The sequence below is a fragment of the Ischnura elegans genome (genome assembly GCF_921293095.1).
Source record: "Ischnura elegans chromosome 13 unlocalized genomic scaffold, ioIscEleg1.1 SUPER_13_unloc_1, whole genome shotgun sequence".
Classification (NCBI taxonomy): Eukaryota; Metazoa; Arthropoda; class Insecta; order Odonata; family Coenagrionidae; genus Ischnura; species Ischnura elegans.
This window is the reverse complement of record NW_025791657.1, coordinates 11,394,161-11,528,485: the sequence shown is the minus strand read 5'-3', so window position 1 is coordinate 11,528,485 and position 134,325 is coordinate 11,394,161. Positions and strand designations below refer to the sequence as shown.

The window sequence follows — 134,325 nt, the reverse complement described above, 5'->3', positions numbered from 1 at the left end:
CCTACAATTTTTTCTAAAATATTCTCTAATCTCATTTAAAATACATGTTTTATTTTGTATTTTAATTTTTTCCTCTGCTGCTGAACTTAACACATGCATGTTTGAATATCAAAATTTTTTGTGCTCGTATATTTTTAATGTTCACAAATCAGCACCAGCTGCTGCTTTAATTAACTAAGTTACGGTGGTACCTCCAATTCAGTATCACAGGGTACCTATATTCTACTCTATTGTTTTATTTACATGCTCTTTGTAACCTACGAATAAGTGGAATAAATATTATTATTATTATTTTTGAAATGTATGTAAGGATGAATGTATTGAAGGATTGTGGCAGCAGAAGGACATGCAAGGATAGAAGTTGAGAATCAAACAGCCGGCCTGCCTTATTTTTTTATTGAAGGCATGCCTGTTTTTCCATCAAAGGCGCCTTGTTCAAGGTCTCTTTTCAATTTTCGTGTCTTTATTGGTTCTGAATTTGCCTGGCATTAACCATGATTGCTTGGTGGAAATAAAATTTTGTCCCTATGGTGAGAATAAAGTACTATTAGTGCACAGTAAAAGGCATAGAACTGATTTTGCTAATTAAATAAATTTGTGTAACTTTTCCAATTTGAAGTAGCATGATTGCATTTTTGTTCTTATTTATCAGTTTTCAAAAGTTCCCATTCAAAGATGATGGTCAAAATTCAATTGATTTTCAATTCAAGTTACTTTGTAAACTTTCTTAAAAAAATTTCAGCTCTGTGTCACCAGTTCATTTTCTCTTAAATATCAATTGATTAATTGACAGAGATAGTGCTACACTTCAACCACTTGATTGCCGATCTGTTTTAATCTTGCTTCTTCCATGTGCCTGATCTGTTTTAATCCAACATTGAAAGAAATTTTGGTATCTGTAATCTGTATCGGTTAAGAAAGTATGACCGGATATTGCTAGAGTTAAAAATTGTTTGCACTGAGAAATTTTGGGAATTTAATTTTCACATGAATTTCCAAGAATGCGATGGTGAATATGTCTCGTTGATTGGTATTTAATCAGTTGATATAAGTACCTACTCTGCATGAAGGATATTTAAATGGGAAATTTGTAGCCTTACTTGAGTGCTTATGCATGGCTAGGACTGTTTCCAGTTAATTCTATCTGGAATATAATATTTTGCATCAAGCTTTAAACAAATAATATTGCATAACTTGAGAAGTCCCAAGCCAAAGATCGCATGAATGATTTTCATGTTGAGTTTTTGGATAGGTTTCAGAAGTGGTGTTAAATAATGTGTTCATGAGAAACGCAACAGGCATTTAAATGTCACACTTGCGTGAATGGCCAACTACCATTTAACAACAGCAGACAAAATATCTAGTGTATTCTAAGTATGTCTTTTAAAAGAGTTAACAATTTGTATAAAAAGCAATAAATTTCTAACATGAATGATCACCAACATATAAGATTTGAAGTAATTTAAGCCTATTCAATGATCACAGGCATACTTCTGAAACAAATGACAATTATGATTCTCAAATAATGAAATTTAAGACATAATTTTCACTTTCTGATAGTTTTTATTTCTTATGTAATTTAAAATCATCTAATATTGGAGGTATCATCTACTTCATAACATTTTCCTTGACATCTCCCGCAGTTGTATAAGTCATTTTATCAGAGATGTAAGACTTCTAACTATAATTCTGTTCTGTTCATAATAATTATTAGAAAGGGAATTCTCCTGGAATATTTTTGTTCAACAGGCACTCCTAATATGTATCAAAAGCAAAAAATACCTCTTTCATGAACAAATGCTGACAATTATTACTGATATTTTATTGTATTCCATCATAAAACATCAAAACTTTTGGAAAACTGAAGTCAAACAAATAAACAGCCGCAATGCTTAACATAATGGGCTGTTGAGACCGATAGTGTGTGAGTTAACTTACATAGTTAACAAGAAGTACTTGACGATCCTCAATAAACATAAAAGTGATAGGTAAAGCATGCCATTATGAACGAGTATATTTTCATAGACCACTCTTATCAATGAAGTATGAATGAGGCACTCTCGGTGATCATTTGAAGTATAAGTTGCAAAATTGCCTGGCAAAGGAGCACTTAGCCAAAATGTTACTGTTTTTGAAATGCACACTTACTCTTCACCACGGCTAACTTTTCTGGGTCCAAGGCAGGCTTGCTAGCATCTCTCTCCCCGGAAAGGAGGGAGCACAGCTACTCTCGGAGTCCGAGATAATGCAAAGTCCCAGTGGGGAGGGGTCGAAAAAGGTTCCGCGAGACCCTTCTTAACAAATGTCCTCCAAAAATGCTCCGTACCACGAGAAAGAAGAGTCTCTTGGGGCTCAGTGCGGCAGTCATGCTAAGGCGAAATCCCCGCCGTCTAGAAAGGGTTAAGGTTTTATGACGAAATCCACGGCTTTTTCCCGGTAGAAAAAATTCACGGCTTATTCACGGTTTTAAGGTTTTCACGGTTGAGTGGGAACCCTAGTTAGTTGAAATACTTAGAGGACATGCTGGATATGACCTCACTGCACGATGCTTATATCCTATCGATACGGCTTCCCGGCACGACACGGATGTATGCGTGAGTTGCGGGAATTACATTAGGCTTTGTTTACAAGTACAAATATACAAATGTACGTATGTTTGTATACAAATGTTTCTTCTGTGATATCCTTATATGTAAAATGACTTCTGGTGAAATTTCAGCCATGGCTACTCCATTCAGAATACTCAGCTGGATCAAAATAGTCCCAAAGATGCTTATCGGCAATGTGAAATTGATGAGGAATTTCTATCACGAGAGAAGAGACACATCGCACAAACCTTGATTGGCCGACACAACAACATTATCAGCCATATCTTGAAGTATGATGGCATAATAAAGACAATTAATTGTCGAGGGTCAAGTGAATGGGAAGAACAGAAATGGAAAACCTAGAATAAAATATACGGATTACGTTATGAAGGATGTGAAAGAAAAGAAATGTGTAGATACGAAAAGATAACTTAAAGATCCGTCTGGAAAGGGTTAAGGGAATACATTCCCCTGTTTTGTGACCTGGGAAAGACACAAATACTTCTCCCCTTCCACCCTCCCCACTTTAAACCTTCTCTCCCCTCCTCTACAGTTTATTCCCCATCTCCCTCTAGCTTATGCGTCGTGTATTTTAGATGAAGGATCAATGTACTTCTCACCAGAAGATGAAGCGTCGAAACCATGGTAATGTGTTAATAAAAATTCTGTGGAAAAACAAAATACATTTTTTTCGTGCACAATGTAACATTAGTCAGCAATATATACATTACACACCCGATTATCCAGGATAATGATGGGGTGAGACGGCACGAATAACCGGAACACACGGATAATCCAAACTCAATTTTAATTTCTTGTAATTTTCATAGTTGACGTAAGTCAAACCACTATTACTTACTCTCATTGTCTATTATTCTAGATTTCTTTCCGGAATAGTGAATATCTTTCTCTTACCGACCGCGATCTTAATAGTGGTGATAACGTGATAGTACTCGTAGACACTCAAAGATGAATCAATTATGAAAGAAAACTATTTATTCCTTTGCAAAGACAAAGATAAAAATCCTTTCCACACACAGATGGGATAAGAAGCTTCAGACGCTACTGCTATCTCCTTGGCGAATTCACCGCTCTACAAACGAGCGATCCGGAAGCATCGCGCCGGCCGCATAAACGGTCTACGCGATCGCTATAAGTGGGTGCTCGGGCGGGACGAGGTAAGCGGGGGAGGGAGGTATTTAGAGGGTTAAAAGGAAAGTCCGATTTCAGTCCCTGAGCAAATGCTATTTGGCCAGAGGTGTTTAGAATTGCTAAGGTTGACTTTGTGGAATGATGCAACTTACACGACAACACTTGGTCAAATACCCCTCCTTTGTTAAAACCATTGATGCTAAATTTTAACCCTTAATTCCTCCCACGTCCAAATTAATCGCCATATCTTATCCCTCTAGGCATCCCTAGGACTAAAATTGATGCCCTATGCAATGGTTTCAATAGCAAGGGTGTGGGATTTACTAAGTGTATTCATTTAGGTTATTTTCGATTAAGACACCATGGAAGCTTAAATGATTCACCGGATCCTCTGCCGTCGTCTCAGTCTTAAAATTTCTTAAAACGTTTCTAAGTTTTCAATAACGGGTTTCACCGTTAGAAACAGGCATAGCAATCAGTTTTCACGGTAATAAAACCAACAATAAGAAGAGAAACTCCGAAAAATAAATTCGTCTATTTAATAACCCCAACGCTAGAAAGTTAACTAACGAAATAGAACGCTCAATAACCAACCAAATCATGGAATACAGCACAACTGAGAACGTAATCAACCGGATGAGTCAAAGGTGGGATGGGTATTATCATGTGCCATTTACAACACTCGAAGAGCGTCAACCGTGCCGAAGCCGTTGCCTGCGCAATTTAAGTATGGGTTCATGGTGACTTAAGTGAAGGTGTACTTAAAGGAAGCTGGTGACACCAAAACTACCACCTTAAATAGAGAGCCAAGTGGTCACTTATGGTACTAATGTAGACCCGGCATAAGCGGGGGGGGGGGTATGCCATGTTCAAATGGGTGCTGGGAGCAGACTCAAAACGACGCGAGTGCGCACGCACATTTTTGGCGAGTAACTCGCAGGTAGCGTAGCGGTGTAGCTGCCACGTACGCTATCTGCGCTCAGGATCTCAGTCCGTCAATGCATTCAGTGCCATTTAGCAGCATTCATTTGAATTACATGACCTTTTTCATCATCGCATGTCTTCATTAATGCAGTAACCCTGGATATATTACCACCAGCCGCAACTGAGATATTGAATTAAAATTATTACTGGAAATAAAGAAATAAAACTTTCCTAAGAGCAGTCACCTGAAGACGTAACCACGTTACGAAACCCGGGACGTGGCCACATTAAAATAATAGTGAACCTTACTAAGTTCTATTTCTTTATTTCAAGTATGGAGAGCTTTCACAAAGTAAAGCCTGAAATTATCAGTTAAAAAATTGTTACGTTATGATTGAGAGAATAATAAACTTGGAACTCCCATATTTTGTACAAATATTAGGCCAATACTGCAACCATCTGCGGAAGCATGGAACAAATTGATGATAGAATTTTGAACGTGTAGGAGCGACTATATAGAGTGGACAATAAGTATGTTAAGAAATTTTAATCCTGGATAGCTGATTTCAGTATGAAACAATTACAATAATAATGTTAAGGTGGATAAAGCACCATTTTTAAACTATGGAAACTTTGAGCCAAGAGCTTCAATTACTTCAACATGTAAACAAGAGCTGCCGCATTTGACCCTTTTAAATTTAATTAAATTACCATGAGGTAGCGATGATTTGTATAATTTCACGTTACATGTGGTATATCAGAAAGCATTAGAGATATCGCTTTCGTATAAATGGTTTTGGAATCTAGGTGTTAACATTATATAGTAATCTTTAGCATGAATCACACGATGATGTTTTTGGAATGAAAATGTTGGTGTAGCTGCCACCTGCGCTCAGGATCCCAGTCCATCAATGCATTCAGTGCCATTTATAAGCATTCATTTGAATTTCATGACCTTCTTCATCATCGTATGTCTTCATTAATGCACAAACCCTGGATATATAACCAAGGGGGCGACAGAACTGCGATATATCGTATAGAAAACCTCTTTCGATCCGATTTTTCCGGAGCCCCAGTGGTCCAACGGCCTACCCAACATAGAGGCGCTGGTGTAGCCTGTTTTTAATGAACTGGGGGCTGCCATATTGAATCTCGATGTAAACAAACGTGATATTGAGGCTTATTGATAGTCATTAGTGTTAACTGCAGACTTTTTTTTATTGCTTACAGTGTCCCTTACGATTTTGGAATGTGCTCGATGAAGGATACGAGTCTCAATGATCTTGGTTATTGCTAAATTGCATGGGTATGAAATGTATTTGGTGATGAAAATGTGAGTAATTCTGTTTCCTTCATTATTCCATTTTGATTTCAACCTGTGATTAGCTAACCTTTTCTCATGTTTTCAAAATTTTATGGTGTCTTGTATTCCTTATATTTCAATATGTTTTTCATTGTACTTGCAGTTTTTCTAGTGTTCAAACTACTCATTTATCGCTAGTGCTATGCTTTCGTTTGTTTAATGCTAATCATTTTGTTGGTTATGTATGTAATTTGCTATTTCAACTCCGTCCTTTCAATTGTTTAATTGTCATTAATTGAGCATTATTCATTAAGTGTTCTACGATGTTTACATTTCTTAAAACTTTAATCTCTTTCATTTTGAAGTAAGAACTTAATTTCTACTACATTGGTATAAAATATTCTTCACTTTTCTCGTTTTCTACTTTTGGAATACCTTTCGTATAAGTGATGGATATTAACTTATAAGAACCTTTCATTTTAAGACTCCTCTGCCAATATATGTTGTATATCTTAATGGGTATTCATCATGAACAACTTCCTACGAAATAATGTCCTCCTTTCATAATTAAATAATTATCTTCCATGAAATGATATCCAAACTTGCATGCTTATTTCTAGTGAAATATTGTTATGGTCTATGGTTTCAGGATTAGCATTATTTTCCCTGCACCAGAGCTATTGCAAGATACATCTACCTCAAGGAAAATTGGGTCACCCTCTTTGTCTATAACTGTGGAGTGTTTACTTAAGTAATGGAATCTTTCTCCTATTACGCAAAGGCTGCTCATCTCATGTTGTCATTGATATTTGTTGCTTGTGCATCTCATGTGCTTGTAGAATGGTTAACTTTCTCAGATTTCATCTATAGTATGTCATATTGAAATTGTTATTGTTGTATTTCTTTTGCCAGTTATTGTATCAATAAATACTAATGTCCACTGAAGTAAGTTTCCGAGATCATTATTCTTACCAACCACCAGATCGCCAGTTGACTTTGTACATTAATCTTGTATTATGGTTACTGCTTTAGTAACCTGGGGAAGTTCTTCAGGAAGATTTTCCTACATTCACTGCTTTTAAGTTTCTCGCAATTGCAGTATCATTATTAGGCCTGAATAGCACGCTCTATCGTGACGCGTAAAAAAATTGAAACACGCGCCGAGATGTGCATTCAAACTTCGCGGCAGCATTGGACCACTGGCATAGATGGCACTGATGTATCAAAACCTATACGCATTATCCTTATGGGTATGTCGCCCCCTTGATATAACCACCAGCCGCCATTGATTCCCACTGCTATGTGTAATTCCTGGTTTCCAAAAATCACGCACCCGTGGCTGCGAGGCCACGGATTCTGAAAAGTGGCTTGTACGAATGAATGTATGAATGAACCACTGCGCGATGTCGGAAACTACACTGACAACGAGACTGCACGGTGCCGAGTAGTCGCGTCTTGCGCAAGTTTCCCGGGATGCAACTGCTGCGTGGACGTGGATCCGTAAAGGCCGCATCACACTCGCGACTGCGGCTTCGACTGCACCCCATGACGCATTGCGGCCGACGCCACGATCGCGCATGCGCACGTATGAATGCGAACGACGGTTATATATATTGGCCGTCGCTCTACTTCTTACGTTAAACGGATATCTTGCGCCGAGGAGAATTTTGCTCGTGCTTTTACTTGATGCTGGGCTTCCATTTTCAGTTTAAATATCCGAAATTATCACAATTCGTTATTCACCGGCTTCCCCCACTACATCTAACCGAAACAAATACGCCTGCCGCAGCGCGCGAGATTCAAATGGAGCTCTCTGATTGGTAGCGGCTCATAAGAACAGCCGGTCGTCTATTCTTCGCAGTCGTAGCGTCGACTGCCTCGCTCTGATTGGTCAACAGGCCAGTCGCAGCCGCAGCCGCTAGTGTGATACGGCCTGACTGAGCCCGATCCCGCACCATGTTGTTTGGAAAAGAAGAGCATGGTTTTCCCGTAACGGCAACGGGCACGCAAATACGCCATCGCGCAGTATCGGATATAGGAAACCAATACGTAAGGCAAATTGTCTACGCAGGCGAATGTCGCGCTATTGCTCAATCCACATAATGCAGTTAAAATGCTTCCTTACAAATTAATAGGTATTGTTATTCTAGAAAAATCACTATAAGTTGTTTTTAACAACTTTTTGAATTATTTCCCCCAGAATTACGTATCCGATTTCCGATTTAGTGACCACACAGACCGTTACTAAGATTCGGTTGCAATTCGGAAATAAATAAAAAGAATGCTGAATTTTAAGATTGCTATGTCCTTACTATACAAAATTATGACGCTTACGAGGGTTACAGATATTTTGAAATAGCACTTTTGAAAATATGCATAATTTAAGAAACGAAGCGGTCTCTCAGGCCACACGTCACCGGTTAAGGGTTGAGGCAAATTGTCTACGCAGGCGAATCCGGCGCCATGGCTCATACTATTTTTACTTCCACTTCCCCCGCTGCTTTCACTTTTACTATTTCCTCCCTTTCCAGTTTGGCCTTGACTGGTAACGGCGTAAACATGCCCAAGTGTGACGAAAGATCCGGTTCCCGCTGGCCGTAGTTAACCGAATGCGATGCGATGGTAGTTATTGCATATTTTTGTCATAAAAAGTACCATTGAAGATTGTAGGAAACTACTGAAGCATCTTCTAAAATTAACGCAGAGTTTTATCCCGCCGCTGATCGTCGTCTATAATGCTAGAGCAGACGAAAGTAACGTTAAAACATACGTTATCAGCAAATGGACAAAAATAATTCCCCTATGAGAAGGGAATTGTAATGGAAATAATTATCCCGGAGTAGCATTGTATTTTTTTAATGCTAATATCTTAGTGCTTTTGCGTCCGATTTTTTTTTCTTTAATAATCATTGCAGAAAACTTTGAAGGACCGTGAACTCATGCACGGATAATCCACTACCAGGATAAGCCGCGGCCGGATAATCTGGAGTCTGCTGTTTATGTCATCATTCTGTAGCAAAACAACGGAACTCTTCGCGAAGAGGTCTCGTGATCGCTACCGGATCAGAAACTGCATTATTGCCTGTTCGATACTATGTAAGACGCGCTTTTCTTGTATTGGAAATGTGCGGTCAGTTGAGGTACTATCGCCATCCCCTCCATTCCCTTTCGACACTGAGTGACCAGTCGAGCCAAGGCTCTTCTCTTCTTTCCTTTTTTGCCGTCAGCGCAGCACTACTCCGCTGACGATCAACTCGGACAATCGACGCCAACGCTTCTCGTCGCGGTGACAGGTCTGACAACGGTTGCTGCCGTCTCATCTACCCGATAATCGCCGGTCCTTAGACTCCCAATTAATTACTGTATATTTTTATTTTTTTATATCATAGCTAATAGCCCTAGTAGCACCGAAACGATTATGTCCAGATTTAATACGTATCATAGTATACACTGCATACATATTATATCTGAGTAAAATACATGCAAACGTCCTCTACCACGCATATTAATATCTAGATATTATACGTATTATACCTGCTTCCACAATATGAATTTCATACAGATTAAATACTTATAACTTGTCGTAAATATATATATAATACATATATATAAATTCAAAGGTAAGGAAAGAAAGGGATAGGAACATGGAATAGAAAAAGGACGAGGACAACGGTGCTGTGGTAGGTGGAAAAAAGCCAGAAATCAGAGGGTAAAAATGCGGCCTGACTGGGACTCGAACCCAGAACCTCCTGGTTGCCGGCCAGGTGCTCTACCAGTTGCGCTACCAGGACGCTTAGATTCATCATGATTTCGGCGGGTGTTTATACACAGAAAACTCCCTTAATACAGCACCGTTGTCCTCGTCCTTTTTCTATTCCATGTTCCTATCCCTTTCTTTCCTTACCTTTGAATTTATATGTATGTTTGCGCTTAAGGCGCCGTGTGAATGAATGAAGTAGTATATAATACATATCTCATACATGTCTTATGATCCCTGGTTACGCCGTAAGGATATTATATGTATATTTTAAAGATTCTGGTATACATCAAGGACCATGGATCATCAGGTATGTATAAAATATGAGTTATATAATATGCAGATTTGCAAATCTGTTTACCGACATATTTCGAAATTTAAACATTTGCAGATATAATCATTTTCGTGCTACTAGGGAGGGTAATTTCCTTTATTCTCCCCTCACATCAATATGGTAGTTTACTTCATCAAAGAAAACGGAAGGCATTCATTTCGATTCGTGACCCACCGTAAGTGCATTTATAATATACAAATTATTTGGTTTTAGAAATCCCAGTATAAACGAATGGCAATGATCAATTTTAACCTCATTAGAAAACGGCCAGATTGGCGCCCATGCGATTTCACTCCACGTGACGTCACAGGGACCAAGATTCTGTACGAGTTGATAGGAGTTTTACATCGTCTGAGATTACCAATGCATGCAATAGGCACAGAGCTCAGGGAAACATGTCTTAATAATCACCTATTAAAACTGCTTAAGGTTGGAAAGTTTTCCTCGTTTGCTAAGGTATTAATAATCCTAATTAAATCAAGCGCTGCCTGCTAGAAGTCTGCTTCATAGCGGCGCTCATAGCCTCGTACCAAGGTGGCCTCACACGGCGGCAGCTGGAACCAGGAAGACGTCACACGAGCTTTTCCCAGCGTTCATACTAGACAGTCGCGTTTTCTCGCGCTTGAAAATTTTCAATTTTCGATTAATCGCGAAAAATAGATATCGTCACTTAAAAATCTAAAAGCGTGAAATACATAAGTAATAAATAATACTTAATAAATAATACATCCCGGAGTAATAAATAATCCTTCGATTTAGACAATAAGAAATAGGAAACCATCCTATTGTGTTGAAAATGTAGTTTGCTTCCTCCAAACTGCCGACGTTTCGATGTCAGACTCGGCAATCGACCTCAGGGCTGTGAGTGTTGAGTCCGTCCACATCAAATTTGGCTCGGGTTATACACCAAGCATAATCAGTCCCGAGCAGTGGCGCCGACTCCATGGAGCCTTAGCCCCCTCAAAAATTCCTTATGGGTGAGAGGAAAAACTGTCAGGCCTGTCAATTTTCCCCGGAGTTTCCAGATATCGAGATTCGAGTTATCAGGGTCCTAATGTTGATCATAAGACTCATCTTAAAAGTTTTAAAAACTTGAAACTCACTAATTATAAAATTTCCCGCGGCAAGATCCCCGGTTTGGCCCCCCCAATGTTTTTTGTAAGTCTGGTGCTGAATTGAAACGAAGGCATTCAACAAATTTTTTTTAAACCCACGAATATTGATATGTATTAGCAAAAGATATGTAGCTAAAATAAAACTATTTTTTCGAGGAAATAATCTCATAAACTAATGTCACAACTTGGTTTGAACCTCCCGCCAGAACATGGCTTGGCGCCCCCTAACCATGGCTTGCCCCCCCTACTTACGATCCTAGGTACGCGGGGTTATATACCAAGGGCCAGCTGCTTGTGATTATATATACCACGTTGATGAAGTCTTGAAGGTAAATCAGCCGGGTCAGGGGCCGTATTCTGTATTTCGTCGGTACCGCACCGGTCGGTTTCCCTTCCCAGCCCACCGACAGCACATCATTCCGTACCGACGACGGTTTCCATACCGACGACGGCTAATTCAGCGATTCAGTATGGTCGTCGGTATCAAACCAGTCGGTACGGTTCCCTCTCCTTCCCAAACAGGGAAAATCCGAATATATCCGAAGTTTCACGTGTCTCCACCAATGAAAGAAGGGTAAAAACAAGTGAAGACTCATTGGCACAGTTTGTTGTCGTCATTCTCAATCTTTTTATTTGCGGAAATTACGACTTATTGCTAAATTAAGATAAACAATATTGGATAAGTTGTTAACAATGCTTATATAATGTGTGGTAGTAATGCTGTACCTACAGAATCGAAGGAAACAATATTACAACATCACAATAAAGTTTGTATGTGATAGAGATTGTTGTTGCTGGAATGAATTATTGAAACTATCCTTGAGATCGTAGTTTTTTTTAATATTGGTTCCGTATAATGCTATTTATTCATGATTTGGTTATATAGTTGTCATTATGTAAGTTCCGTCTAAATGTTATCTACGGAAGGTTATGCCATTGGCACCGTAGCAGACGAAAATAACATACCATGGAACGTGAGCGTAGGATTCAAATGCAATTGTAAATGTCATATTAGAGGAACAAGTTAGGAAATTGTTATAAAAATATGGAGCTGGGTGTAATTAAAAGAAGTGTAATGACGAGGAAGTAAAAAAATTGTGATTGGGTGAAATACATATGTATAAGTTGCGCATTCCAAGTGAGAGAAAATGATAATATTGCGGTAAACCTCATACTTATTAACAAATATCTTCTTTTATCGTCAAGGGAATCAATGGCTGACGATGAAATGAAATATAGTTGCCTGTTACAAGTGAAAGAAACTGATACCGTTGTGGCAAACTTCATACTTAAATAAAAAGATCTTATTTCTATGCCGAGAGAAACGCCTATTGATGATCGAGTGAAATAACAGTCGCCTATTCAGAGTGATATAAAGTGATAACAATGCGGCAAAACTCATATTTAATCAAAAATATATTTTTTATGTCAAAGGAGCAAATAAATTATGATAGAGAGAAATAAAGCCTATTACAAGCGAGTGAAAGTGGTAACATAAATGAGAGAAAGTCATTATATGTTATCAAACCTCATGTTTATTAACCATTATCTTATATTTCTGTCAAGGTAATTAATATAGATGATGACACAGTGAATTATAGAGGCGTATTCGAAGGGGCAGAAAAAGATAACATTGCAGAAAACCTCATTATTTACTCGGTGATGAGGTAAAAACAAAATAAAACGTACAATGCGCACCGGGGAATTCATGACACCCACTAGTCGGTGGCCGTATCGACACCTTTTTGCTGTCGGTACGGCAACCGAGGATCTCCCGTGCTCTCGTCGGTGCCGCACCGACCGGGTTCGTACAGAATCGCACGACTTCTTACCGGGAGTCGGTGTGACGTCGCACCCGACGAATCGGTGCCGCACCGATCGGTTTGGAGTTACAGAATACGGCCCCAGGATGGACATCGGTACCAACGTTTCAATGGCCTTTTCTGTCGTCTTCTTCAAGGCGAAAGATGATGGATGTGGTTAGTGCCGGGCTTATATACACCCAGTTGGGGCGGTCAAGTCGTCTGTGATTGGTCAGTTTTAGGTGTCCTTCATTCTCTTAGCTTACTCGTTATTTTGATCATGGGATTCCACGATTTTGTGTGGTTGAAACCCACGCCTCTATTCATTTCATTATTTGCGATTCTTTGCCATTGAGTCGCGCCACGTAGTCGCCTCTCTCGCACAAGTTCCCGGGTTGCGACTGCTGCGGGACGTGTATCCGTGATCACGGAGCGCGGTCGCGCACTGCGAGGCTCGGAAAACGGGAACTCGGAGCTCTCGTGAATGCAGCTTGCGCGAGACTGCTTCCCTTTCACGAAGGAGATTTTAATGGAAGTGACACTGTTGATGTATCCTTGCATTGATGCAGCAATTCCAATGATTTTGCGGTAGGTTTTATTTTTTTATAAAGATCGCGAAAATATTGAGCGAGAATGTAATTGTGCACGGATAATCAGCTATACGGATAAACCGCAGCCGGATAATCGGGATTCCGCTGTACTCTGTTCTGATTTCGTAATTAGAATTGTGTATACCCATTTCATGCCAGTGAATAGGTTAGCAACTGGAATCACCAGGATCACGAGTGAGTATGCATTTTCAGAAATCACCTTAGGTTAGTTTCACTAATTTTGCCAACGTATGACTATAAGTATAATAACAATATGTCATTGCATGTTATCTGGGCCTATTTAACCCGTAGTCAATGGGAGTTGACGATGTTAGCTGCCAGCCAGTGTAAAAGAGACCCCTATGCAAGAGGCACCCCCTGCCACGAGGTCTGATGTGGTAGAGTGAAGCCCTTTGTGGTGACGGAAAGTGCCCATGTGCAAGATATCCTAGTAGTGATAAAAATTTTGGGTAAATGCTGCAGCAAGCGTGCAAAGCTTTCAAGAATGTTCCCGCATTCTAAGGGTTAATAGGAAAATGTTTACCACTTTTGATACTTTCAATACTGCTGTGGACTTTTTATAATAATTCATGTAATATCTGCAATTTTCACAGTAATTATTAGCCCCTGTCAATTCTGTTCTTTGCTAAGGTGTATGAGTGTTTTTTTGGTGTTTGTATTATGGTTTTAACCTTTTTGCGCCGAGCTCCTTCGCGGGAAGTTGCTTCTGGCTCTACGAAGGGTTTAAGATTTCTTTTTCGCCCCGTACGGAATTTTTTTCGGCTCGGGACTGACCAGGTAGTCGCTTCCTCCCCTTAATGACCTTTCCTAGTGGGGATAATCCTCGACCCTTTTCCCCGAGAGCAGCCCATCCCAGCGTACTTTTTCGGTCAGTTAATTGTTACCAGTGCAATTTTAATTTTTTTATTGTTACTGTTGCATTAAATGTCAGTTCATCAATGTATTCCTTTCATTTTGCAATGTCTGTATAACTTTTAAACGAAGTTCTACGGTTATTTTTAGGGTTTTCAGCAAAACGGCATTATATCATAGACCAACAAATACTTTAAAGGGAATGAAATCTTTCATTGTTCCTAGCATACTTCTAGGTATTTACGATTTATGATATTAACATAATTTAGTTCCATGATGCCAAATCCACACTCTCCTCATTTGCGTCTGCTCTGCATTTCTCTGAAAACATGAGAATGATACATTTAGAATTTTTTAGAAGATATTTTCCCGAAAAATTCTCATAAAACTACTTGAATCATACAAATTTGTTGTTTGAAATGGCTAAATAATAATTATGGACTTCAAGAAAAAATCCTGGCTGTATAATTCCAAGAAAAAATGTAATTCCACCGAAACATCATTTGAAAAAAAATCCTTGCAGGAGGAGGAAGGGGAATGCATACAGAACATTTACGGTTAAATTTGAATACACGCCAAGAAAATTTTGAAAAGAAAATGAGCTATTCCGAGAAGAGTGAGGTTATCACCTACATGGGTGCTGTAGACAAAACAGACATGATGCTGAGTTCTATAGAGTCGGTTCGCAAATCTGTTAAATGGCACCAAAAGTTTTTCTTCCACGTGGTCGATCTTTGTCTGTTAAACGCCTATTTGCTTTACAGACTGGTAAAAAATGAGAAAATGCCATTGGAAAAGTACCACCTCGCCTTAGTTCGTGAGCTTCTGGAAACGTACCGCAAAAAAATGCAAAAAAAGTAGTGGAAGGAGATCAAATGAGAACATTATTAGATTAGATTAATTGAAAAAAATTTCCCTACTTCGGTCACTGTCCATCATGTGACTATTGCTCTGTAGAAGACGTGTGGTGTGCAGTAAGAATGCAAAAAGACAAGATACATTTGCTTAGAGTGCGATGTGGGACTTTGTGTGGATCCATGCTTCAGGATTTTTCACACACAAAAAATTACTAGCTTAATTTGTTGGAGATTGGAGTATATAAAAAATAAAAAATAATAAAATATATATATAAATAATGGCAAAAAAAACATACTTTTAACTTCGCCATTGTCGGTCCACAGCTCTAATGAAAAAGAAGGATGGGAAGTATTATATTTAGGTTTTATTCAAGGAATAATTTTGACATCTAACCTTCTGAAAAATAAAAGTCCTTACTAGGTTATTATCAACGCTAGAAACCCGTTTAAAATTTCACAATGCTTAAAAATATGCATGTTATTATAATGTAAGTGTAAATTCTCAGAAATCGTAATCAATAATTATTTATAAAAAACACCGGTAAAATAATAAGTTGACCACGGACTCCCGCTAAGAAAGGGTCGGGTGAGAGGCAGGGATAATGGCCGGGCGCCCCGTTGATTTGGGTCACAAATCCGAGGACGAGAGTAAACCAGGCAACTCACTCTTATAAAAGATCTTCCTACAGAGAGTTTTAAAATGTTCTTATGCTACTCGTAGCGTGGTAAAGTTTTACTTTCGTAGTATCCGACAGGAAAGAGTTAAAATTCGTTCGCCGAGATTCAAGTCCAAATAACTAGAAAATCAAGTGATGGATGGAAAAATTCTCCTCCACTTAGTAACTTTTTCCTTACCATTTAGCTGTCTCTCAAAATGTGTAAACATGGAATCAGGACGTCAGTTGCAGAATGATCTGGGGTAGAATTCTAATGAAAAATAAAAATAATTTTAAAGCGTTATGTTTCATTAGAAAAACTTTCTAGTCACTCGCCTCTAATATTATTTGATTCCAAAAGAGTAAATATTTATTGATAAATTAGTATAAAGAGTACATATAACCAGGGGGAAAGGAATGCCCCAGGGAAGGACCCGCGAACAAAATGGCACAGGTTTGTAATGCCCTTTTTTTATTCATGCTTTGTTATTTTTCTCTCCACAATTTTTAATTTCCTTTTAAAAGACTTCACCCACGTAGGACTTGCTGTGAAGGAAAAAGTTGGGGATATGTGCTGTTTGGCCGCCGAGAGTGCCCACTCCTGCAAAGTCCTCGTCGTCACCGATTCGCCCCTCTGCCTTGCTTCCACGAATCGATCGGTCACCCATTCATCAATCATTCGCAGTTTTTCGAGGCGTGTGCCTCCACTCTCTATGTCTTTCTCCCACTTTTGAAGCATCCCTTTGTGCTTCAAGAGTACCGAACCTTGATTTCGTAGGGTGGCGAGGCTCCAGTTGGGATGCTCCCTAGCCAAGTTGACGACTTTGATTTTCACCCCCAGAGGCACCTCCTCGTACTTCCCTCTCTTTAACCTCGGCACATATTCGCTCCCCTCCCTTTGTGATGCATCAGAGCTGAGGGCCATGGTCCCACCGGAATCCTCTGACGTTTGTTCATTGGCAGAACTAATACCTTCCGCTTCACCTTCTCCATTCACGAAAAGGTCATCAGTTCGCATTTGATCAAGCGAGGGAAATGTTTGCGTGTACGTGCCGAGTTGTCCAGGGAATGTTCCACCGAGGAAAGAATTTTTATCACTAAGTGCAGTCACTAAAGCATCAGTTGCCAATGGGTCTGACGCTTCTCTTGAAATTATGGCTGGATCTGGTGTGCACGGTACGGAATAAGTACCTTCACCAAGGTGTTCATCGCTCTCCTCTTTCACATTACACTGGAAGAGAATGCTGGGTGTCAATCAATGATGGCAAGATAATTATGATAATAACTCCTATAAATAATAATCATAATATTGGAACCTACTCCTTCATCTGAGAGCAATGAGACTAGCCGGAAGCATGCACTCATGAGATTCATGACTTTTTGCTCAAACTCCAGAAAATTTAAGTTCAACTTCAGCAGTATTTTATGATTTTCTCCGTCATTTATTAATAATCTAAATACACCCATGCCTCGCTTAACGCAAGGGATGCGTTCCTTGGGGTCTTTGCGCCAATAGAATTTATGCGTTACATAAGAGCATTTTAAAATTGGGAAGATAGGGAGGGATGCATTCTCGGTAGAATAGCTGTTGGGCATCAAATTCCCTATAAACCATTTGTATTCGTATAAATAGCCGTAGAAAACCTATTTAAATAAGCAATTATAGGTTAAAGTATCTTTCAAAATAGTTGGCACGCACTGAAAGACGTTTTTGTCCTTAAAAATTCGTAAATCTTTTGAAATTCTCTCCTTTCGTAAGAATGGGCTAAAATCTAGGAACGAATTCATGCTAGGGATTCGTAATGCATTGCTGGCAGTCGAAGAATATTCAAAGAAGCCTACAAACCATCCTTGTGTCGCCCTGGCCCATTTTCTGCTCATCTAAATGACAGGAAAATACTACTACTCACAACATTTCATTTCTCGCGGAGTTTGTGAATGATAAATCATAACTGACTTTAATTTGAAGTCCCACGAGGCATTAGCACAAACCAGCAATGTAAATGGTCTTTAAATGCCTAGAAACCTGACCCAGGGAATTCTTCCCTGATAATGAATGCAAAAGATTGTATTTTCTTCTAACGCAATCTCGTCTCTTCAGCATAAAAAAGACTAGTTGAAGGGGAATGGAGCCACTCCCAATCACAGCTTATAGTTCATTAGAAAATGTTGCGGCGACTGTGGCATCAGCAATTGCAGATTCACCAGATATTGCTGCACTTAAACACCAGGTCGCGGTTTAAATTCTGTAACCTCCCGGAGCTTCCACTTAATTTCTCGGAGCTAACACCACCCTTATCTTCTTTTATAGATTCGTTTAAAGCCACAGCTTTTGTACAAATAACTGCCAGAGATAGAGGAACATCATTTGACAGTTTATGATAAATCCAGGAGATCAGAAGTCTTGCCGTTTCTTCAAAGCAATGAATTGTGTCATTTTCTACTGAACCCCGCTCCCCAAAAAAATTTCTGGAACCCCCTTCCCCAGAAATTCCTCCGAAATCCTCCTAACTTATGTCTACTAAAGAACTTAACGCTAAAAGTCCTAATCGGTTCCCTATGTCTGGGCTTACGTTGTGCTTTGCCAAGATTCGACGACGTGATGCCACAGAACTTTGCGTACTCGTTCAGTGCTTGGCCGATATCACTGACGTTTTAATTCCGTCCTTATTCAGAATGATAGCACGGACTCGATGTGGTGAGTAGTGATGGGCAAAGTTGATCATTTTAGTGATTCAATCATTTTGACTCGAGTCACAAAAGTGATTCAATCAATTGATTCAATCACTATGATCAAAAAGACTCAAATGAATCAAGATCGAAAAGACTCAAAGGAATCAAGATCGAAAAGACTCAAAGGAGTCATGATTGAAAAGACTGAAAAGGAATCATGATCGAAAAGACTCAAAAGGAATCAAGATTGAAAAGACTCAATCAATGGATGTACTAAATCACTTTGAATAATCGAATAAATTTTGCCTCATCTGTGAAGAGCATTGGTAACGCTGATTGCTATCCATATTATCATTTCATATACTATTTTGATTGTGAATTCCTACATGAGTAAATTAAATTGCAAAAATGAAGGAAGTAGTGTCATGAAAATATTTGGGAAGGCAAAACTGCCACAGTTTCTTATAAAATAATTTCTAACTAGAGTTGATCAAAATATAACACAAAATACACCAAACACCATGCATGAATCTGATCTGCAGGATAATTTTATGAACGGCACAATAAGATGTAACCAGTTTTAACTTCTACTTCTTAACGTTCTCCTACAGGAGTCATCTTAATATTTTCCTTTTACGTGTATTGGTGTTATTAATACTGATAACTGCTGGAAAACATTTAAGAAAAAGATTACACAAGTATTCAGTTCTTCATAACATAGTATTTAATTTTCTCACAACTATTTCTGCCCTGACGAAAAGAGATCAAGCATCGATCGTTCCAAAATTTGAAGCAAACCGGAAACCGAGATGATTGATATGAAACCGGAAGTCGGAGTGATTGATGATCGACTTGTTTAACGAAATGAATCATGAGTCATTTGACTCACCTAGTGATTCAATCTTTTTGATCGAATAGTTTATGATCGACCCATCACTAGTGGTGAGCTTGAACTTGTGTGTAATATCGCTATGACGTTCTTCATTTCCAAGCGCACTTTCAATTTTTCCCCGAGGTTTATGCATTTTATTGATAACTTCTTTATTATTCTATACCCAATCCTATTTTTGCCATGGCTCACTTGGTTTTTACTGTGTATCTCAATCTCTATGACATTCACCTTCTACTGCTGAACAATTGTCACACTGTATTCCTGCGATGCGGAGGGCATATGAATACTGGGAAGGAATGTAGCCAATGTGTATGAGACTCATGGTCAGTCTCGGACCTTTTTACGATCTGATTGTGTTGATGCTCTTCATATGCAACACAGCCTCTGCTCCGTTTCTCCCCTGCGAATACCAATGACCTTGAGGGCTTTAGGGTGGACCCTTCAGCTGGAAGTCAGTTCGTCTGATAGCCTATGACAGACACAGTGACATCTTCAACCATACTCCTTTAAAAAAAACTTTTTCCACTGTCTCTAAACTTAATTAATGATCAGAATTAACAAGAGTCAATCTTTTGAGGAGTCGAGATAAATTGCTTCAGTAGGTCGGCTATCTCAACCGCATGACATGGAGGTAATTTTTTTGCCCATTGCACAGTAATGGGTTTCGACGAATATATTAACAAAGAATATGAGTTGAGGCAAACATTACCAATAATATGCATAAAATGAGAGTAATATTTTGTGTACTTAGTGAAAGTTCACATATTATCAAGACAGGGTTTAGGCTATTTGATTAGGCTAAGCAGTGTTTCCCCGCCGAACGAACTTGTGCTACATCAAAATTGTGCTAAGGGAGGCATGGGTGTAAATATTTATGTCCAACGCCTACCTACATTCCACTCTACCTAACAAACCCATTAAAAAATCAACAGATTTTAGCATGAAATTATAATTTTGTAATTTGGACATACATATGTACTTAGTAATTTGCAAAGAATTTGACTCTGAGGAGCCACTTTTGTATTTTTATTTCTTCTTATTTCTTGGATTTCAACAAGGGACTACCACGCACAGATTTTGAGCTGTTAATGGACATTACTTCAATACATATTCCATGATACTGCCGTCTGCAGTGATGACTAAAAACAACACGTGAGTTCAAGTACAATTGTTTTACTTTTCTTTCCTTCTTCTCAGGGAAAAATTTCTGCTAAGTAAACCATTTGGAACTGTCATCTAACTGCTTTTTAACCAATTATTTGTATGTGCTTTTGAACTGATATGGAAACACGGTACACAGCAGTTCATGACATCATACCATCCAACCATGTCAGCAACTCATTTGCACACCTTTTTCACTCATATGCAGAGGTGCCGACTCACAAAAAATTTTAAGGGGGCCCAAACCGGGGATCTTGCCCCGGGAAATTTTATAAGTAGTGAGTTTTAAATTTTTTAAGCATTTTAGAAGTCATATGATCAACGTTAGAACCCTAATAACTCGAATCTCGATATCTGAGCTCTCCAGGGAAAATCGACAATTTTTTTTCTCACGCCCATAACGAATTTTTGAGGGGGCTCGGGCCCTCTCAGGCCCCATGGAGTCGGTGCCACTGCTCATATGTAACATATTTTGAACTGCTTTAGATTTCCAATGGAAACTGTCATGGAACAAATTTTCAACCTTCGGAACTCATTCAGAATTAACACTGGAACTGATTTGTACGGCTCGTTCATCCATTTTGGAACTCATAAGTACACCATGCAAATTGCTTTGTAGCCGTTCAAGATGGCTTCTAGAGATCCCTTGAAATTTGTGGTGGTGGCACACCGACAAACTAGGCCAGGCAATGATGGTGAATTGAAGTGCGGCAGTAAATTCATCTCATTCTATAGTATAATCACTGCTGCATTAACTGACCCATTGTATTTTCAAAATGAGACATAAGCAAAGGTCCTTCAAACTTTACCCACTAGGCCCAGGTTGTACTCAGTTAACAAAATATGAAGTGACCACTTAGTACTTCTCCATATAAAAAATATTACCCTAGCATTGAAATATTTTGCTGCACAGCAGCATTATCAAGAAAAACCAAAGATATTAAGCATGCTAGAACAAATACAAGTTTGCACACTCACAAACAAATGACAATGTGGGGGTGGAAGGAGGCACAGTTGGGAATTCTAAACTTACTGATAGTAGGAAAGAAAATATTTCTAATCACAATGTTTTTCCATTCCCTTCTTTTCTCCTTGACCTCCCTCAGCTAATCCTAAAAAAAACCCTCCAGGCACCTGAAAACAGTCGTCATGCCCACCTCTCCTACCTCACCTCAGACCAACGGTCAGTTTAAAATTCCCAACCCTTCCTCCTTCCACCCCTTTCTTTGGTTACTCTTGATAATGCTGCAGTGCAGCAACACACATTAACTCTAGAGTAATTTATGTTCATGTGGAAAAGTGCAGAGTGGTTTCACATTATAGCTTATAAAGTAAAACCTCAAAGTATCTGCCTCATCCATTCAATTTCTTCCTTAACAAGATGGACAGAGTGGGAGGTAAGTGGCTTTGGTGGTCAAGAAAGTCCACATCCTGAGCTTAATTCAGGCCTTACGAAGCTCACCTAAATCTTTCAGTGCCCATTTCTGAGTGAAATATCTTCATTCCTGGATATATTTTCTTCAAAACCGCCATGTTAACTATCCGAAAATTCCATGCAAAATGCAAAAAGTGGCCTTTTTCATGTATCTTAACTTTCCTCAATACAGTTACATTGAAACAGATTTTCTAAATAGGGATTCATTTTGGGGAATGTAAATGTAAATACAGAACAAAAGATGGACATAAGTCATTACCTGGGGATTGGGAAGACAATACATCAACTGGCATGTTTTTTGAATACATAAATCAATGTAAAATACTACATTAACAAAAATATTGAACAACAAAAGCATTGAAAATAATTTTTGCAAAAAATACTGTAAAATTCACCATTTACCTGCAAAATATACTTTGAAAGCATACAAATTGATGTTTTTACAATATTAATCTACTTGGAAACACCAAAAAATGCCATTCCGAATCAGGTTCGCCATGAAGTTGCTATTGAATGCCTTACTTTATGCAACCAAGATTCTCGGTTTGCCGTGAAGATAACCATGTCATATTTCAAATTGGCCCCAAAAATAAGATTTAAGTAACAAAGAAAATACCTTGAATAATTATTATTTAAACTCATTTGAGTGAACATGTAGAAGTTCCATTTCCATCGACTGACTTTTGATTATTTCTTCAACAGCTTACGCATTTCTATAGCATATGTTAGAGTTTTTGTTTTCTCAAGCAAACTAATTAGACTGAACTTGACCATGGTACATCTGCATGTAGAAAACAATTAAAAAACAAATTATAATGTCTATAAATAGTATGGAATCGTTCAAGAGGAAAATTTTGCAAATGTACGGAGAGCAGTTACTCATGAATCTTCACAGTACACAGTTAAAATACAAATGACTTCTGGAAATATTGCTGAATCGTTTAAAAGGAGTTAAACATTTGTAGAAATCAGTTCCAAACAAACACATGCTGTACAAAGGAGTTCGAAAGGGGATTACAAATGAGTTACAAATTTCTTTGTATTTCCAATTTCTGGTGCAAATGAGTTCCACAGATTTCCATGACAGATTTTGATGTTTCAAAACGGTTCAAATGCAGTTTGAAAGAAAAAAAATTCCTTTTGATAAAATGAGGATATGACCATGAGAAAAATTATTTTCATACTTTTTTGTACCTACTACAGGTATCTCTCCCATTATCCTCCAGATATGTTCCCACAAAATCACCTAATAATCTTATTTTATTTAAAGTGGGATATGTTTTTCACGCCTTGGAATTCACACTTTGTGCATTACAGGGTGAATTTTCTGGGGTTTATTTTACCACCATAGGCATCACCACTAGATATGTCACAGGCATAGAAATACCAAGCCATTATTATCTTTTGTAGAGCCAATTCCTTCATGAATAAATTGACTTATGCTCTTCCCATGACTATTATTTTTTACAAGTTCCTTGGTTGATATAAAGTACGAAGACTGCTCGAACAAAAAGAGGCCAATCTAGAGACCAAGCCATGATATGGCAAGGACCATTGATTTGACAGAAGACTGGATATGGTTCACTATATGCCTACAAAATGGGAAGAATACCATTTCCAATGGAAGATTGGTAATGTTGCAATACTAAGATCGACTTAAATGTAAATATTTTGGAGTGGGTAGACTTTTTGCCATGTATCATACAACTAGCAAAGTTGTAAAACTGAAACCCGCAAAATAAGGTGGTTTCCCATTATTTTCCATTGCCTAAATCAAAAGATTATTACTCCTGGAGCATGCATTTCACACTTTTACATTTTTAAATTACAATATCCATTTTTTGCAATTAAATGAAAAGTGAAAATTTTCAAGCATGCAAAAATGTGGAGGCTATGAAAGCTGGGAAAAGCTGGTGTGACGTCATTCTGGTTCCCACTGTAGCCATGCGAGTGACCTTAGGGTGAGGATATGAGCACCGCTGCAACGCAGGCTGCTAGCAGATAGCAGAGTACCAAGCTAGCAGGTAGCACTTGGCTTAAATAAAGATTGCAAATAACATATCAAACAAAGGAAACTTTCCGACCATAGGCAGTTTTAATATGTGGTTATTAAGAGATGTTTCCCTGAGCTCCGTGCCTCGTGCACTCACTTGGAATCTCAGACGATATAAAAATCCTATCTACTCATATAGAAACTAGGTCCCTGTGACGTCACGTGTAGTGGCATCGCATGGGGGCCAATCTGGCCTTTTTCAACTGTGGTTAAAATTGACCATTGCCATTCGCCTAAACTGGTATTTCTAAAACCAAATAATTTGTATATTATGAATACACTAATGGTGGGTAACAAATCGCAATCAATGGCTTTTGTTTTCTTTGATGAAGGAAATTACCCTATTGAGTGACTACCCACAGAAGTTCATACACTTACACCAAACAAAAGCACTTTCACCATGCAATAGACAAGATTATACAAGTGAAGATCTTTCAATTAGGCTTCAATGTGAATGAGAATAAAACTTACCATTATATTCTCTTGGGAACATTGCCAGTCTGGCACAGGAATGTATATTTCAGTCGACTGCACTGAGGATCCAAGTTGTGAAGTGCCTTCATTTGCCCACTGAATGCTTTCTTTTGTCTCAGCAGGAGACCCCAACTCGTCACCATCAGCACCCTCTCCCTGAATTGTCTGTAGAGAAGGAAACAATGACTAAAAACTCTCTCTCTTCACAATCCTCAATATTATTTATTCTGTATAGATACCTTTTCCTCAACTTATACGAAACCAAACTCTACAAACGAGGTACCAAAATGCAAAGAATTTATCAGAAAACATGCGACGGCATATCTTACTTCCTTAATAATGCTTTTGTTTCCTAAAATTGGTTTTTAAATAATTAAAAAAACAACGAAAAAAACGGTAAATATTCCTGACGTTAACGGTGCACAAAATGATACAATTGTTCATTTGCAACTATAACTTGCATTCTTTAAATAACTTTTATCAACATGCGGTTGATTCCACATTCAAGTCTCCTGTCGATACACAAGTACGAGTCATCATGTGCATTTAACAGAGGATAGTGTAATTACTTCCAATGTGGTGTTTAAAGAGGTCCTCTGACCTCAATTTGTATATGAACATTCCAATTAAATTTGTACATAAGACCCTGCCTTTTTTTCTACATTTATCATGCCCTGTGATATATTGCAACATTATTTTCACCGTAATGTAGAGGTTGATATCTACAATGTACTTAATTCTTTTGTTCTTTGGGGAGATGGAATAACACTGAAAAGTAAGGCTGAATAGGTGGGATTTTCTTACCTTCTCAAGTTTGTCATGTGATACAATGCATATGTGAGGCAAGGGAAAAAACAATTTAAAAACTTATTTCAGGATTAACTCTCCCAGTGAATTAGAAATGTAATACTCCAGTTGCCATCAATATGGAAATTGGTGACCACCTGCCGCATACCTATGTATAAGTAATACCATTTTTCCTGTAAGCCCTCCCATTACCAATCGTACTGGAAGAATGTACTTCTTTAGTGAAAGTGAGGCTTACTTTGTACAGCACAGTTCAGCCAGAACCATTTCACCACCCTTTGAAAGTAAGTTTCATGATTGAAGTGTATTATTTAAATAATTTCATTAAAATGAGTATTTTCATTTATCCTCTAATGCACAGTAAGAGTCTAATGTATGCTGATGCCATTCTTTCCATAAACTTAACACTTGAAATATAGGTAAATTCCAGGAAAAGAGCATCATTTCACAGTTTATGAGCCATTTGGGCTCTTTTATCCCTCAGTCGCCACAAGCCAAGTATTGTTCTAAAAAAATTGTATGAACAAGAGCCACATTCACTAAAGCTACATGTTTGGTCTTAGATTTACCGAGCATTTTTTCAAATACATATATCCTCATTAAGGTATGAATAAACTTACACTTATTATCTTACAGCATGTCTCCAAAATCCCCCTCGTGGAGAGGGAAAAAAAAGTAAAACCTGATATTCTCATAGTGGCAGACAAAACACCACCATTTTTATTTCACAGCATATTAGAGCACATATTTACCTTTAATTAAAGAAATTGGATGAGTTAACTACTCTGCCTTTTGGTGATAATTCTGCAAATATGAGGAAATGTTTTTGCGCTAAAAAAAATCGGTTAATTTACAATTGTTGACATCATTTTGGCTAAAATAGCAATGCAGGGGGGATAAAAGATATTACTATTGAAACTATGTACTTAATATATAATAATGAAATAATATATATTTATTCCATATTACGGTACATGAAATTTTAATAGGTTACTCAAGCATGAGTTTTTACAGAGGTGGAATATAGGCACCCCTGTGGTAAGAACCAGTGTTGGGGTGGTCATCTCATTAAACGTACAGCTGGCTGATACGGCCAAAAACAAAAGAATATACAGTAAGTAATGAGTCAAAGAACGCTTTTCTTTGACGTCTGTTCCTTTGAGAAAATTATGAAAAATAAAAACATAAAAATAAATGAAACCAAATACATTAATTACCATGATACATAGAAATATTTCATACACTGTACAGAAATCAGACTAATAACATACAATGTAAAAAAAATGTGCAAAGATAGTATTTACAAGTACACTTCTATATTGTCTATAGAGAACAACCATATTTTTAATTCACGTAGAAACAACGTGAAGAACTTTATTGGTGTGATACGAAATGGTAGGAGATTAAACATCTTACCTGCACAATATAAATAAAATCTTCTGAAAGCTTCATTATTCGGTTGTGGAATAGGTACTCTATTCCGTGACCTCAAGCCATGATAGGGAATATTTACGTAGCCATTGATATTTCCTCCTCTGATATTATACATGCGTAGGACTCTATAAACATAAATATCTAAGGGGTAAAATACCTATTAATTTAAATAACGGGTAAGAAGCGTCATCTCTTTTTGCCCCCATTATGATTCTTATTATTTTCTTTTGTGACACTAAAACTGGATTTAGATTCGAGATATATGTTCCTCCCCAAAAACAAAGACCATACTGCAGTTTGGAATTAATTAGTGAGTAGTATACATTTTTTAGTACAGGTAAATTACAAATCTGTCTTAAGTAATAGAATTTCCTAAGTGCTGTATTCATGTAAATTTTTAAATTTTGTAAATGATTTTTCCAATTTAAATTCTCATCAATAACAAGGCCCAAATACTTTATATTACTAACCTGATCAATTTGCACGCAGTTTCTGCACATGTTGTCTTTAAATGGAAGGCAACTGGCACACTTATAATACAAACAACCAATAGAATCTTTTCTATCTCTTAAGCTGAATCGAATAAATTTAGTTTTTTCACTCAGCCTAAGTTTATTAACAGAAAACCAATACTTTAGCTTGTCTAAGTCGCTTTGCATATGTTCTTTAACAGTTGGCAGATCTTTTGCAGAGTAAGACAAGGCTGTGTCATCAGCAAAACAGGTAAGTTCCCCATTGAATAGTCCAGTACATAAATTATTGACGTATAATAGGAATAGAATAGGTCTGAGTACTGAACCTTGTGGCACACCATAAAGAATAGTTTCAGGTAAACTGTAGCAATCTTTAAATTTTACCAACTGCGTCCTTCCACTCAAGTAGCTACAAAACTAATTTAGATATATGCCTCTCACTCCTGCTTCCCTTAGTCTACATAGCAAAATATCATGATCCAGTGAATGGAAGGCCTTTTTGATGTCAACAAATATGCCTGAAACGCATGCTCCTTTATTTAGACCATTAAATAATTCAGAGCAAAATTTAAGCAGAGAGTCTTCCGTAGATTTTCCTTCCACAAAACCAAATTGGTTTTTTGATAAATAGCTATTTCTGGAAAAGAAACCTAATAAACGTTTTTTGACAAACTTTTCTATAATTTTTGAAAAAACCGACAACAAAGAAATAGGTCTGTAATTATTTATATCAGTTCGACTGCCCTTTTTGGGAATTGGTATTACAACAGCAATTTTCATACCCTCGGGGAACTCACCCGAACTGAAACTCAGATTTATTATAAAGGATATTACAGGAGCTAATATTTCACTCACATATTTTAGAGTGAAGGCTGAAACTCCATCAAATCCGGGCGTTTTATTTGTTTTAAGTTTTTTGATGACATTATTTACCTCAAAGGCAGTGGTTGGGTACATGAAAAAGGAGTCCTGAACGTGCTTAATTGGAAATGAACGACTACATTGTGAGTTACTATCTATAGTCTCCCTTGTATTTCTCAATTTCTTTACAACGCCAACAAAGAAGCTATTGAATTTGTTTGAAATATCTAGGGGGTTTGTCAAAAATATACCTGGCCTATCAGGTACACATATTTTTTCAGTTTCAGCCTATCAGGACACAACAACACCTTGGTGTGACACCTATCAGGATCAACAGTGTCCTGATAGGTGTCACACCAAGGACACTGTTGATCACTTGCCATTGCTTTTTTAAATCATTTTTATTTTTATTAAATAGGTTCAAGTAGTAGTTTTCTCTTCTGACAATAATCTCATGTCTAATTTTAGTAGATACAGCGCTGAAATATCCATGCAGTTTTTTGTCATCTGGCTTTTTTTAAAGTTTCTTATATAAAATATTCCTCTGTGACAGCCGTTTACATAGATCAGTGGTCATACAAGATTGCATTGGTCTATATTTAACCCTATGAGTTGTCACAGAAGTACAATTTTCTATATTTTGCGTTAATTTCTTTAAAAAGATGTTGAAAGCTATCGTAACATCTTGTGGTCATGTACAGTACACCAGTCGACACAACTTAATGACAATTTCAATTTGGGGTGATCTATTCTCTTAATTTCTTGATTTTTTCGTGGATCTTTCTTTTGCGCTTTCTCAGAGGCATAGGCACTTGGATAGACAAGGGTCAAAATTTCATTGAAATATATTGATGAGGTTTCTGAGCTATGAATTATTGCCTTGCTGCCTGCACTCTGGAATTTGAATCCCACTACCACCACTTCTGAGGAATCATCTCTAACTTCGGCCCCTCATATCTTGCAAACTATGAGAGTGAAAGAGGAAATATTTTACACGAGTCATTTAATAGGTGATAGTAGCTAGTGACAAAACTTCATTAAAATCTGAGTCGGTGGGTGCCATGCCTGGGTGAACTGACATGGAATGACCCCTGTGGGAATTAATGTCTAAACGTTAAAACGCAAGAATGACCTTGAAAATGTACTCTGGAACTACTCAACTTGCAGGAATGCATGAACAGAAAATAGCACCTGTTATTATGCTGTTCATGCATTCACACATGTTTTGTTCTGGTCCACAAAAATAAATCATGCCAACAGACATTAACAGGTACATGTGTATTGAGCAAACAGGCCTCAAAAACAATTACTTTCTACATGCACCAAATTCATCAAACATGTTGCTTTAAAAATTACAACATCATTCCATTCTCAATATCATGGAATTATATATATTTAAAATGCACCCAAACACATTTCCTATCAAAGATTTGTCTGGTTTTTCTATTTTTTAGTTCATTTATTTCATTTTATTTCACAAAAAAATATAAGCATATTAGGAGAAGAAAAAATCACTTAAAGACGTGTGCAATGAAACTGCATAATTTTCAACTATATCTTAAACCCTATCATAGTTCACTATTTAGCAGCATTAGGCAACGGATATATCGGTTGATTACGGATATATCAACCGATATATCCATTAATTTGAGCAAACTTTACTTCACTCCTTGGAGAATCTAAACAGGTACACAAGCAAGAATATATTATAATGAGGTCATTCCATGTTAAATCAACCAATATTTTGACCAAATGACACCCACCGACTCGGATTTTCGTGAAACTTGCGTTGGTCATATATTCTGGTATAATTAGAGATTGTGCACAATTTAAGACTGCAATTGTCAATTGTTAATGAAATATGAGCAATTAAAATTTGGGAGTGACCCCTAAAGTGCCGCAACGTGCAACACATGGTGATTTTTATTTTCATCCTTAACTCCATTCCTGTGGGATGGAAATGCATGATTTTTTTTCTAAATCTAAGCAGTCCATAATGATCCAACGATCATCATTAAATATTCACTGCATGAAGTAATTCAGCTGCAAAAAATAGTTTACATAAAAATCTTGCTTGTACCATTTTTCATTGTCAGCATCCGAGGGAAAGGCCATACGAATACAGACTCATGGTTCAGTTTAATGTATGAACAAAGATCCTGATGAAAAAAAATCATGAGTCAGATGTTCTTTTTAGTAAAAAAAATATGCATTCAACGTCATGGGAAAAATGGCTCTTTTTCAAGGCACATAGAAATTACACAATTGAGAGGAGATATAAGGTTATACTCATGATTAAACAATATTGGAGCATGCATTATCTCACTATAGCTTATGCTATTAGCTCTTAGAGAAGAAAACTCATAAGCAATCATGTGAACCTACTCCCCCACGTACTGCTAATTTCGTGCTATCTGAACTGTTCGAGCAGAAGGAGTTATAATAAAAAACTGCATGATCCATGGTACACTATTACATCCTACAATCATTTTAATCTTTGTCCAAAGACCAGATACATTTCATATCCAGATGTATTGACATCAAAGGAATGTATATTATCAAATGTCAAAGGGAACCGTCATCAAAACATTTGAATTGAGAAATTTCTCACATACTTCACCCTTTCAATGTTTCATTTAGTCTTTCCATATCATTGGAAAAATAGGTAATTAACAGCAAAATTAAATCTACAACCTTACTAATTGATTTGAAAGTGAGCCTCCTCTTTTTAACTGGCTGGCCATATTCTAAGATGTCTTAGTGTTTTTCTCAAAGTCTAAATATTTTTTTTTAATGTTGGCCACTTCCTCCCTAAAGAAGTAGTATGACCTCCCAGAGCTTGTAGTTGCAGGAGAATGAAGTACCCACAATATGTGTCCTAGTGGCACACATCAAACATATCTCTCTGGCCAACATTATAATGAAGGTGAGGGCCCTTTAGGTGTCATGAATTTAACTGACATATCTTCTTCATGGTTGAAAGCTTCCACTAGTCCAATGTAACACACTGCTTGCTATAAATACTAGCTGCATATGAACCAACAGCCAAATTATCTGGGAAATCCACTGTTTAATAACAAAAATCAAATATAATATTGGAGGCTAAAATTGTACACAATTTCTAATTATACCACTGTATGACCATGGCAGGTTTCATGAAAATCGGAGTCGGTGGGTGTCATGGCCTGGTTGATTTGAAAAGGTATGACCTGAGAGGGATATAGCCAAGCAGCTTCATTGAATTTTTCAAATAATCTTCGACGAATATGAATGAATTATTACCTTACTTATGATTGATTGTGCAAACAAATAGTTGCACTCGAGGACGAAACGACTAACGCCATCGCCACCAAAATAGCAACGGCAACTTAATTTGCACCTTGATAAGGATTCACAGATTCCAATGTACAGTAGGGCGGATCGCAAAAATCGATTTTTTTCAAATCCATCTGGCCCAATGAAAAACAGTTGTGGGACCGATCAAAAATAAGGCCTGAAAAATTTGAGACCTGTACGTGAACCCCTGACCCTCGCTCAAATGCAATTTAGGGGGGGAGGGTCAAAATTCGAAAAATACAATATTTTATGGTCATTCCCTATAGATTTTGCCGAGTTACTGCCCGTTAGGGCAAAAATTTCGTGCATTTTGACGTATCTTCCACCGTTTAGCCACGAAATGCCTAATATGAGTCCGCGTCCGCGAAGAAAATATTCCAACGCCCACGCAGCGTCGCGGATACCAGAGCCGCAGGCCGATCCCTTCCCCTCCACGCTCGCTTCTCCCCCTCCCACGCCTCTAATACAGCAAAATTCATCCCGCGCATGCTGCTAGGAGGTCGTTTATCTTTGATAATATAAATCAGAAGATGGTAGAAGGTAAAAAACCATGCGTAGTGAGACGACTTGTCCCTTATTTGGTGCCTCGTCGGCGTTAAACAAATCGATATTACCAACTTTTAGAGAAGTGATGAAATATTTTTAGACCTGCGCACGCAGGAAAGGAGACTACGGTCTATGAATACGCCTCTCGAGTGGCTATGAAGGTTTGGGATCTTAGGTTATGCACTTCTATTCCGGTATTGTCCGACAGCTGTGACTAAATGGATGAATAGGGGTGAAGGCCGCCGGCGTCCCGTCCCCGCTCGCCTCTCCCGCGCCCCAAATGCACCAAAATTTTCACTTAGTGCGTCTTTCTTCGTTAGTCTTACTAATATTTGTTGTATCAGCATCGTCCAGTGAGGAACAATCACGAAGGAATTACTCAATTACCTGCTTTCCAGTCTGTATTTCGTATGTTAGTGTCATTCCTCGTCTTTTGCTGCTGTCAACAAAGTTTTGGTAAATTCTTTCGCGAATCTCTCGTCCGTATGTATAATAAAAGGAATATTGAAATTCAAATTAGAACTTTCATCCATAGATTTTTAAATTCCACAGCGCTAAGCTCAGATATAGCCGAAGGAACCGGAGTCTCCCTCCAATATATCATCAGCGGGTAGTCCTTTATGTCGATATTAAAATCCAGCAATTAAAAAAATATCGGATTGGTCGCCAAACGCATCCTTGCAGAAACGCAAATTGGGTCCCTAGATTACCCTCCCAACGTTTATGTCGCAAATCCAAGTCAGCATAGTGCAATTAGCAAATAGACCACTGTAAGGGATGAAATACGATTTGATGCTTTCCCAGAGAATGATGTGGGTAAACTCTTTTCGGGGTTCAACAAAATTTATCCCTTAGGATGAGCCCCCAGTCAGAGCTTGAAATGTTGGCCATTATGGAAAAATGAACCCGGTGGGAATCCCGAGAAGAGTCTACCCACACTGCAACGGATGTTGGAATTATGCTTATAGCAAAGGGATGATGCCTCCTTTTTGGGCGGTATTTGCTTGGTACCATCATAATCAAATCCTTTTTAATTCTGTGTATCTAATTTCCACTCGGAAGGAATCGATAATCGCAGATTTTATAACTTTTGCTAATCCTCCGACGGGGGAGGCAAACCTCCAAAAGTGGGACCCTGTTTCTTCAACTAACACCACAATTTCCCCTCTAAACTTGTATTGGTAAGTCCTCTTCCCTTTTTTCATCAGACAAGAGTACAGTCTTTCATTCCAATAAAATAAGGCCCTTTGATGACACCTCTCTTTTCTTATTCACAGTAATTAGCATCTTTTTCTGTCTACGTAAGTAATTCTGGTACATTAGCTTTGATGGATCTTACGAAGTTATGACTTCTGCGTCAGCTAAAGTTGCGGGCAAAGTTGGAATTGCTGTTGCTTGGTTCTTGCATATACCTCTATCACAGTTGGCAGACGCGTTTTCCCCGAAGAAGTTCCAATTTGAGGTTATAGTCCTTAATGTTTATTTCATGAGGAAATTAGAGATACATATCGGCTGATTTCTCGCCAGTTTAATTTTCTTCGGATGAATTGATGAAGAAAATTTTTTATACTATTTTCCCGTACAAGAATTGACGATGATGACTCAACGCTCTTCTATGATTCCCTTTTTTCCTCAGTTGTCGAGTTTATTTAGGGTTCAATCCAGCAGCCATCATCTTTCATTTCGTCAGATTGTCTCTCAAAATACTTCTTCATTGTGGGAACCTTATGCTCCTCCATGCCCTTACACGCAAAAATATCGTATAATTTAAAATGTTCTTTTAAAATTGTTTGAGTAATATACTGCAAAAAAAACCCTACTTTTGGCCTCTTACGATTTTCCGTAAGTTTTAGTACTTCCTGTGGTACCGCTAAATCCATTTTGTCACATTCATAATGGAAGAGAAGCACGTCACCATAGTTCGCACACCTTCATAGCCACTCGAGAGGCGTCTTCATAGACCGTAGTCTCCTTTCCAGCGTGCGCAGGTCTAAAAATATTTCATCATTTCTCTAAAAGTTGGTAACATCGATTTGTTTAACGCCGACGAGGCGCCAAATAAGGGACAAGTCGTCTCACTACGCATGGTTTTTTACCTTCTACCATCTTCTGATTTATATTATCAAAGATAAACGACCTCCTAGCAGCATGCGCGGGATGAATTTTGCTGTATTAGAGGCGTGGGAGGGGGAGAAGCGAGCGTGGAGGGGAAGGGATCGGCCTGCGGCTCTGGTATCCGCGACGCTGCGTGGGCGTTGGAATATTTTCTTCGCGGACGCGGACTCATATTAGGCATTTCGTGGCTAAACGGTGGCAGATACGTCAAAATGCACGAAATTTTGGCCTAGAAGGTCAGTAACTCGGCAAAATCAATGGGAAATGACCATTAAATATTATATTTTTCGAATTTTGACCCTCCCCCCCTAAATTGCATTTCAGCGAGGGTCAGGGGTTCACGTACAGGTCTCAAATTTTTCAGGCCTTATTTTTGATCGGTCCCACAACTTTTTTTCATTGGGCCAGATGGATTTGAAAAAAATCGATTTTTGCGATCCGCCCTAATGTACAGTTCATGGAAAATAGAACCTCTTTCACTGTTCCGTCGACCATTTTCAAGGGCCTTTCATATCCCCTAATATTTTTCATTAACAAATGGTACGCTCAGTCAACTTTTGATATCTCATTTGAGAGCATTTTAATTAAAATTGTATTTACTGGCTTTAAGCGGTCGCACAACATTACATTTCTCCATTAGCGACACCGAGTAATTAATCACTTACAATATAAAACTGTCTTTCAAACTGTTGATGAAACCTGCTCAGTTACGAAAAATTCTCCCTTGGTTTTTCTCTCCTATCGACCAAAACTTGCATTTCATATTCTCCGAGAGTTACCATGATCTCGGGTTTCAATGAAAGAAAATGACAAGTACTCACCCTGAAGTAATTCCTCGACAATCTTTTTCTCAGTTCAGCATCCGATTCAAAACAAATCTTTTTGAAATCAGTGAACTCCTCAAGTTTTTTCAGACATAGTGGACACATTGTCAAGGGTAGACCATCTCCCACAGCAACCTGAGATAGCAATCAACACGGTAGACGTAGAGAAAATTCGCAATTACCTTGGAAGATATGTTTACATTACGTTATGAAATGAGAACGAAGTTAAAGATAATCGACAACATGTAACTTGCTACTTACTTGTAAACCGATTAAATCATATAGGGCATCCCTCATAGTTATGTCCCTTCCTACATTCGAAGAGAATATATTGTAATAATGATCATTATTCTTCATACAAAGTCTGCACAGGGGGACTTCAGAAATCCGTTCCGACGAATCCAAGGAATTCTTGGAGGTACTACTCATGTTTTAATTTCAATAACTCATCCAAACTTCAAATCAGTTCCATCGTCAACGAAATCAATTACACACCAATGGAGAACTAAGAACTCAAAAAGGAAACTACACAAATGTCCTTGATGAATGAAAACGAAATAAATGTGGAATGCTCACGGTAAAATACTAATACATTAGACAGTTTGTCGTCATCTTAGAAGAAATTACTCCACAGTATACCCCTATATCGTAGTGTATTCAACAACTTTCAGATGAATTGATTATATAAGGTAACACAAGCAAGGACTTCATTATATGCATGGTTAGTTACTTTCAGTTTATACCGCCAGAGGCACACTAGCACGTCAGGCTCATAGGCCGAGTTGAGGACTAATATCTGAAACACTTTCCATTCGATAATGTAAAAAAGACAAGATAAAAATGTTTGGTATTAATAATTAATTTTAATTAATAAACATCATTAAATTGACTTCCTAAAGATCTTATTAGTTCATTGCTAGGGTAGTATTTTCAATGATGAATTTTTCCGAATGCCATAGGCTTATCAGTTTTTTGAGTAAAGTTTTTTCGTTTATGTTTGAAATATCTACAATTTTTTGTAGGTGAATATTTTCAATTTGATGAGGCAAATATATGTTTCAAGTGTCCAAAGTTTCGCCTTCCGTCACGATATCAGAATATGGGGGTATTTTTTTAAAATCAACTTCAAGAGTGGAGAGCATTCGCAGAAATATTCCAAAAAAACTTACTTCAATCATCAAACTGAAAATGAAACAAGTTTTCAAATCGGGTAGCTTTAATTTTGCAATCAGTAGTGCAATCCGGGCGCCGATAGAGTTGTAATCATGTAAGGAGGTCATGTTGATACCTTTCAGAACGCGCCTTGATTTAAGGCCTGCTATTTATGTGATCCTCTAGCGGTGAAAGTGAAAACTAATACTCAGCGTCAGCAAACCAATCTTTGCTTGCATGATATTATATTAACGTTGATTATGCAGTGATGCAGTGAACCGCTAGGTCAACCTTATTTACCATTTTGCTGTGGTGTATTTTTTCTTTGAGGTGATTATGACTTATTTAAATTTCAAAATTTAAACTTGTTTTTCACCGTAAGCATTCTAAATATACGTTGTATCATCTAAATGTATGCAGTTCCCGCGACGAATCTGGAGATCTCGTTATGTTATGTATTGATGATTTCATCGACAACTTAACATGGTTTAAGATTGAATGAGTGATTGAAGTTAAAAACATGAATCGTATCGCCGGGATTTTCACCGCTTCATCAGAAAGTAATTCTGAGGGTACCTTGTGCAGGCTATGCATGAATAATAATGATTATTATTACAACATATTCACTTCCAAAGTAGCTTGCAGAATAAGTGTGAAGGATGTCATAAATGCTTTACTCGGTTTACAAGTAAGTGGCACGTTACCTACAACTTATTGATTTATCTTTTTCATATTGCTTTCATTATTCCGTGTTATGAGCATCATTTCGCACTTCTCCAACGTATAGCGTGTTGATTGCTATCTTAGGTTGCTGTGGGAGATGGCCTGCCCACCACTCTGTGTCCACTATGTTTAAAAAAGCTCACGGAATTCAGTGTTTTCAAAATAACTTGTTTAGAATCGGACGCAAAGCTGAGAAATTCTTCTGGCATTAATTGCTTTAGGGTGAGTACTTTCGTTCATTCTCTTTTGAAGACTGGTACATGGTATGTTTCGGAAAATGTTAAGTGAGAATCTTTGGTTTGTGTCGACAGCAGCGAGAAATCCAGGTAGATCATAATTTTTGGATAAAAAGTTGTTATAGGAGTTGTTTGATTGGTTTAGCTCAAAATTGTGATTGATTATTCACTTGATGCCACACCTAGAGAAATAGAATGCTGTATGACTTCTTGTGGGTGGTAAATCCAACTATATTTTAAAAAGTACTTGGATTAGAGATTAAAAATAAATAGAGCATTATTTTGTTAATTGATTATATTGGAGAACTTTTTCAATCTCCATGCAAAGTGCTTGTTACCTTGAAGTTGATGTTTCAGTGGTGATAAGTGAAGACGGTTTTTGTCTGATTCCGTGAAGTGTTTGTAAAACAATTATGACGATCAAAATGGGGCATTCAAGTTCGTCAACTCATAAAAGGCAATGCACCCACAACGCTATGAAACAATCCCTTTAAATAAATGTACTCTCTTGGGTAACCGAAGCATGTTGATACGAACAAAAAAATCTCTTACTGGTTTCTGCTAATTGTAAGTGTGAAACGAAATGGAGCTGTACGTTAGTGTCCAATCACAGGCTAAAGTGCACGCACACAAAATGTGATTTCTTGAGGATTTCTTTATTTATAAGAAAATGTACCTGCTGGTGGTCCAAAAACTTCTCACAATTTTTAGGGCTTACTATACGGAAAGATGAGAGGTACAATGAACATATAAGTGGCCCAGTTTTTATAATTACGTTTAAGCTTTGAAGATGACAGTTGCATGAAGTGTCATTACAAACGTTTTAAACAATGTACATAAAATTAAACACAGTGAGAAAGTGGATGTGAAATATCTTTTAAGTATTAATATGTTTGGTTTGTTTGTTAGTTACTTTGTATGAAGATTATATTTACATTTTTATTTTTACATAAATTTTTATGAATATCGGTACGTTATATATTTGCTAGAAAAATCTATGTCTTCAGCTGTTGCAACTACTTTTGCTTCCGTATAGGAGCATACTCCTAATGTTGGTTCTTATAATTTGTTTCTTTACTTCCATATTTAAGATTCCCGCTGTTAACAGTTTTTTCTTTTGTTGGAATGCTCTCATTGCCTGGGCTATTCTGCTGGTAATGTCTTTCTTACTTCTCCCACCACTAGTTATCTTGCTTCCCTAATAACTGAATTCATCCATCTCTCTCAGTTTTTGCTTCCCTATGTGTAAGTTAGTCTTGACTTCTTCTTTTCTGCTGCATACTAAGATCTTGGTTTTCTTTGTGCTTATTTTAAGTTGATATTTACCCATTACCATACCCATATTAGCTAGAATATTTTTCAAATCCGTCTCTGATTCTGCTCTAACGGCTATGTCATCGGCAAATCTTAGCATGCTAATTTTTTCTCCATGGATATTCACTCCCAATGCCTTTTCTTTGATTTCATTAGTGACTTTCTCAATGTAAACGTTGAAAGTTACGGGTGACAATGTACAGCCCTGTCGCACTCCTTTCCTAATACTTGCTTCTTCACAGCTGGGCCCTGATTTTATCACCGCTACTTGGTTTTTGTATAAACTGTGGATGATTCTTCTGTCATTATAAAGAACCCCAATTTCCTTTAGGATTCCAAGCATTGTGATCCAATCCACGTTGTCAAATGCTTTCTCTAAGTCCACAAACGCAACGAATGTTGGCTTGTTCTTTTCCATTCTCTTCTCTATGGGCCAATAGTCTTAGGGCCAATATGGCTTCCCTTGTGCCTTTGTTTTTTCTGAATCCAAATTGGTCCTCATCCAAGTACTCTTCTGCTTTTCGTTCTATTCTTCTACAGATGATCCTTGTCAGTATCTTTGACGCATGTGTAGTAAGCCTTATGATCCTAAAATCTTCGCACTTCTCCGCTCTTTTCTTCCTAGGAATAAGGATTATAATGTTCCTCTCATAGTACTTTGGTATCTCACCTGTCGAATACACTTCACTAATGATTTTGTATAGCTGGTTGAACATCTTCTCTCCTGAATTTTTATTAGTTCCGCAGGAATTTCATCAATGCCAGACGCTCTATTTATCCTGAGGTCTCTTACGGCCGCATCAAATTCCGATCTTAAAATTGGGGCTCCCATGTCATTGACATCCACTTCCTTCTCGTTTTTGATAGCATTTGTTCTAAGGCTGCTTGCTTTGTACAAATCTTCATGATGCTCCTTCCATCTCTTCCCTTTTTCTTCGTTTTCAATCATTAGTTCTCCGTTTAGTCCCTAAGGGTATTACATCTTTCCCTAAAGTGGTTCCTCGCTATCCTATAGGTGGCCTCTACCTTTCCATGTTAAAGATTGTTTTGTACGTCTTCACAAATATTTTTCATCCACATATCTTTAGTCTTTGGCGCTTTACGACATATTTCATTCCTTATTCTCTTGTGACAATTCTGTCCTTCCTCTGTTTTTGCAGCCTTGTATATTCTTCTTTCTTCAATGAGATCTAATACTTCCAGCGTGATCCATGGTTTTTTTCATAATGACTTGTCTTTTGCCCAGAACTTCCTCAGCTGCTGCCTGCAGACCACTTCTAATGGTCTTCCTACTCTCTTCCATTGGTTTATTGATCGTATCCTCCCCTATTTTCTTTTCTGGAGCCTCTATAAAAGCCAGTTGATGCTGAACCTCCTTCAGTTTTTCATCCTGCTATATGGTATTTACGGCTTTCTTCAATTTTTAAATATAAGGTGACAATTCATCATGACTAAGTTATGATCACTATCGATATCTGCCCCTAGGTAACTTTTGCAGTTCTTCACCTTCTTTTTACAAATTGCGCACACGGTTTGAAAGGGGGATCCTTGCTGAAGGCAGAGCCTGAAATTAATATGCTCTGCACCGAATGTGTTTAAATACAGATAAGAAGAAAGTTGGCATCTTGAAAAATAGCGGCAATATCATTATTACAGCTAGCAAGGTAGCTGTTAACAGATTTCCTATACACAAAATCAATATTTTCAATGAAAAGAACAATTTCCCAATCTTAAAAAATCCAACGAAATACATGATGAACATCCCAACTGTACCCACTGGCAGTTGTTCCACGAATAAAAATGCCCGTTGGTTCCTCCTGACATCAATGTGCGAAAGAGTTAAAAAGAAAGGATGAATTGAGGAAAAGCAGGACACTTCGAACGTAGTTGCAAACACATAATTTTGAGAAAAGAAATTAATAGCACTGTGATTTTGTTTTTTGTTTGTGGATCTAACTTTTAAAAACAATTTTTGCATTTTTGACAGTGTTCTGTTTTTAATTTTTTTACGGAGGAAATATTTATTTTGAGTCTCTTGGTGGTCCACCTGACAAACATCTATGAAGGATGACATGTCTTAACATAACATAATTTTCAAAAAGGAGTACATTTCCCCATTCTTTAAAAACCAGCCCAGGCACTGGACGAACATCTACAGAGGATGACACGTCTGGACCAACCCATATGTATGGTCCCCCTATATGAAGGCATCATCAATACATTATTTCATTTCATTTATTTACGGGATATCCCCTTAAAGATAATCTTATGCATAACATCACAGATGATAGACCGTAGAAAAGAGTAAACCATTAAATAACAAATTAAAAAATCTATAAAGAATTGCACATCAGTGAACAAAATATAAAGGCAGATACAATAATATAAATGTTAAAATATAAAAGTGTTCTTGTGGTAGAATTCTTTACAATAGAGGTCATGTCTGAATTGACATATCCAGATTAATTGGAATGTCTGGTCACTATGTGTTTCCATCAGTTGCGCAACATGAGGCAAAAAGGCTAACCGCCCTAATCTACCTAGGTATATACATCGATCTGAGCCTTATTACACCACGATTCTTGTGAGAGAAATATCAAACATCCCATGGAGGAGTCTAATGGTGGACTGTCTCAATTCTCCTTTCTAGCCTATTGTCTTTGCTACAGCATAGCTGAGTATCAAGAATACTCTCTTTTTCTTCAACAATCTTCCTGCTTCATCTCAACATAGGAAGTAGCCAATTGAATCTACAAAAGATAACAACACTAATAATGTAAATATGAAGGAAACGTGTTACACATATGATGAGTGAATGTTTCTCACTTAAGGAACTTTTGCAAGGTCCATTCAACTCTCGCGTTTCCATTGCATCATGTGAGTGCAAATGCCTCAACCAAAGAAACCCTAGCAAAGTACCTTCATCCATTGCAAAGGCTTCCTCTTAGCTGAGTGCCTGTAATGGGTTTTGGGTTGAGATGCTGGGGTTGGTCACTCCTCTGTATTCTTCCGTACCAGCAAACCAACGCAGTATTTGTTTTTTCCTGCCTCTTGATCCGTACGTTACGGCCATAGGAGACTATTTTCATGTTTCAGGATTGAAGATTTAGAGCTTGCTTTACCTGTTCTGTATCACAATCTGATGTGTGTACGAAGGTGCAGTCAAAATTGCATCGCGTAAAGCAGTGAAATTCTAGAACACATGTGAGAATCCGTGGGTGTTAGATGGAAGAATAGCCTCTGTTTTAATTTCGTTCATGCACTTGTGCAATTCCAAGCCATTTTAGAAATAAATTCCGTTCTAATCTGAGCAATTCCATACCCCTTGTAAAACGGGTTTTCAAAGACTTTGGATGCTTGCAATATTGAATCACTTGGATTTTTCCGTCATTGTGTTATGTCAACTACATAGATGCCCATAGATGTAAAACAGCCCACAAACAAATCAGTCAATGATCCAGAATGTGGAAATTTTACTGCTAGAATGGAATATGCCTCTTTACTGTCACTAAATTTCCTTAACTTGACGTTTTTTGTGACATATGTATGATTTTTGGTGAGGGATACCTATAGTAGATTCAAATATTTTATGAAAAGAATTTTTTCTTCCATGGAACGTCTTGATTTTCTCATAAGAAGGTAAAAATTACTAGAGTCATTGTTTATAAATTGTTTAGTAACTGACTTAAGGAGACAGTGTCATCATAGATTTAATGTCAACATAGAAATAATTTTGTCTCAAAATGTATTCACAGATAATGAGGATTTTACTTCACTCCTTTGAAAATAATGAGAAAACACTAATATCTTTGCACCTATTGTTGTGCTTTTCAATTCTAATTCAATTGGAAGTTCTTGTATTTCTTCTCTTTTACATCTTTTATAACCTTTACTATTCTTCCACCAGTCTTTCTGTGACTGCTTTTATCAGGCCATCATGTCTCATTACGTGGTCAACTAAGTATTTCTGCCTTCAGCCAAGGGTTTTCAGAAGAATTCTCTTTTCTGACACTCTTCTTAGCACTTCCTCGTTACTGACATGGTCGATCCATTTTATCTTCACTCTTTGGCTGCACCATATTTAGAATGCTTCTACTCTAGACTTCTACTCTGTTGCTGTCAACATCCAAGCCTTGCATCCGTGAAGAGACATGTTGAAATTCTTTCATTCGATATTGTTCAAACAATATGGAAGGAAGACAAGTGAAATTCATGCTACCTATTGTAGCACTTGGTACTCTCACGCTGAGTTATTGTGATGTCATGATCAACAGATCACCGATCATAGTGTGGCTGGGTACCCCTAATGATTTGAATCATGATTCCTTGGTGAAATCGTTCCAAATGAGAAAAACCTTTCATTGTGAATGAGAAATCATGTTGTGTATGTTCTGGTTGGCTCTATTGCCACATAATTAGGTGATGCAGTTTCTAGCCAAGTCTGCCAAAGATGAATTGCTCCCAAAAAGGAATTTTAATAAGGCATATTCTAATTGTAGCAGATGTGGATGTGGTGAGAACTGTATGGAGTAAATTATAAGGTGGACTCAGGATTTACCCTTTATTATCTTTGGAAAGGGTATTAGATGTTGACAAACCAGAGTGGTTGTTGAGAGGCTTCAATTTCATTCCGTGAGCTGATTTTGATGGAGCATGTTGTATATTCAACTCTGATTGAAGTAAAACGTAATGATAACCTTTAATGGATGACAACAACATTTTTGTACTCTGTCTGCACATGTAGACAAAAACCCTTGTCTCCATCATGTCTCAAAATATTGCTGATAAATTTGTTGTTCCTGTTTAGGAAGATATTATTATGGCGAATTGAAAAGGCAGAGTAACTTAATGGGCCATATTATGTTAGTCAGTGAATTTATCCTGCCTTCTTCTCTGATGTCAGAATAGCTATTCAGGGAATTTTTCATTTGTGCATACGCCCTATATTTGTTGTTTTGGTTGTGATCTTTTTGCATCGCGTTCCAATTGGTGAAAACGCATGTCAAAAAAGTTTTTATTCTCTTTCTATCAGAGTGGAATGGGTACATGTAGGTCCCATTGTGTAAAAGCAGACCAGATCAGTGATGATGGAGGAGGATTTGTGCACAATTATAGCATTTATGGGGCCACAAATGACCTTGTGCCCCAAGCCTCTATTCAGGTAATCATCATAATAATTATAATAATATTTAAATTGGTCCAGTGATTTGTTTGGACAAATATAGGACATGTCAATGAGTATGTAAGATACAAAAACAGTACAAATGAAGAAAGGAAAATGTTTATATGAAGAAATTCATCATAATTAAAAACATACCTTTTTACACAAACATTTGCAGCGTACATGAATACACAGGTGTGAGGTAATATATTCAATTTTTGAAGTAGAGGCGTTTTAGGCTTACTTCTTGTAGATAAAGAGGGGTTTTATATCCTCTATACTTAAGGCTAGATAGGCAGTGGAATGAGTTATTGTTTGCATGCAATGAATGTTCCTTAATACTCCTTAGCTATTTATTACCTGGCTCACTACAGAATAAAAAACTGTGCTATACCGACATATAGAACTACAACCCCTTGGATCAGCATAGTTACCTTAGTAGATGAAGTAATGGTAGGGTAAATGTCAAAAAAGCAGTGACTATGATTATCACCTGTAAAACCCTGACGAATTTGAAGAGGCTACCATGGGAATCCAAGGTTGGTAGTGAGTCCAGGCATTTCAGTAGGATGAACTAACGATATGATGCACTATAGTCAATTGAGTAACCAAATCTTATCCATGTCTCAGCAAAGCGTGCTTTCATTTTTCTGTACTCTTGTGTGTGATTTTCCCAAAATTGAATCTTATATCTTTATTTTTAAAGACTAATAAGATTTTTGAGAGTGGTAAAAATATCTAGTAGATAAAATCCACTGAATACAAACACTTTTTGCTTGCATAGAATATTAGTCAAATTATACAATAATAAGGGCAACTATATCTTTAAGCATTTCAAATCACACCTAAATCTCAGTCACATTGATGCATGAGACAAATGTTCGTTCACACAGTAGTATTGATATTTTAATTGTGACGAATCCTACATTTTCTTGATAACGTGAGAGTTTTTTTCTTTTTCGAGTACTATGACAGATTAGGTACAATTTATTGCTGTAAATGCATAACACAAGCTTTTAAGATGTGAATATGACAAGTGTATGTTTTGAGGTGGTGTGTAGATATTTCTCAATGCTATTAATAGGAATCATTATTTTTTGTGAACTCACGAAGCTATTTCTATATACCTGTATCCGTGTTTTATAATGATGCTGATTTTGGACTCATATGCAGGCACAGGCCTCAACATCTTCCCAAGGCAAAGAGGTGGATGCTGAAGGCACAAGAGCCATTGTGATAGACCTTGAAGCTCTGCAGGTTTTGGGCAATCAATCTCCCAAGGAGACAGATGCCACTGAGGTATGCATGAAATTCACATTCAATTACATTAATGGATGAAAGTGATATTTGGGAGAAATCCTCAAATTCAAGTACTGTAAACTCGGGCTTTTGAGCCCAGATTCTGAAACCTTAAACATTATGTTGGTGGTTATTTTTGGGAATTGCTGCATAGGTAACATTTTCACACTCAACGTTTCACTCCTATTGGGAGCGTTATCAAGAGAATGGGAAGGAAACTGTTCTCGTGCTGAGATTATATATGTTTTGTCACCCTTTGTTGACCCAATTTTGAATTTTCACGGAAGCCGTTGGTCATTATATTCGTCCAGGAACACTCCATATGCGGCTGAGGATATATCCATCCTCCTTATTGATGTTGTTTGGCCTTTTCACTATCTCGACGGATTCATGTATAAGATGCTGATGATATTTTTCCATCTTCGCCAATACCCGTGTAGCATTAAACATTATTTATTACGCTGCAATTCCCAAAAACAACCACCAACATTGATAGAAGAAGTTGTGAAAATCTTCATACGAAACTTAACCATTATTTTCAAAAATAGGGACAATGTATTGTAACCGATGCTGCTTGGCACAGTTCATGGGTAACTTAAAATTAGCATTCACATGGCAAGGAGAACTGATTCAATATTGTGAGTGAATATGTTTGTGTTTAAACAGTGAAGATTGAATGGAGTGTTGAGTGTTACCTCCTCCCCCCACGATTCCCCACGTTCCCAATTTTGGGGGTTTTCCGTGATATTTACTTGACCAGGGAAAGGTCCACATTTTTCCCAATCCCCTCACACCAAACAACGCCTGTGAGCAGCGAATGGAGGGTGACGGTACCTGTACCCCTATCTTCTACAAAATAAGAACTGCTTCGGCAATCCCCCCGCCCCGTGTTGAGGATTCCATGAAACCCCGCTTCTTCCTAAGTTTCCCCTAGTTTCCCCAACCTCAGAAAACTAACACTCTCTGGTTAATAAAATACCGACGAATTTCAGCTTGTGGAGATATATCGACCGCATCTTCATGTTGTAGCCAAAGGCTATGCCAGACAGCTGGAGGTGTGTTGTCTGTCTGATGGAGGAGAGGTAAAAAGAGAAGAGAGTCGTGGAGGTTAGATGGTGAGGTGAAGAGTGGTGAAGAAGACAAAATAGGAGAACTGAACAATAGATTTGCCGTGCCAAGAGGAATTAGGTCAACCCATGACGCCTTGATTTTAATATTTCCTCAGACCATGGTGATTGAAGACGCTGCAGGAGCCAGCCAAGGAGGTCATCCCATTCCATGACGGAGAACTGATAACTCAAACTGTTATTCCACATGACTTCCTCCCCCCCCCGGTTAAGATGATTCATGAAGAAATCCCCTATAAAATCAAGAATGAAAGAACAAACTCTCAAGAAGACCCATTGCCCCGCAATATTTGTACCTTGTTGTACCTTGCATTTAGTTTATTCTTTTGGCCCACACTTTTTCCCTGGAAAGGAATGTATATTTTAGTATAAAGGAAAGTTTATCATTGGAGAGTGTTTAGGATTAGTTTTGGTGTTGTCACTTCATTTGTTTTTCTATTCACACCAGAGATTCACAAGAATTTAAGATTTTTGTTTGAATTTTTTTAGAATTTTGGGGTTGTCATTTGTTTTGGATACATCTGAAATATGCTTACTTTCAGCCTACTGTTAGGAAGAATGGAGAGCTGGGTCAGAATCTATCAATGTCAATGGAGTCTATGACAGAGCCAGAGGGTGAGTAATATTTAGTGTTTGAAAATGACTCTTCACAGAAAATACTTGTAACTAATTCTGACAAGGGAATATTCAAAAACTGGATATCAGAATTTTATCAAATTTTGAATTTGAATTTTTTTCGTACTTTATTTATACACTCTATTTTATAAAAGCTAGTCTTTTGTCAAAATTTGAATTAAGGTCACTGAAAATTTTATTTTTAAATATCGCTCGACCCTGGGTCCTCGTTGTGACAACTGGGCACTTTAACCACTGGACTAATGCTCACCCTTTGCAGAGTGACTGTTATACATTAGGGGCGGTCATCAAACAACTTTTTTCGAAAGTCAAAGTTCGACATATTACAAAATGTAGCCCGACGTACCAAATGAACGGAGAAAAAATTTTGTTCATGTAGGTTGACATCCTACGGTTGCACCAGGGCCGTTTATGTTAAGCTTAGGCAACCCGCAACACATTCCCTCTTTTTACGCTATTTCGGCGATAAATGTCGTGATTTTAATGATTTTTTCAGCCGATTCTGCACCAGTCATGTACGAAATAGTCGAGGTAAGCAACATAGGTCGAATAATAACGTTTATTATACAATCACCGGTATTAAAATGCAAAGAAAGATAAAAAACTTTTAAATTTTCTTAATTAATGGTATATAATTTAATTTGGTGTACTCGTATGGGCATGATCGCACTAATATGACCCTACCATTTATATACAACAACATTTTTCCCCTCTCCCATCCTAGAGTAAGGATCTCCTCACCTCCCTATGGCCCGCCTATGAACTGATATAAATACACTGGTCAGGGATGTGAAAAGCCCTGATGCCTTCATCTGGCGAATAGGTCTTTCTTGCCTGCAATATCCTTTGGAAGGCTACTCTTCGCGCTTCTACCCTTTCTTCATTCACCAATGAGGATGTTTTCGGGATGAGCGAAGAACGCTTTGCTCTGGATGAATTTCTCAAGAACTCTACTTTTTACGGAATTGTCTTATTCTCCTAAGCATTTCCCAGATATGTTCTGCTTCTGTAATCTTCCAATTTTTCTTTATTGTGAACCCCATAGGAATATAGAGTTTCATCATAGTCTCGGTTATTAAATCCAAAGCCACTGTTGGTCGTCTTGTTTCTATGTAAACGCGGATCACTCTGTTGGCCGTCATTCCCCATCTGCTGTTATTCATTTCCCCATTATCGCGATCAGCCAGCTCTTGTGGGATGCATCCCCTGGAAATACCACGAGCCATGTCCAGCGAATAATTTTGGTATTTGCTCATGAAAGATGAATTTAGTTCAGGATCAGGTAGACCAAGATCAATCGTCTGAAATTTCATTAGAGGTAGCTGCGCACAGGTCTTTAGTTGGCGACCAACTGGCCCAATGTAGATATTTGGTCCCGTCGTTGGCCGATCAAATTTGTCCATTATAAGTCGAAGAGGAAGTTCATCTGAATGCAGAAGGCACTTAAATCTATAAGGCACGCCCGAGACGCACGTCGATAAAACGTATAGCGCCTCCCTTCCAGCCGGTCGCGGTGTTCGAATGTGATCCATCACAACCGATGCACCGTATGGAAGACGTGTCAATTATAGCAGCTTCAACTAATTCAAGGATAGAGTTTCCGAGCCATTCTGTTTCTCTTGTTTCAGTTTATGCATGTCCCAAATGAACCCCGCCGGGTTCTGCAAGGATGACTACATGCTCTTCGGTTATGTCGTGATGCGCACTTCATTGTTGCTGCACAATTCCCTGATTTTCGTCTTCTCTTTTCTTCCCTCGAAGAACAATGCTATCCTCGGTTGATCTCTAAGCTTTTCCATATCCTCTGAAGTCGCAAGCTCTCTGTATTTCTTCCTTTGTCGCGCAATTTTCTTCCGGTCGACAATCATCGATGCATTTTCAGGTGTGACCTGGCCGACGTCTTCAAACGCTCCAGTCACGAGGGTTGCTGCAAACCGCTGGCTACGTTGTGCCTTTTCACCGATTGGCAGGTCACAGGCAGCTTCAGGATGTTGCGCGCCGAGCTATTATAGGATGGGCGGGAGGATGGTTGCCATTCGTCGCCGAGCACAGGGGGCGAGTCATTTTGAACTTTAGAGCACTAAGACTTGAATTTAGAACCAATTTTCTGGGCAAATGATGCCCTATTTTCAAATGATTCGTCCGTTTTTATCATTTTTTTTCTTTGGCAGCCTTCTTCCTATGTTTTTTTGTGGTTTTCCAATCAATGGTCCCAATCACTGGTTCTCCGGTTGATCTTTGGTCTAAAAGGAATGATATTTCTTCATTTTTAATTTACGTCTTCGGCTTACAAATACACTAGGCCAATTTTGGAAGACACATTGAGGAAAATAAAACAATATTTTAACATCTTCCTTAAATTAATAAAGTCTCGATGGGCAACAGAGGAATTTTTCTTCTTTGTGCTCTTCATAATTTTTTTACATTTCGTGTTGTATCTCTAAACTGCCATGAGGATGCCGCGGTTCGACATTAAAGGTCCAGACGCGTCGTTCTACACTTGGTCCACTCTGTCGGCGACAACATGGGCAATCTCCTGGACCGATTGATCAAATTCTCATCTTTCTTGCATCTTTTCCATCTTCACCCCTTAGTAATACTTCATAATATCTTCATATGTGGGAAGATATCTCCCAAACATCTGTCGAGGAGCACCAAAGAGATGGCTCTCAACTGAAGAGCGTGTCAATACATTCATTGTTTATTTTAGTTGCTTCTCCATTTAAAAAAATCACTTCGGCACGAAATCCTTGCCTCACAAAACCTTGCGAAAGGCCATCCACATGTACAAGACAATTCATCAATAGCGTACAAGGAATATGTATATAGTAAAGGAGAATAGAGGGGAAATGGGGAAAAAGGAGAGGATACCGGCAAATGTTACTTTGTTTTAATTTGTATTTACATAGCCTTCAGCAGCTCACTTCCTTCCAATCTGTTTAATTACCATTTATCTCCACCAATTTTGGATACAAAAAAGATTGCATCTTAACTGGTACGTCATAAGACTTGAAGGGTGGGTAGTAATGGGAGAAGCTCGAGTTGGAGCGCCCTCCACGTGGCGAGTTCTGGGTCTCCCTGAGAGCCAGAGTGGCACCTGTTCTCATGTTGGGTGAAGAACTGCAAAATTTGGAACACGGAGTCATTTTCGTAGAGGATGTAGCCAGAGCAGTGCGTTGACATTAGTTCATAGGCGGGCCGTAGGGAGACGAGGAGATCCTTACTCTAGGATGGGAGAGGGGAAAAATGTTGTTGTATATAAATGGTAGGGTCATATTAGTGCGATCATGCCCATACGAGTACACCAAATTAAATTATATACCATTAATTAAGAAAATTTAAAAGTTTTTTATCTTTCTTTGCATTTTAATACCGGTGATTGTATAATAAACGTTATTATTCGACCTATGTTGCTTACCTCGACTATTTCGTACATGACTGGTGCAGAATCGGCTGAAAAAATCATTAAAATCACGACATTTATCGCCGAAATAGCGTAAAAAGAGGGAATGTGTTGCGGGTTGCCTAAGATTAACATAAACGGCCCTGGTGCAACTGTAGGATGTCAACCTACATGAACAAAATTTTTTCTCCGTTCATTTGGTACGTCGGGCTACATTTTGTAATATGTCGAACTTTGACTTTCGAAAAAAGTTGTTTGATGACCGCCCCTATTATACATGAATATATTTGACCTGTAAATTTTAAACAGCATTTCAGTTTGAAAAATTTGGTTCTATATTCCCATATGGGGGCTGATTCAAGGACCACCCCCGTTGGACAATGCATAACAAAACAAAATTTTATTTAATTCTGATACCCGGTTTTTGGACAATTACCTTGTGAAGTATGTAGCATCTGTATTTGTCATTCATCTATAGCTTATAATTTATAGTTCTGCTTCAGAATGTAATCAGGTCATTAAATGTTTAGTAAAATTGTTGTCAAGCTTCAGTGACATTAACAAATATATGCAGTCATGTGCATTCATATGGGAATTCCAGTGTACTTTACCAAACAATTTTGTCTTTAACACTGGTAATAGAAAAAAAATCAAAATTTGTCACTTACAAAGAATACTAGGCATAAGAATCCAGTTGTGTACCATGTCAATTGTAGCATCCATAGACAAAATGAACGTGGAATTTGTTTATAAGAGCTGGTGAAATGAGAAAGTGGTTGTAGTTCTGCTGAGTAATGACAATGGGTGACCAGGCCATGATTACTTTTTCTCGTTAGCTAAGATTTCTACATTAATGATGGTAAAAATTTGCTTCGATAGACACCCAAACCAATTCACTCTTTTCTGCACTGTGTTTTAATAGGCCTAACAGTTTTTTTATGGAAAAAGTGGGATAAGGAAAAAAAACTAATTTGGTTAAAAATAGGCTGAACTCAATTTCAATACCATGCGTGCAGCAGTTGTAGTTCTGCAGAGTAATGAAAATGGGTGGCCAGGCCATGCTTACTTTTTCTCGTTAGCTAAGATTTCTACGTTATAGCTTCATCCAAATTGTTAAAGGTGGTACAGCAAAGTACAGGGCATCACCCTCTGAGGGTGGATATGAGAAGGTTGAATTATTTGTATGTTAATTTAACTTTTAACTGTTAAGTTTATTTTTATTAGGAAGTTATAGTGGTACATTGCTTCACATTTTAAGTACTTTTGAGTTTTATAAAATAATTACTCTGGAGGCATTCAAAATTAAAATATTATTGTGATTATGGCTTCTGAAAATCGATAAATTAAAGGGAAGACTTAGGAAACTGGAAAATGGATACCTGTGGACAACCTGGAAGTCAGGTATCTTTGCCATTTTTAAGCTTTTTCATGTGAAGTGTATGAATCGACAAAGTGAGGAAATTAAACAGATATTCTTAAAGACTTACTCATGAATAAGGCTTAATGGTGATTACTTGCTATACTTAAGTCATGGTGAACACAACACTGAATACAGGGTCAGCCAGTAAAACCAGACGGTTATAGATGGCACTAAGAAGGAGTTGGGGGGAAGGTTACTGACATGTTACAAAATGTACTGTCTGCCATTTCTGTGCGTCTTTGCATTCAAAGCCTTTTATCAAAATGTTGGATGTATTGTGCAAACATGACAAGCTCTTTATCATTTCAACATTCTCCAAAAGTGGTCTGATGGTTTATTATACCAATCCATACTGAACCATCGGGGCTCTCAAACTAAGACTGGCAGAAAGAGATATCAATGGCACTGTGAGGGCACATTCAAAGAGAGACTAAGAACCCTTTCCACTCTTCTCATTTGGGGTGCGTGTTCACTGTAGCCGTAATATAAAATTTCGGATCCAGATCCGATGCCTTCCGCAATTTTGGATTCGATTAATTTGATGAAGGGCAATTACCGTGGATATTTGTGTATAGGCATCCTATCTGACCATCCAAAATGTTAACCTAGGTATGAGATCATTAATACCCCATGCCTTTATACTTGAAATAATTTGATAAATAATGCAATTTCTAGTGGTTACGACAGTTTCGTTAGAAATAAAAAGCTGTGCCCTTCAGAGAATGTGTTCTTCATTTACTCTTATTGTTGTTCTTACCAATATTATTTTCTTAATACACGTTGTCCTTGAAGGTAAGTTATTATAATATGTCACATTATTGCGCCTCCATCTTCCTCTCTATGATTTCTTAAGCTGGCAATGATTTTTGTGTGCTTGAAATCCCTTCTGACCCCATAGTCCTGTCCATTTTTATCTCCCATATTTTTAGCCTTGCATTGCAAGAAAGTATTTGCGTTTAATAATAATTGTTTCAATTGAAAATTATTTGCATGCATGTCATTTTTTAAATTCTGTTTTTGATTACTTCTTTGCATGAAAAAGTTCATTGAGGTATTTTCTGGAGTAGATACTTGAGGTTAGTATGCAATATTTTGCTCAATTTCTCTGAGGAATAGTGCCACTCAATTTTTGAAGAAATGTATTGAAACCACCTTAAATGACACCTTGTTATGTGTATAGCATCTAACCGAAGGATTGGTTAAAGTATCTACGTTGATATCTGTCTAATGGCTGTTATAAATTAGTTCAACGAGTCATAGATTTCATGCCTGACTTAACTTATTTTTAATATGAAATTCTTTTCTAGAGCTCCCAGCTCCTGAAAGAGCCTCATCCTTGTTTGCAGTCCTTGAACCAAAGATTGGAGCATCAATTTCAAGGAAAGGAAAGAAGGTGATGGATAAAGACATTCAAAAATGTGGTACCTTGCTTGCTGATAAAATAACGTCGTGCTCCATACCTAATGATGGAAGGTTACATTCGAAATCTAGATATTCGTCTAAAATCAGAGGGGATAGAGCAACAATGACTATTGCTGGGAAGAGGGGTGGTGGTGATAATCCAGACAACATAAAGTTTTTCAGGAGCACTGAGAATGAAAAGAGTGGCCCGGAGGCAGTCATACGGGAAAACAAAGTGAAAAGTACTTGCGTGATCAAAAATCCTGGGAAGCTTGCCCGTTCAATGAAAAAATCTTATCATTGTTTTTACTGCAGAGATGCTTTCAATGCCAAATATGATCTCATTAAGCACCTCGAGATTCATTTCGGTTCTGGTAAATTGAATATTGATTCAAATTTGTCGTTTGGAAAAGATTCGTCCCTCAAAACCTTTGTTTATAGAAGAGAAACTAACAGTTCTTGTAAGCCCATCTCCTCCAAAAGTTTAAATCAGCTGATGTGTAAAAGCCAAGGGGTGAGACAAAAAGGAAATGGGCTTCTTAAGGATAACATCGGGGGAACAAGAGAGAATAGAAATGTTAGGGGAGTGAGGACAAGCTTCACTGTAGATGGGAAATCATGCACAGTTAGTACACACGCAGCAAAGAAGCCTTATTCCTGCAGTGAATGTGATAAGTCTTTCTCTGTAAACAGCCACCTTGTCCGTCACACTCGGACTCATACGAAGGAGAAACCTTATTCTTGCAGTCAATGTGATAAGTCTTTCTCTGTAAAGTGTAACCTTGTATGTCACATTCGGACTCATACGAAGGAGAAACCCTATTCTTGCAATGTATGTGATAAGTCTTTCTCTGATAGAAGCCACCTTAACCGACACATTCGGACTCATACAAAGGAAAAACCTTATTCCTGCGGTGAATGTGAAAATTCCTTCTATGAAAAAAGCCACCTTGTCCGTCACATTCGGACTCATACAAAGGAGAAACCTTATTCGTGCAATGAATGTGATAAGTCTTTCTCTCAAAAGAATAACCTAGTCAGTCACATTCGGAGTCATACGAAGGAGAAACCCTATTCTTGCAATGAATGTGAAAAGTCTTATACTTCCAAACAAAACCTTGTCTTACACATGCGGGTACATCGGAAAGAAGCCTTATTCTTGCAATGAATGTGAAAAGACTTTCTCCTGATAGATCCACCTTTTCTTTCATTTGGAAACACACAGCGATAGGTCTTTGTTGTCTAATTAATTGTTATTCATTGGCAATGATGGTAAATAATTCTTAATATTATGAGTTCCGCTAGTATGAAATGAAATAATGTCCCATAATGTTTAAAATTATAAAAAAAATATTCAATTAGGTCTGTGACCTTATTTCACTTATGTTCAAGTATATATTTATTCTTCTACATTTTGAAGGACTAAATAATTTATTCCTGTGTATTTGTCAGCTAATTTTTTTACTGGTAGAAAATTATTTACATTTAAATGTAAGACATGCATTTCAACACTTTCAATAAAAACTTGAGGCATTTTGTCTCAAGAATAATTTTCAATATAATGTCAATGTTCATTGTGTGATTAATCAATGTTTAATTGTCTCATCAATGTTAGTTGATGCAGTGCTTCTATGTAATTTATATTTCAATATGAAGTTAATAACAATATAAGATTGATGAAGGGAGTGCTGAACTGAGTGATTGGTCTGTCTTAATTGTTGATGTACCCACATGCCTTTCAATGATTACATCAGTATTGGGTTTTAGTTTGAATGGCTGTACCACAATCACCATGCAATTATTTGATCTAATGACAATAATTTGTCCCCATGAAAACGTTGTCAGTTATGGTTAAGGCTTTAATCCTAAATGCAAGGAATTTCTTTGTCAGGTGAATAGACATATATTTCCTGGTAACTGTGTCCCGTTCATAGGCACGTAACAAACAACTTTCCTGCTGTGTATAAATACATTGTATCACTTAATTGGTCGTATTGAAAGCGTGGTTTTGCGTGTAGAGATATATCAATTGAGATGACTTTATCATGCAAAAATTATTTCACGTAAAAAATGTGGACTATATACATATATATATTGTAATGGTTCAATGTCGGTTGCCCGGATGACGAACCGCGAAAACCACCCATAAATGATAAACCTCCTTAAGTTGCCAGTCAGGACGATTTATCGAAAGATTTAATTGAGCATTTGAGTAAATGCGGGGGTTCCTGTTTGCAGCTTATTTCGTGGTGAAGAGATCCTAATTGTAGTAAGGCGCGTGACGAATCGGCGGCAGGTGAAGGAAGATAAATAGGTTTCGTAGGAATACCCAAAGAAATGCAAGGACCTTTTCATTCAGCATTCACACAAATATATTCAAAAATAAGAAACATCTTAGATGAGACATTTAACCAGACGAGTGAAAATGATTGGGTTAGTAATGAATGGATGAAATAACAAATGATTTACGCACTTGGCATTTGAAATTACCATGAAATAATAATAATAAAAATATTTAACAAAAGCCAAAAATATATGCCGTTAAGCGGACTCGTTTCAATTATTAGACTTCGTTGCACTTTAATATCTGGGAAGTAATAAAGTCTGTCCCAATTGCACATTTAAGTTCCGTTGCTGACTAGGTTTGAGAATCATGAGAAAAATCACTGAGGCGTCGATGAATTTCACAAGGTGCCTTAACAGTGGCGCATTGCTGCATACGGGGACAAGTACACGGACACTAGGGTCAGGGCAATATAACTTTACGTGACCTGGATGACCACCGGATGACTCCGTTCCTTGGTGCCGTGGTTCGGGCTGGACGCAGGCTCGTCTATTTCTGTGCGGCCTCCTATTTTCTCGGAGACGGCAATGTGCGCGGCCTAGCTGCCCCTGGAACCTCGTTGGCGACCACCTTCGGATTTCAGAGTGGTTCCTCCGACTTGGCTTCCCGTCTTTTACGCCGATCGCTGCCTTTCGCCTCACTTTTTCTCGTAGTGCACAGTCAGCAACACAGTTCTCTCTTTTTTCTTCGCTGCGTTCGGCTTTTATTCACTCCCATCGGGGAGTGAGGGGGTTCCGATGCACACGCAACGCATACACAAAAAATAGGGGGAAACCTTGGGCCATTCAACGGGGCTGACCTCCACTCACACCGACTCACTCATCCACTCCACCTTGCATACTTGGGTAGGAAAAAGGGGAGGAGGAGGATGGGAAACGGGTGAGGACGGTGAACAAGGGGATAAAGGCTAGGGTTGGGACGGCCGCAACCGTCAAAATACACACACACACTTGAAACAATAGCCTTTTCGTCCACAATTATAATAATCAAAATTTCAAAAATATTATTTCGTCATGACAACACCAAACCAATAGGAGATGAGACAAAAAAATATAAAAAAAATCTTCGACAAAAAACCAAATAAAGCTAATCCTTAGCTGTCATGTGAATAACATAAGTTGGCAAAAAATCAGTCTAAGTAACAGCACAGATTTCAATGCATTACACAACAAATTACTGAAATCACTTACGAGCGATATTTAAAAAAAAGGAAACACACAAAACTCCACGAAAATCCCCAAAAATGATATAAAAAATTTATTTTCCTCCAATAAAAGGACGAGAAAACCCATCCCCAATGAGGGAACGAAAACAGTCCCGCTTCCACCAAATTAGCGCTCCTCGCCGCCCTGCCACGCCTGTTAGGGATTTAGAGAGGGAGAAGGGGGGGATAGGAGAGGAGGCATGTTGTCTGTCGCCAATGAAATGGTTTCATTTGAGATACGTGGCATTGACGAGTTGATCCTCTCCGTTCCAAGTCTTCTAATTCCACGGTAACTGGGCCTGTAAACCGTAAAATTTCGTGTTCTCCCGACCGTTTAGGCAACAATTTACCGGAAAATTTGTTAGCTGAAGAACTTGAGGGATGGAATTTATATGCTACACTCTGTTCTAGCCTAAATGGTTGCTCTTTCCGATTGCGAGTGTATATTTTCTCGCTACCATCTTGTTGGCATTTTCTAAGCAACGCAAGGCTTTCGCCCATCTAAACTCGAGTGTTTCTTTACATTCCGGTTGCAACACGCTCTCATCAATCATCCATTGCATGACCAAAGGATGATTCAACTCTCACAAGAAAAAGGCTTGAAGGTGAGCTTTTAGTACTCTCGTGGAATGCGCTGTTGAAAGAAATTGCCAGGGTATGGAGATTTTCATCCCATCGATCTTGGGTATTGTGGTGGAAAATCGTTAGAGCTGTCTTCAGATTTCTGTTAAATCTCTCAACATGGGAGGCTTGCGGATAATGAATAGTTGTCACATGTTTTATGCCCCATGAAAAACATATATCCTTAAATTCTCTTCCCGTAAATGTTGCGGCGTTGTATGAGACCATCACCTTAGGAAAACCTGCCATGGTGAATACACGAGAATTTAGGATTTTCACTGTGTTCGCCGCCCTCATGTTTCGTGAGGGCCGTATGAATGCGAATCTACTGAACGCATAAATAACATTAAGTATGGCCGTATTTCCTGCACCAGTTGTTTAGGATGACGCCGCACTTTCAGAGCGATCTGACCTTCAAACCTCTGAGAAAGTACCCCCGCTACTGCATTAGCTGAAGCTTCCGTATGCGAAACAAATTCTTTTTCAAAATCGGGTATGCGCAGCACGGGTGGAGAAGAAATTTTCTCCCGTAATTTCTCGAAAGCCTGCTGTTGGGCGCGACCACAAACAAAACGTGAATTTTCCTTTACATTTGGTTTATAGGGGCGGCTATTTCAGAAAATGAGGGGATAAAAACGTGCGTAATAACTACAAATCCCCGAAAAACGCTTCGCGGCCTTCAGATTATCCGGAGTAGGGAAGGTGTTCACAATTCTAGCTCTTTCGGGATCGATCCTAATTCCCTCGATGGACACCTCATGCCCTATGTATTCAATTTTTCGAAGCACAATGGAGTTTTTTTCTGGATTAATGGTCAATTTGGCACGTATTAGACGAGTGAAAGCGTCTTCCAGGTGAGCGATATGATCTTGAAATTTTTCACTGTACATCACGATTAAAGGATCAGGATTACACTGCAATGGCGGCGTGCGTAAAGGAATATCATCTGACAATTGTAAATGGTATTCTAGCTCGTCAGTGCACCCCAACCTCTTTGTTATAACGTCATTATATTTGGTAAGCAACCTTTTCACCTCATCACTTTGCTCCCGTGTTAAATTTTTGAATGGTTTGGTTTCTTCTATTTGAACTTCCTCATCGTTGATTGACCTTTGGTCAAGAAAACAAGCAATTACACCCGGTTTTAATTTGAAATTATAGGTCCTGGAAACAAAATTTATTATCATACCGGCCAGATTCATAAAATAATTCCCTAAAATGACAGACATGGGGCATGTCGGGAGAACGAAAAACTCATGCTTCCACAAATATCCATCGATTTTAATCCGCAACAGCACACTCCTCTTGACTTTAGTCGGCCCACAATCAACACTGCAGCAAACTTCTTCGATGTTTCCAATCTGATATTGTCCACCTAACGCAGTAATTTTACTGATAACGTTCTCCGAGATACACGAGCGGAAGGCTCCCGAATCCAAAAGAGCGGTAACAACCATTCCTTCAATCAAAACATTTATTTTAGGTGACAAGTCGCTCTTTATGCTCATGGTACGAAGTGCCATTTTTACCGCAAAACACTCTTGACTTTATAGTTCCGCGGACCGCTCGTTTCCCGGCCGGGGTCTATTTCTATAATTGAGTCCTTCGGGACCGCGACCTCTTCCGCGCCAACATCCTTGACTGTTAAGTTGTGTTAAATATTCTCGCTGACTAGCCTGCCTATAATTACTTGCAGACTCAATCGAATGGAGCCTATGTCCTACCTGCTGATTTCTCTCTCCGAATTCTGGCTCCATCATATTTTCTGCTGGCGATGGTTCTTGGTAGGACTCGACGACTGCCCGTCTTTCGTCATGATTACGTCCCCAACGCACGAGAACTTCAAATGATCGCGGTTTACTTAGTAAGTGCCAGGAATAATTGGGGCTTAGGTTACCACATACTAACTGTAATAGCGATTCTTGGGATAGGGGATGGTCGAGTCTACCATTCATGCTTTTCATGCAAATCAGATATTCACTAATAGTCTCATTTTTTCCCTAGGTCCGATTATACATATCCCTTTTTAAACGCGTTTGGTAGTTTGGTACTATAAATTTCACCTTGAACTCTTCTTTAAAATTTTCTAAATTGGTGAATTCATTCGCCTAATACCAGGACCTCGCCCGTCCGTATAAAATTTCTGATATTAATTTAAAGGCCAGTTCTTCTCGCAACTCGAACTGCCTCAAAAACCTATTCAATATTTCTTAAAAAAAAAACCCATAGCACTATCACCGTCACTCCCGCCAAACCGTGGCACTCGCCAGGGTAAAAAGCAGTTTCGGCGGAATGCATCCGCTCTCCGCAGTCTTTTTCACTACTCTTGGTGAAGGCCATGAGTCAGTCATATGATGGATGACTGGCGATATGAATGCCTCACCTACGGTTGAATATCAGATAAGGCGGAGTTATCGGAATGGAAGGGAGATAACGCTTCGCGTACCTACGTGTCACTTCGAAGCCGACTTAGTTCAGTCGCCACACGAATACCGCAGAGATCTTCTTCATAAGGTTACCGTTAAATTTGTGAGGTGCAATCTATTTGTGAGTAATATTTCTAAGTCTAATTAGGAACCCACTGTATTTACTCGAGTAAGCCGCTCCTTCGTGTATCCCGCGCACCCGCATTTTGGGGCCGGCTCGTGAGGGAAAAAATGGCTAACGCTACTTGGGTACGGCTTCATATAAGAACTCGTGATTCGCTGTTGAAATCGATAGATTTACGTTACCATGATTTATAAGTTTATATGATGTTAGAAATGTAATTCCTGCGAAGGTTTCCTCGTTTCAACGCTTAACTTCGGAGAAATTAGCGGTAACAATTTGATGGAAAATAGAACGGGGCTTACATTTATCTACATCTACATAGTACCCTTCACGCATTTAAAAGGCGTGTGGCAGGGGGTATTACGTTAACAGTCGTTTACAAATAAAAAGGAAGTGCTTTAAGGGAATGACGACTAGGATTTTATTGGAATCCTTTATGGTTCGGGGGAAAAACCAATTCCCATATCTATCCGTTCGGCAAAATATATTTTTCAATTTATCGCTTCTGTTGCGCATAGAAATATTGTGCAGCTGTAATATTATGTTCTACTGCATCTGTTTTTAAAATTACATTAAAATCACATTAAATTTTTGAGGATTCGTGTAAGCCGCGCGCCCCCATTTATTCACCGGCGTTTCCGGAAAAAAGGCGAGCGACTTCTACGGGTAAATACGTTAAGTGAATTTCTTAATATTTTAATGCTTCCGTTTTCGAGTTACTTTCCATGTCTTTCAGAAAGGGGTCATAAATTTGAAATTGGCAATGTTTGAGAAAATCGGAAATCTGTTTATATTTAGTGCCGTCATATTATACATAAAATACATACCGCATATAACTGCGAGTCAAATCAATAGTAATTGTGGTGAAGAGTTCATTTTTATTGTAAACTTTACCCCCTACCCCTATTTAGACCCTGCTAAAGGTCATCCGACATTTCTCGGTGGAAGGACTAACTACGTGACATCAATCGCAGCAGCGTGGCCCTCCTTTTCCCAGAATAACCGGAGAGAGGAGGTAGGAATCGCACGGTTGGGGATAAGGCAAGGCCCTCTGACTCTTGCGTATCTCTTTACTGAAGTTAAGGAACCCCCCCAATACGATGATTGTAGGTGTCCGTTAAGTATTAGACATATTCTCATACAATGTGATAAGCACTGCGACGTGCGGAAATAGTGGACTAATACAAGTAGGACACAATTGTCTGGGACACAGTTAGGTACCTACGTAAAACATTGTTACGATAGTCTTGTTAGCGTTACTGACCTCTTAGATAAACTCAGATGGGAATCTCTGTCAGACCAGGCTCTGAAAAATAGACTAAAGATATTAAAAACATTTAAGAGAAGTATATTTTACGTTGTAACTAGCCATATTTTACGAAAGCTAGCATACCACTGTAAAAAGGATTAGAGGTCTGAGTTATCTGCACCTACATATTACCTAAACTCACCTCTTAGATAAACTCGGATGGTAATCTGTGTCAGACCGTAGACTGAAAAATAGACTGAACCTTTTATATAATTCAAGAGCAGTATCTCTTCAAATGAATTATTCTAGCTCGTAAGATATGAAGATGAGTCTCTTCTTATCTTACGAACGCCAACATTCTACGTATTATCAGATCATGTAAATAAAAAAAAGAAGTAGACTGCAGAACAGACTGATTCAGAATGTCGTCTTTGTCACAATCAATGAGAGATTATAACTGGGGCGGTAGAACTCACAAATAGATTAGATCAGTGGCGTAGCGAGGGGGGTTTTGGGGGTTAACCCCCCCCCCCCCCCAGAGATCAGAGAAATATTTAAGTATAATCTATTTTACTTAATTGGATTGTTATTACTAATAGAATAGTGTAAGGATTAATAAAATATCCCTCAAAAAGTCGTAAAACTCACCATTTTGAACCTTTTATCTTAAAATTCCACATTTTAATAACCTCGCACCCACCGCTTATCCTAGTGGGTATTCCATACCAACACACACAACGGTACTAGTTGCACCTGAGCCCCCCCCCCTCAGCCTTAATTCCTGGCTGCGCCCCTGGATTAGATGACTTATAGTATAGCCTACTAACTTATGTACACCTTAATGCATGTTCTGAATTTTCTTATTATTTTTAATAATATTTTTTATTCATACTTGGTTTATTGATAGTTTACTTTAATGAGTGGTTGGCAAGCTTTGCTTTTACATGAATGTGTTAGTTTAATTTGTTAGTATAATTTGTTACTATGCAATACATTTTTTGGACCGCATGGTGTGCATGTGGGATTCCAATTGTATGCTGGTGATTTATCACCACCGAACAAACACCCTAGGTGGCTCGATGGGTATTATGTATATGAAATGTGAGCAATAGACCAATTAAGATAGTCAAACATAGAAGAATGCACAGTGATTACTACCTTTAATGATTTCACAGTACTCTTCAACTTCTGTTAGCTCACCTGAATACTTTCCACACGGTCCAGGAGTTCTATCAACATGTTGGGATCAAAAGTTGCTCCCCTTGTGTCACTGGAAGACCTGGAGGAAGTGAAGATAATGTCTCCAGACCCAGTTCCGGAAGTGCACGAAAAATACTTGGCTGACAGGTACATGAAAAACTGAAATTATTCAAGGTCCACTCAATACAACATTTATGAATTTTAATTATTTTAAATTTTATTCTTATGCAAATCGTTTTTTGGACCGTGTGGCGTGCATGTGGGAATCCATTTGCATGCTGGTGATTTAACCCTTTTCCAAACACCCTGGGTGGCTCGCAGGGTGTTATGTGAGCAATGGATGGATAAAGATGGTCTATTATAGTTGAATGCTTAGTGATTACTACCCATGAAAGAGCTACTCAAACATTTTTGTATAATAGCCTATAATTCATTTCAGGATCAGTATGGTCGCCGTGATGGTCCATCGGTAGTGTCCCAAAAGGTGTCCACTAGGGTTATGACTTTTTTGTAACCCCATGTTCCTGTGCTATAAATTGATGAAAATTTGTTCAAAACTAAAGAAAAAGACATTAGTTCGATTTAGTTTTTGAAAAAGGTCACCCCCAACCTAAAAAACTATTTTTACCATAATTCACGTAAGGTGAAAAAATCATTTTATAGCAGTTTTTTTATTTAAAATAATAAATTAAATTATAATGATGAAATTTTATAACACTCATGTAGTAACACAAATCTGTCCAGTGGCGTAGTTAGGGTGACGTCCGGGGGGTCCAGACCAACCTCCCTCCCCCCACCAAAATATTGAAAAACCATGAATTGACGAATGAAGTTATTTCGATTACAAAAAGTGTGAAAATAAGTATTAAACCCTCTACTTAGTAGAGTTCAGCATTCTTTCGGGCTGCATTCGCGGCCGTTGTCGAAGAACCACAACAGTTTCGCCAGCTCTCCTGCCAGCGTCCTCAGCATCCTTCACCTGAGGATGCTGGCAGGAGAGCTGGCGAAACTGTTGTGGTTCTTCGACAACGGAAGCGGATGCAGCCCGAAAGAATGCTGAACTCAAGTAATCACCGCGGAAACCTGCGTACGAACATCCCTCTACTTAGTACCCTGTTTTTCAAAAATCCCCCCCCCCCCTGGTTTTGGATCCCCCCGAAAGTAATTCATAGCTAATCCACTGGATCTGCCCAACTGTAAGAGACAAATCTACAAGTTTTGAGTAGCGAGTTTTTTTTTCTGGCAAAAGAATAAATGACAAAAGAGCTAGTATTGCTTGGGAATTCCACCTGGCATTACTTAAATTAGGCGTGTTCAGCTACTTTACTTTAGGAAATCTTCCAGTTTATTAAAAAAAATGGAAAACCTGAGCTAAATGAAATAGAAAAATCATATCATCACGTCATCATCTCATAAACTCTTCTTTACCATCGTTGAAATTCATTTTTAGCTTTTCCTAGTTACGTATTTACAAGTTCTGGAATTCATGGATATTATCTGTTGGGATATGTCTTGTTTTCTCCAATTTCATCATTCTTTACTAAGCGAAGAACTCGATCAAGAACATGGTGCTGACAGGAAATGAATTGTGGCTTTTCTAGTCATTTTCAGCAAACACTGAATAGCAGCTTCCTTCTTAGTTCCATTATTCACATTCGTAGTGTCCGCAACAATCATCTTAACACTTTTCTATAGATTTTACCATTTGCTTCCATTCCATTTGTTTCCATTCCATTTTCCATTATTTTTGCAAATTAAGAATTTTTCCAACTGTAGCGTTTCCTTCATTTATTATAACGGCTTCTTCCATAGTGGGTCTGTAAATACCCGATTGTGAAGGCATATCCACATTAATCCCACCTTGAAATAGCTGTTTACAAACTGCTGATGCTTTGCTGGTGGATAAATTTAAAGATTTTACTAATTTTGTTGCAGTTTTGGTTCTGCTGTACTTCTTACATATGCTTGTGGATTTTTCTTTTTCGGACTCTTCATATTTAATCTCAGTCACTGTTACACAAGTTGGTATTATTGCTGCAGTTGTTGTTGATGAAGTAGATTCCAAAGGCATTTTTCTTGTTTTGGATTGATGGATAGGTTCATTACTTGCTGCCTTTTCAGTAGAATGCCCTAAATTCTCAATCTGCAGATGATGTAATTTTCTGTCCTCACTGCACAGCCATTCAGCATTTTCTTTTGTTATGTCAGATACTTCACTCCATGAATAGTATTTTCCTCGCTTTACAGTCATCATAGGTTTTAGCACATTTTCTAGTTTTGATTGTACTACTTGATGTGATAAAGTTAGGAAATTTAATTTCTTTAGCCACACACTTGTAGCTTCTTTCATTATCTCTTCCACTCGTTTCTTCCTTCCTTTCTTCCGTCCAAGGGTTAAATAGCGGCCAATAACTTGGATATTCAGTGGTACCCTGCTATTCTTTTCCAGTGACTGCTCTTCTAGTGGAACAGTTCATCTTTTCCTATATGGATCTTGAAATTGAGAACGATTCTTTTCCCAGATCATCTTGTTCCTTTCCATAGTAATTGCACTTATCTTATGATATAATTATGATTTAAAATTGCAGTTGTAGACTTGGGCTGCTATTCTGGATGGAATAGCATTATGCTATTCTCCGATATTGCAACCGATGTTGCTATAATATAGCGTATTGCAACGCCTATGCTGTTTGGTATTCAGAACGGTTGCAATTCGTGTTTTTACTACACCGAAAGACGTATTTCTCAGAATAGCATAGGCCCGTAGCAATTCACTATTCTGAACGGCGAATTGCAACCGGTAGGCTTGCTATAATATTACGCGGTCTTCGAGGCCGAGCTATTTGGTATTGCCACCCTGAAAACGTGCGCATTGCGATGTCGAATTGTTTTTCTGAGGTTAAAGTAACATAATCAAGTATTGAAAAATGGAATAATAGCCAAAGATAAAATGATATCTGCTTTATTTTAATTAAATAATAGTAGCATAAGTGATGAATATTTAACTAGTTAAGTGAATTGGTTAGAAATTAACATTCGAGCTTAATATATGAAGCACAGCTTGCTTCATCGACAGTACGAAAACAATAACAATTAATGCAAAGAATTACTACGATTAGCCCAAATTTTCCGTGTTTTATTCATATTTACAACTCATATTTTTATTTCATCACTTGACTTGCTACTAAAAATATCCTCAATGTAGGCTATGAGGTCGATTCTTGAAAAATTTCAAGCTTGTGTTAACACACAAACTCGCCAAATATAATAATAGTTATAGCTTCAAATAAAAACCATATATTACCATAATAATACCATATACTTTGATCAGCCGTTCATTTCCTCAATTGGACAGTATATACAAATACATGCAACGAGTCAAAATTATTTTCCCCACTATTCGCTACCTTCTACAATTAAAACTTAAAATTTACTAAATTATAACAGGGGCAGTCGACTTGAATTACTTGCTTGAAAACAAAGGATTTCTCCGAACACCAATAAAGTTTCCGAACAAATATGATTCTCCTGCTCAAACGTTTAATGGAATATTCATGTAACATCATAAACGCAATATATATCATGTGGAATTCAATACAAATTGTTTCCTCTATAGCCAAGCAAGTTATTCACACAATTAATTTTCAGTATATCGGCACAATTCAGGGTCTATAAAAAATTTCAGTGAGCACATTAAAATCAGCTGATACGAAAACAGTGATAACTGACACAACAGCACTTTCCACACGATTCACTATTGCTAGATTCACTTTTTCACAGCTGTTCCATCATCCTCAAATTCACCATCACCTCCCTCTGCTTTTTCCAAATCTGCAGCTGAAATATCGATACTATTCCATCGTGATACATGAAAGCACAGCTGTGACGTTGCCACCTACTTCAGTTCCTAAACAGAGATTGAATACTGAAATACGGGAGTCATATAATATAAAGTTGGTATTAAAAACGGAAGCTTCTAGGCCATACAGTAAAGCTATATCGTCACGATCAAAGCAATAAAAGTTGGTACATATTTATTTTGACATGCAACGAACAGACAGACTTCGAAGCCTAAGACAATTACGAAGAAAATCAAACATATTTAGCTTTCAATGATTATTTCGTATAACATGTATCTCACGATAAAGGACCAATCGGATATAGGTGAATGATTCAATATTTATGCCCGATAAATCATTATTATAACAGTAAAATTATGACCTAACCCACCTGTCTGAAGCCATTGTGATATTATCAAAACAACAACAATCAGTTGATTTCCTAAATGAGATTTTTAAAGCGTATTATATAAATCCACGGTTTAATATAATTTTTAAATGCAAATGAAGCAATTATTTGTAATTGCAAGTCAATATTCCATAAAATACAGAAAAATATATAAAATATCTTCTCCCTCATTGGTTGCGCAAACTGTTCAGAAAGTTTTTCATACGGGAAGGGGCGGAGCTTCCAAATAGCTCGCGCAAGAAATAGCATGATGCTATTCCGAACAAAATTATTACTACACGTCATTCAGAATACGGGGTCGTTGCAATAATGACCCGCAGAATAGCATATGCTATTTTTTGCAACGCTTATCCAGAATAGCAGCCTTGGAACAAATTAATAAGAAATTAAGAATAAGAATTAATGAGAAGAGCCCAAAATTATGCAGTTATATACTTAAGAAATTGGAGAATTTCCTTAAACTTTCTGGTCATTTCATTTGAGTAATACAAAGCTCAATACTGTCAGAAAAGACTTCAGAGAGTCTTACAAACGTCCAGAATACTCTAGAGAGTTCCATCATACCGATAAATATCTTTGGTGACAGTTTGAAAGCACTCTATAAAGAATAGGGATATACCTTGTATATGACGGAAATTCTAATTAGTAATTTCTTGTTGGGGTGACTTTTTTAAAAAATAGAACAAAAGTAAGTCTTCTAACATTATTTTTGGGTGAAAGTTCATCCTTTGGTGGCACAGGAAATCAAATTTTGTACAAAAAGTGAAAATGTCATAACCCTAGTGTCCACCATCCAATAGAAATGGCGAAGACAGGGCCAACACGAATATTTCCAATTGGTGGATGACGTCACCAAAAGCATAAATGCTCCACATATGGATGGGGTATGGCGTGATGAAGAGGCAGTAGGCTGGTCATAGTACGGTTGAGTTATTGACTCCAATGCCCCTGTAGGGAGAAAAAAGACAGAAAAGAGAGCATTTAAAAATCACATTACTTGTGCAGCAATGCGTACATGCCTAAGTTGAAGAGCAATTGGGTAGTTTCCTGCATCAAAGAAAACGAAAGGCATTGATTGCGATTCGTTACCCACCATTAGTGTATTCATAATATTCAAATAATTTTATTTTAGAAATTCCAGGTTATTGACTAGGCACATTAAGCTAATGAGAGGTTGGCAAGTTTTGCTTTTGATTGACTGTGGTAGTATGTATAATTTGTTACTATGCAATTCGTTTTTTGGATCATGTGGTGCGTATGTGGGATTCCAATTTCATTCTGGTGATTGATTAAATTCCCCCTGCCACGCACCCTAGAGTTGGCTTGCAGGGTATTATGTAGATGTAATGTGAGCATCCAGTTTGAATGGATGGATAAAGATGGTCTATAATAGTAGAATGCTTAGTGATTACTACCATTAGTGATTCCAGAGTACTCATCACCTCCTGTTATCTCTCTGAAATACTCTTCACTCGATAAAAATAGGAGAGATCAACTTTAAAACAGAAAAATTCAGAATTTTGTTTTTTCCACGATCAATATGAGATTACAACGGCAGCGTTAGGACTCAAAATAGATAAGATATGACTTGTAGTGTAGACTACTATCTTATGTACACCTTAATGCATGTTTCTGAATTTTCTTATTATTTCCTAATAGCATTTTGTGTCTGCTAGGTTTATTGGCACATTACGTTAATGAGTGGTTGGCAAGTTTTACCTTTGATCGAATGTGGTAGCATAATATGTTATTATGCAATAAATATGCTAAAATAGTTTTCATGATTTCATTTCTCTCCAAATAGAACAAAACTGTGGAGGGACGGTCCAAAAGAAATTTGAAATTTTTAAAATAAGGACCACCTTAGTGCTCATAGCTAACGATACTTAGTTTTGCTTCACTAAGATCTCGCACTTGGGACACGAGAAAATCTCTGACTCAAAACTACACCGCAGAACAAGAGAAGGCACAGAATGTCGACAAGTGAGGTAATCCTAGACAAAAGAATGACATGAATGAAAACTATGACAATATATCTACTAGTTTCATATTAAATTCGAAAGCTTATCTATTCTCATGTCTCGTATTTCATTTTGAATCCGCAGATTAGGAATAATGATTGGTGAAATGGATTGTATATTTTAATCAATCACATGTTTTGATCAATATTTATATTTAATTATCATTTATTCAGTTGTAAATTTCCAAAAAGTGAACTCTGTATTTTGATATGCATTTCTTCATTGCTTATGGTTGATATGTTAGGCAATAAATTTCATGGTTACAAGTCAATTTTAGTCAGTAAAATAACAAACAATTTTTCTTAAATCGGCTATGTCGATATTTTAATGCAACAAGTGTTGGTTTTGGAAATATATACAATTTTTTGTTAAATTATTCTCAATTACTAAATAAGAGGACTGAAAAAGTTATTATTTTATTTCCTGTGACGACCTGAGACTCACGCTGGGTGTCAAGAGTCTAAATGGGGTGAGACCTTTCGATTCTCGTCAAGACAATGATAATCTATCCCTAATCGCACCACTGGAGGTCCAATAGGGGTACATATTGCCCAGGGAGCGAACTAGTGTGTTTGAAGGGAGGTGATCATAACCACCAGCATGTAATTGAAATACCACATGCACACCTCACGCTCCAAAAATCGAATTGCATAATAACAAATAATACTACCACAGTCAATCAAAAGCAAAACCTGCCAACGTAATGTGCTAATTAACGTTTATTCATTAACGTAATGTGCCAATACACCTAGCCAATAACCTGGGATTACTAAAATAATTTAATTTTAATATTATGAATACATACACTAACGGTGGGTAACGAACCGCAATCAATACCTTTCGTTTTCTTTGATGAAAGAAACTACCCTTTTGCTCTTCATCTTGGGCATATATGCATTGCTGCACAAGTAATGTGATTAATGTAGGTTTGAAGATTTTCGCGACATTGATTAGATGATCTCTGCCTTCTGTTCGGGTTTTCACCGCGTCCGTTGTGTTTTGGCGACAATATTTTCGACCTATCATTGACCTGAAGACGCTGACTGCAACGTCAGCGAAACTGTTGTTGCCAAAACACAATGGACGCGGTGAAAACCAGAATAGAATGCAGAAATCAAGTAATGTGATTTTTAACTGCTCTCCTTTCTGCTTTTTTTTCTCCCAATACGGAATTGGAGTCAATAACTCGACCGTACTCTGGCCGGCCTACCGCCTCTTCATCATGCCAAACCCCTTCCATATGTGGAGCATTTATGCTTTGGGTGACGTCATCCACCAATTGGAAATATCCGTGTTGGCCCTGTCTTGGCCATTTCTATTGGTTGGCGGACACCCTTTGGGACACTACCGATGGACCATCACGGCGACCATACTGATCCTGAAATGAATTATAGGCTATTGAATAAAACTGATTGAGTAGCTCTTTCATTTGATGTATGATGTATAGCTGTAAGTTAAGTGTAATAAATGTGATGCAACGTTAAATTCCCTATATTCATTTTGAAACACCCGGTATCATAATGTTGATCACAGTTTTTAATTCGAAGTTAAAGGAAGAGCATCTTTTTTCATTACAAAAAGCAATTTGTCTTTATTGGCCGTTAAGCCCATATGACACACTCCAATTAATTGGCCAATAAATCAGCACGCAATATTGTTTAAAATATTGGGCGTTACGTACTGTATAACACGTATCAATATTTACTCCAATGTTGACCGAAATAGTGTTCTAATGTCCCACTAGAGAACGCTATCGTATTTCAATAATTTTGCTTTGTATAAATAAGCATTCGTGTGATTTTAAGCTCCAAAGAATAATGAAATAACTTCTTTCGTCCACATTTTAGAAATTTCAATATAGTCCTCAGGAAAAAAAATCTTTTACAATCAAACTGGATGTTTTGCAAAGAACTTCTTGTTTTGGCCACTAGGGGTTACTAAAAAAACTAATTTATGATTGAAAATTGGCCGCGAGAAAACAGAACCTGTTCAAAACTGAATAGTGAGTGAGAAAATGCGTCCTATATAGTGAAAACGATATTTTAATAGAAATTGGTATGTGTCACTTGGACCAAAATCCCAATACAATAGGTGGGCCAATAAATTGGGAAATGATCTATCTTTTCGAAATCTATGCTGACAGTCATGGAGGAAGTTACGTCTGTCCAAGAAAGTCAGGGAATTGCTAAGGACGATATGCTCAAGTATCTTACATATTATCGCTGTCAAGTCTATCCATTCTATAACAACCATGCCCCTGAGCCATCGTTGGTGCTAAAAAGTATTTTTTTCTCAAAACTATTAAGGCAAGCCGATAACATAAGATATCAATATTTTCCCATCTAGAACAGCTAACTCCATGAGCCTACCCAGCGGGGGACAATAGGTGGGAAACTGCCCCCCCACCTAGAAGCGAAAATAAATTTAGTTTTTAACAAAAGTTATGAACGAATTTTCCTTTTGAAGAAAAATGATATTAGTATAAGACATGGAACTAAATTTAAAATAATTATTTTTCCAGGAAAAAGTTATAGAAACTAATAAATCACTGATATTATTTCCATGTAATGACGCTTAGTTTCTCTCCAACCATCCGAACCCTTCCACAGTTGGGCCTCATCTTATCGCCGCCACTAAGTGATCGTAGAAACTGTGGCCACGCCGTTACACCGAGTCGGCTCTTAATAAACGAACGAATTTTCTGAAACTAACTCATTCCAAAATGCATACACATTTTTTAATCATAATTTTGGGCCTGGTACTGGATGTGATACAATTTTTAGACGTTAGTGAACAATTCGCACCGAATCATCGTGGTGGAAGTTGCCGCGCGGCCGTTAAAATCGCTTGCGGACGTCTCCGCCATAGAGTTAAACAAATGGCGCTCATCATTGAAGTGAGATCTATCTACCATAGAGTACATTTGACACCCTCCTATGGTCGGCGTCAAAATGATGTCAGTGTAATAAATAATACGTCATTTTAAAGGAGATTTTATTCTTAATTCTGATATTTTTTTTCATGAAATATTCTACTATCAGCAATCGAAATATCCCAGCAACATATGCACAGCCTTAAAATTTACTCTGAGTACGTCGTATGTACCTAATTCCTCTAATCTTAGGTTATTGTCTTCGATTTTTTAAAATGCGTAGAAAATGTTGAAAAAAGAAAAAATCTATGGAAACTGCACTTAGGTATTGCAAATGAAAATGGAAAAAAATGCAGAAGAAACAATAGAAAGTTACCAGACTGGTACAAAACATAATTTAAAAAATATATAAAAAATATCACATCTCAACTTACAATGTTTATTCTGTTTAATTGTTTCTGAATTTTGTAAAGAATTATTAGATTTAAGTTTCCTCTTCGCACAAACATCACTTTACACCGACAACGATGCATATGCGCCAATTTAGTTGTCTCTTTTTTGTCAACTGACTGGTTGATGTGAGTCCTGGACTCACCGAATCAGCTGCCGGAAACGCCTTCGGCGTGGTCATTGAAGTGAGATCTATAGACCATAGAGTACATTTGACACCCTCCTACTGACGGCGTCAAAATGATGTGCCTCTGTACCTTGCAACTTTATATCTGGACTTCATTGAATGCAATAATAATAACTAATTCGTAATTTTAAAGGAAATTTTATTCTTAATTCTGATTCATTTTTTGTTTTATGAAAAATTAAAAAATGTAGACACGCAAGTGCATTAAATGACTCCGCGCACCGTAAAATTAGCCGTTTTGTCAACTTAATGAGCTTTGTTACCCAACCTCGGGAAAACTACTATGTCTTCAGCATTCATCTTTCACAATAAGATGCTAATATTAATTTAGATTGATAAAATGGCCACTGTATATTTTTAGAACATATATTTTGTCGTAAAATAACGAAAATGTTTCCATACTATCTAGTCCTACAAATTACCCCGAAAGAAAAACTAAAATTGAAAGAAACACTTCTTAATTCATTTGAAAATTTTCTATGATCCGAAACCACATGTTTTTTTAAAGTAAAGATTATAAATGGGCATTAAAAATATGTCGTAGCGAATGATTGCAGCGTTGCCATGCCTTGCGCGTGAAACTTTGCTTCCTGGTAACCGGCAATGGCTCGGCTAAGCCTCGTTTGTAAACATAACATTAATAGAAGTTATTAACATTCACAAATATCAATATTTTTATGGATTATAGATCGTAGAAAAATTTCAAATAAATTAAGAAGTATTCCTACCAATTTTATTTTTTTCTTTCGGGGTAAACTGTAGGACTAGAAGGTGTTTAAACATTTTCGTTATTTTACGACAAAATATAGGTTCTAAAAACATGCAGTGGCCATATAATTAATCTCAATTAATATTAGCAACTTATTGTGTAAGATGAATGCTGAAGACATAGTAGTTTTCCCAAAGTTGGGTTACAAAATTCATGAAGTTGACAAAACGGCTTATTTTACGGTGCGCGGAGTCATGTAATGCACTCGCGTGTCTACATTTTTACATTTTTCATAAAACAAAAAATTAATCAGAACTGGGAATGAAATTACCTTTAAACTGATGTATTATTCATTATTATGCCATGCACTGAAGTCCAGATATGAGTTTGCAAAGTACAGTGGCACATCATTTTGACGCCGTCAGTAATGGCAGCTGCCTGGCGCAGTTAGTTACAACGGTCCCGCTTGGCACCTGCGTCTTCCCAGTTTTCGTTGCGGCTCCTCCGTAGGTGAATGAAAGATCTTGCCCTACGCTACGCTACGCTGAAATTTCGGGGTTGATTTTAGCTCAAGTTCACAGCTGAATTAGCTGTCTACTGAGAAGTTCTAGACTTTTTATGGTTTCAAGCGTTTTATTTTCGCGGTGTGATCATGGCATAGTGTCGAAGACTAGGTTTAGTGGGGTGGGAATGTGGGAAGGGATAAGGGTAGTTTTGGGGACTTTGTACTATGCGTATTGTGATGGGGTATAATCCCAAAGAATTGTTAGGAGTTCATTTTGCGCAGCAGCGAAGGTTTTCTCGAACAGGGTAAGGTATGATTTCAAAACGGAAAGGATAGGGGTGAGCTTTAGGTCGTTCCTAATATTTTTGTTCGACATGAACCTTGCTGCCCCGACAATTCTTCTGACGATGACGTTTTCGGCTGATTGAATGCTTTTGAGATGCGTCAGAGCTGCGTGGAGCCATGCGGGGGAAGTATTTGACAGGAGAGGCTTGATACAGCTGTTATACAGGAGCAGTTTGATTTTGAGGCTCAGTGGCGAAGTAAATTTCTATAAAGGTCGTAGTGCTGCATGAAAAGGGTGGTTTCCTATTATTTTTTTATTGCCTAAATCGAAAGATAATTAATCCTGGAGTACGCATTTCACGCTTTTAGATTTTTGAATGACGATATGTATTTTTCGCGATTATACGAAAAGTGAAAATTTTCAAGCGCGCAAAAAGGTGACGGCTAAGTATAAATGCTGGGAAAACCCCGTGTGACGTTATTCTAGTTCCCGCTGTCACCGTGCGAGGTGACCTTGGGGCTAGGATATTATCGTATTTTAGCGATAGAATTAAGTTTATTATCACTACTTAATCTCTTTTTTCAACTTCTTTATTCTTCCTTTATCTTTTTAAAGGTACCACAAGATTATACACCTTCCGTGTTCTCTCTTTTCTCCCCAACATAAACAACCACCAATTATTGGTTATTTTTCCATGACAACTTGAAAGAGTTTTTCTTTAGCATTTATAACATACACGTCTATCGTCCCCCCAAAACCCTCAACAACTAATGGCCAACCCTAGGCCTTAAGTTATACCTAGGTTCGACCGTCTCTGTGACTGCAGGTATAAATTGTCGGTCCTCTTCAGAAGCTCCATCTTCCCTCCATAGTTGTCGGGGTATTAACTTCAGCTCTTATCGGTGAACCTTGGAAGGAGGGTCCGTCCTTATCAAATAGATTCCCAGTTTATTTTCAACCTCGAAGGGTCCGTTCCATTTTGGAGCTAAACCAGCATGGTACTCCTGAAGCTTGCTGCTGAGTTGGTGGTTCCTCCACATTAGTAGCTGTCCAGGCTGCAAATCTTCTTCAGTAACCTGGTCTACTGCTTCAGCTTCCTTTTTAGAGCGCTTGGTTGCTTCTTTGTTCATCCGGTGAACTTTTCCCTGATGATTTTCAACCCAAGCATTATAGGGTATATCCTCTTCATCTTCAACGGCTTCGATTCCCCAGTCGCCAGTGCATCGAATCGGTCTTCCCAAGAATAGCTCTGTCGGAGTGTAGCCAGTGACGCGGTTGACTCGCTGTCTAATGGCAAAAAGAGACTCATGCAGGTGCTGGTCCCATCTGTTATGTTTCTCGTTCAAGAAGTGTATCCACAATATTGTCTTCAATTCCTGGTTCCTTCTCTCAGTTGGGTTTGCCTGAGGATGATAAAGAGGTGTAGTCCAGTTTTCAATTCCCCATGCCTCTAATGCTTGAGACCATCGCCTTGAAGTGAACTGAGACCCGTTGTCGGTGAGAAGACATCTGGGATAACCATACCGACTGAATACTTCAGTCTTCAGAAGATAGAGTATTCGTTCTGACGTTGCCTCGGGAATAGCAAAGGCTTCTACCCACCTGGTGAACAAATCTGTGACAACCAGGATACCAGTCTTCCCACGTGCCGTCCGAAGATACGGTCATATCAGGTCTAAAGCCAATACTTCCCAGGGTTGATATGGACGCCTTCCTATTGAACTGGTACTGGCCGTCTGCTTGCTCGCCTTTGTGCATGCACATACTGGACACACTTGTACATACCTCTTTACGTCTTGGCGCAAATGCACCCAGAAGAACCACCGACGAATTGCTAAGAATGTTTCCTCCTGTCCTGGATGCCTAGCTTCCGGCTCATCGTGGAACTTCTCTAATATGGTCCTAGCTTCAGATCTTGGAACCAAAGGCACCGGTGGCTGGTCCGAATTATGGGAGACATATAAAAGAACATCGTTCTCGAGACGAAGATTCTTATAACACATCTTGAAAGTAGCAGGAACACTTCTGCTATCAGCACAACGTTGGCCAATCCAAGATTTCATCTTCTTACAGGCCCTATCATTATTCTGCCATCTCCTAATAATGGCCATATCGAGAGGTTTCCTTTCGCAAGCAGCAGCCAAAAGAACAGGTAAGTCTTCTTTCCTTTTTCTTAACTCCGGAACTTCCCTCTCCACTAATTCCCTGTCTGAATTTGGTTCAGTCACAGGATTTCTTGATAGGCTATCTGCTGCTTGGTTACTTGATCCAGGGACATGACAAATGTCAAAGTCAAAGTCCGCTAGTATCAATGACCAACGCATTAATTTCGATTTTGTTCCAGCCACTTCATTTAGCCATTTAAGAGATGAGTTGTCAGTGTAGAGTTGAAATTTCCTCCCTTCAAGATAGCCTCGAAATTTCCCAACAGCCCAGACCACTGCTAAAGCCTCCTTCTCAGCTGTGCAGTAATTCCTCTCCGTTGGTGACATCTTCCGGCTAGCATACTCGATAACCCTCCTCTCACCTTGTTCAGTCTCTTGAAATAGTACAGCTCCAAGTCCAAGATCGCTAGCATCGGTCTGTAGATTTAATTTCCTGCGGGGGTCTGGGTGTGCCAACCTTGGAGCATTACAAATGCTTTCCTTGATTTGTTCAAAGGCTCTTTGTTCACGTTCAGTCCATTTGAAGGGAGCTGTGTTATTGAATAAATCAGTTAGTGGAGCAGCTTTTACTTCAAAATGAGGTACAAAACTACTGTACCAACCGCAAAGTCCCAAAAACTGACGGACTTGCTTCTTAGTTTTTGGTTGATTGTATTCCTCAATGGCCTTATTCTTTTCTGGTTGCCTTTCTAAACCTTCAGGAGTTAAAACATGTCCGAGGTATTCCACCTTGGGGTTAACAAAGTGGCATTTCTTCAACTGGCAAGTTAGTCCATGAATCTTCAGTCTTTCCAGTACTTTAGATAAATGCATCAGATGTTCTTCAAATCCGTTTCTACTATAGACAAGAATGTCATCAAGGTAAACTTGACAAAAATCACCTATATATCCAGAGAGTACTTCATCCATTAACCTCATAAAAGTGGCGGGAGCATTTTTCAATCCAAACGGCATGACCCGGAATTGGTAGAGACCACGAGGAGTAGCAAAGGCAGTCATTTCTCTTGAGCCTTCTTCCATCTCCACCTGCCAAAACCCTGAATTCAAGTCGAGAGTACTGAATATCTTAGCACCACTAACTTTCTTCAACAAGTCCTTCAAATCAGGCATGGGATAGGCATCACTCACAGTCTGAAAATTAAGCTTTCTAAAGTCAACACAAAGCCTGTAATCTCCGTTTTTCTTCTTTGGCAGCACAACCGGCGAAACCCAATGAGAAGTTGATGGTTCAATTAATCCTTCGCTCTCCATTTCCTGTATTTTCTTGTATATAAATGCTCTCTTGTCAGGATTCATGGGATATGGTCTCTGTTTAATGGGTTCATTACTCTTGCAAATAATTGCATGTTTTACGGTGGAAGTATAACCAATGCTCTCTGTAATGACCTCTGGAAACTGGTTTAAAATATTCATCAATACTTGTTTCTGTTCGGGTGCTAATGGACCAACTTTCAACTCCTCCAGATTGATTCCACAATCGTTTGTACTTTTAGAAAAATTTCCGTTTCTCCAAGCTAGTCTAGTCCTGGTACCTTTCCCTAAGAATATCTCATTAGTATTATAATCTAAAACAGCTCCATATTTAGTTAAGAAGTCATGGCCAAGGATCACATCGCTGATCAAATCCTTAATAATTAATGCAGGAATGTCAATGTCTATATTGGAACACTTTGCTCTAAGGAATGTTCGGCCTTGTACTATGTAAAGTACATCATTTGCGGCAACCATAACTCTGTTGCCAGGAGAAATTTCAATGTCATCAAAATCGTTCATTATTCTATGCGAGATAAATGTGTTACTTGCTTGGGAATCTAAAATAGCTTTATAAGTTTTATTTTTGATGCAGATCGTTATGGCTGGTCGGGAACTGTCCTGGTCAATCCCAATCTGTCCAATTGTATTCTTAGTGATCCAGTGTTTAATTTTTGTACTTCTTGGAACCTGGGGCTTTGTGACGTTGAATTCAGGGACATCCTCCACCAGGACAGAATGGCCCCTTAGTAGTTTTCCGGGCAATTATCTCGTATGTGACCAGTTTTCCCACAACCAAAACATCTCCTCTGAGATCCAGTCTCTCGAGGAGTAGCGTTTTCTTCTGTTGAAGTCTTAATCTTCGTGTAATCCTCCTCTAGTTTCCTAATGACTTCCCTTAATTCATCAAATGTCTTCGGATTAGCCACTCTCACTAACGGTCTCATTTTATCATTGAGTAATTCAATAATGTTGGGTAAAGCAGCACCACTGTCCTTTTGAGGATTCAATCTTTTGAAAAGTTGGTATTTCTGTATTATAAATGCGCCAGCCCTCATGCCAGTAGGCTGCGTTTCGGTTAAGAATTTCCTATTAACAGCAGACCTTACGCCATCAGAATCGAATCTGAGGCATAATTCCTTACCAAAATCATTCCAATTCAGGCCCAGGCCCTTTATGTTATTCCACCATGTTGCCGCTGGTCCCTTCAGTTGTTGTGCCACCAAATGCACATAAATATTTTCCGGCAGATTCGTCCGTTTAAGTAAGGAATCGGAATTGATCAAAAATACCTTCGGGTCTTCTTCTAATCTACCGCGATACTCTGGTAGGCTTTCCCTAATTACTTTAGGATCAACGGGCAGCAGCCCTACCGAAGTAGCTGATGGAATATTTGCTTCGGAAATCACCATTTTTAAGACTTCATTCTCTAATTTTGATAATCTTTTAGATACATCTTGTTGTAAGCCATCTAATTGCGATGTTTTCTTTTCAAGGTCGGTGTAAAGGTTAAGTTCATTAATTTCTAAGTTAGCCACTCTCTGATTAATATCGGTAATCCTCTCATCCAGATTTTCAAATCTAGCACTAAATTTTTCACTTAGTTCTTCAATCCTTGATTCTATTATTTTGGATTGCGATTCAATTTGAAATTTAACATCTTCTTTTAAATCTGATTTCATTTCTTCGATTTGTAATTTAATGTTTCCGGATTGAACCTTCATTTGTTCCGTTAATTTCATGAACATTACACTTACTTCTTGTCCTACCTCGTAGTTCTCGTGATCTTCTCCGGATTCAATGAGATCCTGCCGAAGCCGCATTTCCAGATCTCCTTTATTTCCCGTCGTAAGAAGTCCCCGCTGGGCCAGCGCCGTCCTCAGCTGGGCGATCTTCATTTCAGCAATCTTCATGATTCTATTTCTTCTCCGAGCGCCAACTCCTTGCGCTTCGGTCCTGTCACGGTCGCCAATTAACGTACTTGTAGCGATAGAATTAACCAGCTTATCACTACTTACTTCTTTTTCTTCAACTTATTTATTCCTCCTCTTTTCCTTCGTACAAAAGATTACATAGATTTTTCGTGTTCTCCCCCATAAAAACAAACATAAACAACTCCCCATTATTGGTTCTTTTCCATGACGACTAATTTACGACTAACGAGTTATTAAGGGTTTTCTATTACATTAAAACATACACGTCAATCTGTGCTGTAAAATACGCAATGCTATTGGTTTAACATCCAGTCTATGGGTATCTACTACATTAATTCCTGGTCAATTATGTCCTTGGATGAAAAATCCTATGTGCTATAGCAATTTGATAAATTTTAAGAAAAAGCAGATTCGATATATTTCGAACGTGAGAGTATATACAAAACTTATTTCCATTGGGCATTCTGAGGAATACCAAGATGTACCCATTCACAAAATTTCATTGGTCCAACTTATATAGTAATCAAGTTATGCTTATTTGGGTATTTGCTACAATAATCGAATTGATCTTCCGATAATACTGCCATCTGTACTGTAGAATCCGCATTGCTATAGATATTTTTTCCAGTCTATGGTCATCTACTATATAATTCCTGGTCAACTATGTCCTTGGGTGTAAAATCCTATATGTTATAGCAATTCGATATAGTTTAAGAAAAAGTAGATTCGATATATATCGAACGTGAGACTGTATACAAAACATACTTCCATTGCGCATTGTGAGGAATACCAACATGTACCCATTCACCGAATTTCATTGGTCCAACGTAAACACTAATCAAGTAATGCCAATTTGCGTATTTGCTATAAAAATCGAATCGAACAATCGACTCTACTGACACCTGTATTGAAAAATTCGCAATACTATTGATATCCTTTCCATTCTGTGGTCATTCCCTTATTCCTGCCTTCTCGACTATCCCCGCTTTCTAAATTTCACCTATGTACCTATATTGGTGACGTAGATAGGGCGATGCGTGTATTTCTTACGGGGACCTATTACAAAAAGATATAAATGCATATTGATATATCTTCATTAGGAAACATTACTCATTTAAATAATTTATATGTACGCATAATTCATTCCTTTCCTTACATATTGTAAAAATGTTAATCCCCGTAACTATGTAAATAGGAATGAAAAATGGCTCCATCGAATGTAAGCTTATATCAATCATAACGTGAACTCTAATCAATCGATCCGCTTGATTTAACTTTTGTCGGATTAAACACATTAGCAGTTAAATTGTGTATTATTTTCATATTCAAAACTTGGTTAATACCAAAGTTATTAGCGATTAAAGCTTAACTAAGGAGATTGGTATCGATATATCTCGTGCATGAATCGGTCGAGCGGAAAGGTCATCATAGCAAAATTTACTATTTTAATATTATTACCCTAAAAATTTCATTCATCTAGCTTGAATGGTTGCTAAGATATTCAAGATTGTATGCTCCACAAAAAAATGGCGACAATGATTTTTCGCGTGCAGGATATTTTTCGGAATTTTATTATGAATTAACCAAGAGGGTTACGGGGAAGGTAAGCTGAAACGTTAGGGTGCGAAGCACCCTAATTGGTATTTCTAGTAGATTCCAAATTTTCATATGGCACATGTCTCAAGGCCGAAATCCGAGTTTGAAAATTCGCCCATCACGACAATGTAAAATCAAAATCGTTTATTCCTCGGAATGGTTTCGACATATGAAAATTTCAAGATAGCCAAAAAATCAACCAAAAAATCTTCCACCTTATAAGTCAAGGAAATTGTCGTACAATTATTGCAAGTTATTAAAAAAAATTCCTAAAATTTTCCCATAAGAAAAGCATTGAAAGCGTTCAAACTATAATAAAAATACTTAATATCAATTCGTCGTAATGGCAACCATACCAAAAAATCGACCAAAAAATGTTGTCTATATCCATTGAATATCATGTTCCTTGGACGTTTAAAGTACAAAATGAAAGCGAAAAAGTTTAAGTTCCATAAGGCTCCCATCTTATTCAAGTCGATATATCTCGAAAACCAATCGACTTTTTCAAGTCTTCAGATATTTCCTCCCGATGAATTTTTTTTTACTTTTACGTCCAATAAGCCAAATACCCACGCCTATCACAGTTTGGGCTGCGAAATTGTATCAATGAGTCAGTCAGTGAGTGAAATTGTCGTTTTATATTAGCTTAATTAATGTGGCTCATGAGGTTGTTCCGTCTTCTTATTATAAAATTTTTATTAGGCTTCTCTTCTCTCCAACTCTTCTTGGGATTCCTTCGTTCCTTACTCGGTCGATCCATTTGATCCTCATCATTCTTGAAGTAAGAACACGAAATGTGTTACTCTTGCGTCATTTTTTGAACTGTTACATAAAGATAACGCCGCGTTATTATCCGCCTACAAGCCCCGGCTAACCCCTTTTCTGAATCCCTAGCCTTTTGAATGCAGCCATTCAGCAAAAAGGATAATGCAACCCTTGCCCCAATATTAACTTACATATGGCTCGTCACATTTTTAACACTAGAATGTCCGGCTGGGTCAATTTGACCCAACAGACACTTTTTATGTTGATTATCTTGAAATGAAGAAAATTTTACACTCATATTTCATGACTGATAATTATTTACTTTGTTTTACCACTGTGCAAATGTTGGGCCTGATATTATTATTATTCTTTTCAATTTTTTCTACTGAAAACTCTTTGGGAGTATACCCCCTCAGCATACGCTAAACACTAAATCCTCAAAACTCCCCTTATCCGTTCCCATATTACCTCCTCCACTTAACCAAGCCGTAGACCACACTTGGAATACGCTGCCAGTGTTTGGGACCCTCATGAAAAAGGCTTAATAACAGAGTTAGAACGCGTGCAAAGAAGAGCTGCCAGGTATGTGAAAGGTCGTTACGATAGTCTTGTTAGTGTAACTGACCTCTTAGATAAACTCGGATGGGAATCTCTGTCGGACCGTGGATTGAAAAATAGACTAAACCTTTAAGATAAATTCAAGAGCAGTGTCTTTTCTAACGAAGTTAACCATATCTTACGGACGCCAACGTACTACGGAAGATCAGATCATATAAATAAAATAAGAGAGATAGATTGTAGAACAGACAGATTCCGAATGTCATTTTTTCCACGATCAATAAGATATTATAACGGCAGCAATAAAACTCGTTAATAGATTGCATGACTTGTAGTGTAGCTTACTAACCTATGTAAAACTTAATGCATGTTTATGAATTTCTATTCTATATTCTATTTCTAACAGCATATAGTAGTATAGTTTGTTATTATACGGGACGTTGTTTGGACGGTGTGGTGTGCATGTGGGAGTCCAAATATGCATGTTGGTGTCTGATCACCCCCTGCCAAACACCCTAGAGGTGGCTCGCAGGGTATTATGTAGAAGAGATGTAGATGTAGAATCAATGACATGATCACACCGAGAATGTTTAACGCCTGAAACTACAAGTAGTGAAGAAAGTCTAAATAGACAGCCAAAACAGCTGGGAACTTGAGACCCAATAAAACCCGTGAAATTTCAGCGTAGCGTAGCGTAACGCTCACTCCACTAGAGCACCCAAAACTGATTTCCGTCAAAGTTTTATAAAACGTAAACCAATTAATAAAACAGTATTAAGTACAGAATAAATGAACACGAAATAATAAAAAATTCCGACATAAATTAAAACATTGTGATCATATGAAAGTAACGTTTCCCTCTGAAAGAATTTATCCTCTTGTGAGACGAAATATTTTCGGTGAGTGACCAAGGTAATTTAAAAGAGTAAGGGAAACTAAAATTCCTCAAGATGCAGAGACAGCGCCACAAACTTTCTCCTAAAACTTTTGAAAGTCACTATGCGTCTGATAACCTGCATTGATAATAAATTATTAATAAATATATTTCAAGCATAGAATATATTCACCCATTGATGTAGTTAATTATTAACCCTTTCAAGACGGTGCAGTTCTCGCCTCAGCAAGACTACTGAACTGAGCCCCGAGAAATTCTTCCCTCCTCTCTTTGCGGGGCATTTTTGCAGGGCATTCTTTAAGAAGGGTGTCGCGGATGATCACACACTCTCAGCACAATTTCCTTTCTCAGTACCTTATTCAACCCTTCCTAGCGGGGATTCCGCATTACCTCGGGCTCTGAGGGTAGTTGGGCTCCCTCCTTTAGTAGTTTATAATCCTACCAGCTGCATTGATTCGTGGTAAATCATGCTTTGTTCATATGAATTAGCCATATGGATATTTGTTGCTTAACCCTTTCGAGACGGCGGAGTTTTCGTCTTAGCATGACTGCTGTGCTGAGCCACAAGAGACTCTTCTTTCTCGTGGTACGGAGCATTTTTGGAGAACATAAGTTAAGGAGGGTCTCGCTGAACCTTTTTCGACCCCTCCCCGCTGGGACTCCGCATTATCTCGGACTCCGAGAGTAGTTGTGCTCCCTCCTTTCCGGGTTTACTACCGTACCTGCGGCATTGGTTCGCGGTCAACTTATGTATTGCTTATATATATATAGCATATGGATAATTGTTGCTTGCACGTAAATTGCAGACTTTGAATTGAATTCCTAATTTTTTAGTATTTTCAAATTTTAAACGAAGTTCTAAGGTCAACTTTAACGCATTTAATGCAGCATTCATTTCCATGTTGGTGCTTTCACCTAAATCGATGTATAAGTTAATATTTGTCGTAGATTATCGTTTAAAATATAAACGCTGTTCAAAAGACAAAGAATTCAGTTGTAAGTTGATATTTCTTGAGAAAGGTGCAAATATTTATTTTGAAAGTTGACTGATTGAACAATTGAATGACCGCGGTCCCTTACCGCTAAGAGGAGTAATACAAGACGATCGGTGCGGTACCTGCTCCCTAGTTTTGAGGGTACCCCCTCAAAGTCCCTCTTTGTTTGGTTCCGAAACAAAGTCATCGCTCACCCGCGACCATCATTAACGGGGATGAGCTAAAAACTTACATATTCGGCATTCGTTATGTACCGTGGGGCCTGACGGCGGTTTTACGGGTTTCCCGTCGTGCTTAGGGTAAAAGCCAAGCCAATACCACTCCCGTACCAGTGTTCAACCCCAGTAGTGCTGAAGAGGCGTAAACCTAAGCAGCTCCGCGAGATTTATATTTTGTTATCATGTTACTTGTAATATATATTTCATATTTTATGTAATGTTGTTATATCGCGGAAATAAACCTTGTTGAACTTGACCTGCGTAATAAAATCTCTGACGAAAATTTGCGGCTTTCGTCTCCCGGGTCATGAAACTTCCAGACGCATATTTTAGTCTTAAGCAGGCAAAAGGTTGAATTCGGTTTTGTAGGAGGCAAAAGAGACACACATACAAAGCTTTGAGCGCAGTTTGATAGACGTTCTTCCAAATGGTAGAAATTGAAATTTTTAATATTCAATTTAGTTTTTAATTCTTCAACAGACATCTTTTTATGATTCAAATTTCATCAACGGGATTATGCTTAATCCTTTAAAAGTGTAATCTAATGTGTAATTGTGTCCTATATACATCAAGGATATTATTTAAGGCGCTAACTGAATACTTCTAGGTTGTGTACGTGAATAAGGGAGAAAGCACAGATGTGAAAAAACATTATTAACTCTCAGCATGGCTAAACCTTTTAAGTTTAAATCACTATTATTATTGTACACGAACACTTAAATTTTGTCTTATTTGCTATTTGTAAACCCCTCTAAACACCGTAATATGGCCCCGGACCGATTCAACAAGGTTCTTTTTAAGCAAATAAGCATTTTGATACGTAATGCATTTAAGCATATGAATTCCATAGGATAAGCGTGTTTTATTTAGCTAATTCATGTAACTAAAACAGCTTGTGTTTTTCTTTATTTTGCCATTATTTGGTTCAACAATGGTAGATATTCTGCCACTGATCTGACGGCATAAATGCAAAAAGCAAAGACCCGCGTGGATACTGACAAAACAAACAGCTACTATGAGCGTCAAGGGTCTATGCTGCAATTCAGTACGAGGAGATTCACTTTCAAATACTATTTAAGGGGTTAGCTCTCGGAAATGATACTCTGAATTTTGACAGAACCACTTAGAGTTAGATATAAGTTTTAGATGTGGAGAATAAACCACTGCTACTAAGCCCGTTTTGGTCCTTAACAGTGATAAAGATAACAATCAAGGGTATAATGACGAAGTTTAAAGTTTATCTAAAGAATAATATGGCTTTCGATAGAAATATGTAGCATATGCAACCCGCGTGACACCCAAAGTGTCTGACTGGGGTGGCGCGCGCTCACTTTCGGTGCGTTATCTCGGGAACCAAAGGGCAGAAATGAAAGAAATTTTGGGGTGATGCTCAGTAAATGTCTAACAAGTCGTTGTTTAAGAAAGAAAAGGGATAGAATAATCCGAGAGTAACATCATCTTCCCTTATGTCCGGAAAACTCCCAAAAATACCAAAATTTCATAACTTTAAGTGCGATGCGCCACAATGTCCCGGTATCCGATTGCAAAAATAATGTTCATTATTTATTTTCTCGCCAAATGGAACAAAACTGGAGGCGTCCCAAAATAAATTCGAAAACTTGAAAAATAAGGACCACCCTAATGCCGCATAGTGTGGCAGAGGAATGAAAAAACACTCTCGCTGTGTTGTCTCGTCATCTTCCGTGGCGTTCAGATATCGTGGATCTCTCCATTTCCCAGATTTTCCCCACGTTTTGTTGTCAGAGGTGACGACAGTTTCGCCAGGATTCCACCAGGCGTCTTCAGGTCTAAGTGATGATTTTCGTGTTTTTGCTACGTATGTTTAGTTTTCCTTCCTCGCGACCACTGTGTTTTTGGCCGGCTAACCTTGCTCCTGCCTGTGCTATTGGCCAGGATGCTGAACCCTCTCTTCCAGGCGGCAGTTTCTTTGGCAGTTAACTTTTGTACTTTGCGTGGCACAGTGAACGATATATTGGTTTTTGATTCTCAAGTTGAGTGCCGGTTCTGTTGTACTGGCACTGCCATGGATTACTTGCAAGGAAACAGTTTGATTTTGATTTTTTTTCATTGCAGCCAACATTTTATCCTTTCCGGCACACGGCGGGATATTTTTTTCTCCTGGGTTACCATCCTAACCACTCCTTGTTCACTGAAACCGCACAATTTGCTTAAATAATTGTTTCATTGCTTTGAAACAATGGCAAGCAGCGTTTCGGACATCAACGCCGATGAATTACTCGAGGAAAGGCTGATAAATGGATTGCTTACTGGCTCATTGGTCGAGCACAAAGAGCTACTAGACGGGCTGGAATATGTGGATGAACGGGGCATGCGGCAAAAAACGCTCCTGCATGTTGGAGTGAGACTTGGCAAGGCTGATTGGTTGGAAGAGCTACTGGCGAGAGGGGCAGACCCAAACCTAATGGATTATAGTGAAGTTAACGCAGTGTCGTTAGCTAAGGAGATGGCTCGGCGGTTTCCTGAAGACTCGGACCGCTCCCAAGTTCTAAAATTGGTGACATTAGTGCATAGGAGGGAGCAGGAGATGAAGCGTCACCTAAAATCAGTTGGTAAAAAATCAATTTTAAAAATTAAACACAGAAAAGATTAATAAAACTAACTTTCTAGAAAATTATGATAATTATTTATTAGTTATTAAAATGTTTGACTTCAAAAAAAAAACTATTTTTATTTTTGCTGCCTGTTTTATGCTAATATCACTTTTCGTGGGCTAAAAGAAAGTTTGTCGAAAATTTTCGTTTCCATCCTGTTCTGATTTTGCTTCTAGGGGGGCAGCAGACCCATCCTGCCCGTTGGGTATGCCTTTGAACCAATGGGGAACTTGCATGAATTTTTTTTATTTCACCGGAGGACAGAACATTATTTTCTAAATTCAACAAAAAAACCGCTTGTAAATCTAAGTTTTCCTTTGCGAGATATTCAATGATAAATGTAACGAATTTTAAAGCGCGCCAAAATCTCCCTCACTCCCCAAGCCACTGCCGACGAAGCCTCGACGACGTATATGGTCACGAAACATTACGCGAAGCAATTGTTGCGATTGTTTGTAATAGTTGCCAGCAGTTTTGAGAGCTTCGTTTGTGAAACGTGTTGATTGTTTTCTATTTAAAGCAAAGAGAGTATCGGAAGCCCTCATATATGTATTATATGTATTATTCAAAAATATTAATATCTGAGTAAGGGCATAAAATATAAAACTGGAGAAGTTAAACCAAAAATTTCATAATAGCTAAATATCATCGTTATAGGAGTCTGAGCCACGGCCGTTGGAAGGAGGATGCGTTACTTGTAAGTTGATGTTATCGACGGCATAGCATTCATTTAAGTGTGTAACTAGAAAAATTTTGATGTTTCCTAACGTCCATTATGCTTCTTTATACAATAACATCATCCATTTATTCGTAGGTACCGGACAATTCGTCGTTTAGGACTGCCTATGCTTGTATTATGAGGTGAATTCCAGTCAATGCAACTCTCGCTCGCAGATTGGAGACATTCAGGAACACTTTTTGTGCCAAAATGGGTTATTTTCAACGTGATATCTCCCGTTAAGAGTGTGCATGTGGGAGTCCAAATGCATACTGCATGCTGGTGATTGATCACCCCCTGCCAAACACCCTAGAGGTGGCTCGTAGGGTATTATGCAGATGTAGATGTTAAGCTACTGCTAATAATCACTGTGCCAGTGGTTGTAAAGCACAAAATTTCACAAGGTAAAATAATATCTTCCAAGAGTTATTAGTGTTCCATCGTGAATGAATTGTAAATCGTGCAATCGTGCCATCGTAAAAACTCCTATTACGCTATCGATAAATGTCTAAGAGTAATGTAAAAATGGTCAGGGGCGTGTTAACCTCCGTTGTATACCGTAGTTATGACATTTCACGATCAAGCAATCAAGATCCTAAAAAAAGGCTGGTGTCCTAAAAGCCCATGCCACACGCCTTATAATCGGCGTGCGGGGTATTATGTAGACGGAGATGAATTTCAGGTTTACTATTCGAGCGAGCGGCAACGTTATACATTTTTCTGATAACTAAAAGATACGTTGTGAAAAGCTTGTCCATCATCCCGATGTCGCATTATTAATATCCCAAATGATAATCGATGCATAATAGCAATAAGAAAACTTGCCCAAGAAAAACAAAACAAAATAAAGTGACGAAGAGCGGCTAAATACTCCCTCAAAACAAATTTTACAGAATGCTCTCAGTGTATTTTCCAACTCCCTACGGTTGTTAAGTCACCTATGACGTCACATCTGGCCTCGGCAACGCTCGGGTTTCTTCGCGCAGTGGTCGGCTCAGAGAATTTGTTCTCCATTTGAAAGTCATTCTTTTTTTCTTTTGATGATGAATTGAGAAACTTGAGGTATTTTTGCGAGCTATTGTATCCATTTTACTTATTAAAAATAGTTTTTAGAGCAATCGACGACCAATGCAAGTTCCCCGTTGGGCAAACCAATTGGTAGTTGTAGATGAGTCATGGTGTCATCACTGGATGTGATGACACCACGACTAACCTGCAGCCACCACTCGTGCCAGGAACTCATTCCCTTCCCGAAAAGAGCGCTCCAGATGATCAAGGCCGTGTGGCATCACACATGCTTCCGGATAATTTGGAAGACTGTGTGGCTCCACTTGGCTTCACCTTTTGCACATGTGCTGTCGTTCCTTCATGATTTTGTGAACACCTCCGACGCTCACTTCGACTACGGCTTTCATTTTCCTCGTTCACACATTCATTGTTCCAGCGATCGTCGGAACTATCGTGCATTCACACGACGATAGTTATAACCTGCGCTCTCCTCCAGGGCTAAAATCTGAAGTGAACGAGAAATTTACGGTTATTATATCTGTTGAGGTAGGTAGGGTTAAAATATTACTGTATACAACGTGTACTTAACGTATAGTTTTTCTTCCGCCCAAATTCTTCCTTTCCTGGACAAATCCATCTTTTGATGGATGGCATCTTCTTTAACTTTTCGTCCTTCTCCTGCCGCTTCTTCTCGCGGTTTTGTGGCGCCCAACCATCGTTATGTGGCAACGTTCGAACTTACGTGAACTATTGTACGGACACGCATTCCCACGACCAGTTCTGTCAACTATCGATAAGACGATCGCTGATACAATCGTAATCTCTACGAGGTAGAAGTCACTTGGTGGTCCTGGGTAATGAGGGCATAAACCAGCGGAACGAGGTAATCGGTAATGCAGTTTGATGATCCAGATCGTGCAACATTGGCTGCCTACACCCGTCCATCACTGAATCGCTTCTGCCACGCCTTGATCCTCGCAATGGCCATGCATTTTACGCTGTACACTTTTAGCATTTCCTCGGTGAAATTCATTCGCCTCATACGCAAACCTTCGCCATAAGAGAAGGGTAGGTAATAAAGGGTAGAGAAAAATCCTGCGTCGGAATTAGGCTGCTCTTAACGAAAGTCTAATCAAAATTATAGTTTAAACATATCAATTTTTACCAACAGGTATACTCAGTAAATCAATTATTTCCTATATTTATTTCATTAAAGCTATATAATAATATTACTAAGTTCTTTTTTGTCGGTACGAATACCGTTTTTAGTAGATCTCTTTCGGATAACTTCCTTAAACCACACCTAATGAGGTGAAACATGTACGACAGTACAGTTTCAAAAGGTAATAATCAGAAAAATAAGATAATATTAAGTTTGAGCACATCAAAACAACTAATTTTTCAGTCTGGAGTCGTTCATAGCATAAAAAACCATGAAGAGTTTGAGTTCTCAAGCATTACATATTATATTTTCAATTTTATATATATACTATTTACATTATAGCTCCTTTTTTTTCATTTTAATTAGTTACTCAGAAAACCTCAGCTTAACAGATAATAAAAAAGTGCTTCAAAATTCAGCTGCCAACTTTGGCCCAGACAAGATGACATTTCGTTGGTAAATGTCCGTTCCCCCTAAACCTTCACCTGTCAGAAAATTCAGCCTTCGCTTTCAGCCGTGCTCTGTCTCACGCCTCAGGTGGATGATACGCAATCTCCGGTATAGTACGGTATGGTGGAGGAGGCGAGCGAGAGTTTAGGTCACCTTCGCCATAATGCCTCATTCGCATTACGATTATTCCAGTGATTGTCGGAACTATCGTGCATTCACACTGTGGCATTTTTTAGTGTCCCCCCCCCCCAAATTTCTGGTACCCCCCCCCCGAAATTCTTCGAACTTCCTCCGAACTTATCCGCAGAACTTCTCCCGCCAAGAACTTTTCGCGCTAAGGTTTTTTCGTGCAAAGGATTTTTCGCGCAAAGGGGCCCTGTAGCAAAGTGCCCTGTCTCGCAAAATCCTGTCTCTGGAAAATCCTGCCTCTGGAATCAGCCTCTGAAACAGCCCCGAAACAACCCCGAACCAACCCCGAACCAACCTACCTGCAATGCAAGACTTATATAGGACTACTGCGGAGAAATACTTCTCCTTGGCAAGCAAGGGGAAATCGGTGCTAAGGCCTTAGTATTGGACTTGGAGTGAGAAGTATTACCATTGTCCAATCACAACCCTGTCTCCCTCCAACACCTCACCCCAGTATCTCCCTCCCCTCCATGTGTTCCAATGAACTATCCCTCTGATTCATCTGATGTCTCCAACCCAGAAGTTGAGGGGAAAATTCTGGCTGTATGCTGTTGTCTCAAAACCAGGGAACGGTGTTTTGCGGAGCGGCCGTTTCTGCAGGGGCAGCGACGCATCAGTGGCGCAGTTAGTTGAATTCGCCTGGCTACCCCTCCACTCCCTGGAAGAATCCCTCCCCTCACATCCTGTCTTGTCCTGCATAGGCAAGGCCTCTTTCTGCTCGTGGTCTTGTGGGAGTCACATGTTTTGTGAGGCATGGCAAATTTTAGAGCAATTTTCTGGTGGTATTTTAGCTGGTAATGTTTCCTTTGGGATCATGAATTACTATCATTGTTTTCTGTAATACTTGTGATTTTGAATACTCTACTTTTGAATAGATATAGAACGAAAATACTCGTAAATTGTTTTTGGCTACCTTTTTCTTGTGAGCTGTTTTTCTTGTTTGTGGAGAGTCTCCCTGATCCAGCACGTGACCGACGGTTGGAGTATTTCCCTTGTCTGGACTTACGTGAAAAATCAACCAGATTTTACGACGTAACGTTTCATATTGGTAGCAGAGTTGTGGTTCGATTTCCTGTCCTCTCGTCGAGGTCTCTGAGTGCTGGACAATGGTGACAATTCTCCACTATTTCTCCACTTTTTGCAGTTTCTGGTTGTTTCTCCTCTAAAAAGTGAGTTATTTTATGTTCCATTAAGTGCTTTTTGGTTCTTGTGGGATTACGTGACTAGTGTTGCCGACTTTTCCTCGTGGTCATATGCCATTTGACATTAATGTTCGTAATTTTCGTAATGTTCTTGATAATTTGGATAGCAGCTAGTTATTCTCGCACCCCTCTTTTTCTATTGGATTCTTCCAGTAATGAGAGATAGTTTTGTTTCTCGCTCTTTCTCTCTCTTTTTCTCGTTGTCGTCACTTCACTTTTCAAAATGCCTGGAGGTACTGACAACCCGTACAATAAAACTTATTTAAACACGGGCGAGGATCGTAAGGCTAGGGGTACGGCTAATGTGTCCGTAGGAAGTGAAGTTTCTAATAATGAACGGGAATCTTCTTTAGAAGTGGTTCCACCTCGCCCAACGCACGAGGAAAGCAGTGATGTTCACGTCTCTCACGAAATGTCTGCTTCTCAGACATTGCCAGTTTCTGAAGGGTTAGTAATTGTCAAACAATTACTCAGTGATTTTCCGCCATTTGAAGTGTCAAACAGTGAGAATTGGTTTAATTTCATGTTAAAAGTTAATGAAATCGTTTCTTTGTCTTTGGTTCCTCTGTCAACGTTATTGTACCTTGTAGTATCTAAACTACCTGCCAGCTCTCGTCATTTTTGGTTGTCTATGTTAAACTTGAATCTCGCATGGTCTCAAATCACAGAAAAAGTTTGGGCTAGAATTGTTAGTGACAGAGAGTTTGATCGCTTGATCACTACGAAAGTTAAGAGATTTCAGTTCCCTCGCGAAACGCCCCACGATTTCGTGTGTTCTGTGCGTAATGCCACTCAGGTGCTGGGTTTGCAGTATTCCGAGTCTTCTATTGTGCGACTCATTATTCAAGGGCTAAATCCTTTAACAAAGTCTGCAATTATGTTCTCAAATCAGCCTAACACATTTGTAGAATTGGACTCTGTTATCACGCAGGCTTCTAAACATTTAATGGACTGTGCTGAATATTCCAACACTTTCCATCGTATCTCTAGGAATCCGTCTTCTGTTGCCTCTTCCAGTGCGCCTAGGGAAGTTTCTTTTCCTATTAATTGTTCTTACTGTCATAAACCTGGCCACAAAGTGAACGAGTGTCGCAAAAGACGACGATTTTCTCAGCCTGCCGTGAGTTTGATGAGTGTCCGTGACAAGTGTTCGACTAGATTGCCAATATTATCTATTAATCTTCATTCTATGCCATGCCAGGCTTTAATTGACACTGGGTGTTCAGTTTCACTGTGTGATGAAGATTTCTTTGCTTCTCTGTAATGTTGCCGGAGAAAGGTTATTCGTAAGAATGTTGACGTCGATTTAATCACTGTTTCGGGGCAGCCTTTTCATATTAATTCCTCTGTCTCACTCAAGGTTCAAATAGGCAAGTTTTCTTGGAACCACGTGTTTTATCTAGCTAAAATCCCGTTTCCCGTGTTACTGGGTGTGGATTTCATTTGTAATTCAAAGATGATTATTCGTCCGGCGAACGTCAGTTTTGAAATTGCCCCGAATTCTCTTTTTTCTTTTACGGACAATTGCGAAGCGTTTAAATCGGCGCCAGTTAGTAACTCGTCCGAATCACATGTTCTGTCGTCCACTGAGATCACGTTGTGTGATAAGTTGAAGGGTTTATTGTCAAAGTTTCCTGATGTGATTTCTCAAGAATTGGGGGTCACATCTGCTATGACATACGAAATTGAACTGCTAGATTCAACTCCGATTCGTTCCCATCCTTATTCGTTGTCACCTCCAAAGGCTAATTTAATGAAGAAGCACATCCAATCTTTACTTGATAAGAAAGTGATTGAGGTTTCCAATTCAAACTGGTGTTCGCCAGCTTTTCTAGTGCCTAAAAAGGATGGATCTGAAAGATTAGTGGTTGATTACCGTAAGTTGAACAAAGTTGTTAAATCAGACGGTTATCCAACACCTTCTGTTGAACATGCATTCCAATATCTTGCTGATGCTAAATATTTCACTGTTCTTGATCTCAATTCTGCCTTTCATCAAATACCATTATCTGAGAATTCTAAGAAATTAACTGCTTTTGTGACGCCGTTCTGAGTGTACCAGTATAATAGATTGCCATTTGGTTTTGTAAATTCTCCTCAAATATTCACTCGTCTCATTAATGAAGTATTGGGCGATTTGAAATATTCATGTGTCTATCCATATATTGATGACTTGTGTATCTATTCCAAGTCTGCTGAAGACCATGTATCTCATGTTAATGCTGTCCTCAACAAACTACGCAGTGCCGGTTTGACGGTGTGCGAGGACAAGGTTAAGCTTGGTGTGGAATCACTCACTTTTCTGGGCCATCTCATCACAAATGGAACCTTGCAAGTTGATCCTGAGAGAGTGAGACCAATTGAACAATTCCCAGTTCCCAGAAACGTGAAGGAAGTGGCCAGATTCATTGGACTTTGTGGGTTTTACTGCAAGTTTATTCCAAGGTATTCTGAAATTTCTATGCCACTGAATCGCTTGAAACGTAAAAATGTTCCTTTTCAATGGACAGCTGTTGAAAATGAGGCTTTCTGTCAGTTGAAGAAAGCTCTCACCAATCCACCAGTATTATCTTTCCCTCGATTTGACGAGGAATTTCATTTATTTGTCGATGCCAGTAATTTGGCTGTTGGCGCTGTGCTGAATCACAAAGTAAATGGTGATTTTGTCCCTGTGGCTTTTGCTAGTAAAGCACTCTTGGAACATGAACGTAAATTTTCTTCTTATGAATTGGAGTGTCACGCTATTCATTTTGGAATTCAAAAATTCAGTGTTTACTTACAAGTAAAACCATTTCACTTGTACACTGATAATGGTGCCTTGACATGGCTTTTCTCTCATCCTAAGCAGTTGGGCAAATTAGGCAGGATGGTTCTTAAATTATCCTCTTATAAATTCACTGTGCATCATGTTCGAGGATCATCTAATTCTGTCGCAGATTGTCTTTCTCGCATTGAGCCATCCTCATCTACAAATAGTCATTTAGATGTGGAATCTAACACTCATAAGGAGTCAGCTGTTCCTTATTCTTGTGTGTTACATAAATTGCCTTTGTCATTTGTCGACATTCGAAAACACCAAAAAACTGATCTCGTTCTAAAGGATATTTTCAATCAGATTAATAATAATTCCTTGAACGACAAAAACTATTTTCTGAAGGGACAGCTATTATGTTATGGGAATTCTAAAATTAAGCGAGGAAGAGCTGTTTTGCCTACGGTCTTGAGGCCTATGATTTTTCAATATTTTCACTGCTCTAGTATGTCTGCTCACTTGGGCATGGCTAAAACTTATGATAAGATTAGCAGACACTTTTGGTGGAAGGATATGAAAAGAGAGGTTTATGACATGGTCAGAAAATGCCATCTGTGTCAAACTTGTAAACCCAGAAATGCTCCACCTCCTGGCATGCTATCGTCGCACAATCCTTCTGAAGTTTGGGAAAGACTTTATATTGATTTTGTGGGACCTTTACCTTTGACTAAAGGTGGACACCAATATGTACTTTCTCTTATCGATGGTTTTTCTAAATTTTGTTTTCTTGAGCCAGTTCGTAAGGCCACGGCTGGTTCGGTTGTTTCAATACTCACTCAAAGAGTATTCCCGAAATTTGGTTTCCCTAAATATTTGGTTTCTGATAATGCACAAGTATTTAAATCTCATGCCGTTAAGGAGATGTGTTTGCAACTGGGGGTTAAGCAAATTTTTGTTTCTCCATACTATCCCTGTTCTAATCAGGTAGAGAGATTGCATAGAAATCTAAAATCTGCACTTGCTATTTTGTGCAATAATGCTCACCATATGTGGGACACTATGCTGGCTGACTTAAAATTTTGCCCTGAACACTGCCTCACATGAGAGCAGTGGATATTCTCCTGCCAAGATAATTTTCGGCAGAGAACTAAAGCATCCTTTAATTAATCAGTGGGACATTCCAAAATCTTTATTCGAGAATGATCTCAGCGATAGTGACAGACAAGTCTTCCTGAATCATGTTATTGCTAATTTAAAAAAGGCCAGAAATAGGTATAAAGAATCCTATGATAAATCTCACTCCCAAATCACTTTCTGTGTGGGAGATCTTGTGCTCTGCAAAAACCATCCTGTCAGTTCTAAAGGTGAACAGAAAATGGCAAAACTGGAACCTCTGTGGAACGGACCTTTCGTCCTTAAAAAGTATCTCTCTCCTGTAACAGTTATTCTGGAAGTTTCTCCTGGGAAAGAGAAAATTTGTCATGTTTCTCATTTAAAGGCATATCATGGTGGCATTGCTAATTCCAGTAATTAAAAGGAGAGAAATATCATTGATTTTTTTTTAATTTTTTTTTATTTTTCTCAATGAATGCTAATGTTTGCTGTCTCAAATACCATTTGATGCTTGATTTCGGTGTTGAATTTCTCTTGATTCCTAATAATATTGTTTTGAATAATGAATAATAAGTCTATTTCTATGCTTGTAATTGAAATTGTTCTGAAATATTGTATTGTACTTGCTTATTCTCATCTGCTTAATTCACTCATGTAATTTAGTGTTGGTCTACTGTGATTGTGAGATGGGGTAAGGTGGAGGAATTATGGGTGCTTGGAGGGAGAGGACGGGAGAATAACTTGGGGATGAATCCCCGAGATGGCTCGTTTCCAGATAAGCTGTGGATGTGGCCCCAGTTATTAAGATTCAATTGTGTTTTGTGTCACCTTTCCTCCACCAAGACTTTATGGTCATTCTCACAATTCTGGACAGTGATAAGTGTCGTGATTTTGCAGTGTTCGATATTCTATCGATGGCTGAGTGATTGAATTGATCAGCTGATCTTAAGACTGCCTACTGTGTTTTAGTGTGGCTTTGGCGTTGAGTTGCGACCTTCATCGCCCGACAAGTATGAACTTTCATCTTGTCGCAACCAGCATGTAGCTCTCATTTCTATTGTTAATTGAAGAGTGAAATTTAGAGTGATTTCTTTTGTTGATGCAATATGCAGTTCTCATTTTTTTAGCATCGTCTATGATTCTTTTTTGACTTGTTTTAGTAATACTGAGAGATATATATACACATCTTGATTAAATTTAGTCATTACTTGATCAATATCTGACATGAATACCATATGCCTTGTAAATTGTTAATAATTATTGGAAAATCGAGGGAATTAGTGCAATCTATTGTCATTTATGTAAATCTTGTTGAATTTTGGAGGATTCTTTTTGATAATTAATTATGGACTGATAATATTTACAAACATGGAGGGTTTAAAGGGAGAATTAATAATGCCAATGTATATAAATTAAGTGAGACACATATTATGCTGAATATTTTTGCTGCTATTTTGATAACTAATAATTATTTAGTGAATAACCGTATATTTGAATAACCTTGTACTTAATGTTTATATAAATTGGGATATTTATTTTGTTGGTCGACCCTAACTTTCTCTTGGGTTGCAATATGAATTTTGGGTAGAAGTTAAAACCCATTTTTGTCAATCGTTGTTTTTTGATAAGGTGGTTGAACCCAACTAATGGGACAACCCAGGGTTCTCATGAACCCAACTGCTTAACCAACCTAATCTTGCCCATTTACTAAGTGGTTGGTTATTGTATTGCCTTACTTGGTTTTAAAAACCACAAAATATCTCTGATGAGAGAAGGAACATTGAGTTTGGTAAAGATATCCTGGTGTTATACCAATAAAAATCTTCCCAGTTCCTTCTAGTTGCTGATGGTAATTATTTGTAATTTTGATTCACTGTACTCCGAAACAAGCATCATATTATGACATATTGATTATTAATTTTATTTTCTAGCTGTGTAATACTAAATAATTTACTCTATATCTATCAGCAATATTTCTTGTCTCACTCTTGTAATTATGCCATGTTACTCACTTATGAAATCTGTTGAATTCCAATCATCACTCTTGAAATTATTTTTTACTGAGTGATAAAAATGTATTTTCTTCTCAAAACTATTTTTGAGTGATATTTCTTGAAAACTGTTACCTCAATCAATAAACTTTTCAATATTCAGTTCAATTCTAACCACTGAATAATGGTTTTTTGTAAATTTCATGGGGGGTTAAACAGTGGGGGTTCATCCAGTGAAAACCAGTGGACCTGTGATGCCTCGATAAGTTTTCTAGGCATTAATCAGTTCTTGGTGGACGTGTCTTGGTCCCCAAGTTCAAGCAATTTTTGTGGTCATTTTCCCACAGAGGATGTGGCATTTTTTAGTGTCCCCCCCCCCAAAAATTTCTGGTACCCCCCCCCCCCCCCCGAAATTCTTCGAACTTCCTCCGAACTTATCCGCAGAACTTCTCCCGCCAAGAACTTTTCGCGCTAAGGTTTTTTCGCGCAAAGGATTTTTCGCGCAAAGGGGCCCTGTAGCAAAGTGCCCTGTCTCGCAAAATCCTGTCTCTGGAAAATCCTGCCTCTGGAATCAGCCTCTGAAACAGCCCCGAAACAACCCCGAACCAACCCCGAACCAACCTACCTGCAATGCAAGACTTATATAGGACTACTGCGGAGAAATACTTCTCCTTGGCAAGCAAGGGGAAATCGGTGCTAAGGCCTTAGTATTGGACTTGGAGTGAGAAGTATTACCATTGTCCTATCACAACCCTGTCTCCCTCCAACACCTCACCCCAGTATCTCCCTCCCCTCCATGTGTTCCAATGAACTATCCCTCTGATTCATCTGATGTCTCCAACCCAGAAGTTGAGGGGAAAATTCTGGCTGTATGCTGTTGTCTCAAAACCAGGGAACGGTGTTTTGCGGAGCGGCCGTTTCTGCAGGGGCAGCGACGCATCAGTGGCGCAGTTAGTTGAATTCGCCTGGCTACCCCTCCACTCCCTGGAAGAATCCCTCCCCTCACATCCTGTCTTGTCCTGCATAGGCAAGGCCTCTTTCTGCTCGTGGTCTTGTGGGAGTCACATGTTTTGTGAGGCATGGCAAATTTTAGAGCAATTTTCTGGTGGTATTTTAGCTGGTAATGTTTCCTTTGGGATCATGAATTACTATCATTGTTTTCTGTAATACTTGTGATTTTGAATACTCTACTTTTGAATAGATATAGAACGAAAATACTCGTAAATTGTTTTTGGCTACCTTTTTCTTGTGAGCTGTTTTTCTTGTTTGTGGAGAGTCTCCCTGATCCAGCACGTGACCGACGGTTGGAGTATTTCCCTTGTCTGGACTTACGTGAAAAATCAACCAGATTTTACGACGTAACGTTTCAACACGATGATTGTTAAAACCAGTGCTGCCCTATAGTGCTGCCATATGAAGTGAACGGGAAATTATCGGCTAGCAATGCTGTTGAGGTATGCAGGTTCAAGATATTACTGTGTTTAACGTGCGTTTAACGAATAATTTTTCTCTTGCCCATATTCTTCCTTCCTAGGACAAATCCATGAAGAAATAGAGCTACACGAGCTTTTCGTCTTTCTGTTGTCGCTCCCCTTTCCGGTCTCCCAGCGTCTCACCATCGTGAAGTGGCAACGTTCGGAACTATGGGAGCTATTGTCAGGACATGCATTCACACGGCTTGTTCGGCCAATTATTGTTGGAACGATCGCTCGGACAATCGTAGTTTAAACGAGGCAAATGGAAAGGGTAGGTAAGGAAGGGTGGAGAGAAACCCTGCGTCGAAATCAGGCTACTCTAAACGAAAGGCGCCAAGGGGACCAGGGTTTAACGTCCCATCCGACGGACAGAATGTTGCACTTGAAATGACATCAACACAACATTCACGCAGAGATCGGCAGGGATGGTAAGGGAAACTGAAATAAATGAAATGTAGAAACGGATTTAAACCCGGGGAGCTTAACTTAAGGTGGAAACGAAATTGAAGTCAAAACTACTTCGGGTCGAAACTAACTAAAACTTTTAGACGAAACGAAACGCAGATAATGTTTCGCACCGGAGGGACCACGTGCTTTACCTTCGAACGGTTTAGTTTCGACCCACCCACCGAGTACGAAGTGTTGTTGACTTTAGTAGAAGTTCAGCCTACCGCAATTACATGCATGGGGCACTCATATTTTGACCTTTAACAGGAGAGTGGTGAACGAAAACCGGCCATTCAGTTTTTTAAGCTCCATGTATGTCAAACGTTATGGGTCGAAACTATTCCCTCTTATTCCCTTCCATTCAAGTTTTAGGATCAAAACTTAACTATGAACAGCCGGACTTCGATTTATTTCGTTTCTTCCCCGGGAGTAAAGTTTCGACCCGGGTTGAAACTAAACCCCTTTGTGATTTGAATTTCGTGCCGGAACGAAACGAAACCTAGGCCTCCTATTTTCGTTTCCCTCCTGGTCGAAACGAAGAATTTTCTTTTCGTTTCCCTTGCTATTCCTGCGAATCGGGCAGTCCATGTAAATTCTCCCCCGTCGCCGGGATTTGAACAGAGTCCGCTGGGCGGGAAGACAACACTCTAGCCACCACACCAACCCAATCCCCCCGCAATCTCTGCGTCAGTTCCCAGACGGCGCAGAACCCTCCGTATCTAATTCGTATGTACATAGTACCCATTGACTACGGGGATACTGTGCCGCTTCGTCGCTTTTCGTCAATGGATAATTTCCATTCGCGGCCTGTTGACGAAGCGCGTACGCAGCATGTGAATGTCCGCTACGAAGCACGTACGATAGGATACAAAGCGCGCAGGAACACAGCACTCAGGCTAATCTCAATCGATTAGGTCGAAAATTAGATATATCGTAACTCGCACGATCTTAAAATGTATCGAACGCAACACAATCGATAGCTACCGACCATAGCGAGAACCTTAATACGAATCAGTATGAATTGTAAGTTCTCAATAGATAAATAATACTATATCATGAATTCTAATTACCATGATAAAGTACTATTTACCTATTGAGAACTTACAAAACTTACTCGGCCACTTAAATAACTCGGCGAAAAATGAGATTCTCAAGGCTACTTCACGCATCCCCAGCATCCAGCATTCTTAAGTGGCTCGTACTTACTTAGAAACCTTGAGATGTTAATAAGAGTAAATTCTTATTAATTTTGACACTAAATAAGACATCACATAGCCCACGAGCATTAAAAAGCTTACCCTAAAGCCTGACGAAATAACATTTTTAAAGAAACATTGCCGATGAAACAGGATTGCTGACACATCTGCTATTAGTATGATCGAATTCATCAAAATGCAAGCAAAAATTAACGTATAGTTCAGTCTCAGCTACTAAAACTTACCCATATCAGGCGCTTAAGTATTTGAAAAATTATTTGGGATGAGTAAAAGTCTCTAGGTCACTGCAGTAAATGTATCAACCTATTAAAAATATGAAAGTCCTGCTAAATCACCAGCATAAACACTTGTAAAATAAAACATGGTATCTCTTAGATCACACCTCCGATTTTATACTTACTTTGCATGAAGTCACCACCACAAGAAATTTTAAAGAGGCAGGAAAGAAAAAACCCACAGAAATACAATACATATATTATGTATTTTCTATTGTCAACCACAATAATATTTCCAATTTTCTCTTCTATCCCACATCTAATTTAGCGAAACAATTACTCTTATTCTCTTTCGAATAGAAAATTATTTAAAAGAGGACTGGTCGATACATAAAAACTATCTTCAATACTTTCTCCGATGAACGTCCACTATCACAGCATCAACTTGCACAAATCAAATCCACATCCACAAATATGTCACTTCTGCCAAAATGGCTGTCTTCTTGGCGACAGGTAACAGTGAAGCAATGGTACCTTCCTCCAATCTGGGCACCTTCAATTCAGCATGAATTTTCTCCTCGTCTTCTCGTCCAAGGCCACAGATTATTTTCTGATATCACAAGGTGCGATGTGAAGCTCACACACCTAAAATTAATAAATAATAAAATACCATGTAACTTATTAGGTCAAATCATTTCCAATTTTTGGTATTTCTGCATGAGAAATCAAATTACTAGGCTCGTAAATATATTAAATATTTGTATGCCTGATATTTTTATTGTTTTAAACTATAGCATAAGATAATTTGAAATGATGAAAGCCGACGTGTAATACACCATAGGGCAAGCTAAGAAGCAATATTCGATCCTATAAACTTGGCAGCTCATTCCTAGTTTCTCCTTTAACCACACGTTTACCGAATGAATAAATACAAAAAAGACAACTTAAATGCAAGAATTTTCAAAAGAATTGCTACTACAATATTTTGTATCACCATTTTTTAGTACTGAATAGTACTATAGTACTTCAGTACTGAATAGTTCGGGATTTTGATGCATCAACATCCCGAAGCCACTTCTAACTTAAAATTACATCCAAATAATTACAGCGAGAAAGAGTACATACCTCGCAGTTTTTCGTAGGGGTGAAATGTTTTCTTCTTATCGCCCAAATGCACTTCTTCTTCAACTCAGGATCTTTTGGAAAGCTAAAAACTTGAACAATGTCCCGAAGTTTCCATTACATCCCGACAATACACACACGAAAGGCATTTTTAACAAAAATATCTCACAAACACGTTTCTGAAGTCCAGTGAATGAAATTAAAGAATAAGGGAAACTTCACCATTACCAGACACTCTATTTTTCACAGCCTTAACCACAAACATCCCTGAAATGTGGTGAGACGTGACGTAAACGATGCGATCTCCAACGGCTTGTGCTGGCTTGTGCCAGCTTGTGAAGGCATGAGATCTGATGTGATCTTTCTAGGATGATATGGCACGATGGCGCCACCCGCGAAAGAAAATGGTCCCAGACCGAATACAGTTTTATCGATGAGATACAATTTTATCGATGCATATGAATTTTCCAGTCCTCTTGCATCTTTTTTCGTCATTAAAGGAAATAAAGAAACAAAACCTTTTTAGTAACTTCCTAAGCGCGATTTTTGTTTGTGCCGTCTGGATTCCTTGGGACTTAGCATTTATAACTGAAGAAAACATATCCTGAAAGAGTCTCCTTAGCTACTTTCACCTGCTAAAGAGTATTGAGTTCCGTACAAGAACGTAAGCAGTCTTTGAAGGCGAAGATAGACGGGCTACACAACTAATCTTTAAAATTTCCTTAAGGAAAACAATAAATTACATATTCAGTGGCGTTTCCAGGGGTGGGGTCCGGAGGGTTCAGACCCTCCGCCCCCCCCCCCCCGAAGTATAAAAACACAATCATTTTCCTTCATAACAGAAATAAAAATATTGAAAAATAATTAATCTAAAAAATATTTCTTTGATTATTGAAGTTTTTTCGATTATGAAAAGTGTTTGAATAATTTGAATTCCAATACTTACTATCCTGTTTTTCAAAACTTTTCCCACCTGGTTTTGGACCCCCCCAAACGAAATTCCTGACTACGCCACTGTACACAATAGTTTCTGTAATTGTGTGAAAAAAGTTCATTTAGAAGTTCTTCCATTCACGTTTTAGGATGTAACCTATTTGTGTGGCTGACAATGAGACATCGCTAGAGTGATGTTCAGTATTATAATGCCAATCTTATTTTCTGAAACGAAATAGGTGTGGTAGAAAAAAGTCACAGCTTTCTTCCGCGTAGGCCCGGGTGCGATTCTCATCTTAAGATTTTGTAGTATAAGTTCCGTTGAGAAACTACTCCTGACAAGTACTTCGATAGCCGAGATTGTTAAATCTCTAGTTCGTGATACAGCAATATGTAGGTCCTGGGTTCAAGACCACGTGAAGGCTAATTTTTTTATGCCCTATAACTTTAGAAATCACTGTTGCAACACATCCCCATTCGTTTAACTTAGTTTATTAGCGATTTTTTAAATTTTTATGTTAATTTATGGATTTTTAGTTTTTATTTTATCCTACCCTTCCTGTACCCTTCATTGAGTCTGGCCAAACCCTTCCCGTACCCTCCAGGAAGGAGAGGGCGTACCCACCAATGTTCTAAAATACCCTTCCCTTACCCTTGCTGAAGGGTACACTTATCCTTCGTGTACCCTTCATCGAGGCTGGCCAAACCCTTCCCGTACCCTCCAGGAAGGAGAGGGCGTACCCACCAATGTTCTAAAATACCCTTCGTGTACCCTCGCTGAAGGGTACACCTATCCTTCCTGTACCCTCAATGGAGGGTAAACCTCTCCTTAATGGAGGAGTTTATTTTTATCAGGGGGCTACCTGAAGGTAACGATAATTTTTCGTTAAAAAGTACCAATTAAGGTAAACATACCATATGACTGAATTATTCTAACAGGATATTCACTCCATGAAAGGTCCGGTTCCAATCTGCTCTTTGTGGTCTCCATTAACTTTCCATGGCTCTTGTAAGGTGGCCATGAACATTTCCCACCATTCATCCAATTTAGTGGAGCAACAGCAACATCATTCGTCGTGGAGAAGTGAACCACCGCAAATCTCTTTGACATCTTTCTTATTATAAAACATTTACAGGACAAAACCAAAAATAAGAAAATTTAACAATTTCAATGGTGAAGTGCAACCAATACACAGTTAATTATTAGTATGCATGAGCGGAATCACAGCATAATTGACTTTAAAAGGTAGCTTCACATACTTCATAAAACAATATATTATAGGCCATTGTAGTAGCACAGACATTCTCGGGCCACAAAGAAACACTCCAATAAGCGAAGAGTCACATGGAGTGGCATAAAGATTATTGACATCTAAAAATTGCCTCCCCACAAATACCATACCCTTGGTGAGTTCATTGAAAGCAATGTTTTCCACTTTAATAATACTGCCATTTCTCAGGCCACAACAATTGTTAGCATCATGTAAACCAATGCAGTAAGAATTGAACATTGCCCTTTTATACTGAGGGTCCATACAATGTTCCACCAGGGGACCACCCACATGCGCACTTTTGTAACTGACATCAGTAACATGGGCTAACTTCTCAACATTATCATTATTTATGTTATTATTATTTATATATATTATATTATTTATATTCTGCATTTCTCTCAAACGAGATGCAATTTGCTGCAAAGGTTTCTCAGCTTTCCGGACCATCCTTTTCAATTTCTGCATGTAGTTTTCAAATTTAAATGCACTAAAGGCTTCCAAGGGTCCATATTTTTTAACATCATCCGACAAATGAAATAACCCATGAAAATTGTGAGACACGTTTTCAGGTCCATAGATGGCTGAGAAAGTTTTCACAAAATGGTGAAGCAGTGAGTTTGCATACTCATTATATACTTGGCAGTACTTTTCTGAAGCCAAAATAGATACTGCACAGTGCAGAGCCATGAAGTGCTGGTATTTGTCAGCAGGAAGAACAGAGTGCAGCACCAAATGACCGGTGTAGAGTAACAGTTGCCTAAATTCAGTAGCTTTCCACCGGTCTATTTCTTTCAAATCTCGGGGGTGACGAGCAAACTCTTCTAGAATAGAAGTCTTCAATTCCATAAGATGAGCTGATATGCTTTTCACCCCCTACTTCCTAAACGAACTGGGACTTCAGCTCTTAGCCAGAGGTTCAACAATTTACGCACCACACCTAAGCAAATTAGGTGCATGTAATCTAAAGGAATTTGAGTTACCATTCCAACGCTTGAAATCTCCTCGAGAGGAGAATTGCCAACATGATGCTCTTCCTGTTCTCGACTTTTGAACCCTTCATCTGTTCTTAAGGCATAATCCAAAGAAGGGTAACAGACTCTCCCACGAATGTACCTCCCTTCTTGTGAGCATTTACTGCAGGAAAAATAACCAGCATGTCCTTTCGTGCAGGTAATGAATGCCTTAGCTGGAGCATCACACACTATTCCACTCAACTTAACAGTTACAACTCTATTATTAAAGTCGATGCCAGTGTCCAAGAGATTTTTCAAGTCATTCACAAAATCCCTTAAACATTCATCAGCAGAACTTGGCTTTGCATTCCCATGGTAGAGGCCCACCACAAAAGGGCCAAAAAGCTTATCTTCGCTGAGCAATGAACAAAGTATGGGCCAAACCTGGCTTGCACTGCTCTTCGAAAGAGGGAGACCATCAACGCACATGAACAATTTAATGGTATCAGGAATGTTGTCAGACGGGCAGTGACTTAAGGCAATTTTGATTATGCCTAACAATCCAAAATAACAATATTTGCCAGGTGCCATATCTTTGACGACAGTCCGTCTAGGTGTCCGAAGCAGCGTTCGCGCATCTCGGGGCAAGGAAGAATGGCAAGGATGCTCCTTTAGAATTGCCAAAAGCTTTGACATTGACGACTGAGTTACATTGTTTTCTATTGCCCAGATGGCAAGTTTGTCCTGAAAAGAAGCTTCAACTTCTTCCACAACACTGTTTCCTTCGCTTGGTCCATGACTGTTCATTTCAGATGCTACTGACAAAGAAACATTTTCCAAACCGTCCACATTATCTCCTTCAGAAACAGTACACAAAGGAGTAGCACCCACTCCGTTTTCACAATCACCCAGTTCAGTAGCATGTTCTGCGAGGTCAGAATTGGACTCTTCAGATTGATGCGAGAAGGTACTACCGGAAATAAAATTACTTTCAGTGGCGAGGACTTCTGCAGTATGACCGAGGATGCTAATGGATTCGTTAATATGCCCCTGTATTCTCCTATTTAATTGCCGTCGACCAATTGCAGAGTACAGCTTTCTATGTATTTTTGGCATGGCTGTAATAAGCAGAAATTTGAATGAGTTTGGGTGTCCAGCCAATCAAAGCAGAGAAATGCATGCGTTAATTCAGGTTACCCACGGGAATTACAGAATTTCCAGGTTAATCTTACGTGATTACTCGCGATAATTAAGCACTGACGAGAAACAAGAACGAATAACACATTTTAGACCAGAAAATGGGCGTTGATGCGGAATTTTTTTTACGTGAAATGAAGTTGAAATTAATCAGTTTGAAATTACAAGTACCCATACAAAAAAATCTGTGCTGTGGCTGTACTAAAGCTGCACTGTAACTGTGCTAAAAGGGCTGTACTGTGACTCTACTTAACCCTCATATGGATTCACAAAATTAGTTACGTCGTTGGATTTACGGCGCCACAGCGGCGCCGCGTCATTTTTTGCTATTATCATTCAAAGTTAGCCTGAATTCACATATTTTCTGTTTGATAATGGTAAATACATCTATTATCTTTATTCCTTACCGTATTTTGCTAGATTTAAACCCTTATTGTTTAAGTTATAACAAAAAATCTTGGACGCTGCATTCTTTTCCATTTCTTGCCGTAATGCTCTTTATTTCAGTTCCCTTTGTTTGTTATTTTCGAGTGAAAGTTTTAGTTTCGTGCGTAATTGTTGTATGAAATATTTTTCTGATATGCAAAGCTCTACAAACTCCGCTTTTTAATGTTTATATTGTTTATTATTTATGTATCTAAATGCTAAAAATGATGACCGAATAAAATTCGTTAATACCCATATGACATAATTTTGCTTCACTGCGTCCACCCATATGTTATATCCTTGCAGTGTATACAGAAGTATAAGTTATTAAACGTTAATAATGGAACAGCTGTAGGTTAAGTGAGAAGAGACGAGTGTTACTTTTGTGATTTTTACAAGATTCTGGCGATTAAGACAAATCTTACGAATGTTCTAGGATCTTATGTCCTGCAATTAAAAAAATCAAGTCTTATGGGTTTGGAAATATAAATAATATGGGATAATAAGCGACAAATCAAAGAACCCAACGCTGCTTTGGAGTTGGAGCTACAAGAGTCGGTACTCTTTTCCTACCACGGAGCCCTATTCCCCCACTGGGGACGTTTAGCCCAAGGGAAAGGTTTCCTTAGATATGGACGGGTAAATGTTTCGCGTTGGAGTGCATCAGATTAGGTTTTACTCCTGGATTGTTGGGAAATCCAAAAAAAATAATTCTTAGAAGTATGTGTTATTGGTGGTAGGGGAGAAGGAGCAGCTGCCTTTTTTCTTTCGTCTAGCTCTGTGTGAGAAACTGATGGAAGAATGCTCTGGGTGACAAAAATACCCTCACTTTGGAAGGACTTCCCTTACATTTTCTGTAGGTTTCCTTTCTTAGCGTTTCACTGACCCAAACATTGAGACTGTCCATACCTTCCCACTAAGCTCCCTTATTTGTCATTCACCACCTTCCTCCCCCCTACCACAAAACTTGATTGAACTTCTCTCCACCCTAATGACCCACCAAGCTGGACCTTCTTGGAATGATGGGAGGGCCACCGCGGGGCGTTTTGACAAGGCTTTTGTTCCCTGTCCTTCATGCAGCGTTGGAAGAATGAAGAAAAAGCAGGCTTTTGTATCTAATTGCCTCCTTGCACTCCCAACCTTTTTCGCGATAAGGATCTTCTACTCCTACCTGTCCTAACGATCTGGGTATTCCCCGATCCTTGGCAGTCGACGCACTACCACCCCTTCACCTCAAAACAACCTACCTGGCATTCCTTCTCCTTTCTTCTCCTCACTCACCCCTTTACGTTAGTAACACCACCAATGCATAAACCATCTGTGCATTTCAGTACACAAAGAAGCGAGAAATATGTTCACAAATTTTCACCTCACGGTAAATTGTCTTTTCATCAATTCATAATGAAACTATTTTTACCATGTGAAGTAAACTCATCATCAGGAAAGAGAAATTATTTTCTATCACACAATTAGTTGGGTAGTTATCTTGATTACACCCCAATGGTAACCTTTCACGTCATCAGTAACTATATAAACGCCAGCAATTTTGTATAGACTATCGTAGCCGCAAAGGGATTTTTTTCGAATGAAAGGTACAAGACATATAACAATAACTGTGCGATGTGTTCTTCACGGTAATCGGTGAAACTTCTGAATCTCCTGGCAAGTTACAGTTGGTTTAAAGTATCCCGGTCAAGGCGAATGATTTTTTCTCTGTGGATCTTTCGCAAGTTACAGTTACTTATTCAGTGAGAAATATTCACACAACGGTGAGGAAGCATTATTCTACGATTTCGGATACTGCATTGTGTTGAATTTTTCTTAGAATTGCTGCTTGGAGTAATTCTAAACAAAGACACCCTACGATTTACCCAAAGGTGAATATCACCACGGCTGGTACGTGGACGCGGAGCGGAGAAGGTGTCCAAGCAAAACTAAGTCGGAAGCCATGGAAAAACAACCTTGGTTAGCCATGAGTTTCTATGAATAATTCTTGCGAAGAGATGAATTTTTGCCAATGAACATTATAACGAAGCAAACATAATGGTTCTTAGCTAAAAGAGAAAGCACAATTGTTATTGTAATATTTTCCTTTTTTTAACAATTTCACTTGGTTTATAAGCTAAAAAAATTATATAATAGGATTATTTATAGATTATAGCATTTCATATGAAACAATTGTTTTGACATTAGTGTTGACAGTGCAGACCCTGACGTAGCGATGAGGAAATTCTCGGCCCAAGCAAAACAAATTCGGAGGCCCATGAAAAAACAACTTTGACTAGCCATGAGTTTTTATGAATAATTTATGTAAAAAGATGAAATTTTGTCAATGAACATCATACCGAGGCAAATATTTTGATTCTTAGCTAAAATAGAAGGCAAAATTGGTATGGTATATTTTCCTTCTGTTTAACGATTTCATTTTGTTTATAATGTTTAGAAATATAAATAATATGATTATAAATATATTATAGCATTTCATACGAAACATAAATGCTTTGACATTTACATTGAGAGTGCAGTCAACGACGTAGCGACGAGGAAATACTGAGCGCCGCAGCGGCGCCGAAAATCCAACGACGTAACTTTTTCCATTAGAGGCCAATAAAATGTAAACTATCAACACTACGCTAACAAAATTTTATATGTGGACGAAGAAAGCAGAAAAAATAGACTACTGAAAGTTTCAAAATTATTCATTGGAATGGAAAATTTTTACAGCACTTTTAAAACCACGAGCGCCGCTAAGGCGCAGCAAATCCATATGAGGGTTAAACTGCACTTGAATTGAAACATCACAGTACAGTTATAGCACGGTCAGAGTGCAGTTGCCATAGCACAGTCACAGTGGAGTTGCCATAGCACAGTCACAGTGGAGTTGTCATAGCACAGTCAGAGTACAGTTGCCTTAGCACAGTCAGAGTACAGTTGCCTTAGCACAGTCATAGTGCAGTTGCCATAGCACAGCCACAGTGCAGCTGCCATAGCACAGTTTTTACTGTAGTACTCTTTCCATGAATCAATAATTGAGTCTTGATGTGGCTATTGCATTCCCTGTATATCTTATTGAAACAAGAAGCAGAATTAAATCAAGATAGGCCAATTAGCAGATATATATAGTTCCCTTTTTGGGTGTTTGAAGAGTGGTAGCCTGATGCAATCAGAAAACCGCAAAGAGATAACAGTGGCCAAAACGACTACACTCATTCGTATGTTGACTAGTCTAAGGAAAGATAAACCATATTCCTAACAGACACTCACTGAATTTGTTACGTTCCACTTCCTTAATATGAACAAAGTTTATGGTACTAAAAATATTGCTATCGAAGCACTTAGGTTCTATGAGAAAAATTGACAAATCCTATTCTGCACATCTGAAAGTTTATTCATCGCGAACCACACGGATTTCAGCAAAATCGACGATATCACTTCACCCGCAAGAAAAATTCCCGGCTAAGTAGCTAATTTTGATGTAATTGAAGTAAAGTTCACTTCTTCATGTTCTTAGCGTCGATCTTACATCGACGTATCCATCGTACAGCGTAGAATTCAGAGCACGTTAACAAGTAATGTTACAACCGGTTCAACACCAATGCCAGCCAATTCTCTAACAAAGATGGCTGAGTATCGGCGGAAGTTGTTCTTTTGACCATACTTTACCAAAATAATAAGCAAGCTGGAGCTATGCATTGCCGCTGTAATGTCAACGTAAATTTTTATATAATTTACGCATTCATATTCTCATGGAAATGATAGTTGATCGTAATACGAAATAATATAGGAATTACTTTCTCCTGTCAATGACTAGTTTAAGTCCAGCCCTGTCGCAGTGGTTTGAGCCATAGTACAGTTCCAGTCATGTTACCCAGCCCAGTCACAGTCCACTTTTAGCCACAGTACACTTCCAGTCATGTTTTCTAGCCCTGTCACAGTCCAGTTTGAGCTATAGTACAGTTCCAGTCCAGTTACCCAACCCAGTCACAGTCCAGTTTGAGCCATAGTACAGCTCCAGTCATGTTACCCAGCCCAGTCAAAGTGCAGTCTGAGCTCTAGCACAGTGATCCAGCACTGTTACAGTACAGTTCTTCTCAAATTCTAGCTGCCATAGTACAGTCTAGTACAGAAAAGTGTACTGTGACTGTGCTAAACACAGAGTTTAGTCCAGTTACAGTGCAGATTTAGTGCAGTCGCAGCACAGATTTTTTTGTATGGGTAGGAGCAAAAATTCATGTATGAGTAATGCATATTTCCAGTTTTTCCCGGTCACCGGATACCCCGTGAGCCCCGTCACCCATGCCCATTGAAGTCAAGACGTTTATAGTTTTACAAAGGAATGTAATAATACAACCGCGCACGTGAATACCCTAAACTTCTAAATTAAAGCATTATTTATGTACCTGTATCTAAAATGAGGACAGGCATAAACGGATGCCCAAATTGAGAGAAAAACAAGTCCATCAGCACGTGCATTACACACCCCTAAATTCCCCTTGCAATCGTTATTTCCCTCGATATAAAAACCATAATTAGTAATAAAGTTTTTTTGTGCTTCAAATAAGTTATTGCAAATAAATTACGTTCAGCTACAGGCAATTGATGACATCACAAAATATTTTCCGTTTAATTATTTACACATTTGCGGTTCTTACTAAATACTATATGATTAATTAGCATGTACTCACCAGATATCTTTAATAAATGTCTGCAGTTGTTGAAAGAGACAAATCTCGTGTTTCACCACGAGGTGAAGTGATCACTGATCACTCATCGATGAGTCACAGCGGTCACAGCCGAAATGACTTTGTCGGACGAGTCCCCACAAAAATAAATTAAATGGACTAAAATGGCATAGAATATGATATAAAACTAAAATCTAGATGGGACTATTTTAAGTTCAACGATGAACGTCAGCGAAATGCAGCAATAAGCAGCGAGCAGCGAGGTTTCTCCGGTCTTGGTACCGGGTGCTTTCCACTCATTGACACACGTCGACACAAGTCCACTTGCGTCGCGGTTTTCGTGTTCCATTCGGTGTGTCGCCGACTGTTGTGACACAAGTCAACAAATGGTAACGCACAGGAATAGGAGAGTTATAAACAAATGCCGCGAGCCGACACAAGTCGACGCGTGAGTCGCATGAATGGAAAGCACCCACCATAGAGTTATTAAAGGATTGAACTATATACTCTAAGGTCATAACTGTATCACAGTTGACAAATTAACCCTCTCAGGCAGTCTCCTCCTGGAGATCAGAATGGTGGTCAAGCTAAACTCCGTCATGTTTTACCTGAGAGAATTCCATCATGCATGATTAATTAAAGTTGGAGTTGCAGCGACTCCTCGGTACAATGATGTGGCAGCTTCCCTTGCCTTCCACATTGCAGTACTACAGCTGTTTAAGTACATGTTCTCATGCCTGCAGTGAAAAGAGTGTCGCCGTACAGACAGATGTGGTTTCCACCTTCACTCATACGAAGAATAGCTTCAGCCCTCTCCCCCAGGTTATGTGAAGCACAGTTAGGGGAAGCCTCATATCGCAAAATCACGGCATCTTCACAGGCCTTATGTATCATTTGGATAGCCTATCTTGACCGGGGATAGACTAAAATCAGCTCGGGGTAATGCCGCCATTTGTCCGTGACTGATTATTTGACAAGTTAAATCTCTTATATGGCCACTAAACTTTATATCTTAAGTTTTACCCAACATCCGCAACACAGCGGATGTACTCGGTGGCTTACAGTTCAGCCTCAACCAAAAATAAAAAAGTAGGAATAAAATTGAAAATATTTTAAGAATGAAAATAAACTAAAACATACTAAATTCATCAAATTAGCAAACTCGGACATGAGCCTATTATTGTGCAATATTATCACATTATTTATAAAATGTGGATACAATACTGATTATTTCAACCAAAAATATTCAAAGGACATATGATACATTCCATGAAAATTCAGAACCAATTATGAAATGACTGTAGAGGCTGGGCTTTGAGCAATACACGTTGGATTGAAAATAAATGTCGTCTTCAATCAAAAATGTGGAATGCAGGCTGCTTTATCCCAATCTGCCAGACTGGCTGTACCCTTTTCTGCAACTGCTTTCCTCCAATATTCACTTTGAAAATCTAAAAATACATGACTTGGTACATTCTTTATGCATTCACATAGATTGTCAATAATCCATGTTGGCACTAAACTATCATTCATTCCTCGATGTGCAGGCAAGAATTAACTATTTGGCTCTTAGGTGCATATTTGCATGAGATTGAATTAGAAGCATTTGTAACATTTATATGAATTGTCCTGTCCCCGAGCAAACATGTTGCATGCACAAAGGTGAATTAGCAGAGTGAAATAATCACAGCATACACAACATGAATAGTGTCTCTCACTTGCGTGTCAATGTGGCGGTAGAGGTTAAAACCAAAAGTGAAATACATAACACAAAATCTTCATGAATAATGTCTCAAATCTTATCATGCACACATGTGGTGGTCAAGGTCTTTCCTTGCAGTGCTGGATTGATGCAGGTTATGCATAAAAATAGCTGCTCTCACATGTGACTGTGAAGGTAAGCCCTCTAATCAAAATATTTACAGCGAATGTGAAATTGATAATTTTAATATTCTCTTTTTGCACGAATGTGTAACTAGGTCGTATTAACGAGTTAAATAGTTGCTGCAGATGTTGCAAAAATAAATATCCTATTGGGTGTGCACACATGTCCATTTTAATAGGCTCTTTGTCACCGCACAAATAATGATTCTCATCCGTGTGGTTTAGCAAGTGACAGTTGAGAGAACAACTGAGTGAAGGGTGTTTTCGCAAATTCTGCATTAAAAAAGTATCCCTCCTGCGCGCGTTCAAATGTGTCCGACCAGAATTTTGCTTAAAGGAAAAGAATTATCGCACCTTTTGTACGAATAAGAATTCTCCCCTGAGTGTGTACGAAAAAATGTCGCTACGTCTCCCATTCTTGAGAAAGACTTTTCACACTCGTTTCATGAAAAAGGTTTCTTTCCCTAATGCATACGTACATGTCTAACTAAGTGGCTCTTATTCGAAAAACATTTTTCACAATAGTTGCAAGTATAAGGTTTCTCTCCCGTGTGTGTACGGATGTGTCTATTGAGGCTGACACTCAGAGCAAAAGACTTGGAGCAAATGCTACACGAATAAGGTTTCTCTCCCGTGTGCGTGCGTGCATGTCTAACCAAGGTGTTCTTCTCGGAGAAAGACTTTTCACAGTCGTTGCAAGAAAAAGGTTTCTCTCCCGTGTGTGTACGATTATGACGAACTAATTGGACCTTCTTCGAGAAAGACTTTTCACACTCATTGCATGAAAAAGGTCTCTCTCCCGTGTGTGTACGGATGTGTGCATTGAGGTTGCTTCTCTGATTAAAAGACTTGGAGCAAATGCTACAAGAATAAGGTTTCTCCCCAGTGTGCGTACGAATATGTTCAACTAAGGCGCTCTCATCCGAGAAAGACTTTTCACACTCGTTGCAAGTAAAAGGTTTCTCTCCCGTGTGTGTACGAATATGACGATCTAAGTGGGACTTCCTCGAGAAAGCCTTTTGACACTCGTTGCATGAAAAAGGTCTCTCTCCTGTGCGTGAACGCATGTGGGAAACAAGGTCATTATGCAGAGAGAAGGACGTTTTGCAGACTGAACGCGAATAAGATTTCTCTGCGATTGATGATTCTGCTACAGCATCAAAATTATGAGCAACAGAATTACTTTTTGTGTGTTTGATTAGCTCATTTTTGTCGTTGAATGCATCTCTGCAGTGAAATGAATTTTTGTTTGACCTGTTACTGATCCCAGGATTTTTGATCGAGCAATTAGGCATCTCCTCCTTGTCTCCCACGAGGGTCTCACAGCCATTTCTTTCAATTCTATTAAGTCTGATATTCCTAAGGCTATTCATGGTATTTGGTGCATCATGACCACCTTTCTTCCCAAAAAAAGTCTTTGCGCCTCCGGTTCCGCTGATTTTATGTGATTTGTTGTTTCTCGCATTGCATTGTCTATCATCAGGAATTGAGCTATTTGTTTTCATATCAGTATCTGGAGCACCACATTTTTCCAAGTCTTCATCCATCAGGTTTCTTTCTGCCTTTACTAGGGATGCTCCAGAGTTGGAATCAATTTGTGTCACAAAAGCTGAGGGACCAGTGCATTCATCAATTGAATAATTCCTCACATTTCCTTCCGCAGGCAGATATGAAGTTGATGGTGTTTGAATGGGGATTCCATCGTCTGTTTGGAACCCTAGAAAAGAATTTCAAATGACAACTATCACATTCAAACATGATATCTAGGACTCCTAATCCTACCACTCAAAATCGATTTAATGGATGAAAAATGCCATTAATCACGGAGTTAAAATATAGCCTGGCCTGGTCTTGAAACCAGAAACAAAAATAAACAGAAAATGAATGGATGGGAAAAGATTGGGAAAGAAACACATAACACAAAAACGTCTAGGGCAACAGGAATCATTATAACCCATCGTATTAATACATAAGCCAAAACACATGCACACCACACATCTGACTTGCAATTAAAGAAGAAGAAAGAAATCAGGCCACTTTAAAAATTTGTTTTATTTTAAGGCAGACTGTGATTTAAACCTTTTTTCTTTATTTTCAATTGTCCTAAGGTAGATATTTTAAAAAGAGAAATTAATTTACAATTCGATTGAATATCTTATGATTAGCAAATATTTTGTAAATAAAAAATCACTCAATCAACCAATTAAAAAATAAAAATCGTAAATTTTGTGGCACTACAGATGAACATCTACAAAATATATTTTTAATTATTCCTGAATTCGTTTTCATAAAACCATTAAGCATTCAAAGCTAAAAGCAATAAAATAAACAAAATAACGATCTGGTGACCAATTATCCTTAACTGTAATGAGATAAACAATCGTTTGGAGGCGTATCGGGGCTACATATTCCAGGATTGCACGCACGCCTCAGCTTTTATTTACGTTGGGATAGTAGTGATTCCACTCTTTTTCATAATTAGCGTCTTTATTGCTATCTAAGCAATCTTATGCAGAAAATCAAAAGAGATATAAATTCATTGCTCTGCTCTTGCTGGGTCAAAATCCTTTCTTAATTTACATTTAACTACTTTTGATCGTACCAATGTATGAAAGCCTATTTTCCAGCAAATATTTGGGCCAGGGAAACAATAGTGAACTAGTTATCACATGTACTTTTTGGCACCCACAAATCGTTCAACTAACAGAATAACAATATTACAACAATACAGCTGAATTACTAATTCAGTAGGTCCTTTGGGCTGCAAATGCAAAATAATTTCTATAAAAGATAGTTACCATGAAAAACTGTTGCACATGCAGGACCGCTTATTCACAGTTTATAATAGAAAATGAACTGAAAACACTTCCTATTCAGTTGACTATTTAGCAATTCCACTACGAAGAAGATATGTTATATTTAAACGCGACAGGGGAGTGACACCCACAATAAATACTCCCATATCAGCAAAGCTATGAGATAAAGAACCCAGAAGAAGGGTACCTTTAATAAATCGTACGGCTGCGAATCACTGCTTTGTATTTTAGGAGTGCGGATTTCTGTAACTCACTGCAGGGAAAACGGTTGAACTTTGTCCCTTGTAAAGCATCAGCTTAAGGTCTCTTGCACCCCTACTACCCCTCCCTGCAGAGGAGGCAATAAAGCAGGCCACTTGCCAAGGTACCCATAACAGTAACTTAGATGTGTGAAACACTCTGTCCTCGTCAGCATGAGAATATTTGGAGTCTGTGTTTAGCTTTTTTTAGAGTAGAGTTCACTACTCATTTGGGAGACAACTCAACGGTGTGCCCTTCCTTTACGCCTGCTACTGCACTTGAGTCTCTATCTCTATCTCAACACATGTCCATGGACAACTTATAATGTTACCAGTATTTTTTAAACCGAATGTAGTACTTGTTTTCAATAATTTAACCTTCTAAAAATTACTAACCTCTTTTAAGCATTTTTGAATTTTAAACGGATTTGTAGTGTTAATGACAACAAAGTTAGTGAACACAAGGTTCGAAGACTATAACTTCAGAAATTTGTTATTTTTAACGCTAAAATTTCGTTTTCAAAATTGCTTACGCACAGAGAAAAAATGGAGAATTCATTTCAAAGTAAAAAATTTCAATAGTATGTAGTATGCAAAAAAATATATCATCGCAAAAACAATTGACAGTGCAACCACTTCACGACGGAGTACTGGGGAGAGGATATAAATGAGTGGGTGGGTCGGGCTAAACACTTTCGTGCTGGATGTCGGGTGGAGGCGATGGACATTTTCATACGTAGAAGACCAGAACCCTCCCACTCATTTATGATCATCCTCACTGCAGCCAATCTTTTAAAAGAGTAAATTATTGAAAATGAAATACAATTTCTGGTTGAAAAAACATTGGTAATGAAATGAGTTGGCTGCGGATTAATGCTATGACTGGGTAAGTGACTGGAGTGAGGGATAGATACCCAGATGAGCTGGGTCTGAATTCTAAGGGACTAAAATACCCATGCAACTCCCCCCAAAATAGAGCTCCATACAGAAATGTTTAAAATGTCCTAATGCTTCTCGTAGCACAAAAACGTTTTCCAACTGGCAAGAAAGGGTATAGTTGACTGCCCATAACTTTACAGCCTAATACTTAATAAATTCGAAATACAGAGTACGGCCACTGAATGCATCCGACGATTTCTAACTCAGGGTTATCTTCCCTTCCCTCGCATTGGCAGGAGCAGATGTCTAATCGTTTGCATTGAAAAATCCACGACAGCTATGTTGTAATGTTTGTTTTTTCTGTGACATCATCTTGGCCAATCGCCGCGGTGCATTTTGTTCTTCTTTTTTTTTAACGTCTTCTACCTGCTGGTGGTGTATGACATGTAAGAGTGTTTTTTCGAAGTCCAGATTAAAGTCAACCTTGTTGAAGTAAGAATGTGTGTCATTTCATGCGAAATTCACCATGAACAATAGGTTAAGGGCCCAGACAGGCAACCAAGTAGAGTGCAGATTGAAATACTTGTTGAAGGTTGACGAATTCGAGTGAAGTATATCACTGAGCGACTGATTGTGAGGTTTTTCACTAGTCATCATGGCGGACAGTGAGGACCATAACGGCAATTTTATTCCAAAATTGTCTAATGGAAATTATTTCGCCTGGAAGTTGCGTGTGAAGGCGCACTTAATTGATAAACATTGTTGGATTGCGATAGAGCCGGGATATCACGAAATTGAGGAGTTGAACGTTGACCAATTAAGACTTAACTGAAAGGCTATCTCAGTATTATACAAAACCGTAGGTGATGATTTTTTATTAGATATTGAGGACTGTACCCGAGTGAAAGCGGCATGGGCGATTTTAGAAGAAATATATGTCACGTCTACGAAGTTCCATGCTTTGTACGCACTGAAGGAGATGGTCAACGTAAGCAAGACCGAAGACATCAGCATGCAAGAATATGCAGCATCCATTGAAAGACTGAATAAGAAAGTGCAGAGAGGTGGTATTGAGTTCGATGATGAAGTCGTAGCTAATTTTCTGTCGGCGGGACTTCCACTTGATGTATACGAAGTGTTTATTCAAAACGTTCTCCAAGAGCCTCAGCTAACAACGCGGAAGGGGAAGGGACGTTTGCTGGACGAAGAAAGGAGGCGCCTACAACTGAACGGAGAGGAAAATGACCGGACTGCGCTCATAACCTATAAGTAGGAAAGGAAGAGTCGTTCAAGGCCGAAAGGGAAAGGTCAACTTGCTGCAGTGGAGAAGAGGGAAAACAATACCAGGTGTTGTTTTAAATGTAAGAAATCTGGTCATATTAGTAAAGTGTGTCCTGAAGTGCAGTGCTATGCTTGTCAGGAATGGGGACATTGGGCTGCTGACTGTACAAGTAAGAATGTAAGTAAAACTAATAATAATCTTGTGCAAGCGAAGTCAGAAAAGAAAACCATTAGTTGTGTAAGATTGTATGCTTTGTCTGCTCTGAAAGGTCCTAATATGTGGTTGTTAGACTCAGCCGCGACTGAGCATATGACTTCTAAGATGGAATTGTTTTCATCATTCACTCCGGGAGGTGGAAATGTAACTCTTAGTTAAGGTAGTATTAAGGTTTGTGGACGGGGTACTATTGTGCTCAGTATGTCAGAAAAATGTGGTGGTAATGACCTAGAAATGAAAAATGTGTTGTATGTGCCTGAATTAAATTTCAATTTAGTTTCAATTTCCAAACTGAATGGGCACAATGTGAAGGTACTATTTGATAAAGAATGTGCTACTGGTATATTTGATGGGAGCAATGTATTTACGGCATATGTACATGAAGGATTATATGCTCTGGAGGGAGATGTGGTAATTTCTAATGTTGCTCAATCATGTGTAGTGCAATCTGATGATTTCAAGGTCGAGGATGACATTGAAGCAGTGGCATTGAAAGCAGTCAGCATTGATGTTTGGCATCAGAGACTTGGACACTTGCACACAGATGCCATAAAGATAATTCCAGGGTTAGAAAAACTCAAGGTACCTAAATAAAGAGAGAGCTGTGATGTATGTATAGAAGGTAAGATGAAAAACACCATTTTTCCAGTGAGAAGAGACAGAATAACTAGCAAACCATTAGAACTAGTGCACAGTGATTAAATGATTTCTCCCGTTAGATCACACGGTGGAGCAATGTACATGGTAAACTTTATTGATGATTTTAGTAGGTACTCAGTAGTGAAATTCTGTAAGAAAAAGAATGAAGTCTTTTCAAAATTTAAGGATTATAAGGTTGAAGTCGAGAAACTGCATGGCCTAGAATTAAAATGCTTACAGACTGATGGGGGTGGTGAGTATTGTGGGGGTATTTTTGAGAACTTTCTCAGAGAAAATGGGATTGTTCATCGAAAATCTGTCGCATACTCTCCACAACAGAATGGGGTGGCAGAAAGGTATAACCCAACTATTGTAGACATGGTAAGATGCTTATTATTTCAGTCAGGTTTGCCTACATCATTTTGGTGTGAAGCTGCCAACACAGCATGTTTCATATGCAATTTAAGTCCTTCACGAGCGATAAATAATAGAATCCCTTTTCAATAGTGGAAGGGACAGAGAGTGGATAAAGAGTTGAGCAGACAAAGAATATTTGGGTGTGCTGCCTGGTTAGCGAAAAAACAGGGTAAATTCCTACCCAGAGCAGTGCAATGTGTATTCTTAGGATATGAGAACCATGTTAAAGGTTACAGATTGTATAATTGAATGTTAAATTCCAAGAAAACAAGTTTCCCTTCAAAGAAAGGACTACATCAAAAGACAGAATGATGGTTTATGATTGTGACTATGATGATGAGAATTTAGATGTGATTGCAGATGATGATTTTGTGAATGAATTTGGAGATGTGATTGCAGATGATGATTTTGTGAATGAAGTTGGGGATAGGAATGAGGTCATAACTGAAGTTGGGGCCAATGAGAATGATTTGGTTAGTGGCATGAATGATGAAGGTGAGGATTTAGATATTGCCCCATTACGTAGAAGTGAAAGGGAACATAAGGTAAAAAATGTTCTTGTTGCAATTTCTCAGCATTAATATCTGATTTTATTGAGGAACCCTTAAGCCCAGTAGAAGCTTTAAGTGGAGAATATGCTGATGAGTGGAGGGCAGCTATGGAGAGTGAGTTAGAAAGTATTAGAGCTGCAGGTACTTATGTATTGGTAGATAGACCTGTTGATAAGAACATTCTAGGATGCAAGTGGGTTCTGAAACTAAAGAAAAATCCAGATGGCAGTGTGAATAGGTTCAAGGCCAGATTGGTGGCACAGGTGTTTAAGCAAGTTCAGAGTGTAGATTTTCATGATACTTATGCCCCAGTTATCAAAAAAAAGACAATTAGGCTGATGATGGCACTGGCAGTTCAAAACAATTGGGTGGAAGAACACATTGACGTTCTTACAGCATACTTGCACAGAGAACTTACTGAAGAAGTGTAAATGGACCAACCAAGGTTCTTTACAATAGATAAGGGAAAGGTGTGGAAACTTTTAAAAAGCTTATATGGTTTAAAACAAAGCGCTAGGGAGTGGCATGTGACTTTGCATAACGTCTTGAATGATTTGGGTTTGAAGAAGCTGGTAAAGGATCCATGCCTGTATGTGAATGAGAGTGAAGATCAATGTATTGGTATTTACGTTGATGATTTGGCATTTTGGGGGAAGATTGAACAAGTAGAACGTGTTAAGAAAGAATCAGGATGCAAACTCGAGATTAGAGTCCTAGGGAAGATGACACATTTTTTGTCAATGAGTATCAAGTATGGGAACCATGAGATGTTTATTCACCAAACTCCTTACATACAACAAATACTAAAGGAATTCAGACTTGAAGAAGGGAAGGGAGGTCGTCTCCATTAGAGATAGATAGAAATGACAGACATTATGATCAAGAATCCAAAAGGTTCAATGAGTATGTGTACAGGAAAGCTGTTGGTATGTTGTTATATGTAGCCACTACTACAAGGCCTGACATATATTCTGCTGTATGTTAAGCTCGTCAAAGCAATAGTAATCCATCTAATAGAAACTGGCAAGATGTAAAGCACATTATGTTTTACTTGAAAAGGACTTCGGATGTAAAATTGAAATTTTGTCGTTCAGAATGTCCTATTTTGCTGTTTTGTGATGCAGATTTTGCCAATTCCTTGGAGAGAAAATCTGTTACTGTTTACATATCTATGTTTGCAAATGCTCCAGTGAGTTGGAATAGCAAATTACCCAAGAAGTCAGACACTGTATCAGCATCTACTTGCGAAGCAGAGTATGTATCTAAAGCTGATAACATGAGTGCAATGTGGCTTGCTAAGCATTATGGGGATACAGAGCTGTCTAAGCATTTGTAAATAAAGTACAACTTATGTAGAGATTATGTTAAAAAGGGTATTTTAAGATATGAATATATATGTAGTAGTGATAACGTGGCAGATGAATTTCTTATGAAGTTACATCAATATTCAAGAGTGGAATATTGAAAGAATTTTTTTTTGTGTGGACCATTTTTTTGTTTATGATTGTTTGTGTTGCGTAAATGATGTCACAGCAAAGGAGGGAGTTTTGTAATGTTTGTTTTTTCTGTGACATCATCTTGGCCAATTGCCGCGGTGCATTTTGTTATTCTTTTTTTTTAACATCTTCTCCCTGCTGGTTGTATATGACATGTAAGTATTTTTTCGGAAGTCCAGATTAAAGTCAACCTCGTAGAAGTAAGAATGTGTGTAATTCCATGCAAAATTCACCATGAACAATAAGCTATACCTGGCGTTAGGTGTATGGCATGAAAATGCCCGTTGGCTCCGACCCACGTTTGACATGAAAGTGTTAAAAGGGGAAAGTGACTGCCCCTGAATTTACATCCTGCAGTGAGATAGATAAAACTTACAGCTAGAATCATTACCTTACTAACCAAAGTTAGCATGACACCCACTATCAATACTATGCTGTTTTATAACACCAAAATCCTACAATTAAGGGAATGAAACGAAGTTTGGTTGTTCTTAGCCATACTGATTCCATTACTGGCGCATTACTATCGATTTTATATTATGTAAACAGTATTTTCTCCACCAAGGAAGCTTCATGCTTGGCTCTCTGTAAAACCTAAAAAAGCACCATAGCCTATTGTAGGGAAAGAAGGGCGAAAAGGAATGCGCCCATTTAAAATATTTTCCATAATTTTCCCACTAACTTAAAATGGGCCAAAAGCAAAGATAATTTTTCCATTCACATGACCAGTTTCCATATTCACATATTCAATTAAGAATTTTCAATACTCGATTCTCAAGCCAAGTGCTACTTTATGGTGATATGTTTCTATTTTTTTTCAATAAACTGGTCTCAAAACATGGCTGGTTAAATGTTAAAAATTGCAATACAACAAAAATTTTTGTCAGGCATTAAAAATGATACAGATGACCACAAAAGCAAGTAAAGGTAACTCTTCTTCCCTATCAATTTGACACTTAAACCAAAGAAAACAAAAAATATGGATGGATGAATAATAAGTCACAAGAAGGCCACTTTCAGGAAATATGACATCACAGTACCATCCCCCATTCACGGCATGGCATCATGAAATCTAGCAAGGCGTCACATTTGAAATCGGCATCAATTTTTGGGCCCGTTCATGGTGCCAATGGCACGGTTCCATTCCGGAATGAAATGGGTGCTGCGGAGACCATGGTATAATTAGACTCATCTGAAGGCATCCATAGAGACATATGGTTATTTGAAAGCATGCTGGTACACGAGATAGTGGCCAGTGAAAAGACATCCCATCAGAAAGCAGCCTAAGCCTTATCTATATACCGCTATTTGTAGCCCTTGAGAGCACTAACCCACTGATTCCATTGCAGACTCATCGGCCACTATCGCATTCTCAACTATGTCCCTCGTAACAGCAACAGTTGACAAAATAAAAGCATAAACATGTACATCCTCTACATGAACATCATTTCCTCCATGTATAGAGTTATTTGCAATCCTAAACAGTACTCACCAAATGCCTTCGTAGCGGAATCATGGGCAATAGTTGATCTCTCAATTGGGTCCCCATCCTCGCCTAAAGTAAGCTGTAAGTAATCATCAACAAATGAATCATGTATGCACAAAGGATTCAGAAATTTTTTTAAGGATTCACTAAAACTACTTCATGCATCATATTGCATCAAAATTTGGTATTCCTAACAAATATTTTCCACTCACAATAAATCCTTTTTCAACACTCTCAGCAAATTGAATATATTCGCATTTCTTTCAACATCAAAGTGGTCTTTGATTTATGTTATGCCGGCTTTAAAATATTATCTTTATTAGTTAACTCTGCAATTGATGTCATTTTATTTTCATAGGATAATATAAAAAAATTAAAGTTTCTTTGGTAATCACAGAACCAAAATAACATATTTGAAATTAGGCATCCGTGTCAAAAAATGGGATAAAACCTAACGCAGCCACATTGCACAAGAAGATACCGACACTGAAAACTAAATTTTTCAGTGAAAATCATGGAGCCAATAATAAACATATAATATTTGTAAAATGAAAAGTAGGAATTAATTATGAAAAGTGCTCCATGTGAAAATTGAACCTAGAAGTTCCAGGTAGTAGCCACACATCATAACCGCGGGGCTATCGCTCCTACATGAAGGCAGACCATTTATGAGGGAGTAAAATAGACCTGTAAATGTTGACCCCCTTTTCTTGTTTTAGCCATTGGTTATGTAAACCTACATTTGGGTGATTTGTGGGCAGCTTCTAACATATTATATCACTAAAAAGTTTGATTTGAATGTAAGACCTGATATTCTTAATGAGATGATTAATACCAGCATTTTCTTTCGTAAAATATAAGGAAAGCATTATATAACACATAAATAAAACATAAAAAGGAATGAAAACGGTTTCTTTTGAGATATGAATACTACTTCAGGAATTAGAAAATTTGAATCAAATGGGTAACCTTAACAGCTGTGCAGAAAGCTAAACGTCCTACCATTTACAATGAAAAATGTTTACATTTTTACCTACTACATATCGCCATCATCAATTAATTAAATTCCATAGCAAGAATTCCTAATATACCTGGGCATTCTCTTCTAGAGATGATTCCTTCTTTACCCCAATCAGCGTCCACTCCAGGTCTACCACTACTGCTCCTGTGCCCTGAGTTTCCACCTTTTCACCTTGGGAAGCAGTTAAGGTTATGGGCTGCAACATTATGCCAAATCATCATCATACATGATTGAGATACAAAAAAAAGAAATGCTTTTGAGAATTTGTCTTTCGAATAAAATTAAAGTTCATTCAAGATGGATACATTCTTCATGCTACCCTGCAAGCATCCTCAAAGTAAATAATGTCAGCATTTTATATTGTTTATGCTTATGTTTATTAAAGTTACCACTTTAATACAGACTTAAAACCTCTTTTTTGCATTGCAAAATCCCTTCTAAAGCCACATAATGATCCTCAGGGCAATGGTTTCTGGAAATGTTAAACTCCAGATGTAATCCTATTCTTATTAGAAACCTATTTTATGGGAGAAATTTCCATGAGAGTCCAGAGCACAAATGTAATAACACACATTCATGAAAAATTAATAGGGTCAATAAAGGAGAATAATTTATGGTGCTTTGCTAAAGAAGTCAGTTTGTCAAACATTTTGATTAATAAAAATAAGTTACTCAGACTAGATATAACAGGAGGCAATTCCAAGTTAATGAAGAAAGTTATATATACATGAACTCCTTATAGGACAAGAGATGCTTAACTTCAATGGGAAAATATGAAGGTTTATGTTACCCTGGACAAACAATTGATGAGTGGTGTGTAATTGAGCTGTTCTTACTTCCAGGGACTAAATGAAAATTACATAATGTATATTCAAGTAGAACGTCATTAGTTTTCCCAGAAATAACTGAACCTTTAACAACATATTTGCTCAGAAGGTATACAACAGTGCTTTCAAGGATGTGAAAAATTTTTCTGGTATAAATGCAATATATCCGTGATAAATATGAACAACAAAAGACAACTGGAAATGTATACCTCCACTACTGACCATGGTTTCATCACTATCTCATTTTCACTTCACATAACCTTAAAAACTGACAGACATGTTATACTAAGGGAAGCAGAATAACCAGTGATGGATGAAGCGGGAAAGAAATAGTAAGTAGAATAGCACAGGTACAGAGAGCATTCTACAAAAAAAGAATAATCTACTCAGAGCTGAGAATTGAAATACAGCTGTAAGGAAACAATTCATCAAACACTACATATGGAACATATTTATAAATAGTAGCAAGGTTTCAAAATTGACAGCTGAAGAAAAGTCAAAAGAAGAGTGGGAGATAAGATGACTTCTAAAAATCTTAACTTAATCGGCTACATCATGAGATATGATGGCCTAGTAAGAAGAATAGACAGACAACGAGGAGGACAGGTGGACTGAAAGTAGGGAAAAAATGGCTCAATGTTTTAATAAGTCAGGTTATTAAGGATACACAAAAAGAAGAGCATTAACATGAAAAGATAAGCAGATGTTAGTTAAGATTTGAGGACTCTATGAAATGAATTTTAGGAACGTGGGTTTATGATGGCAACATAGTTCATATGCAATTCAAGTTCACTGGAAAATAAATAGTTCATAAATAGTATTACCTGAATAGAAGAGTCTTGATGCACCTGTTTGCTTGTAAAACCATCAGAGCAATCATTCAACACATATTCTTCTTCATCATCGCTTATCTCATAATTTTTAACAGAGGAGCACTCGTACATTACCAGATCACTCTATTGGAAAGAGGAACACACTTTGATACACATTTTCATCTATTGGTGCACAAGCATAAGTGATCATGAACGAAGCTTGAATTACAGGGTGTCTGTAGTAAACAAGTAATCCCTGATCAAGTATTCTGGCCTATTTGTAAAAAACAGAGTAACTTAATTGACTAACAAGATTCAGCCAGTTAACTTATTCTTCCTTCTCATACAATCCAATAAAAGCCTTAAGAAAAGGGAGAAACGACTTCATTGGGTACATAATGAGAATGAATATCTTTTAAAAGTGGGGACTTCCCCTATCATTGTAGTTAACTTCCCAAAAGCAGCAGAGCAAAGAGCACTGAGCTTTTAAGAAGAATGTCATTATCTTGCACGAAAATAACTGAAACCTTTACATACATATTTGCTCAAAAGCTATACAACAGTGCTTTCAAGTGTATGAAATTGTTTCAGGTGTAAATACAATTATTATCTATGATAAAATATGAACAACAAATGATAACTTCCACACTTTCACATATATCTCCACTCCTGACCATGGTTTCAACACTGTCATTTTCATGTCTCATAACCTTAACCCATTTACGGCCAAAGGTGCGAAAACGCACCATTTTTTAATTAGTCCGTTATAAATTATCCACCCCTTTTTTACATAGTTTCTCCATGGTAAATTATTCATTAGATAACAAAATTATTTTTACAACCATTTTCTTTTAAAATTTATGTGTGGATATTTAGTTATCATTTTTCAAGTTTTGTAAATTTCTTGCTCGTCGAGGGCTATCAACTTAATATTTTTTTACAAGTGCCATAAAAATATTTATGAATCAAAACACTCGAATCATTAATGTACTATAAATGCTAAATCACTACAATTTTTTAAAACCATCTAATGTATTTAGAGATACACAATTTTGACAATTGTATTTAATGGTGCGTTTTCGCACCTTTGGCGTTTGGGGGTATGGCAGACTAGGGCAAAGGCACCGTGCGGAGGGACCTTGGCCGCTTACATTGTACACCACCATGAAGTTAATCGTGGAACGGATCTAAGCACTTATAGGTTTCAAATACCATTCTATATTTTTTCTTATCTTATTGGTGTCGCAGCTGTCGATTGGTACAATGTGACTTCATTCTGTCGTTAGATACATTGTGAACTAATGAGCACCCCTGCACAAGACCAGTCGGTTCTTGACTGTGAGTAATGTATACTTTCTCAAACAGCAATGGTCATTCAGAAACAGAACGCCAGTACGAAGACATCCATAGAGTTTACCTTCCAACTCAAGAAGAAGGCTTCAAGAAGGTATATATGCAGGTACACTCCCATAAGTATATACGCAGTAGTAAGGTGTGACGTGTGTAACCGGGTCTTCAGCTTCAAGATCATCGACATTTCTGGCAACGTAAGTGTGAAAAATATTATCTTTTTTATTATTTTTGCAAATTTGCCGATACTAAAACTTATTTACGACTACTTTAGATGGATAATAAAAGAAGGTGTATGTCCACCTGGCCACTTTAGGGGAAACCCTGGATTATGTGGATGAAGCCACGGATGTTGTCTACAAACCACCAGACGTTTACAACTTGACGGATGAAGAGGACATCGATGACAACATTCTAACTGCAGAGCCGATCAGCAACGACGCCGCGGTCACATTTGAAGTGCATCGAGGCGATGGTATAGTGGAGCACTGGCTGAGTGCGCAAGAAGCAGAAGGAAAGCCGTCAGGGCGCCGAAAAAAAGGTATCCAATCCTCAGACAAAATAGACTCATTTCCAAAATGGAAAAAAGGCATTGATGTTAAGTTTTCGTGTCATCCAATATTTAAAGAGAAGGAATATGATGATAATATAAAACTTGAATTTGGAGGCATGTCTCCATCAGATATTTTTCGCCTGTTTCTTGATGATGAGGTTTTGGAGAAATTGGTATTTTTTACAAAAACGTATGCTAGTGATAATAACAGGCATGAGTTTAACAGGCATGAGTTTAACATCAGTATTGTAGACTTAAAAAAATTTCTTGGTATTTAGATTCTCTCTGGGTATCATGTGCTCCCTCAGCAGGATATATACTGGTCTAAAGATGAGGATAAATGCGTTGAATTAGTTCGTAAAAATATGAGTAGAAAGAGATTTAGAAGCATAAAGGAGAATATCCACCTTTCTGACAACTCTTCTCTTGACAAAACTGACAAATTTGCTAAGCTGAGACCAATATATTCTCTATTGGATGCTAAGTTTTTGCAATTTGGAATTTTTTCTCACAACCTTTCCATTGATGAGCAAATGGTTCCGTATTTTGGACGCCACTCAGCGAAAATGTTTATAAAAAATAAACCAGTTCGATTTGGATTCAAATTATGGTGCCTTTGCTCCTCAGATGGTTATCTCTTCCAATTTATTCCATATGGAGGGGCTAAATCAAACCCTGATGGAGTGAAGGTAGGATTAGGAGCTAGCGTTGTTTTGGATTTCTTGAAAATAATTCCTGATATTGCACAGCATCGACTATTTTTTGACAACTTCTTCTCTTCCTGGTCCTTGTTCCAAACACTAAAAGAAAGGGGATCCTTTGCAACTGGAACCATTCGGGAAAATAGGATTAGAAAATGCCCGCTTGAAGACTCTAAGACTCTTGGTGAAAAACCTCGCGGCTCATTTGATTATGCTTTTGACAAGGAATCTGAATTGTCCGTAGTCAAATGGAATGATAGCTCTGTTGTAATTGTGGCTAGTAACACATTGCCAGTTTTCCCTTTAGGTAGCGCGAAAAGATTTAGCCGCAAGGAAAGAAAAGAGGTGACAATTCCCCAACCTCTTGTCATTGGGGATAAGAATAAGCATATGGGCGGAGTAGATCTTCACGACAATTCGAACGCAAATTATAGAATCAAAATCAGAGGGAAAAAGTGGTGGTGGCCATTATTTACTAATTTAATAGATAGTGTGTGTACCAATTCATGGAAAATCTACAGGAATTTGGGCAAAAGATTTCTCAAATTGATTTTAGATCACATATTGCGCTAACTTTGATCAAAGGTGACCGAGTTACAATTGACAATCGCGAAGATATACATACAGAGGGATCAAATCCGAAAAAAGGCAGACCATCTCGTAATTCCTTACCAGAAGACATCAAAAAAGATAATGTAGCCCATATTATCGAGAAAAATGAGTCAAGGAGAAGGTTCAGGCTATGTAAAAACCACACAGTATATGTTTGTGTAAAATGTAATGTGCCCTTACATCCAAAATGTTTTAATAATTTTCATAAATAAAAGGGTTTATATATTGTATGAATATTTATATAATGATGATAAATACTAACTTATGCGTTTTTATGTGGATACAAATAAAACAGTGGAAAAGAAAAAGATTTTGTTCTTTCAAGGTATGTTAACCAAAGTACCCACATTCCGCCAAAGGTGCGAAAACGCACCATTATTTTTTTGGTATAAATAATTTTTTTAGGGGCTCAAAATTTTCAAAATTTCTTTTCTAGTACCTATTGAGCCTAAATATGATGATAAATTTCAAAATTTCTACCGATTATTAACCTTGGCCGTAAATGGGTTAAAAGCACACAAGCTACATGAGGCCTAGTTATCAGTGATGGATGAAGCAAGAAAGAAATAGTGAATAGAATAGCTTTGGCACAAAGAGAACTCTAAAGAAAACGGGAATCTCCACACAGCTGAGAGTAATAATACTAAAATATGGAAAATATTCATTGGACACACTACATTCTGAGCATATTTAAAAATGATAGCAAGATTCTAAATCGACGGCCGCATGAAAGTCATAAGTGAAAGAATTGAAAATGTGTTGCTCATGGATAATGTAGAAGGTAAAAGGGATTGAATGAGGAAGTACCAAGGAAGTACAGAAAATAGATGGAGAAGTCTTCGAAAAAACAAAACTTCATCAGCCAAAGCATGAGATATGATACACTTATAAAGACATTAGTCAAAAGGGAAATGGAGAAATGGATGGGAAGAAGGGATAAGAATGCTTCTAGATGTACATATATCATTAGTTAGATTAATAAGGATTTATAACAGAAAAAGAAAATAAATATTTAAAGATAAGAAAAACCAATTTTAGGAAGATGCCAATCAGTTTATGTGTAAATCAAGGTCAACAGACAATACATAGTTCATAAATAGTATTACCTGACCAGAAATGTCTTGATGAATCAGTTTGCTTGATGCACCATCAGTGCAATCATTGAGTCTATATCTATCTTCATCATCGCTGATATGATCTTCTTTAACAGAAGGGCACTTGTATGTTACCGCATTGCTCTATTGGAAAAAGGAACCTCCATTGATACATATTATAAACAATTGGTACAAGAAGCAAAAGTGATCATGAAGAATGCTTTAATTACAGGATGTCGGTACAAAATAAATTATTCCCAATGAACGATTCTTGCCTCTTAGCAGAAATAGATTTACTTAATCAACCAACAACATTTGGCTAATAATGTTCTTATTGTTTCAATATAATCTAATGAAATTCTTAGTGAGAAGAAGGAACCCCTTTATTGGGAATATCTTGAGAGTAAATAGTTCTTAAAATTGCAGACTTCCCCTGGCATTAAATTAATTTTCAAAAATGAGCAAGGCAAAGAGCACTGATTTCTAAGAAAAAAATATAAATCCAAGAATAAGAAAAATATTAATATTACATTAATAGTGGAAGAGTTTCAAGACTATGAACAACAACAGCAGAAAATTGAGTCAAAGTAAATAAAAATCAGTTCACCTCACTAAAATTTGATGTCTTTTGGTAATGGATTTGCATTGTCAACGTGCAACACCCCATTCAAAAATGGTAAAGGACAAATCCCTAGTCCTTGTTATATATTCCTATTCACTTTCATCACGAACTCCATATCTGATCTGATTCCTGTGAATATCAATCTCTCATAAGGAACAAGCTATGTTGTTCGACCGGGCTAGCAGCTGCATCATGATGTCATGGTCATGCTATTAATCTGTTCCAAACTCAACAGTACTCCTCTCAACTCTCAATTCCTAATCACCCTTCCACTCTGTCAAAACCAGATTTAAATACTGTGTTACACTATCAAAACATTAATAACTGCTCAGTGATGTAATGACAGTGCTCTCACTTGCTCAGTAAATAAATTTGTGCTGTCAGTTTTGCATAAAAAAGCAAAAAAAAGGTTCATTACAATAAATAATTCATTTAAAATTATTCATTCATGAAATGTATGCTGTAGCTGGTCATTATTGATCAGGAGTAGGAGAATGCTTTACGTTTGTTCTAAGAGGTGTTAGGAATAATCCACTAAGGAATGATATTGTGCCGTAGAAAATTAGAACTATAAAAGGCAAAAGTCAACTCACCAATTCATCAGTGGCCAATGGGTCTGACACACCAGTTGAAATTCCTGCTGGATCTGATGTGTACAGCATAGGATAAATCCCTTCACTGAGGTTACCTTCATCCTCGTCTTTCACTTGAAACTGGAAGATAGTAATAGGCTTCAGTCAATTAAAGAAAAAACAATACTAAGCCCATTCGATCATAAAAAATACTCATTTTCTTGAAATCATTCCAGCTGGCCAATGTACTCATGATATTTTTGCGACTCCTGGATCAAACTCCAGAATATCAACGTTCAACTAGGGAGGGAGAGTTATGTCACAAAGGGCGTGTGATTTGAATGAGAGTTTTGGCCACTTACAGCAGAGGCAAAATAGCTGAAACGACAGATTGAGGTTCCACTGTACATTGAATTGTCTTAATATTTTCTTTACCCATGCTTGTAATGAGGTGTTACAACAGTTGTAGCTGGATCCTTCATTGAAATTAAGGAGGAAGATGGCTTAAAACAAGGAGAGGGCAATAATGAGACACAGCCCAGTTATAGCCAAGACAAATGGCTTCAACAGACATTTCACACAGTCATCAACAAGTCTACTCCATCAGATACAAGATATTTCTATCAGAAGATTTCCAGTGTTGTACAAGTGATATTGACTAAAAAAGACTACTGTGGTTCAGTTTTCTGCCTCATACGTTACAACTGGAAAAGGCCTTCAACTGACGGTTGCATTACTTTGAGTGCCTTCCCGTAAATATACTTATATTTTTGACAGACACACCCTCTTTCTTATAGAACGGAGAAATTGGTAAAATGAAGGTGGTTCAAATCAGGTTTCACTGTGTACTAGAACATAACTTACCAACTCATTTTCCCTGGGCTGTACCAGGTCTGGCACAGGAATGTATATTTCAGTGGTTCGGGCTGAGCATGTGAGCTGTGAATTCTTTTCAATCACATCTTGAGTGCAACCCTTAGTCTCCACAGAAGGCCCCGAATTGTCATCAGCTGCCCCTCCTCCTTCAAAACTCTGCAGAAAAAGTAACAGTGAAAAAACACTCATCTCCTTAAAAATACATGCATGGGATGCTCTAAAGTAATACCAAGATGGATGTTAAACATACTGTCTATGTTTTCATATAAAAATGGAGTGGTGTCAGCATGCCTGTTAATCAAGTTTTGGGTCTGGTAAATATGGATCTCTGTGGTCGAATAGGTGATGTCTTAGTCGGCGGGGCAAAAAACATGTTTGTGGTTGTTGATGATTATTCCATGAAGCCATTTTGCTATTTTTTGAAATCCAGAAGTGAAACATTTGATAGATTCAATGAATTTAAAGCTTGGGTTGAGAACAGGACAGATCTAAGGATTAAGGTTGTAAGATCTGACAATGGTCTTGAATTACCTAATCAAAAGTTTGATTCTTTGAAAGGTTACATGGAATAGACCATCAGACTAGCACCCCATACACCCCTGAACAGAATGGTGTGGCAGAATGTGCTAATCGCACAATATGTGTACAGACTAGATGTACATTGTTTGATTCAGGCTTACCAAAGGGCTATTGGGTAAAGACCTGTAACACTGCAGTCCACATTAAAAACTATGTACCACATAGAGCTATTCAAGGTAAGACTCCGCAAGAGTTGTGGGGAGGAAAAATGTCATCATTCAAACATTTAAGGGTTTTTAGGAGTCCTGCATATGATCTTGTTCCTGATCAGAAAAGAAGTAAGTGTGATGCTAAGGGAAAAAGGTTAATTTTGTTGGGTATTGTGAAACAAGAAAATGTTAAAGACAAATTGATCCACATAATCCCACAAAAGTCATTAATGCAAGAAATGATTTCTTAAAAAATTATGAGAGGCCTAATGTAAGGGATGAAAGTGTACCAAATAAGGGTAAGAATGGTGCAGTGTACCATTTTTTATCATTTTATCCTAGGAATGAATCTAGTTTGCCTTTAAATAATGTTAAGTCAATTGGGTTTAATGAGATTAGAATGGAAGGACCAATGACAGAAAGTCAAGATTGTGTTTTGGATGGGGAAGTAGACTCCAATAACGATGTCCTTGGTATTGAAAATTGTGGTGAATCCATTGAAGTCAGGGAATCCAGTAGTGTGAGAGAGAGAAAATACCCTTTAAGAAATAGGACCCCTAAGCTTTACCCTGACTTTGTACCTTCATTTTAGCTTCGAGTAGTTCTGAAAGTGGCAAGGATCATATTTCCATCGATGAGGCCTTGGCTGGCCCAGAAAGGTCATACTGGAAAAGGGCACTGGATCAGGAAATGCAGTCCTCTAAGTGTAACAAAGTGTGGGACCTGGTGACCTTGCCAGATGGAGTAAAAGCTAAAGCTTGTTGAAACTCATCTCATATTATGGCTTTGTCACAAAATCCTTGGAGCCAGGAGAAGGCCTTCAAATTGTCCCATTCACAGAAAATTCTCGTTACCCCTGGAATATCATGCTCATGCAAAGTATCCTAACATCCTTCTTTTCAAGTTACAAGCTTGTACTTTAAATAGAGATTTAGGGTAACAATTATCACTGTTTAATGAACAAAAAAACTAAGTTTTGTAATACTGAACTTGTATCTGCAATAATAATTGTCAGAGAAGTTGCGTTTATAAGGATAAAATCACTAACTAATAATTTTACACAGTGGTGTCTCAGAAACTGAAGTGGATGTGTTTATTTTGTTGATGACCTCTTTACATATGTAAACATGTCATATTGAAGAAAATATTCGGTCTAACATGAAGACATTTAGGTTCTAAATAGATTAGTTTCCGATTACCATAGCCTTACTCCATACGGCATGTGATATTTCTGACAGAAGATAAGCAGTTTCGTGAAGCTAGGATTTGCTTACATGAGAATAGGTAAGCATGGCTATGCTTTTTGCCTTTTACGATATTTACGTGTTTAAGGGTGTTCTATACCTCCGCGAAAAACGGCTCTGCAGACTTCAGGTTGCTCGCCATTTGCTCGCTTATTATACACTCTGGAGAGAACTTCTTTTGGATATGGTTTAAGCTAAGATTATTTTCTCGGCAAGCGAAAAAAAAATATTTGAAAAGCATTTGTTAATTAGTTATTGGCGCTGAAAAACACAATAAAACGCCTGTTTTCTCGATATAATTCTACCACGTAGAAAGCGCGATTTGAATTTTTTTTTCGGGAAATGAGAACATTCTTCCTTCTTCTTGGAAATAAGATACGTTTCATCAATGTGATCTTTGTAATAACTACGCTATAGCCCAATTTCCCGAGCGTGTTTTCTCAACGTCAAGCGCCTACGATCTTTTCTTCCATGGCGCTGCTGTGTGACCCCCCACTCTCGGTGAAAGAGCTTCTCACC

General features: G+C 38.2%; 3 protein-coding genes across 4 annotated transcripts; 1 reads left to right on the top strand and 2 right to left on the bottom strand.

The window, feature by feature from the left end:
* Positions 1-16,120: 16,120 nt before the first annotated feature.
* LOC124172178 lies at positions 16,121-35,691 on the bottom strand. 2 transcript variants are annotated; one of them, XM_046551591.1, is made up of 4 exons: positions 35,297-35,691; positions 35,033-35,170; positions 24,637-24,804; positions 16,121-17,182 (listed from the first exon to the last, which is right to left on the bottom strand). In XM_046551591.1, exons 1-4 carry the CDS (start codon positions 35,462-35,464, stop codon positions 16,424-16,426), a joined length of 1,233 nt encoding a protein of 410 aa, XP_046407547.1. In that variant the 5' UTR covers positions 35,465-35,691; the 3' UTR covers positions 16,121-16,423. The 2 variants fall into 2 exon arrangements, with proteins under 2 accessions (XP_046407547.1, XP_046407548.1); XM_046551592.1 differs by lacking the exon at positions 35,033-35,170.
* Positions 35,692-36,461: 770 nt separating this feature from the next.
* On the top strand, positions 36,462-86,119 carry LOC124172289. The gene is made up of 8 exons (XM_046551716.1): positions 36,462-36,875; positions 36,995-37,132; positions 43,493-43,621; positions 44,795-44,920; positions 46,590-46,662; positions 52,814-52,899; positions 62,051-62,222; positions 85,825-86,119. Exons 1-7 carry the CDS (start codon positions 36,708-36,710, stop codon positions 62,165-62,167), a joined length of 837 nt encoding a protein of 278 aa, XP_046407672.1. The 5' UTR covers positions 36,462-36,707; the 3' UTR covers positions 62,168-62,222; positions 85,825-86,119.
* A 27,118-nt stretch (positions 86,120-113,237) lies between these two features.
* Positions 113,238-132,023, bottom strand: LOC124172065 (zinc finger protein 37-like). The gene is made up of 7 exons (XM_046551472.1): positions 131,823-132,023; positions 130,980-131,099; positions 129,777-129,908; positions 125,467-125,598; positions 123,886-124,011; positions 122,801-122,873; positions 113,238-114,490 (listed from the first exon to the last, which is right to left on the bottom strand). The coding sequence occupies exons 1-7, from the start codon at positions 132,021-132,023 to the stop codon at positions 113,238-113,240; spliced, it is 2,037 nt and encodes a 678-aa protein (XP_046407428.1).
* Positions 132,024-134,325: the final 2,302 nt, after the last annotated feature.

What these genes read in the sequence shown, in the direction of transcription:
- LOC124172178 (XM_046551591.1), bottom strand. Translation starts at nt 35,464, where the DNA reads ATGAGTAGTACCTCCAAGAATTCCTTGGATTCGTCGGAACGGATTTCT. An exon ending in ATGATTTAATCGGTTTACAA is followed by an intron (nt 35,171 to 35,296) that starts GTAAGTAGCAAG and finishes TTGCTATCTCAG; the next exon opens with GTTGCTGTGGGAGATGGTCT. An exon ending in TGTCGAGGAATTACTTCAGG is followed by an intron (nt 24,805 to 35,032) that starts GTGAGTACTTGT and finishes CCTTCTCTACAG; the next exon opens with ACAATTCAGGGAGAGGGTGC.
- LOC124172289 (XM_046551716.1), top strand. Translation starts at nt 36,708, where the DNA reads ATGAATCGTATCGCCGGGATTTTCACCGCTTCATCAGAAAGTAATTCT. An exon ending in AGGAGACAGATGCCACTGAG is followed by an intron (nt 44,921 to 46,589) that starts GTATGCATGAAA and finishes GCTTACTTTCAG; the next exon opens with CCTACTGTTAGGAAGAATGG. An exon ending in GTCTATGACAGAGCCAGAGG is followed by an intron (nt 46,663 to 52,813) that starts GTGAGTAATATT and finishes ATTCTTTTCTAG; the next exon opens with AGCTCCCAGCTCCTGAAAGA.
- LOC124172065 (XM_046551472.1), bottom strand. Translation starts at nt 132,023, where the DNA reads ATGAGTGTTTTTTCACTGTTACTTTTTCTGCAGAGTTTTGAAGGAGGA. An exon ending in ATCAAGACATTTCTGGTCAG is followed by an intron (nt 125,599 to 129,776) that starts GTAATACTATTT and finishes TCTTTCCAATAG; the next exon opens with AGTGATCTGGTAATGTACGA. An exon ending in CTCTAGAAGAGAATGCCCAG is followed by an intron (nt 122,874 to 123,885) that starts GTATATTAGGAA and finishes GATTACTTACAG; the next exon opens with CTTACTTTAGGCGAGGATGG.